Consider the following 138,120-nt stretch of genomic DNA (forward strand, 5'->3'; position numbering starts at 1 on the left):
CACGAGCAGGAGAGTGCCGAGAGCTGCCACATCGGTGTCCGAGAACCTTGGCGTGTCCTTGCAGGCTCCCTGTGGGCTGAACTGCCTGTGTTTCACGTAGTCCAGCTGCAGCCCTCCTGCGTACTGGGGAACTTGGTCCTGAGCTCAGTTTTGTTCTCTTGCCTTTGACTCCTCTATTGACAGGTTGATTCTTCGCTCTTCAGCCTCTTCTTCAATCTCAATTAGCAGTGTCTGTTACTCCAATGTCTCCTCATTTGAGAGTCCTTTCTTTTACAGTTCTTCCTTTATGTTACGATTGACTTCCAGTTCCTCTGTTCTCTTGTTTCCAGGCTGCCGATTGTGCAACACCTTTTTTTGTCCTTTCTGAGTGAGAAACACAACCTGTTCTGTGAAGCATTGAAGTGTTGTAACCCTTAGCCTCCACCCCCCTGTACTTACTAACCCAGAATCAATTGTTGTTTCTGAGTCTTCCGTAGGTATTTATTCCAGATCAGGGCATGTGTTCTGTCTGTCAGTGACTCTGCCTGCGGTCTGTTTTGTGGCCTAAGTTTCAGACATCTGTTAACAGTCTGGCATTACAGCCCCACATTTATTCTGTGCTGTCCATGAGACTCTGTCTCTAGATCTTTCAGATCTTCATAAGATCAAACATCGGTAGAAGTTATGAAATGCCAGCTATGCGTGCATGCTTCATAAACACTACAGACACTGCTGGTGGCTTCTGAATATCTGAAATTATTTCTGGGTTCTTCCATCACTGTTTCTCAAAATGTGTCCACATCTTGAGACCTCTTTGTTGAGAACCTCACTAGATCTGAGGTAGGCTCTCTCATGGGGGTTTTAAGCTAGCTCTTTTCTCATGTGGTGGTAAATCTTTATTGGCAGGCTTAATGGGGGTAGCAGGCATTTGTTTCGGCTGGCTTTGACTTTGGTTGGCTAAGTGTTCTCTCTAGCCAAGTGCTCAGAACATATTTTGGAATATTTTGTGAACTCTTGAAAAGCCACACATTGTTTTTTAAGATGCTTGCAATTAACTTTTTATGCTGTTTCTTTTTCTGGAGCCTTTTAGCTTGGTGGATTGTGTGTATTTCCTTTGTTCCTTGTCAGCCCCTTTGGGTAGCTGATGTTCCTGTTCCATGTGTGTTCTGAGGCCACATGTCCTTCAGGATAAAAGCTATTTGTTGTTCCAGATTCTCATATTCTTATCCAAAAAGACCAAATAGAGATTGCTGCTGAGCCTTTTCTTGCAGGGGGGAGAAGAGTTTTTTGTCAACATCAGTCATAGAGCAATTGAAGAACAAACTTGGATGACTTCTAATACTATTAGAATAGAGTTCTTTAGATTGTAAATGAACAATTATTAAACAGCTCTCTGTAGAGAAACTAAAGAAAATCAACTTGTCTTGCCATGCTGTCAGAAAATACCGCTGGGTCTGCTCTGCTTAGATATCAGAGGGTTGTGCTGGGAGCAGAACTCTGGATCCATACTTTGCTACGTTTACGCATCATTGTTTTGGGAATGATGGAGGAGTTATCCTCATTATGGATTGTTTTTCTCTGATTGGGGGAGGCGCTGCTATTAATATTTGTTATACAGTGTAGGAGCTCTATGTGGAGAATTTAGGTTGTGCCTTAACTCCATTTCTGGGTGTATGGCCCTCACTGATACTATGCAGTGGAAGTACAGGTTTTTCTTGTTCAGGTGATTTGACCTTTTGATGAGACCAAACTAATGTTAGAGTTAAGTTAAGCTGGGTTTAAATCCAACCTTTAGCAACACTCCTATTTGGCATAGGCTGAGATGCCTTCTGGAGCACCTTGCTCCTTCCCTGGCTGCTTGGGGACCCAGTGTGATGCAGTCTTCGATGTAGGTGCCAGAGTTATAGAAGAAGTTGGATTTGGAGCATTACAAATTGTAAGGTGGATTTGAACGTCTCTATTTATACAGGATGTCCTTGTGGTCCTCTCTTGGAAAATGCTGGAGCTGCTGGCAAGCCTCCAGACTGCTGTTCTCCCAAAGGATTGCATTTTCATGTGGGGGATTTGATATGCTGAAACTGAGAGTAGGAGAGAGAGAGAGCGGTTAGAAGCATCCTGCTCACTTGTAATTTTCTCAGCCACAGAAACGTCCCAGTGGGTGAGCTAGAACAGCCCTTTGAATGGACATGGGGTAGCCTTGTGTCCTTTTACAAACTGGTTCTGCATAGCTTGCATCCTCTGCTTGCAGACATGATCATACAGCTGGAGGATGCAGTAGGCTGCATAGCAAGAGGCCAGGCTTTCTCCACATATTTTGCTGTCTGCAGGTATTGGGTGCAGGTGAGCAAACAGGTAGCCTGTATGGTTCTGGTGGGGAGGAAGACTAGAAGGTGGTTGAGGCTGTATAGTGCTGGAGTAAGGGGAGCCTGGCAGGACATGGCTGCACAGATGTTGCTCTGATGGATGCAAGGAAATAACCCACAGATCTCTGTTCCTTCTTGGACAAGGGGAAAGAGATGAACTTAGCTTTCTGCAGGTCCCGGCTACTCTGAAGTTCATCAGACTGTCACCAAGACTGTTCTGAGACAGAGCTAGGCTCAAGCAAAGGGGATGTGATGAAATAACTTACAAAACCTCTTGCTGTTCTCTCCTCACAGGCACCAGGAGCGCAGTGCTTAACACAGAAGCCCGTACTGTAGAAGCGGACGTCCTGAGCCGCCGCTGCGTCATGATGCGGCTTGTGGATTTCTCCTATGAGCAGTACCAGAAGGCTCTCCGCCAGTCAGCTGGTGCTGTGGTGATCATCTTGCCGCGATCTATCTCTTCTGTCCCACAGGACGTTGTAAGGGTAAAAAAACCACAACATTCCCTTTCTCTTCCAATGGGAGATGTATTTGAGAGGGAGAGAGGCGTAGGTTGCAGTAGGACTGAAAGCTCCTGTTGTAATGCACAACAAATCATATTCTAATTTTAAAACTTACCTTTCTCTCTCTGCTTTGGTTGTTAATTTTTTTCTGCCCTCTTGCATGTTTAGCAGATGCTAAGTTTGTGTCTCACTTAAATCCTCAGCAATTCATGGAGATAGAGCCAGAAATGCTTGCTATGGAAACCATTGTGCCAGTCTACTTTGCAGTGGAAGATGAAGAGTTGCTGTCTATCTATGAACAAACGCGGGCTGCTTCTGCATCGCAGGGTTCTGCCTCGGCTGCAGAAGGTGAGTTCTAACAGTGGGGGAAAGGTTTAGAGGAAGACAGTCCTGATGCCATCTCTGGGAGCAGTCTGCTGTCTCGTACGCACCATGAACCAGTGTTCTGTTGCCTTCATGTTTATTCTGTCTTTGTTAAAGTGCTTTGAGATTTAATGGAAGAAAAACACAGTATAAGAGAGAATATTACTTGACTATATTTGGAAATACAGTTGCATGGAGTGAGTTCTCAGCTTCACACTCTTGCAAGTAAGCTAGAAAGCAAAAACTCTAGTTAAAAACAACGTTGAAGATGTTAAGTGACTACAGCGTGTTGGTAGAAGCTGAAGCTTTTTGTTTGACCACAAGTCAGTTCACTGCTTCCAGGTATTCCCCTGTAAATAACTTTACTATCTTACTGACCTGCTGCTCATGATTAACTTTAGGACTGCTGGAGAAAAGTTTTCATTTTAGCCAGCTCAAAATATTGGGATTTCAGCACAGAACAAAAATGCATGGTAAGCAGGATTCCATGTCAATGCATAAACAAAAGCCACAAGTGAGAGGGCTTAAATGGTTTAAAGCTTGTCTCTCCAGAGCTCAGTTAGCAAGGGAAAAAAAGGGATGAAACTCCCCCAGGTGTACTTTTTTTTTTGTTCTAGTTCTGCTGCACACGGCAACTGCCAATGGCTTCCAGATGGTGACCAGCGGGGCTCAAAGCAAAGCTATCAATGACTGGCTCATACCCAGCGTGGAGGTGAGTTGTATACGGATTCAAACTGGTAACATTGATGGTATGCCTTCTTTTATTGGGAATTCATCAGGCATTTGGACTGATAGGGGAAGTCAGGGGAGTCTCAGCTAGGTAAGTATCTGAAGTCTTCAGAACTGAGGCCACTGCATACTCAACAGGCATGTAGAATTCAGGCTGTCTTCGTACAGGTGCACAAAGGGTGACGACGAGTGACACTGATCTCTTTCCTCTGCAGGGAAGGCTTACGGGGCTGGGTGGAGAAGATCTGCCCACTGTTGTGATAGTTGCCCACTATGATTCTTTTGGAGTGGCTCCAGTGAGTATTCTTTCTTCCTGCAGCTCTCTGTTCCTGTCTGTGTGTTCCTGTCTTTTTTTCCTATGTGATCTCTACCCTTATGTTTTTTCTTGGCTTTAAAGACATGGGACAGTTATAAGTGGAGCATGGTGGTGTGCTATCTTGAAGGCTGTTCTGGTATGTGAGAATAGTGTAGGGTTGTCACCTTGTCTCTGTCCCACTTCATCCTGCAGTGGCTGTCACATGGTGCTGACTCCAATGGCAGTGGTATCTCAGTGCTACTGGAACTAGCCAGGCTGTTTTCCCGTCTCTACACCTACAGACGTACCCATGCTGGGTAAGAAACTGCCCTATTCTTGGTTGAATGTGTGTAGCTGAGATTAGATAAGAAGGCCTTTTGCTGCAGACCTGTAGAGTGTTACAAGCAGTCTTTTACTTCCTTTGCTCTGTTTTGCTTCCCTCCGAGTGCAGCTGCTGTTAATGGCCAAGCTCCTTCCTTTGGTTTCTTTGCTGTAGCTCTGCTCAAGCTTGGGGACAAGTGGTGGGAGTGATGCGGGAAGTAGATTCCATCCTCACGCACTGGGAACTCCACCCCTTTACCCCTGTCCTGCCATTACCTTAGTATGTGGCACATAGGAAGCGTTTGTTAATGGACAGTTTGCCTTGAATGTCAAGTGCTAGCTGTTGTGATTTCGCCACACCTCCAAGGCTGAGTAAAGAAGTTCTTTAGCCATGGAGTGCAGTGTGCTAACACTTTTCTGTTGTCTTTGATGGGCAGGTATAACTTGCTGTTCTTTGCATCTGGAGGTGGCAAGTTTAATTATCAAGGAACCAAGCGGTGGCTGGAAGACAATTTGGACCACACTGGTGAGTAAGGGGCTGGCATTCCAGCATGTTCTGTGGCAAGGCCTCTGTTAATACGATTGTGTTAAGTGTCTAGTATGCCAGCCCTCCTGTGAGAATCTCCTTGTTGAGAATCGCCTTGCTTTTTTGGGATGGAAATCCCAGCACAAAACATAGCAATAAAGGTTTGGATTTTTCTGTTCCAGATTCCAGCCTGCTGCAGGACAACGTAGCATTTGTTCTCTGCCTTGATACTCTGGGCCGAGGCAATAGCCTTCATCTCCATGTCTCAAAGCCTCCCAAGGAGGGGACCTTGCAGCATGCGTTTCTGAGAGAACTGGAGATGGTAATGAAAAGCATTTTAGGTAGATGGGAACTTGGGACTTACTATGGGGAGCTGCAGCTCTCCAAGAGAGGAAGGAAGACGTGAAGAAAGGGTGCGCCATTGAAATATTTCACGTATTGTTTACGGTCATGTGATTTGAAGTGCAGACAAATCCTCATGCTACAGTCCCAAATGAAGCAGATTAGATCTGCTGCATTTTCCAGTCACTTCCTTATGGCTTGTTGCTTGCAACAGCTACCCTGTAGTGATATTAAAACAGCTTTTTTGATGTTAAAACAGCTTTTTAATGGCAGTAACTGCACCTTACAGGTGGAAGTGTGTTTACCTTCTAGAACACAAAAAAAAATGGGTCTAGGTGGACTGGGCAGTGCAAGATAGGACTATGCAGTGGACAGCATGACACCTTGGATGGCTTGTGCTTTCCCTCAGGTTGTTGCAACCCAGTTCCCAGAGGTGAAGTTTTCCATGGTGCACAAGAAGATAAACTTGGCCGAGGACATGCTGGCATGGGAGCATGAGCGTTTTGCAATCCGACGCTTGCCAGCATTCACCATCTCCCATCTGGAGAGCCACCGCGACAGCCTGCGCAATAGCATCATGGATAGGAGGTTAGAGGCCTTAGGGAAGGCTGCAGGTGAAATCCAGCCTGTAAACACAAATTGGCTTCATGACTGCTTGTGCTGTTCTGATGGTCAATGGATGGGGGAAGAACACTGGGAGTTGGGCTCTGGATTCAGGCTTATGCTTGATGCAGTGAAAAAGGGTGATTTCTAGAGGAAGCTGATCCCATTGACAAGTTCATAATCCCCTCTTTTGCTTTAGGGCACGAATAGACACTAAGGCACTAACCAGGAATACTAGGATCATTGCTGAGGCTCTGACAAGGGTCATCTACAACCTAACAGACAAGGTAAGAGCTGCCCATCATGCAGTGCTAGCCAGATTTGTCCTGTCCAACCAAGCTTGCTCTCACCAATAGCCTGGGGTTTTTCTTTCCCTTGCAGGGAGCACCTGCAGATCTGCAGATCTTCACGGATCAGATGGTGAGCACAGTGCATTTTTGAAACCCGTGGGAAGAAGGAATCGAGAGTCTGGGAGAGAGGTCTGGTCTCAGCATATGTGTGGTTGACTCCCTTTCTTTGGTGGTATTTTTCTGCAGCAGATCCAGCAGGAGCAACTAGAATCAGTGATGGACTGGCTGAGCAGTCAGCCCAGGGCTGCCCAGCTGATTGATAAAGACAGCACCTTCCTCAACACCTTAGAATATTATATGGGTCGCTACCTGAAGGATGTCAAACAGCATCATGTTAAGGCAGACAAACGGTAAGAAAAGAGGTGAAGGAACCAGCCAGGGCATGCAAACTGGCTTTCCACTCCAATAAACTTTGTCTCCGAGCTGCAGCTTTCCTGGCTTCGTGGCATGTAGCTGGAAGTGATTGCTCTTTTCTGCTCTCCTGTCAGTTTTGGTTTGTGCTCTCTGTTCTCACAGAGAAAGCTCTTTATTGTTCCTCACAGCACAATAACAACTCCCAGCAGCTCCCTCTGTCTGAAGAGCTTGTTTTTTCACTGTTTTGGTTCCACCCTTCCCACTCTGAGTGCTGCTTCTCTCTGAATGCAGGAAAAGACTCAGGTCCCCTAGAAAGCTTTCCTTAATTGCAAAAAGGCAGCTTCCATGCTGTCTAACCTGCTTGGGTTGAAGCAGTTTAATGAATCCAGCGAGGCATCTTCCATGTGCCTCTTCTGAGACAGCTGAACAACATGTGTTCTGAATCGTATCCTTAGGCTTCTGATTGTAGGAAAAGAAAAGGAAAGGAAAAGAAAAGAAATTTTAGTTTGACAACTAAAATCAGTTCAAAACTGGTATGCAAAGTATGCAAAACTGGTATGCTTACCTGTCTCTGGTTGGATGAACTCCTTGGGAACAGCAGTCTGGGCTGTCCTTACTGCAGTGTCAAGAAGTGTAATACAACCTGAAGAATTCTTCTTTTCCCAGGGACCCTGAGTTTGTTTTCTATGACCAGCTGAAACAGGTGATGAACGCATACAGGTATGGAATTCCCTTGGGCATGTTGGGCTATTGTCTCACTCTGTGGCAGTACCTGCTGTAGCAATTTCATGTGTTCTTTTTTTATTGCAGGGTCAAGCCAGCGATCTTTGACCTGCTTCTGGCTGTCTGTATCGCAGCCTACCTTGGTGTTGCCTATGTTGCAGTGCAGGTAAGAGAAGAGAAGCAGGAGTATTATTTTCCTCATGAGTCATGCTAGCTACAGTAACTGGTGCTCACACAGTCCCAGCACCAAAGTTGGAACAATAATGCCACCCCACTCTAAAAGTAGTAATCCAAAATGGCTGGCTGTTTTGATGTGTATGTTTTTGAGTATCTCAGTTGTCTGTGCTGAAGGCAATCTCTTGCCATTCTAGTGCAAAACTATTTTATAGATCTCCTTCTCTTGGTCAAGGACATGCACAACTCACTTGTTAAGCTATTTTGTCTGTGTAACAGCTTCAGACTGAAACTTCTCAAGGTTTCTGCTGTAATGTTAAAGGTTTGCAGCTTGTAGTAAGTTAGGAGTGTTAGGAGATCCTTCCGGTATCTGAACTTGGGATGCAGCTTAGAAATGCATCTTCAGGGTTTTGGTTTGGGTTTTTTTCAGTGAAACCATAAATACATCCTATGTCCATGCTCCTGGAAATGTGATACTCCATGCCTTGGCCAGACAGCTTAAATTTAGTGTTTTTGTTTAAGTGTTAACAAAGCCACTATGAGCTAGGCTTCTGATCCTGGCTGGGTTCTCTAAAGAACGTGAATGAAAGGGAAGCATTTTAGGTCAATCTAAATTTTGATCTCTTCATGTTATTTGTGTTTATTATTTGTTTGGGGAAACAACAAGCATTTAAAAATCCGATGTAACAACATAAACAGGAGTGAAAACATATACTTTGATTTCTGTCAGCTATCTTCATTACGTTTGTTATTACAAATTATTTGAAGCCTGGTTCTTGTTATATCTGTCAAATATCTGAAGTAGCTGTTATCAAAATGCAATTAATCAAAGCAGAATCAAAGGAGGAATTAAGCGAATTTCTAAGTCAGTAGTAAAATGGTGAAAGAGAAGATCCAGTTAAAGGATTGTGAACTACTGGGAATCTCTGTGTTTGCCTGGTTCATTTTTACACTCCTGAAACTGCTAGCAGCAGTGTTTCTGTAGTGACCAGTATCATGCATGTGTTGAAATCTGAAGCTTTCTCCTCCCCTTCAAAAGGAACAGAATTGCATCAAAAAATGTAAAATCTTTAACAAGTGATTGCATCTTCACAATGGGGGTGATACAGGCCTGCACAAATGCTTCTGTAAGCTGTCACTTTCTGTACAACTTCAAGTAACTGGCTTCATTGTAATAATTCCTCCTAATTCACCAAGTCCCACTCTGTCTTCAGGATGAGAGTGCTAGTGAATGATCCAAACAAGGTATTGCGTTTGCACATTAGTATTGTTTTAAGCCTTCTAGTAAGTTTTGTCTCTGTGTAGAACACAGTCATTTTATTAGAATTTATAAGGACTCATGGTTACTTATTTTCCTTCTGTTTGCAGCACTTTGGTCTCCTTTACAAGATGATACAGAGATTATCCCTTAAAACCAAGCAGCAGTGAAGCAACGAGTCATCACCCATACAGCAGCACTGAGCCATCGGTGAGCCCATCAGGAACCTTCTGCCTTCCATTGAATCCTGCTGTTTCTCTTCCTCTGTCTCCTCTTTGCTACTCTATAGAGGGGAGGAAGGCAGAAAGAAAATGAAATTTTAACTCTTGTGCACCTTTTAAGTGCTTTTCTTCACCTTCTTCCCCTGAGTTGCACCATGTCTGTTTTCCTTTATTTTTTGGTGAGGGAGAGGCTCAGAGACTTTGGTAGTTCCTGCAGGTTGTTTAAACACTGAACGGCTGATTCTGAGCAGCTTCTATGAGTGTAAAACCAAGTCCAGCACCTTCATGGACACATGTGCCATACAGCCAACTTGGAAACTGAAACTACAGAGTAGAGTGATGTGTTATCTCTGCCCAGCAAACAAGGACTCAGAGCAGTTGTTTAAAAGAAAAAAAAAAAAAAAAGGTGCACATGCAAATTAAAGAGAATACTATTAGCATGTTTTCTTATGGCACCTCTTCCTTAAGTTCACTGCCTGGCTTTAGGAAGGCGTGCTGAGCAAGCAGTGTCTGCAGCAAGCATCTTCTTACATTTCGTTTAGACTGTGCATAACTCATTCCCTTTTAGGAGGCACACTGTAAACAATCTTGACTGTTACTGACAGAATGAGGAAAGATTGTTAAAACGGGTTCCTTGCATTTAAGGTTCTTACCAGGACAGGTTCTCTCCTGTCTCTATTGGAGGATGCATTTTGCTGTGTACTTGATTTCTCTTAAAGCTTATGGTCCTCAAACAGTTCACGGCTGCCACCACTCTGTGCTAAACTCTTGCTTGGTTTTTAAGGGGTGCTCTACAGTCCCAACTGCTGCAGGATCATGTTCTGTGCTGTTCCATGTATTTAAACGAGCTGGTTATATTAACAGCAAGAGCAGCCTAGCTCCTGCTGAGCTCTGGTCTGTAATCCCTTCAGTCTTCATTCCTCAGTTTTCACTTCCAGATGGGTTCTGGATTTTGGGAGTGTTTTCCCATGTTCACCTGTATCTCAGGGTCTCATTTCACATTTTTCAGCTCTGTTATTTCTAGAAACACCATTCCTGGCCTGCACATATGAGCAAGTTTCCAAAGTGCTTGTTGCTGTCCTTTCATGTGCTACCCCCAGGACGAAGGGAGGCAGGTCACTTAGCAATTAAAAAGCAAAACAAAACAAAAAATGAAGTTTTATGAATGTCATTTTAAACATGGCTGTTTCTAGGACTGTGCCTAAAAGAGTGTATCTTGGAACACAGGCTTTCTGTTACTTTTATCCTTGAGCAAGCCTTATTTTTAGTTTGCCGATGCTTCTGGATGGAGAGCGCTATGTAGTTGCCCCAAATAGTTGCCAGTGCTGTGCAAAGATCAGGAGGGTCAGGTAACCAGTTGCTCAAGCATTGTCATCGTCTTACATTTAAGCCTTTCCTGAATTCCATCATCCAAGGTAAGTAGGGTACTTGTCACCACTTTCTGGTGAGAGCTGAATGCCCTTTCTGGGCAGTGTTGCACTTTGTTTACCCTCCAGTTCCTTCTGGAAAATATATCAAGATACTGACTACAAGTCCTAGGCTAGTTGTAGTTCTAGAAGATGTCCTGATTGAATACTACTGTCCTGCCACTCCTTTCTGTAATTTGTTCTATGCACATGAGGTCTCTTCACATGCCACGGTGACTACCTTTTTTTAAAAATGACTACTTGTATTTAAAATAGCATCTTTTACAGAGGCTGAAAAGCTCTTGTGGGTTTGAATGAAGTTGTACCCTTTTTTTGTATGCAAGGAAAAGTCAAGCTGTGCATCCTTGTCTGCACCACAGCTGCTGTGCACGCACTTCTTAGAAAAGAAAAGGGGTTGTTGTGGCCAGTCACTGTCCTTGTCCTTTGGATGGGGACCAAAGCACTGATTTCCATCCATCTTTGTTTGTTTCACTGCAGTCTCCTTCTTGGAGTAACCTTACCCCATGACGTGTGCTTTCTGCTACTTTAAATGTGTAGCAACTTGTTCTTTTGAAGGGTCTTTTCTTTTCCAGGAGAGCATGCTGATGTCAGTGGCTCACTGTAATATCAGCAGGTGGCATGGTACCAAGCACTCCTGAAATATCAGCCCTCCAGGGAAACTTGCCTTTTTCTGATCTTTTGAGTGCTTATTTAAAATATGTCTCTCTGTATGTATGAAGTGTTTGTGACACTCCTCTGCCAAATGAATTTATAATGACTTCAGAAATTGCTGGAGTGGCTGGAAGACGAGCCTTGATTGTTTTCCACTGGCTTTTATGCTCTTCCCTTAGAGACTACATATGTTGTGCTACGGGAAGGTGCATGCTCTGGACTGTGTAGGTTCAGAACATGCACAGTACAGTGGCTATCTGAAGAACTTCTCTGTAGGTTCTGAATATCTGGAAGTAGTTTCGGAGGCCTCCAGCTGCATCATACATTTCTAGTGTGTTACACTTGGAGAGGGGGTGTTCCCTCCAATCCAGCAGATTGCTTAACCAGGCTTAACTAAACTCCATTACTTCACTGAGAAAAATAGAAAAAACAAAATTATTAGCAATCCTGCTGCAGCTTGACTTGATGCCTATAAAATTTGCAAGTAGTGGGCAAGAGAGAACAGAGCAGGCCCAGAGCATTCTTCCTTGCAGTGGAGACTGTCAACCTTCAGTCTTCCAGATGACAAGCTCAAAGTTCAGAGTCATAAACTTCCACCAAGGCAACCCAGTGTGGTTGCAGCTATGTCCCTGTCAAGATTGTAGCATTAAAGCAAACACTTTAGCTCCTTGTGGTCTCAGCAATAAACTGCTAACATTCCTGATGCAGTGGCAGAAGCCAGTGGCAGCTATCTAAAAGAAACATAGATAGACGTAAATGAGGAGAGTTCATAAACCTGAAGGGCATTTGGGATAGTACATCGCTCTCCCACACGAGGGTAATTTGTCCTATAATCTGATTGGATGCATTTTGTGTATCGCTAGCTGGCTGCCATAGAAAGTAGTTTTTACTACAGACAAGGGTTTGTGCTTTTGATCAAAGCGCATGTGCACTGAAACGTTATATACTCAAATCTGAGATAGTCAGATTCCAACTTTCTCATAGCTAGAACAGAGTGCTTATCCTGGGAGTGAACTTAGTTCCCACATTGCTGTTTCCTTTGGGAAGCTGACAGAGAAGCTCGTAAATAGACCCTGCTATTCTGCTAGGTTTTGAAAAAACAAGAAGAATGGTGCTGATCCATACTGCAGCATATCTGATTAATTCTGTCACCAATATGACACGCAAAGGCAGAAATCCAACAGCTGTTCTGGTAAAATAAAAGTTCTCTACAACATTGCAGAAGAGCTCTCTGTAGCTGATTCTTGTTGCCCCTATTTTTACCTGTCTTTTTAATCAGGAGTTTGCCTGGCCTGGAAGGAAGAAGCATGGAAAGCATATGTCCATATATCCATATGTCCAAGTGGCTAGGAGTTGATGCTTCTAGCCATAAAACAATTTTCTTTGCTGTCTGTCTGACTTTACCTGTTGTTCTGGTGCTGTCAGAGTCTGCAGCTCATAAAAATCTGGTTTTCCAACAGGATTTAAGCACTGAAGCTGTTCATTCCTTCTGTCCACTCCCACCCGCACAGGCACTAATGGGGATTGTATGCAAGTAGTTTGGACTATTGTAGTTGATCTCCTGAATAAGAGGCTGGTTCATTGTTATGAAATAAGTACTACTGTGCAATATGAACTCCACCCTTGTACTCAGTGCTAAGAGGAAAGACCCTGAAGCCAAAACGGAAATAGGTACCCCGTTATCTGTGGCTGGAGGAGTCACCACAATCTATTTAGATGTTTAAAGCCACAGATACCCAAAGTTGTTGTGGGGCTCGGTTTGGGGGGGAAGGGGTGGTTTGTTTGTTTGTTTGTTTGTTTTAAATCATGAGCTCTCGCGTTGTTCATAGCACAAGCCAAAATACTGAGCTTCTCCTGCACCTTGTGGGCAAGCTGGGTTATCGTTTAAGAACCATTCAGTCTTGACTTGCCAATCTGAAATGATGGGGGTACTACTATATGTCTCAGTAAATTGGGCATCTGGGTACTCAAGTGTGGGCTCCTGCTTGCTCACTTTGATCTGTTTAGTTTCCATTTGTAGTTATTGGATAGCAACTTCAAGGTTATAATCTGGAATATGTGCGGCTCAGGAAAAAGAGTTGATTTATCTGGCAATGTTAACTCAATTATTTATCTCTTGTGTGTCCTAAAGAACAAATGTATATTGAGGTGAATATTTAAAAACTAATAGAAAATTCAATGCAGTTGATTTACATATTTTTTTCTGACTATAAATGTAATAATATTTAAGTATTTTAACATTTTTCATTTCCTTATTTGTTTGTCCCTTTTTCCCTTGGAAAAATAAACTGAGTGAGTAGGTTTGATGAACAGATTTGGTGGAGAACTATTTGCTGCTGGAAGCTAAAAAACCTGGAATCTCCTTGCATTATTTGAAGGAATAGACCCCCTGCAAAAAGGGGCATATGTTTAAGAGCTTACATCATCCCTTCTGTATAGTCAAAAGTAAAATAGTATGACAGACCCTGAGCAAGATTCCAGCACCTGGAGGTGAGCAAATTCCCCTTTTTTCGAAAGGTTCATGCTCATTTGAAGCAATTAAAGTGTCTGTGCAACACAGCTTCGATACTGTGAAAAACGGGCTACCTGAGAAGCCAACACACTGCGTGCTAGTGGTAGATTGTTGTGCCTCTGTCATTACCAAAGGACTTTTTGAACACTTATAAACTATTCATTCAGATTCTAAACATTGCGAGAGATCTGTTCCCTGAGCATGAGTCAGTCCAAGCCTCACAAACCATAGCGGTTGTAGTTGTAGAGCGGGAAACTGCCCTAAACACAACAGAAGGGGAAAGATGGAGCTTGTGCTTTCATTCTGCCTCCTTGTAATGCTCAAGTATCTAAGGGGCTCTCCTTAGTAAGACCTTCCTTTCAAGCATCAGCTGCCCCACCTTCCCCCATGTGTTGCAAGGATGCACAAAGTCAAGTTTCGGTGGGTGCCTTGCCCAGCTGGGATGTTCGGCTCCGCTGCAGGCTGGCTGAAGGAGGCCGGGCCTTCTGCTGCAGGGGCCCCGAAGCCACTGGGTCCCGGAAATGCCTTTCTCTGCTGTGTCCCCGGTGTTCCCTGACGGTGATTTGGGGCAGGGCGGGGAAGCCCAGCTCGCTGCCGAGCTGGTTCCGAGGCGGCTGGAGCATGTTCCGGTGCCCGCCGGCAGGACAGCCGCACGCGGGACGGGCCGGCGCCTGCTGGCTGTGGCTCAGCCCAGCGGCGGTCACCTGCCTTCCGGGGCCGCGCGGGCCTCCAGGCTCCCTGCCCGGTTCAGCGCGGTGGCGCGGAGAGAACGCTCTCCTGAGCCCAACACGAGCCAGGGCCCCCAGCCCCGCCGCCCCGAGGGCCGCGGCCCGGCCGCCTGCAGGGCCGCCGGCGGACGAGGCGGAGTACGCGGGCAGCGCCGCAGCGATTGGCCGGCTGGCGGGGGCGCGGGCACTGGGGGAAGAGCAGGGAGCCGCGGGATTGGGGGGCGGCGGGGGGGCGGGGCTTGGCTCTTCCAGAAGGCCGCGGGCCGGCTGCGGGCGCCGCGCTCTGGCGGGTACGGGCAGGGCAGGGCAGGGCGGGGGGGGCGGTGGCAGCGGCAGCGCAGGCCCCGCCCCGCCCCGCCCCGCCCCGCCCCTGGCGCGGGCCCGGTGGCGCCGCCGCCCCCCGTCCGCTCCTGGGCTGCCCGGCGGTGACGCGCGGCTCTTCCCGTAGGATGCCTAAGGCCAAGGAGTTGGCGGGGACGAGCAGCTCGGAGAGCGGCCCGGAGGAGGAAGAGGGGAAGGTACTGCCCCCCTGGGGAGAAGGGAGAGCCGCCAGCAGAGCTCCCCGCTCGGGTTTCGGTCCCGAGGGCAGGCGGTACGCTTTTCCCGCCCGCGCCGCGGGGCAGGCGGGGCAGGGGCCCGGCGGCGCCCCTTCTCCCCCCCCGGCAGCAGAGGCACCTGGCAGTCGCAGTGCGCCCAGTAGCGTGTGTGCCTCGTCCGTGGACCGTGGCACTGGTGTGCTGTGGAGGCTCAGGTGCGGCCCAGGAGAAGGGCTGTGGCTCCTCAGAGCAGGCTGTTCAAACCGGTGATCTCTCTTTCTAGAAAAGAAAGAAAGAAATGTCTTCTAAGTCAGAGAAAAGGCTGAAAACAGAGGCTAAACCTTCAAAGGTGACAGAAAAACCTCTGGGACAAGGCAGTGAAGAGGAGGGCATGTTCCAGGTATGGAGGGCAGGGATCTGCTCTAAGAACACATCTTCCTCCTTCTCTTTATACAGGTCTCTCCTCTATCTCCTCTACTTGTAGCAGACCATTTCTGTAGCTGAGCTGACTGCCTGGAGTGCCTGCTCTTCCTTCACTAGTCCTCTGGCATGTTGACTGACCCAACAGGCTCTGTGGGCTGAGGAGCAGCTTGTTGCAGGGCTGGGTTTAACGCAGGCTGTGTGTCACTGCAGATTGGGAAGATGCGTTATGTCAGAGTGTCCTGCTTCAAGGGGAAGGTCCTCGTGGACGTCAGGGAGTTCTACGCTGACAAGGAGGGCAGCATGAGACCAGGGAGGAAAGGTACAACTGTGTTCGCGAGGCGGCAGCCGGGGGTCGCAACAGCCTTTCTGCCTCAGCTGCTGCCTGTCCAGCTCTGGCCTAGCCTGTCTCCCTCAGTGGTAGGGAAACCTGCACACACCACGCTGAGGGACTGGAGAGCTGAGCAAACCAGACCGGAGGGTTTAGCACTTTCTCAGCCTGGGTAGCAACAACTGAAGAAAAGCACAAAGAATGAGTGTGAGCCTCCAGTGATATCTGGAGCTTGGCAGGACCGCTCTGAGAAGCGGTGCGGGAAGCTGCTGTGCAAGACTCTGGTTCTACCTCTGATCAGTCCTTTCTCTGGCTGTTGGCAGGGGCAGAGCTGCAAGGTGGGACTAGGGGAAGCTGAAAACACTGGCTATGATGTTGCTTCCTTATGCCCAACTACTAGCTGACAAACTTGTGCTTTGGTGATGCCTAGGGCAAAAAGGTGGCGTTTTGTGTGTTTGCCCCTAATCTGTAATGATGGAGTTGCACAGGGAGAGCCTCCCAGAAGTAAATCCATCCTTCCCTATCTAGGTGGGGACAGGAAGGTTAAGACCCCTCTGGATCCCTACCAAGACACTCCAGTGCTGCTGTGTTAGGTATTCATTATTCTTTTGGCAAGGTGTCTGATGATGTGATGTGGTGGCACAACTTGGGTGGCCCATCGCAGCAGCACTACCTGAGTAGGTGATGCAAGCAAAGGCAGCTGGGGAAGGGAAGACACATTTCTCTCCAGAGCTCTTCAACTGATGAATCGACACTCAACTTAGGCCTTTTGCTTTGGGACTTTGACAGTGACTTGCCAGTTTGCCTCGTAGTTCACAGGCCCTGGACTCTTTTCACCTGTCCTCTGTGTTGTGCCCTGCAAAGATTCAATTGATGTGGGGTTTCTTGAGGAACCTTTTGGTCCTTGCTATAGATTTTTGTGTCAGGGCAGATGAATTTGTTTCAGCTTGGTTTGCTTCATAACCACTAAGCATGTTTTCCTTCCAGAAATTTCTTTCAGAGAAGTTACAAGTATACATTACTCACTTAGAGGGAACTGTGTACCCTGCAATGAAAATGGGAAGCAAAGCCTTCAAGCTTTTCTGTGCCATTGGGGGCAGAGAGGGAAAGGAGCATTGTGGACTCCTTCCAGGCTGGAAAAAGCACACCCACAATGTAAGACAGAAGAGCTGTCAGTTAAAACAGAGATCATGAGAAAATGTTTTTTCATTTAAATACTGCCTCTGCTGTTTTTCTCAAGAGTTCTTGGCCCCTGATCTTTATCTAGAGAATTTAATAAAGCTTGGGCCCTAGTTCTTTAATGTGATTCTTAACAAAGCCAAAAGGAACAAGTTGACAACATCTGGCTGGAACCCACGCAGCAATACCACCACCGTGTTTGTTTTGTAAGGGAGAGGGACAGGACATGAAGACCTTATCTCTGCTGGGTTTAAAAAGAAGCCAGTTGTTCTCTAGTGTTTAAGCCACGCTAGTGATTTCTTGTTAGCAGCAGTTTTTTTAAAATAGAGCTAGAGTTGGCATTATTTCCTTTGGGCAGTTGAATGGATGGTGTCCTAACTGCTGTGTGGAGTAAGGTTCTCCTAGAATTTCTTCCCAGCTCATGTGGATGGGAATTTATACTACGGAATAGGCTATAAGGGGCTGTGGGACTCTTGAAAGGCAATTTGAGCTTATATTCTCATATGGTACTTCTGTGATAGCATTGAGTACTTCTTGATATGGATGCTGAAGTGCTGGCACAACTGCCATGCTTAGAAGGCTGCTTCTGTTTCTGGTCTGTGCCTCTGCCTCAGATTCCAACTTTCCCTTCTGTAGCTAGTCTGAAGGAGCCAATCTGGCGTGCTACTTGATCCTTACCCCTTGCCTCCTCTGAAACCTCTCCTTCTGCTGTTTCTAGGGATTGCCCTGTCTGCAGAACAGTGGAACCAGCTGAAGGAGATCATTCCTGAGATAGATGCTGCAGTCAAGAAATTATAAGATGAAGAACCTTGGATACCTTCAATGTGTTTCCTTTCCCTTAAGTGCACTGACAACCATAAAGCCAAGGGTTCTCATCTGGAGCCTTCCCCTCACCTTGCTGGGGTTTCCTCACTGAGGTGGTGGTCATGCTGAAAAGACTAGAGACTCTTCTATTTTAAAGTAGCTTGTAATGAGCACCTGGAACTAGAACCAGTGCTGTGAAGTGAGAGATCAGCACCTCCAGTCTCAAGCAGACTTGAGGTCTGTGCTGGTGAGGGACTTGAGCCCAACCTTGCTTTCCAGGGGTGGATGGCTTCAGTCTACCTTGAGTGCTTTAACTGCTCTATATCTGTTACTGTCTTCCACCTGGTTGACTGTTGAATAAGATGGTTTGTATACCTCATGTTGGCATCCTCTGTGTTTCCTCCACATGTCATTCTGGCTATTTCAAGTACTTTCTGTGTTGGTGCGGGTTGTTTGGTGGTTTTGGGTTTTTTTTGAGTGAAGAAAGGGATTATTACACTTTAGCAACTGGTTTGTCTGTAGAGGGTGACATATGCACAATAAATGTATTTGCATTATAAAAAGGAGAGGCATAGTGTTTCACAGGCTGGCACCTCAACTCTTTGTTTCAGGCACCCTTCTTTGTAGGTTGCTGTTAGACTTCCCTTTCAGAAGGAGAGTGCTCTGTAGTGTTTATGCTTATGATATGTTTCCAATAATCCTGCTATACAGAAGCAGTCAGACAGCAGTCTACTCCAGGTCATGGGAAGGGCAAGCTAGAATGTGAATCATTCAAAGGAACTGGTAATTAGGAGGCCTATCAAATAGAGGTGAAATTAAAGGAAAAATAATATTCTTTTCCCTGTGGCAGAGAAAAATGACAAGCTGTGGAAATAGTGGAGAGAGGATATTTTATGCTTGAGATCTAAATGGATCCTACTCTGGGATCACCTGCAGCAAGCATAGCCTTCCTCAGCAAGACTTTTCCAGACTTTTCAACAGCTTGTGTCTTCCATCTATTTTTGGTTTTTCTCTTGCCCTGGTTTCCATAGTATCTGAATGCTTCATGCTCCTAAATATATCTGACACTTGCAACACCTTGGTGAAGTAGGAGGTACTAAGGCCCTTGCTCTATAGAGGTGCTGGGGCTGTAACAGCTCAGGGTTGTGTGGAATATGTGGGGTGGAGCAGTGAATTGAAACTAGGCTTTCCTAAATGCTGAATTTGTAACTGCTGGATTAACCTTTTGCTAGGGATAACAGGAGGAAAAAAAAAATCTTTCTTCACAAAACTGTCTCTTAAAAAAATTTTGAAGGGCTCAGTGCTGTAGCTGCTTGGAGCAGGGGTGGAGCTGGGTAGACTTGATGACTGAGGCATTCTTCTCTAATCCTGTGTTCAGCTATTCTCTATTCAAGTGTCACATTTCTCTCAAGTAAGTGAGAGAGAGCATGAGGATACTAGACTGTGTCCTGAAGCCAGGTTGCTCATGCTGTAAGCTTATTCCCATGGAATATTTATAACATAATGTCTTAACACAGTTTTCAGAGACTAAAGGTAATGGGAAGATAAAGAACTTACAAAAAAGAAAGAGATGAAAGAGAAGCAGATGCTGTAGATATGAACCCAAGATGCTAGGGATGGTCAGTCCTTTTATTTTGTCCCAGCCCTGGGGTACCCAGACTAAAGCATGTGACAGAAACAACCATCTCTGTGCATGATGCATGCTCCAGGAGTGTTTGGGGGCGCAGAGGGAGAAGCCAGATCAAATCAGCAGAGCGTAGTATCTTTGCTGATTAAAAACAGGTCCAAACTGAACTTGATCAGCTCAATTGAATATTGCATGGTTCTAGAGCTGATGAGCGGCCTCCCTTTAATTGGGAAAGGAAGGCCATGTTCCATTGTTTTCTGACTAGCTTGCTTTCAAGCATTGGAAGAAACAGTTTGCAAACAACCCAGATTTTTTGTGTAACAGGCAACAAGGCGGTTTTTTTTTTTTTTTAAATCCTCAATGAACAGCTGCTCTTGATCAGAAAGATATCTGGAATCTTTTATGTTCATTTCCAATCTACCCACTGTTATAGACAACTTCCAGTCATAAAATCCACAAGCCTTAAAACTTAGTTAATTTTTGGTTTGTTGCAAAGTGAAAATATTAAAAAACCCTAATCTTAAATTGGTTGGGATAACAGATATCCAGTGAAAGGTAAACAGCAAGGTCTTGGTAAACAAGAGAGGATGAAAGCTTATAGCAAGTTGTACTCTTTTACACAGAGAGGGTGTTTTTCTCTTAAGCTGTTAATCTAGCTCTCTTGGAGCAGTTTTCTCTGCAGAACCTTTTGCTCCAGACCAGGAACAATCACATTACAGGAATGAACTTTTATCTTCTTGAGATACTATATTGTTGCTTGGATATTTTCTGCCAGGACTGTCTTAACTAGTCCTTTGGCTCTTCTGCCTGGGGAGAAAATAGGTAAGGTAAAGCAGATCATTTTGAAGGATCCTTGAAAAGGATCCTTCCCCCCCCCCCCTTTTTTTCTGGGCTGTTGTGAGGATTTCCTGCCTCAAATGCTGTCTCCTAGGTGATGTGGAAGTTCGGAGCTCCAGCTTGTATTTTCTCCATTCCTCAATGGAGCCTTTAGGAGCTGAAAGGAAAGGGCAGGCACTCCTGATGCAAAGTGTATCTTGCTGTTCCTGCATCCTTTGTTTGAGCCCTTCTCAAATTTGGGCCACTGGACTGGACCTCTTCACCTTTTATCTTAAGCTGCCCCTGTCTAAATCCAAGCACTCATATGCCACAAGAAGCCAGGAAAGCATAGATGTGTTTAAAGAAAACACCTTGGGTTTTTTCACTAGCAAATGTATCTCTGCAGAAGAGAAACTTCCTGGGTACACAATGTGGTTTTCTTTTAACAGTTCTTTTTTTGAAGCAGCGTCTCAGGTTTGGGCAGAATCTGTTCCTTCATCCTCCGGGAATCATGTATCTGAGCTCTGCTGTACCCCTTCTAGCTCTCCCTTGCAGCCTCCGCAGTGACAGATGCAACACGTTTCTTCTTCATCTGCAAAGGTTACCTGTCATTTCCCTTTTTCACTCTCTCGTGGTGCTATGACTATCTTTTATCTACCCCTTAGTCCTGTTACTGTGGTATATAATTTTCTGTCTGGCTCTGTAAACTCTTTCCAGGTGCTGATTGACAGCTGTTCTATTTTTCATTTACCAGCAGTATTTTCATGTCTGTTTTTCTCTACTGCAGTTGGGGTGATTATAATATGTTGTCGTGGTTTAACCCCAGCCGGCAGCTCAGCCCCACACAGCCGCTCGCTCACTCCCCCCTGGTGTGATGGGGGAGAGAATCAGAAGAGTAAAAGTGAGAAAACTCGTGGGTTGAGATAAAGACAGTTTAATAGGGAAAGCAAAAGCTGTGCATGCAAGCAAAGCAAACCGAGGAATTCCTTCACTCCTTCCCATGGGCAGGCAGGTGTTCAGCCATCTCCAGGAAAGCAGGGCTCCATCACACGTAACGGTGACTTGGGAAGACAAACGCCATCACTCCGAACATCCTCCCCTTCCTTCTTCTTCCCCAGCATTATGTGCTGAGCATGACATCGTATGGTGTAGGATATCCCTTTGGTCAGTTGGGATCAGCTGTCCCGGCTGTGTCCCCTCCCAGCTCCCTGTGCCCCCCCAGCCTGCTCGCTGGTGGGGTGGGGTGAGGAGCAGAAAAGGCCTTGACTCTGTGTGAGCGCTGCTCAGCAGGAACGAAAACATCCCTGGGTTATCAACACTGTTCCCAGCACAAATCCAAAGCAGCCCCATACTGGCTACTATGAAGAAAATTAACTCTATCCCAGCCAAAACCAGCACATGGCTTTCATGGACTCCAAAAGATACTGGATATATCTTTCCTTCTGAACAGACATTTTCTACCTGAGGCACTGGGTCCCTCGAGCTGTAACATAAGCCTAGAGCAGCTTGTGCTGCAGCAGCTGACAAGAAAAAGCAGGCTAGGCATGGAAAGGTGATTGCTTGCATCATAAGCAAGCATTACTTGCTTAGCGATGATTCATCCAAGGTGAGGTTGCTGCTGTTGTGATAAAGGTCTCTTGTTTTTCAGATTGCCTTATCTGTTTGCAGCTGTAAAAATGAGAACAGCTTGACTTGTCATAGGCTTCCCAGCTGATGTATCTGTGGCTTCCAAATAGATGGCAGAACCCTGGCAGTCTCTGCAAGAGATGTAAACAGAAAGTTTGACCAGCGTGGGGAGTTCTGTTTTTTTAGGGTGAATTTTAGGAGTGGTACCACCCTCAAACACAAGGCAGCTCTACAGCAAGAGTCTTGAGACACCTTGCAATGGCCCCTGGGTTCAGGCCAGGCTGCAAAAAGCTGAGGGCCTTTGTGAATCCATTTCAGTGAAAAGCCTGGGTGCAAATTCTGGGCTCTTGCACCTGCTGGCCCTGAATAAGTGTTCTGGCAGCTCCACGCACATGTGGGGACAACAGCCAGGGCTGGAGAAAGAAGGGTTGAGATTCTCTGCTGAGCACAAGTGAGAAGAGGAATGAATCCACAGTACTTTCTTACTGAGGGCCAGCATGTGCCTCTGGTTCTGTTGGGGCATCTATCATTCTTGCCATGACTCTAGCCTGGGAGCCAGGTGGGTGCTCATATGTGAACAGTACCCTCAGTTCCTCCCTCCACTCCCTAGGATTGGGACCCCTCTTCTTCCCCTGATAACCCACCCCTTTTTTCCTAACCTTTCCTGCACAGATATCAGCATTGAAACCTGCTGCAAGTATCTCCTGTTGCAGGGGCCTGGAGTCAGCCCTCTACCTTTCTGGGTAAAATCAAACATAACAGATCTGGGTAGTATTTGAGCCAGTACCCTGGGAGGTGAGCTGTGTGAGCTAGTATGTGGGGCACTGTGGGGAGAGGGCAGGAGGGAGGATGGGACTTGGGGAGCAGGCAAGAGGGCAGTCTGCTGAATTGGGCTGCTGTGTGGGAGCTTGGAGCTGTTGCTGCACTGGGTATGTGTGTTGCATAGCAGGGTCCCCTCCTCCGCTCACTGCCTCCGTCTATCTGCAGGATCCAGGGCAAGAGTAGTGGGAGATGACAGCTCCTAGCGGAGAAACTAAGCAAGGGGACGAGAGGATGGGTTGTGCCTGCACCACAGTCCTTTGTGAAGCCTTAGGCCTGGCATGCTCAGCAGAGCTGTGCACCTGGCTCTGCCAAAGCTATCTCGACAAACAATCTGGCAAACACACCCCCTCCCTCCTCCCAGCACGAGGGCGCGGAAGTCCATTCATCTTCAGGGACGCTGGGGCAAGATGACAGGCTAAAATGTATGGTGTGACGACAAGAGCTGTGCATGCTGCGAAGGAAATGCCCTGTGGGATATGCAGGCAGCGTGTGGCTGTGGGTGGCAGAGCTGGGTTGGGCTGCGTCCCTGCAGCTGCGCTGCTGAAGGCAGCTGCTCCTTGTGGAGCACGAGCTTTGGGTGTGCTGTGCCTCAGCATCACCCTGGTGTAACAGAGGTGGAGCAGAAAGATGGGACAGCCTGGGCCACCTGGACTGTGCTGCTCAGAGCACTGACATCCCCTGCTGCCTCATGTCATCTGTCAGAACTGGAGAAGCTGGTGGGAGACCAATCCATATCCTCACATGAGGAGTCAGATCTGACCCTGGCAGCAGTAATGGCTGCTTCAATGTGGATATGCAATGACCTTCTGACCATCTGGAACAGTCTGAACAGGACCTAGCTGGAAATGCCTCCGCCAAGCCCCAGTTAGGAAGGAGCTAAGCTTCTCAAAAGAAAGGGGGCTTTGCCCACAAGAGCATGGGGCAGAGAGACCTGGGGCCACATATTGCTTCCCATTGCAGCTAAGCTCCCTCCAGGACTGGTGCTTGTGGCTGTGCTCACTGACCTATTGCAGTTTCTTCACTTTGGGGGAGAGCTGTGTTAGAAAATTTTCTGCTTTAAATAATTTGTTTTCCTCCAGACCCTGGTGCTGAGGCACTGAGAAAAAGGGGCCAAATGCTGATTTCCGATATGGATGTGGAAGGGCACTCTGCCTTGTCTTTTGTAGCAGTACAAGAGCAAGCTCTTATTTTGGAAGAAGCTCTAATGCCTGATTTCCTGAGAGCTGATGACAATTTGTCCTTCTGAGATAAGTACCAGGTCCTACAAATAATACCTCCCACCCCTGCTGACCACACGGGGCCTAGTCGTGGGTGCTCAGAGCTCTTCCCCCTTGCTCCCAGGGCCTCAGCGTTTCCAGAACTTAGGCCCTAAAAATATGCCGCTTGCCCGAGAAAGACAGGCGTTGTGTCTCCTCCTTGGCTCTCAGGATGCGGTCAAAGCTGCCTTGCCTCCTCGTCCACGGCTGCAAGCGCTTCCGTCGCTCTCCTCGCCAAGGGGGTCCTCTCTTGCGGGCCCCCCTGTCTCCGCCTTGCCCCTGTCCCTGCGCCCCTCCTTCGGGGGCCCCTCCGTCCCTCTCTCGGGGCACCCCGCCCCTCCCTTGGGCCCCCGCGCCGCCACCCGCGGGCCCGCAGGGGGCGCTGCGGCGCGGCTCTTTGTGGCGCCGCGGCCGTTCCCAGCCGCTGCCTCCCCCGCCCGCAGCCGCGCCGGGCGCGGGGCATGGCCAGACTCACCGAGGGCGAGGCGAGGAGGCAGCCGCCGCCGCTCCCGCCAGCGCCGCAGCCGCCGCGCCCGCCGCGCCGAGCCTCCCTCATGAGCAGCAGCGGCGGCGCGGAGCCCCCCGCGCAGCCCGATAGCATGAAGGACCTGGATGCCATCAAGCTCTTCGTGGGGCAGATCCCGCGCAACCTGGAGGAGAAGGACCTCAAGCCACTCTTCGAGCAGTTCGGCAAGATCTACGAGCTCACTGTGCTCAAGGACCGCTACACGGGCATGCACAAGGGTGAGCTCGGCCCCACACGGCACGGCCCGGCCCGGCCCGGCCCGCTCCCCGGGGCGCGCACAAAGGGCGGTGGGTCCCACCGCCTCCCGCCCGCCGTCGGCTCGGTCCACGCGTGATCCACCGCGACGTGCTGCCTCTGCCCCCCCCCGGCGGGGGCTCGCGCCCCCTGATCCGCTGCCCGGGAAAGGGTCGGCATCCCCGGCGTCCGCGGGCGGGGGTCGGCACCGTGGCCCGGGTGGGGTTCGGCGTCCCTGCGTCGGAGCCCCGCGGCCCCGCGGAGCCCTCCTGCCCGCTGGTAGCCCGGGGCCTGGCGCCGGTGCGTGGGGTGCTGTGACAAAGGCGCCGATGCGCGGAGTGGGGCAGAGTGAGGCTGCTGCAGGTCGCGGCAGCTGGGGCTGAAGCGGGAGCCCTCGGTGAGCGGCCAGCCATCCTCCTGGGGCCTCGGACCTCCTCCCAGGCAGGAATACGGCGCTACAGTTTTAAAATCCTCATAACAAAGAATATCGGCCGCAAATCTGCTGTTGCCAGTGACGTTTGGGATAGGTGTGAGGGGCTTTCTTGACGATAGATTAGGACAGATGAGGAGTCTTTCTTCGCTGAAAGACCCTTAGTGGATGCTAAAAAGTTTGAGGAGGCTTGTTTAGCTGCGCTTGTATTTGAAAGCTGTATTTTGAAAAGCTGTCGCGTTCAGGATGTCACCTCCCTTTTGTGGAGCGGTTCGAGCCCACCCCCAGCAGGTGTCTGGGATCTTGTGATCACCACACCTCCAGCCATGAATGGGAATTCACGGAGCCCATTTCTTGTGAGATCTGAGAGAGTGCTCGCAGCACCGCTCCCTGGCACATGTAGAACAAGCCTGCAGGGAACCTACAGTAAGTGCCGTGAAAGCTTTCAGTGCTCAGCCTGGGCCTCTGTGCCCTGACACGGTTCATGGTGGGGTCACGTGCTGGTGTGCGCTGGAGGGAGCGTGAGTTGCATTCAGCCCTTGTGCCTCTGGTTTCAGATTTAGGAGGAAAGGTAAGAAAAACTGTGAGTGCTGTGGCAACTTGAACCGTTCTAGACTGCACAGAGAGGGAAGGGGACAACAGAAAAATAAGTTTATTTTCAAACAAAAGGCCAAATCTAACCCCAACACAAAAGGAAGGCACTTCCTCATTGAAGCCTGTGGGAGCTGGGCTGGCTTGAATTTAGCTGAAGAAGTGCGTCTGGTTGGGACTTCAGAACCCAAATGCCATGTGCTTGTGTGTCTCTGTGTGCAAGGGACTGAGTCCAAACCTGCCGCCATCTGACAGTGAGTTGGTAGGTTTCAAACCCAGTGAGGAGGAGGATGGGCCCGAGGTGAGAGGCAATTGAACATTTCATTTCAGTTGATGTATTAAATATAGACTGTGTGGTCTGAGGTCAAGTTCCAGGCAGGAGACAGATTCTAGGGATCTGCCACTTAGATATGGAAATTAGAGGGGGCAGCACTGGTATTAGCCAGATCTGTGTGACATTAACTTGCTGCAAAATGCAGGATTCCTGCAGCAAAATAAATATATCCCTTTGGTTTTGACATTTTTGAGCGGATGCCGGTGTTGGTCAGGGGTTGTTGGTGCTCTGTTCTGTCCAGAAAAGGCCGTTGAGGTGTGTAGGTTCTTCTGGTTGCTATTGTACCCCCCCCCCCCCCCCCCCCGTCTTCTGTACAAATGAAAGGTTGGGATTCCTTTCCTGGTGGCATGGGTTTACATGTAGACCCTCAACCTGATTTGGGAATAGGCAATATACCTCTCCAGAGAAGTCATTCCTCCACAAGGATATGGGGGAGGATGGGGGTTTAGAGTGCAGTGAAGAAATTAGACCCACAGTCTAGCCAACCTTAACCCCAGCCTTCCCCTCCCATCTTATCAGGTCTGGCTGCATTGCCTTCAGCTCCATTCAAGAAGGCCAGCCTGGCGAGGAGCTGCCGCTCCCGTTAGCATCAGCAGGCCTGGAGGGTGCCAGACCTGGCCCAGAAGCCACAGGGGCCTGAAGCACTGTCACAGGAGCTTGCCAGGGCTTCACAGCCCCTAACTGGGGGAAGGCTTTGGCAAATCTGGGTAACTATGCACTCATTCCTGCACCATACAGAAGCCATAATCTTTCTGGGGCAGTTGTAACAGCAGATTCAGTTTTCTCTCCCCATATCCCCTGATCTGCAGCAAGATCCAATTGACAGCTCACATGCATCTTCCATCTGCTTTTTCTCTTTATTTCTCTAATTGGGGAGAAGCAGTTGTGTGAGAAGCCAGCACTGCTGGTAAAGCCCGGCAGCTCCTCTTGCAATCCCTTGCAGCTTGACACGGAGCTGAGCAGCTGCCGCTGCCCCCAGGGAGGAAGGAAGGGTGGAAAAGGCCTGCCAGGGGCAGGAGGGTGTGAATTCAGCTGCAGAGTTTGAGAGCCCAGGAGCTAGCTAGGACTGTCCTGTACAGGTGCTGAGAACTGATAAATTCACTGGAGGCAGAGGAGGATCTTCCAGGTCTGCTAGAAACATGAGCACTGTTATGAAATGGTTTTGTTCGTGCCTGACTATTCATGTCTCAGCAACCTGACTGCTGGTAGTTGATACTGTTCCAGCCTCCTAATATTATTCATGAGGCAGTTTTTCTATTTATGTTAATCACAGATACATTTGCATGTTAATGGCAGTGTTTGTCTTAAAGCTAATATTTTCATGGGAAGAGCAGGGAGGCATTTGAACAGGCTTTCGGAATGGGTCAGGGGAGACCGAGCAGGGAGAATCGAGTGGAAATTTGTGGCCTTGTGTTCCAGGATTGGCCAGAAGGCAGCTCCTCCACGAGTCTCAACTATGCTTTCCTGCATGGGTTTCCTAGCACTGCCCGTGGTAGGGAAAGTGGAGAGATTCTGGAGTGTGAGATACTAAACTGAACTGCAGGGGAGTGGAAGGAACAGGAGCAGCCCTCTGGCAGGGCATGTGGAGAAGCGTACAGTGTGTGGACAGATGGGTGGCTTTTCCAAAGGGCAAGGAGGCAATAACAACCTCAGCCTAACTTGCCTCACTGGCAGGTGAGTTTTGACTCCGCTTCTGCAGGCTTGTAGATAAGCTCCCCGCTGACTCCATGCTTCCCCTGCTGAAGTATTTGATGTGATTTCTAATGCTAAGCTGAATCTAGACACCCCTCTCTTCTGCAAACTGACAGCCTTTTCTTGCTCAAGGCTTTAGGCTGCTGATGTCTGGAGTAATGTTTAGGATCTGAAGGGACTGTAAATCCCGGAGTCAATGTGTGGTTTGTAGGGAGGATCAGGCACAGAATATCTTTTTTTTTTTTTTGCTGCAGTCTCTTGCAAGCGGAACTAGGCTGGCTTCTGCTTACAGGGAGCTGGAAACCCTCCTAGAGCCAGTGGGAGTAGGGTGGTGTCACCCCACACTACGGGGACATACAGGTTCTTTTAGGGATCCTTGGCAGAATGATGACAGCACTAAGTCATAGTTACACTTAAAGCTTTATTTTCTTAACAGAATTTTGTGATTAGCATAGCACGGAATTTATTATTAGAATGGCACAGGATTTCTACAAGCAGAATCACTATAGTACAATCTATAAGCAGCATAATACAGAATTTATAATACAATTTAACTTACAATTTCTAATCACCTGCACCCCCTGCAGATCAGGTCAGATTTTATAACAATCTAGACTCAAAAATTGTATAAAAGAAGATGAGTCAGTCCTCGGAGGAAGCAGACGATGGTGGAGGCGTCCCTGGCCACCGGCAGTCACGGCTCTCACTGTCCAGCAGCAGCTCCGGCCCAAGTTCCCCCATTTAGGACTTGTAACAGCTTGATTTTATAGGCGGTGCTCTGGGTGCTGTTATGCTTCCATGTTCTGTGACTGGATCGTCAACACCACCTGGTTGGCCAGGTGCCTGGAACCTTCAAGGCCGGCACTTTTTAATACCCTAAGCACTTTGTAACACCACGTCCCATGTCTCAGCAGGCATAACTGACTTGGTGTTACCAGAGGGGCATAAGCCTGTTGACCTGAGTTTGCTGTTAACTAAAGCAGGAAATGCGGAAGTGAGAAAACCTAGTGAGAGCGATGGGCCCCTTTGCACCTCTGTGGATGTCTCCTCATTGTTGAGTGGATCCCTGGGTGACTCTGCCAGGCTCAAAGTTTTAGGAGCCTGAAGAACCCACGAAAGACATGGTAAGCAGGGTCCTGTCACAGCATGAAAACCCTTCCTAGCTGGGAAAACGTGGCTTTCCTTGAGCCTCTGGTATTTCTGTAAGCTTCAGGCACTTGGCCAAAGCAGGGGACAAGGGGAGGCTGTAGAAAATGCCTGGTGCTTCACTTACTTGCTGCATCCTAAGGAGTAGCTGAAGAGTTAGTTTGCAAGAGATAACATCTTTTCAGGAAGGAAGATTCTTTTTCCCAAATATCTGTTTACACAATTAGGCTTAGAGTGTAGTGTTTCTGCAAAACCCCTCTCTGTATTTCTGACCAGGACTTTGCAAAGATAATAGAATCGACTCCTGCATCCTACCTCCAAAGCATCTGGCTGTGGAGGACAGTAATCATATTTTCCAAAGGACGTAGCTGACCTCTTCAGCTCCTTCCTTTCCACAGCCAGTACAGCCACCCAGATTCCTGTCATTTGGGAAGCAGGAATGAGCTGAAATGAATGAGCTGAATGTCCTGAAAGCTTAGAGACATGGAGAGCTTAGGGACAGAGCAGTGGACAGGGCTGTCCTGTGCCCATAGGCTTGCTTGTCCCAGTCCAGCCCAGACACAGCCTGTTGTTAGAGGCTGCCTAAGTGCTGTTTCATGCTTGAGTGAAGGGAGGGAGTACAGGCTGGCTGCTGTTGAGCAAATATCCACATCCTTGAAAAGCAGAGTAGCAGCAAGGATTGCCCTGGGAGTGAAGCAGGAGGTTTGGGTGAGGCATCTTCAGGCTCCATAGCTGCAGGATACTTCTGTCTGCAGAGGCTGCTACCTCTTGGTACAGATACCTGAGCACCTAAAAGATGAACAGTATTTTGGGCTGCCTTTACTGTAGGGAAGAGAAGGACCGGAGGGCTCTAGGGAGGGGATTCATGGCTCTTTTTTGGATTGGTGCTGGTGGATGTAGGTGTTGCTGGGCTTTACAAATCCCTGATCTGGCATGATGACAGTACCTTGCAAAATAGCTCTCTATCCCTATATGAGGAGTGTCTCTCCTTTATCCCCGCTAAATGGTGCACCTTTGTCCAATCCTCATTTTATCCTTGTCTGTCCATGGGCTGAGGTTTTTGAGCATGTCAGTGTGCATTACCTCAGTTCTGATGTTCCTGAGCACTGGAATTGGGACTTGGGGACTAGGTTTGAGTGCTTAACTCAGCAGGTAGCTTCACGTAGACTTATTCCTCTCCTATCCTTAGTTTTCTTAGGTTTGATGGCTAATTCTCCTGAGGTAAGGATGGTGTCTTCATTGCACATGGACATGGTACCAATGCATTGAAGCTCTCAGTGGAATAAATTGCTTATTCCCAACCCCTGACTTGAGAGTTTTGTGTGCTAAACCTGACCCCGATTATCTTTGAATGGGTCTCGTGACTTGCAAAGTAGCAGGCTGGAGCAGCAGGTGGAATTAGGCAAGCATCTGCATTTGGGACTTTGGTGACCAGGCCTCCAGATCTGTTAGAAACATGATTTGGGCTCTCAGGTTATACAGGTGCTTTTGAGGCTTTTCCTGATGCTTGACATCACAGCAGTCTGCAAGGGGAGAGCGAAAGCAAAGGGGTGCTTCCCCCCCCACAGTAGAGCTAGCTGCCTTTGCCAGGAGAAGTGAAGGCTACCTGCATGCTTCCTGGCCTCACTGCATTTGTTAAATTATCCGATGATCCCACGTCTGGCCTTGGTGCAGCATTCTCGGTTCAAAACCTGGGCAATAAGGAGCTTTAATTACCTGTTAGAGATATCTAATACTTGCGTGCTGTTTGTGGAGGGTTTTTTTTTCCCTAGCAAGAGCTGTGAGGACAGATGTGATTTGCTTAGCTGCGGCAACTTATTGGAGTTGGGACAGAACAACAGCATAATCTTGTTGCCGTGGGTTGGGATTGTCCTGAGCAGCTGGCTTCCGCGTGGCCTAAAAGTGTTGTGTACCATGGAGTCACTCTGGGGCGGAGGGGAGAGATCCAGACAGCCCCTGTCCTGCATCCATGGAGAGCTGAAGTGGCTTTGGAGTATCCCAAGCCAGGCACAGGAAGGTGGGGGCAAAAGAACGGGCCTCTCTATTTGGGCCATAACAATGCATCTGCAGCCCCAGCACAACAATATAGACATGGACATTTAGCAACAAGCTGAAGGGACATGTCTGGCCTTTGCTTAGGATGTGAAATGCCACTGCAAATAGGAAGGGGATGAGTGAGGGGGTCAGATGCATTCTAGTGTTTGAGTCTCTTCTCCAGTGCTTTGCCTATCCTCATCTGAAACAACTCAAGTGATGGAGCTCCAGGCGCTTCCCTGGGGAGATCATTCTACAGTCTAATAAATTTCACTCTGCTAGGAAATATTTCTTGATAACCAGCCAAATTTTTCCTTTGCTTAGTTTCATTTGATTATTCTTAGCATCAGAGCACCCAAAGATGATCCCTCTTCTTCCTGGAGGGGCTACAATTCCTCCCGTCCTCCCTTGGCTCCAGTGTTAGGCTAAGATGTTGAGTCAAATCTTGACTAAGAATGTCAGGATCTGGCCTTTTCCATGTGATTTTCATCTTGCTTCTGAAGTTGACCCTTGCAGAATGCATTATACTTTGCTGTTCTCTGTATTTGCCTTGTCATGCATGTGTATATTTGTGTGTGTTTGTGCTCATAGTACGGGTGTATGTATGGCACAGAAAGGAAAGCCAGGCCTCTCCTCCTGTAGCTTTCCATGATTCTGTGAATCTGGATCATGGAGCTTTCACATGAGCCTTAAGTCCCAGATGCTTTTCCTCTTTCCTTGCCTTTTTTTTTTTTTTTTTTTGGTATCAATAATCATACTGGTCCTTGCATCTCCTCTGATCCTTGTGTTTTGGGCTGTTTCTCCCACAGGCAACGTTAGCTTTCGTTTTGCTCTCCTGTTGTTTCTCACCTTGTTCAACACCTGTTCAACAACCTAGTTGATTCACTGGGACCCTTTTCTGTGACTTCAACGGGCCTTGGATGGGGCCTGCAAGTCCTTTAATGTTGTTTCTTTGTCTTTTACCCTGGCGTCTTTGATGCATCCAAATTACGTAACATTTGCACCTTTAATTAGCAAGCTTCCCCCTCTGCCCCCTTCCCCCCCAGTAAAAAAGTCAGGTCTCACACAAGGGCTGTCCTAGGCACTTCCTCTGTACCTGAGCAGAAACGTTGGGACGGATGTCTGCTGGAACAGGGCAGCATCTGTAGCTCTTGTACTTTGGTCACCTGCCATTACCAAAGAGGAACGTTGTGTCGATGTGCAGCTGCAGTTGCATGTATAACTTGACACTTGCTGTATCCACTGCAGGTTGTGCGTTCCTTACATACTGTGCCAGAGACTCTGCCATCAAAGCCCAGACAGCACTGCATGAACAGAAGACTTTGCCAGGGGTAAGTCCCAGTGAATTGTGCCTGGAGCTCGTGCCATGGGCAGGTGAATGGGGGTTTGTCAGGGGAGGGGGTGAGGGTGAGAAGTGGCTTAGATTAATTTTCCTGCTTGTGAAGGAGAGGTGTGGTTTGGGGGTTAGAACAGGGACGAGGGAGCCAAAGCACAGCGCTGCTCTTCACAGAGCTGCTGCTCTTTTCTCCGCCTTGCCAAGGCTACCCCATGTAACTCCAGTCAAGCCTATTTCTGTGCTGCTCGTTGGTCTCTGTGGTGTGACGTGACATCTTCAGCTATCTGTCCCTGTCACTAGAGAGTTGTGGGCTCTGGGGTGACGTGCGTGGGCCCAGCCTGCGCAGTGGGCATGCTGGAAAGCTGACAGGAGACCAGACAAGGTACCAGACCCTTTTCCTCCAGGTGTGCAGAACTTCCTGGTGCACCCGCTCCTAGTCTGCCATTGCCCTGCAGGGTGCCTGGACGATTTGTTGGGTGGCTCTGTGCAGGACCCAAAATGACTTCTAGTGCAGTGGCTGAGTTGGATCAGCTTCTCAGAAGAAAAAAATACACTTGTCACATCCCATTGTTTGGAAGAGAAATGGGTTATATAGGTGAGACCAAGACTGCTGACCTAGCTGTGGTCTGTTCCTGGGTCCTGCTCGCTCCACAGCTGGTGCTGGGAGTGAAGTGCAATAGGGATCGCAGGAGACCAGGCACTGTGAGATCCCTCCTCGCAGGGGAGTCCGCTGCCTCCCTGGGACCTGCTGGTGAGCAGAAAGGAGTTCTGAATTGTTACCATTCCCATTTTGGTATGATTTGAGAACTTTGGGCAGTTCCCTTGCCGTGCTGAGGGGGTTGATCAAGCATGTTGGAAGGATTCATTAGGAGGTGAGTAGGCGGAGGAGTTGGGTACTTATAGACAGAAGCTCACAGGAGGCCCTGAGTGCTCAAGGCAACAGAATAATTAATGTAAGCCAGGGGTCTCTGGAGAGGGGTTAGGAATTCTTAACCATAACATTTCCTCTTTAACCCATACAGGTCCAGATAGCTTCCCTCATATCTCCCAGCGCCCCTTAAGACCTCCACACGCAGACATCCTTCTCCATATTTGTTTACCTGTGCTCCCTTTTTGCATGGGCCTGTGTTGGGGCCATTTGAGGGCTGGAAAATGCACGTAACTTAATTACCACTTAATAGGATCTTTACTGTTTCAGGTTATCTCAGGGCAGCAAGGGGGAAGAGTGCAGATAACCAGGTGCTCAAATACTGTTTGAGTTAATTTTGCGTGAGGGGAAAAGGTCAGCCTTTCAGGCTAAAGCAGTGTAATCTTCTGTGTGTGGTGGTCCAGGACAGAACTGACAGAGTCTATAGGAACAAGTCAAAGGATGGAGGAGCAGTCGTGATGAGTCATGGTACAGTGCTGTAACACAATGGAGAAGACAGACATGTCTCTACCTAGTGCCTGTAGAGGGACTCTGAAAGGTTATTCATGTGAGGCTTGGTGGGTTCAAGGCAGTCTCAGTTTTGCTGCAGTTCTACGTTGGGAATTTGTTGCATGTTTCACTATGTTCTGTACTGTTTGTGCTCTCAGTGGTTATAGAGTGCTGCATGGAGTAGTAGTTAAAGCAGCAATTTATCTGTGATGTGGTGATCTAAAGGCTTTTTGTGTTAAGGGAGATGTAAGAAACTGCTTGGGAACAGTAAGAAGTCTGTGCTAGCTGAGTACTTTCGAACATGTTTTGTCTGGAGACAGTTAATGAGCAACGTGGTGTAATTAAGCTTCAGGATTAAGATGAAGATGAGCTGTGCTGCATTTGGAGCTGTCTGTTTTCAGGCTGGCAATACACCACTTCATCACATTTAGTTTCTCTTTTGGAAAGTCCCTCTGACCAAGAAGGCAGGATTCTCTCTCTTTGGTCTTTTTAGTGGTCATTTAGAGATGGTTACTACCAGAATGGAACAGACCTGCATCCTGATGTGCATAGAGTTGGTCTTGGCATGGACATGGGCTGGGTGACCTGAGATAGCTTTCAGCCCTGTTTTCTTAGCCTGGTTTGCTTGTGTCTGTATAGTTATCACCCATGCCTCTGACCCAGCTGATCACAGAGAGTACTCTGGAAATGAGTCACAGGCAGGAGTGCTAGGTAACTGATTGTTTCCCTATTTTGGGAACAAGGCTGTGAAATTTTGTCTCTGTACATTCACATCTAGATCATCTTCAGATGAACTTTGTGGCAAAGCCTCTCACCAGAAATACAGTGAGGACCCTAGCATAGGACAGAGAACAGAATGTACTGGACCACACTGCTGGGATTTCAGTAAATGGGCCGTAGTCTGGTAAACAAGCAATTTCTTGTTCATTTTAGCCATTTACTATCTCTTTATTGCATATAGCAATAGCAGGAAGAAAGTTTAAGAATGTATGACATCAGTGTAGGGTGACACAAACTGTCATCTGAATGCATGACCAAGCATCAGCGTGTTTAGAGACGGCAAGGGATCCAACTCCAACTCGCATAGAAAGGATCTTGTTGGTAATCCTACACTTGCCATTGTATTGCAAAGCAACCATAGATGCCACAAGTACCCAAGTACCTTCCTTTGTTGGTCTCAATGCAGAGACCAGTGGTTGATCTCAACAGTTCATGAACCTGAATAGAGACAAATGGCTTTCTTAGTCTAGGCTGGGGATTTGGTAAGGACAGACTTAGGGAAATGCTTTGGTATGGTTTCTGATAGGTCCTTAGGCTGTGATCAGGCAGCTGGAGCAGGACTTCTGGGATCTCTTCCAAGTCTGTCACTGGGTAGGCCTCTGCCCACAGAGGTATTGCTTAGGCCTTCCAAGTCTGATGCTAGTGATGTCAGCCCATCTAAGAATGCTGCCACATTGTTCCTGCAGGGCCATACCTGCAGTGTCGCTTTCCTGAGGTTTTATATTTATATTTATATTGTAGGTTTTCCACATAAGTCAGTAGGAATCACCATGGTCTCTATTTGCTTTTATGACATTTCTGGCAAGTTCTCCTTTTGGGAGATCAAATTTCTTGTTTATTTTTAAATCGAGGGCTGTTGGATGTATGGTAGCTAAATAGAATTTAAACTCAAGCTTATTTTTTGACAGTAAGGCTTAGCATCTTTTTCCAAAGGTAGACAGATGTTTGGCTTTCACCCCCTTTTGTAAGGGCTAGTGTGCTCAGGGTGTAAAGCAGGACGACTGTCAGCTGTATATTGTATTGTCTGAAATACTTGTGTTGCCTTCAGAGCTGGTGAATTGCTGTCAGTGCAGTCTGGAAGTAACAAATGCGTGAATCTTCCTTTGGGGAAGGAAGGATGGAGCTTCCTAGAACAGAGAGGTAAAGTGCATCCTCAGTGAATTAGCAGAAGTGTCTGATCACCCAGGATTGCTAAGGAGCTTAAAAGGATGCCAAGTATCTATGCCCTTGCTGTCAGCTGGGGTAAGCGGGAAGAATCCCCTGCCTTGTGGCTGTGTGGGCAGGGAGCCTGTTTTCATACACTGTGGTATGGGCCCTCAGATGTGGACAGCAACCTGTGAACCTCAGCACAGCCAAAGGACTGGCACGCAGCAAGACAGGTTTGCCCATCAGCCTGGTTGGTGCACATGACAAGCAGGAAGCACGTCACACCTTGCTCACAGCGACTCATGCTGTGCAGCATATAGGCAGCGCCAGCATTGTGGCCAGTTCTCTGCCTAGCACCACCTCCTAGCCAGCCTGACACTCCTGCTCCCTGCCCTTCACAGCACTTTCTGCATCCTGCATGTGCAGAGGTCCTGTTTCGTGTTCCCCAGTTTTGCTCCCTGAGGACAGGCTGGGGAACTGCACAATTAAGTCTGACTCAGTCCCAATAAAGCAGTTTGATGGGCTCCAAAGACTCAACAGAGATGGAGACAGATCTGCCTGAGGAACAAAATAGAAACCAGCTCCCTTTGTGGCCTGAGTCCATGGAGCTTGGGGAAAGACACACAACCCATGGAGGCCGAACAGAGGCAAAATCTTTTGATCTGAAAAGCAGAGAGGGAATCAGGCCCTTACAATTCTTCCTAAATCTAGTGTCCTCTTCAGCTGCCAGCTAGCCTAGCAGCGCAGTGTTTCACCTTCTCCCCGCTCCCTGGCACACTCCTCCCTGGCTCGGCAAAACGATATTATATCTCAATAACCCATGCCTTTGATTCATGATTGTGCCTTCACTTTGCTGAGTTCTGAAAGGAATCGGAGAGGTTATTAATGACACGCAGTGATCACACAACAAGTTAAAGCCTCTCGCTAAGTGAAATTTGAGGGAAAAGCAGCCAGCTTTTCAATATTTCGCAGAAGCGCTTTGTGTCTCTTTTCATTCGCAGCCAGACAGTTGCAAATTACATAAAATTGCTCCTGAAGAAGAAGGAGAAGAAGAATAGAGGGAGGAAGCGGGGGGGGGAGGTTTAAAAAAGTAATTCTTCTGGCAAGGTACAGTTACAGTTTTATTTCTATGCAGAACAAAGAAGGGCTTGCTGAAAGGTAGGCAAGTAAGTGGCAGAAATTGGTATTGATCCAAGCTGGGAATATGGGCAGTTTAAGAGCAGTGATGGGGGTACTGAAATGTGGCTACATCAGGGGGAGAACTCATGGATGCAGTGATGGCTTGGGAACACAGGGACACAGGAATGGAAAATTACAGAGAGCAGCAGCATTAGAGCAGAGAGAGACTCTGGGAATGCACCAGGGGTTGAGATGCTGCAGCACTAACTCAGATGGTTGGGCACAAGGATTAATGCAGAGACCCAGCAGAGCTTGAGCAGAGGGCATCCCTGTGGGCAGGCTGTCTCCTGTGCTGCCAGGAACAAGGGCTCACCGTGGGCCATCTGTCCAGATCCACAGCCCGTGATGACATACGGGAACACAGGTGACTGGAGGGGTTTTGGTAGAGAGGTCAAAGCATCTCATTCTCTCCTCACCTCTCTTCTGTGCAAGTGCTGGTGTGAAGCCAGCCTGGACCAGTATTTCTGAAAGTTGCTTCGTGTGAACACTACAGGGTGTTGCAGCTGGCAAAGCTGTGAGATGTGCTGAGGAGTGGAGTAAGGGACCTGAATGTTTGGTTGGGGGCTGAAGCTGGACTCCAGTTGTTAATCTTTGAGGTGGCTTCTGCAGTTTGAAACTTTGGGCAGGGCAAAGTGGAGAAGTTTTTCCCGTGTCCATCCTGCAGATTTGATAGACAATATCAGCAAATTCATGAGAGCCATGCAACATTATCAGTAGAAGGTAGCAATACAGAGAGCATGCCAAGGCTGTCTCCTTGAAATGGCAGCACCAGGACATGAAGGTCCTGAGCTAAAGCAGCCCCTGGGCAAGGAGCAACAGAAGTGCCTGTTCACTGCAGAGAGAATTGCAAATGCTTATGCTGGTGGGGGCTGAGAGGCTTAAGGGGCTGAGAACTAACAGTGAGGCAAGGCGGCAGCCCTACAAAGTACGTACCCTGAAGAGGCAGCGGGAGAGCAAGCTGCTAAGGCAAACATTGGCTCCTGCTGCCTACGCAATTGGAAGGATAATGAAATTAAAGATCAGCACCCGTTCCCACATGCTGACCAAATGCACACGTGCAGGCTCTGTCCTGTGCACAGGGGGCCTCCATTGCTCACGAGAAATTGCTGCTCTTTGCACAACTGGGCACTTGCATCTCCTTGTAGCACAGAGCTTAGACTTTTGTCTCCCAGAGCTGGCATGTTTCCTGGTGAGCTCACCTGTGCTCGTGAACACACACATGCACCTGCGCACCAGCCCACACAGACCTTAATCTTTGCAAAGGCACCCACACTCCTGAGCATGACTCTGCATTCCCAGCTCCCCAGGGTCATTCGGTATGTGTGCATGCACACAAGTGTTTGTGAATATGGATATAGAATCACAGAATAATTTATGTTGGAAGAGACCTCTGGGGTCTCTGGTCAAACCCTACTCAAAGCAGGGCTAACTACATCAGATCACTGAGGACCTTCTCCAGCTGAGTTTTGAATATCTCCAAGGAGATGCTGCAATCGCTCTGGGCCTCTCTTCCAGTCTGTGAGCACCCCCGAAGCGAAATAGTTTATCTAATATCAGCCATCACTTTTGTTGTTCGGCCCAGAGACGAGATGGCTCAGGGGGTTCTTACGGTGGCACTGGGGCTCAGGCCCGTTTTCAGTGGATTTTCACATGGGCACGTCGTTATTGCAGGAGGTTTTGCACCACTCGGACTGTTAACGGTTGCCATGGGAACTGTGCACTCGGCCTGTGTGCAGGGTAGGCCTGTCACTGGGTAGGCCTCTGCCCACAGAGGTATTGCTTAGGCCTTCCAAGTCTGATGCTAGTGATGTCAGCCCATCTAAGAATGCTGCCACATTGTTCCTGCAGGGCCATACCTGCAGTGTCGCTTTCCTGAGGTTTTATATTTATATTTATATTGTAGGTTTTCCACATAAGTCAGTAGGAATCACCATGGTCTCTATTTGCTTTTATGACATTTGAGTCCCTGAGGGTCCCTGAGGGCAGGGACCCTCAGCCGGGGCAGAGGGTCCCTGCTGCCGTCTGCTTGGCCCCATCCGCAGCCGCCAAAGCATGTTAAATTAGCAGAGACCTCTTTCCCCAGCCGCTGTAATTAACCTGCCGGGGGGAGATGAGGTGGGGGCATGGCTGCATTGAGGAACTGCCGGTACCCCCACTGCCAGGCCCAGACTGACTGCAGCGTGTTAACCTTCCAGCACATCCATGAGAGGCCTGTGCAAGCTCTCTGCAGACCTGGCTGTGTCTGTCAGCTCAGGCTTCCTGTGCCTCTCGCTCTGCCCTTTGCCGGTTTGCTGGGGTTCTTAGAGGCTCCCACTTGTGCACAGAGAAACACCTGAGCATGTTCACTGGACACCTGGTCCAGGGTCAGTGGGGCACCAGTGAGCACAGGGAAACATGGGTGTTGGATGTCTTCTCCAAACAGCCTGACAGAAAGATCAAAGCCAAGTGAGTGTGGCAGTGCTCCCAGCTTTCCCCTCTGCAGCTTTCTTGCACTTGCTCCGAGTATCTTGGTGACCCACCCTATAGCATCTTATTTCTGCATTTTGTAGGCCTGCTAAGCACTTTCCACCTTACTTTGAGGTGGGAGTAGGTCCTGTGATTAGGGCCTCCTCGGGCAAGGCGAGGATGGCAAGACCCTGTCTCTGCTGAAGCAAGATCCTGCAGCTGATGCAGGACTATGGGCCTGAGCGTCAAGCTGTGCCTGGGTCCTCAGGCCTGTGGCTTTCTGGTGGCCAGAATAATCTCTTGTGGTCTTGACAAACTTGCTAGAGGAGCTTTTGGGGTTTTCAGTTCCTTCAGCCCTGTCTTGCAAGAGTTGGAGGGAGCAGGAGGAAGTTTGGGGCCAAATACTACTACTCTTTCCACTGCTGAAAAGCTCCCTTGAAACCAGAAAGCTACTCACCTGAATTTGGCCCAGGGTTTTTCTTCCTGTTGCCTCTGGGGGAAACTTGTTGTCCTAGCACCTGTAGAAAAGGATTTGAGAAAGTTGGTACTTTCCTCTTCTCACCTAAAAGCTCCTTTGACCTTCAGTGGCACTAATCACAAGTGACAAGTAGAGATCAGGGCAACAGGGAAGATCATCTAATGTCCTCCTTGATGCAGTGCCCTGTGGTGCACTGAAACATCAGGGAAGGAGCCCCACGAAGACAGACCGACCATGGAGTCCTGAGAGACCGCACTTAAATGTGTCCACCAAACAGTCATGTACGATAGGGGATGTAATTGCTATGCTGGGCTGGCCTCCCTGCTGGTTTTCTGATGTTAATGCACAGTAATGGTGCTGTCACTTCCATAGAGATACCAGGGAGATCCAAAGACTTTCTGAGTCATGGTGATAAGTTGCTTGCCTTCCTCCCAGAGCAGCACTATCTACAGTGGGGACAAGGATGTCTGACTGTGTTAAGTGAGAAGGAATGCAGTGCAGCAGAGAATCCAAGAGGCAAAGCAGCCAATCCATGTGTGTTGTGGCCCACACACTGCTCGGATGTCTGCTTGCTGTTTCCTGCATGCACTCAGCTTCGGTGGGGAATGGGGGATAACTTCCCTGCTCTGTGTGATTTACCCTCTGTGCTGCAGGTAGGGAAAATACCTCCCAAATAAACTTGTGAGAGGAGTGGGAGTTTGAGTCCCCTTCTTGGTGATACAAAGCAGTTGGGTGAAGTCCTCCAACAATCTTCCTTGCTTATGCAAAAAGAGATGGCCTTAGCCATGCAGGCAGGAGCTGTGTGGTTTGGACTCTGCACTTTCTATTCTGCTTCTGCCACGGACTTTGTGCATGAACTTCATCATCATGTGCCTTGATTCCTCCACCTGGAACATGGTACTCATAATTATCCTTGTCCCCTTCATAATGGGATTGGATGGAGTGAATTCGTAAGCAGCCTTTAGAGATGTGCCGGAATGGTGCTTGGTGCTAATGTTGCTTATATTTCTGTGAGAGACAACTCCCCTTTCTCAGGGAAGGATGGTTCTTCTGGATAGGACCAAGGTACACTGAGATGTCAGTGGAAAGATGCAAGCAGGAGACTTGAGCACTGAGACTGGCACCAATCCATCACTGCATTCCCGACCAGAAACAGAATCCAAATGAGCAAATCAGCTTTTAGATTTATGTACTCTGCACAGCTAGAAGTGGTTGTGATCACTCAGGCAGGCCATTTTTAACTGGCCAGAAGAGGACCAGTCCACAGTTTGCAAAGACTAACAGCCCAGGACCTAATTCTGCCAATGGCCTTGGATTCCTTTTGGTTCCTGATGTCCCAGAGGAGCCAGCCTGCATTGTGTGTTTCATGCTCTCTGCCTCTGACCCACTTAACACTATGAGGTTCCCCTGCATTGCACCTGAGGGGCTATTTTACATCACTTACTCCTAACTAATAGAGAGGCTTGCCCTGCCGTCCCAGGAGGCTTTCTCCCTCTATCCAGCTTTTGCAGTCTGAAAGCTGAGGAAGTGAGAGCTAGGGGTCACTGCTCCTCCTTGGAGAACATGGTTACCAGATTGCTGAGATGACAGCTCATGCTGGGCATCGATGTAAATGTAGGGAGCTAGTTCACCTCCAGAAGGGGTTTTTTTGGGGTGTGGTGAGAGAAATGGTGCATTTTGACCTTGGTGAAACCAATAGCAAAGCTTCCTGTGACTTTAGTAGGGCCAGGAATTTTCCTTGGATCCTTGATCCCAGGAGTGCTACAAGGGTGGGGGAGCATTTCCTTGAAAGCAGGGAGGAAGCCCAAACAGAGCACAGTTCCCCATTTCTCTGTGTTGACCAGATGCTGGGGATGGGGTGGGATGTAATCTGGACACTCAGCAGCAAGGCCTCTCACCCCTGCCTCTTCCCTAGAAACCTCTAGGCTCCTCTGGGCTGCAGTGACTCTCTTACCACTAGGTATCTCCTCACCACTCCCTGAGGGCTACGCAGGAAGTGTGGCTGCTGTGCTTTGTAGCATGTAACACTCCGGTGGTCAATATAGCTTTGTGCCCCCATCAGGCTGGCCAGTTGCTTTCTACCAGTAACCCCAAAGAAAGCAAGCTAACAAAGGCTGCGTGCTTGTGAGAAGAAGAGCGATGCAGACAGAGAAACATCATCTGTGAGAGCTGTGGGCTGCGGAGGGTAAGCATGGCTGTTTTTGGAAAGGGAAGGTATGCATCCAGCCAGGAGGGCAAATGTGAGGGAGAAGATGAAGGGGGGCAATGGGAGCTTTGCCCCCTCCCATGTGCTGCCCATCTGGTGTCCATTGCTACATGTGGCTCCAGAAGGTTTCTTGAGTCCAGTGGGTCATGGAGCTGACAGCTCTTAGTCTGTCATCAGCAGTGGGTAAGAAGGACTGTGAAGTGTGGGAGTGAGGGACTCGGGGTGGGGGACATTTTGCCCATGGTGGCCTGACAGCATATGCTAAATGTTAATGTGATATTCTTCAGAAATGAAGAATAATAACGCTCAGCTGAATAATTTAATGAGGAAAATAAAGCTCAGCTAGTGAGGCAGGCACAGGCTCATAAATCATTTGCTTAAGTTCTCCGTGCCACATGTGTGTTCACATATGTTTGTGTTGTTGTGTGGTAAAGGCATGCATGTCTGTGCATGTGCATCTACTCGGCATTTGTAATTTAAGGCAGGCACATCCTGACTCTGGGCCCAGCTGGGCATGTCCATAGATGGCTTTCTTAGTCAGGTGTGCTCCTGGATTACTGTGCAGCTTAGAGGATGACTGGAGGCCAGAGGAATTTGTACTTTCAGAGTTTGCTGTGCAAGCCAGAAGCATGTCCTCCTTGCTGTCCTGTTACTCTCTTTCTCCCTCAAATGGAAGGGGTAAAGCTTGACCATCCTTTCTGTGCCTTGAGTTCCTGTAGGAGACAGACCTCTTTGTCTGAGACCTGTATACAAAGTTTAGGACCCCACAGGGACACTTCTCAAGGCCTTGCGACCTATGTTGTTGAGTTAAAGCAGCTGTGGACTCTCTTTGCATTTGTAGGCTCACACCTCTGCTTGAGAGGCCTTTGATATTTTGTTCATCTTTAATGACCACATGGGACTTAGAAGGATTAAAGTGGTGGTGTCCTGTTTGTGGAAGCCTCTGGGTGTCCAGTTCTCTGCAAGGAGGACCGTGCCTGCCTCTGCCTCAGTTGGGAGCCCTCCCATTTTAGGAAGCAGCAGGCAGAGAATCCTGCTGCTCTTCTCCAAGCCTCAGCATCCGGACAAATTTATTGTATCTTGTTTTCTCCTCTTTACTCACATCTTCCAGAGCAGATGAAGACCAGCCCAGAGACCAGACCTCAGTTCGATGGGTGGCTCTCAAAGTCTCTGGAGCTGGCAAGGTCTCTGGAAATGGGCAGCCCTTGATCGAGGGCTTGGTCTGACATTGGCAGAGGGTGAGTCTTCCTGTGCCTTGCCAAGGTGCTGTGTCAGGTAGACAAGAGAGAAGCTGTGGCCACAGCTGTGGGATGCAGAGCAGCCCACATGCTTGATCTCACCCCAGGCGGCCCTGCTTCCTCTTGTCACCGCAGCCAGACACTGCTTCAGACTCGCACCAGTGCTAAGCCATGTCACCGTGCTGGCATCAGCACTGGCACCTCTACCGCCAGTGCTGTCTTGCAGGCATTGTGCCATGGCCCTGTTGTGGGTATGTCGCCCTGCTGTGTGACCCTGTGGGGTGCACTCCCCCATGGCGGGCAGGGTCACTAGGGCCAGCTGCGGCTCACCGTCTCAGGGGCTGGCCCTGCGCCGCACCCCTGGCTGCGTAGCAGTCCCTGGGATGGGGGGAAGGAAAAGGGTGGACAGATGGGTAGAGGGGGCCCCCTCCCCAGAGATCATATCAAAATGTCTCTTTTGTGCAAAGCAGAGGGAATGCCCCCAAGAGCTGGTTTCCACGGCAACCACAAATGTCAGGTTCCATGTGGTGAATAACCGTTTCCATGACAACACCTCCTTTACCCTAGGTGCTGGGAGCTGGAGTGACAGCCCTGCTGGGGGAGGGGACAGGGAGATATCCTCAGGTACTTAACCCCCTCCCTCACCTCCCCCCTTCCTTTCTGACTCCTTGCCCCAAGCCCTCAGCCCCAGCATCCCTGCGTGGGGCCGTGCTTGCGTGGGGGGTGATGCTCTTGGCTTCCACGGCATCCCTTCCCCCAAATGGATTTGCTCCTCATAGGAGCCGAGATCCGAGTCTGTCCCTCCATCTCCCTCCCCATCTGTTTAGCTTAATCCTGGTTTTGCATCCTGGGTAAAAACAAAGCTATTTCTCAGTGCTGTGGGAGCAGTGGGGAGTGAGGCGGCCAGCTGCCCTTCTTGGCTCCGCACCGAGCCCTCTCTTCCAAGCATGCATCTGGGCTGCCTGCCTTCTCCCACCCAGCCTGCTGCTGAAACACCCCCAGCCTCGGCTTGCACAGGCGTATTGCCAGAGGCTGTGAGCAGCGATAGGAGTCACTGCCTCTCAGCGAGGAAATTGGAGGCTTTCTGGAGCAATGTCTGACCGCATTCTTCTGAACCCCTGCCCCACATCCCACTCAGCTCATGGGCTGAGAGATGCCTGGTCCTTGGCAGCTCCTGGGGGGAGCAGCAGCCCAGAGGCTAGCGAGTGCCAGTCCTGCACATGCTGGGGCCATGTGGCAGCACAGCGGGATGTTAGGAGCTCTGCAAATCCATGCAGCTGATTGAGAGTGGGAAAGGGACCCTCAGCCTTTCCCTCTTCCCCAAATGACACAGCAAGTCCTGTGATGGAGTTGGAGATGGGACTGCTGCCTACTGAGGTGCAGCATGGCAGCAGCTTGGCCTTCCTTTGGGGAGCTGTCAGCCAGTCTCTGGCTCTGCCAAGCAGCCCTATATTGCTTGGGGCTGGTCCCAACTTCTGCTCATCCTGCCTGAGATCCACCAGTCAGTGGAAGCCAGCTCAGCGCCCCCAGCTGCCACAAGCACTCTCCCGTGCCCAGCGGTCAGGCTTCAGCAGCAGTGTGCCATGCCACGGCAGCCTGTCACCTTCTGGTTGGCACCTCTGTCCTGTGAATTGCAAAGTTACTTCACAGGTTTCCTCCAGCTGTTGGGAATGTGGGCTCTACCTCTGGTTTCTGGCCAGTCTGGCTCAGCTACCACTTGGAGACTGACAGCAGTCCACATTTTGCATGCTGGCTTCTAAACACATTTCAGTTGGTGACTTTTATGGCTTGATTTCATTTTCTGTTTTGTTGTTGTTGCTGTTTTTCCTGAGGGTGTTTCCTAAGAGAGGGGGCAGACTATGCCTGGACCTGCAACTTGTGTGCAGGTCTTACCTGCAATATTCTGATTGTTTTTTATTATGAATGTCACTGATTCAAGTCACTGTCAGCCTCTGTGAATGATGCTGTGAGACATGTAGTGAGAGGTGCTGTGAATGTGGAAACCTGCCTTGTACACCATTCCTCGGAGGAGATTCTGGCTCAGTTGGATCCTGCTAGCCTGGGAGGGAGGCTAGCCTTTCTGGGCAGCATAGGACACGCATACCTTCCAGCAGATGAGAGGTTTTCCCTGCTTTGCGAATCAGGCAGTTAAAGCTGTGGGTTACTTAATGCAGCTACTCCTGGGTAGAAGTGTTCTTCTGTCTTACCTGGAGAGTCCCCATATCATGTGAGCTAAGCTACCCCTCAGGCTTGTTGCTTGTGGTTGGATTATTGCTGATGACGCTAATGGGTGCAAGAGAGGTAAACAGCTTTTCTCCACAACCAAGCAAGAGGAGTTTTGTTGCTTTCAACCTGAGCATTCCCCATGTGGACAGGAGATGTTGCTGGAGAGCAGCACTGCCCTTCTTTAGAGCCACTCTGGTGTACAGAGCTCTGACTGCATGAGGGCTGGGGAAGGGGGAACATAACATGCCTGCTTGCTGTACTGCTCCTAGCCAAGTTCAGAGGCAGTCTTTCCTCCCTCCTGCAAGGAAAGTAAGTGGTTCAATTAGGTGAGGTGACCATGCCTGCGCTGAGTCAGGGTGGGCATAGGAAGAGCTTCCAGGCATAGTCTCACCTTAGGCCACCCTGACCGCTGTTCAGGCTCCTGTCTCATGGTGATGAGCTGCTTCCTTGGAGTCCTTCCTTTGCCACTTGCTGTGTCTGAGGAGGCGGAGGTTTATGCATGGTGGGCATTTCCAGGAGAGCTGTTCCCTGCAGGCAAGGAGCTGAGCAGGGAAAAGTGCCAGGTTTTCTTTTGAGAAATCTGAAATCCATGTGGTCCCTTCTCCAAGGGTTCTGGTTGCCATCACGATGTCTTGGTTCCCTTTTGCCACTCTCCTCTGCACAGAGGGCGGAAAGGGGCACCCTGGTGCCACTGCCATCAGCACTGTGTGCCAGGCAGATGAGCCAAGCTCTAACCCTCTGCATTTCTCTTTCATTGCAGATGGCGCGCCCGATTCAAGTGAAACCCGCAGACAGCGAGAGCCGTGGAGGTAGTTGTCATCTCTCCTTGTTTCTCCTTTGGTGGCTTTGTGCTTGTGAGGGGGACCAAGCAAAGAGACAGGGTCCTGACCTGGCCTTCTTCTCCCCGCAGTCTCTATGAAGGGATGTTTGTGCATGGCAGGGATTTGAGGAGGGCAGGAGGAGAGTCTAGGGATAGGCCTTGATGGGAATCCTTCAGCTTGGCACAGCAGGCAGCTGAGAGCTCCCCAAGTCCTAAGGGTAATAATGTGACTGCCCACTCCACTCCCTTTCCCAGCCCTTTGAGGGTACTATTAGCCTGACAGTGTCTGCCCCAGGAGGTTACTGAAGCAGGCATGCACTTTGGTGTATGGCACCAGGGGTCCTGGAGGGTGTAAGCAGCTGGGAAGAGGTTTCTTCCTTCTGATACCTGATCAGCCCAATAAAAGCCAGATCTCTGCAGCAGCACTGGCTTTTTAACCTGTTCAGCTCACTGCTCCGCAGCTGATGCTCCTGTCTGCAGCTCACTCCTCTGCCTCCCCCATCACTGTTGGACTGTCTCGGCCTCTCCACTCTCAGTCCTGCAGCAGCCCCCATCACACTGTCAGGGCCCAAGTGCTGTTGTAGAAAATAGCATGTGATGGGGAAATAGTGTCTGAGTTTAGGCCTGAGATCGAGGTGCTGTCAGCCTGCAGGGGACCAGCTTGGTTAGAGCAGCATATAGTGAGTAGTTCAGAGCTGGAAGATTGGGAACAGGAGAATCTCTGTTAATTTAATGGGGAGCTCACAGCAGCTCAAATGCCTCCTCCAGGTGGAGAAGGTTTGCAACTCCAGCCCTTTCCAAATTTGTGAACTCGTTTTGCTGCTTTTCCTTGTCTTACCGGTACATTTCTTTTCCTCTTCTCTCCATTCCTGCATCTGCCTCTCTGTGCCTTGTGCTGTTGGTGCTGCCTCTGAAATCAGTGTAGTAGTGGGGAGGGGAGAATTTGTGTGAGACTGTTTGTCCTGAAGGGCAGCATATCCTGCATGCTGTGTTTAGATTTGGAAGGCTTTTGTTTTACATTTTAAGGGGTCACTTCCAAGCAGTTTGTAGTGACTTTCAATTATTGTACTGGCAGGAACATGAGATATATTTTATAATATTTTATATGAATGTGTGTATTTATGGTTGTGTGATCCTCCTTTAAAAAAAAAAAAGTTTATCTGTTTAAGTCAGATCATTTTTCCAAATACAATCTATGAATTTTCATTACTTACTTGAGGGGTAAGACACCTAACTTTTACTGAAGTCTGGGCATTTTTATTCCCTTGGGCTATACTGAGAGTCCCAGACATGCTCCTTTTGAAAAGAACTGTGGCTTAAGCCTCCAAAGGAACTAGCATGCCTAAAACACATAGGACTGGATTCATTCTCACCTTACTTCAGCCCCTGGGTTCAGGGTTGAGTTTAAGGTCCTTGTCCATGCTATAGACAGGAAAAAGAGACCAGTGCCTTCAGGGCGATTCACTCTCTCACTCTTGACACCAATATTAGGAGTGGATGAGCTGTCCTTTAGAGGTGCCTGCAGTGAGGATAGAGGAAGCTGACTGCTCGCTGACACCTCATATTGCCTCTAGATTCAACCATTAGGTGGTCAATCCTTCCCCCACCATGTTGATTTAAAAAATTTGCACCCCAGATTTCTAATTAATTCAGAAATTGTGTAGTTGTATCTGAGGTTATTCCTAACGAGTCTTTAAAAAAAAAAAAGCATAGGAGACTAGGAAAGCCTTTGCTAGTCGTACCAATAACTCAACATCACAAAACCATTACATGTACACATCAGCAGATCCCATGCACTCTCAGGCTGTAAGACATGGCTGCATAGCAACCCTCAGAGCCAACACAGAGACACAGGCAGATGTACCTACAGACAGATGCCCCATGTGTGCACTGGTTTGCAAATACATACATGTTGCCCACTTGACAGCCACATTCATAGGCAAATGCACACATTTACCTTCACCAGTACCACCCATGCACAGCTGATGCCCCTGCATTAAACTCTTACACAACAGCGGTAAAACCAGACCAAACGGACAATTCAGGCTGTGAACAGACTGACCACTGCAGCTTTGTTTTCTTAACAGTTTGTGTCTCTTTGATGAGTGCAACTCCGGAATCTCTGGTGTCTAATACTAGGCTGAGGTAATTTCTGCAGTCTTTCTTCTGCTGGTGGGGCACTACTAGGGACTCTCTTCTATACGCAGCCACCTAGTATCACAAAATGCGTTGGGATTTAACATGTCTGATGCCTCAGCTCCTCTGTCAAATTGAGCTGAAATAGGCCAACAGGTTCAAAAACAGGATGTTGATTTGGAGGCAAGCTTTTGGTCAAGGCACTGGACTCTGAAATCTCTAAGCTTATGAAAAGTGCCACAATCTCTAATGACTGCAGACATCAGGGCATCAGCTCTGCTTCCCATGGAGAAGGTCATAGAGAAAAGCAGCCTTTGGAGTTTGAACACCTGCCTCCCTCCAGCCCATGTGCCTAGCTTCCTTCCAGCTTCATTGCCGAGCTCAGAAACGGGTAGCTCCCGCAGGATCCATGACATACTGGAATTTTTCCTGAGGCAGAAGCAGCATCAAGACAGCACCTATATTTGTCTGAATTAGGGTGCTCTTTCTGAAGGTTTCTGTCGTAGTGCCCCACTTGTCAGAGAAGTGGATGAGCAAGTTTGCAGATAGAGGAAGAGCCATTCCCTATAGCAATAGCCCCATGCTGCCAGGAGGTAAAAGAAAGATTTGGGCAGGGCAGAACAGCTTGGACTAGGAATTTATCAAGGGAACAGCTGCATGCCTCAGTGAGGCTCTGCTCTGCATTATCCTTGAAGGGAACCTCTTTTATCCTCTCCAGGGACTGACATGTCTCAAATTAAGCACCCTGAATTAAGTACATGAAGTTAGAGCACCAGAATTTGTCTCCTGGTCTAAGAGATGGTAATTTTTGTGCCAAAGGAGCAGTTTTGGCCAAGCCCTGCAGGGACTGTATGGGGGTATCTGGATGCTCAGTGTTACTGCACCCTGCAGAAGGAATTCACTAGTAAAGATGCTGCCTGCATTAGTTCAGAGGGGGACCTGTGATTCTGGCGCAGGCTTTGTCAGCTCTTTCCTCCTTTCCCTCACGCCTCTGATGTGAGCCTGGGAGTGCCAGGAGGAGATGGACTGAGGGGGCAGAGGAGCTTGCCTGTGCTTCTTGTGAGACCTGGAGCACTCTGCTGCACTGATGTGATACGACAGCTAGCCCAAGCCCATTAGCACTGCTTTAGAGACAAGGAAGCTCTCTGCATACCCAAGGAGATTTGCTGCGTCCCATCCGCACCCAACTGCTTGGGCGGGCTTCCTCCCTCTCCCTGATCCTTGCTGCTGACAGCTGCTGGCCAGATGACCTAAATCCACTGGGTTTAAAGAGGAGCAGTGTCCAGTGCTTGTGCGCTCTCCTCTCTCTCTCATGGCCAAAGCATTCAGCCTTAACCCCTCACTTGTTCCCGTGGTATCTTCATCAGCGACCCGCTGGGCACTGGCCCTCCTCCTGCTGCCTGGGGGACTGGCTGTGCCCAGAGCATGTTTCCATGGGAACTCAACAGTCAGAGATCAGATACAATTTTCCTGGTTGCTGGACAGCATGGGAAATTGGCAATCAGAGGGTGGAAAAAAAGAGCTGGAGAGAAAGTGAAGGAAAAATGGCAGGAGGAGGGTATGCTGTTACAAGTGGGGGAGAGGAGGTCTTTCAGCGCTGCAGGTCCCTGCAGGGGAGCCGAAGGAGCCAGTGACCCACAGCAGTGTCTTGAGGATGCCAGCTGATTTGGGATTGACTGCTTTAGGAGTGGTCACAGCAGTCATCAGGTGAAAGGGCTTGCAGGGTTTTGGCCCAGTTGTGGAGAGATGAGGCAGCTTGGTTATTGGTAGGGGAACGCTCCTATTTGGAATCTGCCTGAAGCGAGAGGGCACTAGATCATGGGTTGGGCTCCAACACGTGGAGAGGGAGAGAGATCAGCAGCAGAAGAGCCCTTTCAGAGATCCCCAGTTGCTGCAAAGAGGCATCCTAGGGGAACAAGGCTGGATCCTTTTCCTACGTGCAATCTTGGGAACTGGGCTGTATGAAATTAAAATAACTGTGAAAAAATCTTTCTCATATGTTGTCAGTGACTTCACCCCCTTCTAATATTGCCGTTCTGGGCACTCAGAAAAGATTCAAAACCAATAGGTGTGTTTCTTTATATTTGCCTTTACAGCTTGAGTCTGTAAGGTATCACAGTTTTAACCTGTTCTGCATAGCCGGGAAGGCTGGCATTTTTTTCTTACAAATTCAAAAAAGGAAAGCTGAAATTCCCACATAAACACAGGACTTCCAAAACCTTCCATCAGTGAGCCCTGTCAGACAACAGAAGACCTGCAGTAAAACTGCAAGAATGGAGGCTAACATCCACTGTTTCAATGGACCTTTCCCAAAGTGCAGGGTAAAGAAAAATGCTTTTGATCCAACAGAAATGGTATGAGGATGAAACCCCAAGAATTATCCAGGAAATTTCAAGGCCCTCTGAAGGAGAAAACAGCTAGTAACTCATAGTTTAATTTTGATGTGATTGCCAGTTGACAAGGTTCCTTCTCGTTCAGTGCCTCCATTGCAAAGTTGTGGCCTCTTGCATCCATTACCGAGAAAAACTTTGGGTGGCTGTGTAAGCATCAGGTCTTTGCACTGAATTAGTCATCAGCCAAAACTGGAACCACTTATCTGACTCTCCACGGGTTACCCACTATTCTTCCGCAAAAACCTCACTTTACACAAAATCAGATCCAGAAACAAAAGGCCAATGTTACAAAAGTAACGTTATATCTGTGTAGCTGTTATGTGTTCCCCCCCCCCCCTCCCCCCGAGTTCCAGCTTTTTAAATTTCTAATATAACTGACTTTCCCAGTTGTCTCGACACCCCCCTGCCACCCTGACTGAAACAGCCAGACAGCCTGCTGGGGTCCCTAAAGAGCAAGGCAAGACCATCAAGTGCATTTCTGGCTGTTAAGTCTTAGTCCACAATTATTTGCTTGTTAGTTGAAAGAACAGAGGATTATTTTACAGCGTCTAAAGTCAGTACAAATATTTCCCCATGTGTTTCTCCCCTTTGTTGATGTGTTTTTTGAGGAACTCTTGCCGTGTTTGCAATCCAAAGGCCACAGCATGGTGCACATGTCTGAAATAAGGCCTGGCTGCAGGTGCAGTATAGATTCAGGGTAGAGGAAGGGGGAACATTGCAGAGCTCAAGTGTCCCCTCCCATAGCCAAACTGGGATCACGTATGGCACCAGGTGATGTTAACAGGAGCACAGAGCTACTGCTCTTTTAGTCTTCATTCTCCTCTCCACCTCCCAGTAAATATGTTCCTGACGAGTCCTGTTTTTTTTCCCACTCCCCTTCCAGTCAGACTTTTCACCTATGTGCTGTTTTTTGGCTGGTTTTCCGACCAGCATTTCCGAGCTGGCCCTCGGGTGGGGGCAGACGCTGTCTTACTGCTAAGAAGGCAGCTGTACAGCACCTGGTTTATTAGCTCCTCTGCCTTGGCTGGGGATTATTGGGCATTGCCAGAGCACTAAATTTTGGATGGACTCAATCAGCTGAAATAGTGTCTCCAAAATGCAACCATTGTCATGCAGGTGCAGGGAGAAATGTAGAAAGAATTGCAAGGAAAATGGAAGGGGATGAAATTCCCACAGGTTTAGTTATCCAGGGAATCATGAAAATGGGGAAGCTGGGAAATTTGGCCTTTAAAAATACACAAGGCCATATATTTCAGCCACTTCCAGTGACGTAAGTCAGGAGTATCTGTTTGGGACTGGGTAAGAGCATTAGATGCAGTACTTTTAACCCTTTATCTGTGGTGGATCAAAGTGGCATCTGTGTTGCATGTATATCTAGTGCCTAGTGGAGAGCTGTGCCTGCATGAGCTTGTGCTTAGGCTCTGTGGGGTGGTGCAGCCGTACAAAGCGGCTCCCTGTGGTGTCTGCATGGTGGAAGAGTGCATCTGTCTGCACATCCCTCTTGCTCACTGGGGTAGTTTGTTTGTGAAGGCACCTGCTGGGGCTGGGTCAATGTGAAAGCATGTTCCTGCCCATGCATGAGCCTATGTGCTTGTCCATTCATGTTGTGTGTGTGCATCTGCTTTTCTGCAAGGGACCAATGGCACATGTAGATATTTCCTGCATGTGTTCCCAAGTGTGTCTGTCTGTGGCAGAGCAGTGGGGGGGAGGCAGCTTGCTTACTGACCTGAGTGGGAACCATCCTCTGAGTCAAGGGGAGCAAGGAGGGGGTTGGGGGAGGGGGGGAGGCTTTGCCGGCAGTGTGAACGTGTAATGTGTCATCCATTCCTGCCATACATACACACCACCACCCCTGCAGCCTGCTCTGCTGCTGTAGCTCCAAGACCTGTTGTTTTTCAGGTCACTGCACTCTCAAACAGATAGCAGCTTCCTTGCTATTTTCCCTGACGTGTGTCACATTACATTGGTTTTGTTTGAAGCCAGCCCCTCTGATGCTGTCGCTGACAATAAGGAATCCTCTCTCACTGCTCCTCCCAAGCCATATCCTGACACATTTGCTCCTATGGGTCATGTCTCCCTATGCACGTTTGGGGCAGTAGGGAGGGTTAACTCTGTAGCTGGCACAACTATCTCCTTGCAAAAATCGAGATCGGGCTGGCATTTAGGCTGGGATTTTAATGTTGTGCTATTTTAATAGCTGTTCACAGCAATCTGTGGAGGATGTTGCCCCAACCACTGCTGTGTTTGTGCTTGACTGGATGGCATCAGGCTGTGTGATGGGCCCCTGTGTGTACTGATGGGGGTAGAGAGGGGGAGAAAGCACTGTGCACCTTTCTTCCCAGCTCCACACTTGGCCATCCCAACAAAAACATAATCCTCACTTCTCCGTTCTGATGGAGGAACCCAGAATAACCCTGAGCTCAAAGTCCTGGATGTGTTGGCCAGCCTTCCAGCCCCCCCGCCAGTGTGACATGGGTACAAAATGCCCTTGGAGAGGGGGGAGTGGGGTCCATGGAGCTGTTTGCAACTGTCTTGCGTTTGGCTGATCCTATGGTGAGGCAAATTGGGACTCAAGGATGCCAGGGTTTATTCCAGGTCTTAGAAGACAGCTCGGTAGACATACTGGTTAGACTGGGTAGGGAAGGGCAAATTGAAGCTAAGATGCTTGGTTACATAGCAGCTGTGGAAACAGGGATCTTGGAGAGAAGGAAAAGGAAACAGAAGCCAAGGGTCCTGGAATTTATTCACCCTGCCTGGGTTGGTCTGCTATATTTCCCAAGGTACCTCTTGGACTTAACATTTTGTTCAATAAGGGTATAATTGCCCAGGCAGTTTTTCTTATTACCATTTGTGTTGGGTCATTCAAAGGAAAGGGCTAATGAATAGAAGGAAATTATTAATCTTTTGTTTTCCTTTGGGGAGGGTAGGACAGGGGAAGCCACAGAAACCTTTGCAGGTGTGGGGAACTTGGGACGACCCTGCATACTCACCCCTGGAAGCATTTCAGCCAACAGCAAATAATTTCCATGCCAGGCATGTTTTCAACACTAGGCTGTTTTGTGCTTAAGTGTCCCTATCCTCCTGCTTTGGACTGTGGGCCTCATAGAAGGTTGATGTTTCTGTGTTTGCCCCTAGGGGACAGGAAGCTCTTTGTGGGCATGTTAAATAAGCAGCAGTCTGAGGATGACGTACTCCAGCTCTTTGAACCATTTGGGGTCATTGATGAATGTACGGTGCTCCGTGGACCTGATGGTAACAGCAAAGGTGTGAACCCCTCTGTGTGTCGTGCCCTTTCTCCCTGCCGTTAAGGTAGCACTCACCTGCCTCACCACCTGCGCCTCCTTTCCATTGGGGCACTTATTCCCCGACTCCATCTTTATGGGAACCCATATCACAGCCAGGCATAGGGAGCAGGGCAGGAAGCGTTGTCTGCTGCAAGGAAAGATTGGGGAAGATGGGCAGAGACCGAGGTGAAAGGAGGGGAAGCAGAGCATGATGAGTAGCTGAGTTACCAGGATCACTAGTGAGCCTGTTGGCTCAGTCTGGGTTTGCAATTTGAAATGTTTGTACCCACAAATAGGAGTGCATAGAGAATTTGGGGAAGAGCTAATAAGGGGCAAGGGTGGAGATGGTGATATTATCTATAGAGTATATCATTGAAGTAACAATTTGAGACCCTTCCTGTTTTTTCCAGGATAGAGGACTTGGGATGAGTCATCCTTTTTGTTCCCTGCTTTCTTGGGGTGGCTTTCCTTTGCCCTGCCTGAGATCCAGATACTGTCTCTTACGTGATGATGCAAGGGGCACTTTCACAGCAGTCCTGTCACTGCAATCTCCTGTGCTCTTTCTGTCCCTTTCCAGGCTGTGCTTTTGTAAAGTTCTCATCTCACACAGAGGCTCAGGCAGCAATCCACGCACTCCATGGCAGCCAGACAATGCCCGTGAGTATAAGGCCAGGGTACCTACCCTCTTCCTAATCCTCTTCCCATCACCCTGTTGCAGGGACCTCCCCTCACTGTCCAAAACCATGACAGGTTCAACTGCAGTTTTCAGCTTGTGTGGTTTTGGGGAGTGGGGGCTGTGTGTGTGCACATCTGTGCTCTTGTCTTTGGGAACCATCTTGTCTCCTGAGCTAGTGTGTGTATCTATGTCTGTCCAGACTGGTAGTGACAGCCCTTATAGCTATAAAGGCTAAATAAAAGAGAGCCATGAATCTGTCTTGGACACAGCTACCTGGAGTACTTCAAAACTGAGCAGGGTGCAAGCTAACAATTCAGCAAGGTGAGCAGTCAGGACTCCAGTGTCTGAGCACGCTCCCCACCTTCTCTTATGTAGGCAGTAGAGGAGGCCTCTGGGGTAGGCTGGGTGTGGATGGGACCACTTTGTGCATTGTGTGGGGTTGTGTAGCCGCAGCTGTGCCTTCTTGTGCAAGTGGAGCTGCAGTTGTGATCTCGTCTCTCACAATCTCTAACCTGGATTGGGGCACCTTGTGGGCAGGACAGTGCATTGCTGCAGCAGCTGTTTTCCAGCTGCCAGAAACTGCTCTGCCTATCCAGCCAAGCTCATGGTGGTGGAAAGATGGTGCTTGTGGCTGACAATGTCCTGGGTGTTCCTGGCTGCACCATCACCTGGTGAATGCAGCCAGGGATGTGTGCACCCACTTGTGCAGCTGTGCAAGGCCTAGGGTGTGAGGGGAAGGACGGGAGAGGGAAGGGTTGGATGGGTGGATGGATGGGGAAGGGCACAGCCCAGGTTCCAGCTCCCGAGCACTTCCACGCCAATATTTGCTCTTCTGCTCCTCTTCCCGCTCCTCTCTGCTGCCTGTTCTGCCCCATCCCACCTTGCCTGACTGCTGACTCTCTGGCTGTCCCACGGCCTCTTCTCCCCCTGCCTTCTCTCTCTGTCTCCTCTCTCTGTGCCTAGGGCGCCTCCTCCAGTCTAGTGGTGAAGTTTGCTGACACAGATAAGGAGAGGACCCTCCGTCGTATGCAGCAAATGGTGGGGCAGCTGGGGATATTCACTCCATCTCTCACCTTGCCGTTCAGCCCATACAGCGCCTATGCGCAGGCTGTGAGTATCACGCGTGTGTGTGGGGGGAAAGGCTGCCCTCTTGGCTGTGGGGCAACACCATACCTGGGCTGGGAGACCACAAATGGGTCTCTGTAACAAATGTGTGAAAGCTTCCCGGTACCTGGGAGTTGTTCCTGGCTTCAGTTTCTCCAGTCAGCAGCCTAGTCTGTGCATTTCTCTCCTGGAAGGGGTGACAGGAGAGAGCTGGGACCTTCTCAAAGTGAGGCTGGATTTCTCTGATGTGGTGTAGACTGGCGGAGGTGTCTGGGAACAGGTCAAGCATGACCCAGTGTCTTTCTGTCTTGTTTTGAGGACAGCTCAGAGCCATGATTCCTGGGTGATGTCTGCCAGACATGGCAGTCTGCCAACTTGTGAACTCTTCCTCTGGCACAAATGTGTGTGTTTTTGGAGCACCATGAGAACCCTGGGCCCAGCTTCATGTGTTTATTTCTCTGCTGAAATTCTCAGGAGGGCCCTAATCCCCCCAGTACTGTCCTTGGCTCCCAGGGTTTTCTCTCTTGGCTAGTGTGACTGTGGGGTTAGCAGGATGCTGGAGAGGGAGCAGTGGGTAGCAGAGGGTCAGAGGTGTTTCAGCAGTCTGGCCTCCTCTGGCAAGACTGGCTGTGCTTTGGATCTTAGTGAGAGAACCTCATTGCCTTGGAGTGATGGTGGTGGTTGCCATTGATGTTTGAGGTAGGTCCCAAACTCAACAAGTCCCTGATCAGCTGTGGTGGAGCATCTTTTGGGTCTTCTTGGTGACTGTCACTTTCAGGTCTCTGCTACCAAGTATAAAGCTCATGGAAGGAGGCTCAGGAATTGCTCAAGGCATGAGAGATGCTTGTGTCAAACAAAGAACTCAAAAGTAGACACTGTTACTGAAAGTAATTTTTTTTTGGGGGGGAGGGGGAGAGCACAGATAAACCTGTTCTCATATATGTGAACACCTCTTTCACCTCTGACTTCAGTGGCTACTTGGTGTGTCTCCCTCCCATCTCTGTGACAGAGAAGGAACTGTTTCTCAATTGTTGGCCATTTCCTCTCAAAGAATCCCCAGAAACTGCCAAATGCCATTTAAGTGTGTGGCAAGAGCATGGAGTAGCAAAAGAAAAGAGGCAATACATATGAGGCTCCATACTGTTGGGGAATTTTGGGAACCAAATGTAGAATTTGTCCAACACAAGATTATTTGATTCTTCTTGTGTAATGAGGCTGAGAACAGCTATACCATTCCAAGCACCAAGGCTTCCAGCAGAAGAATGGTTTAGAGGGGAGAACCCTTTCTGACCAGAGAGCAGTATCTCTTGCCAGGACCAATCTTTTCTATCCAGCCCTGTAATCCACAAGCCAGCTATACCTTGAGGTCTAAGGTTGTAGCTTAGCTCAGCTGTGGGTCAGCTATGAGATGATCATTCTGGTGTATCTTCTGCTGTCATGGAGATGGTGCTAACTTGGGCACAGTATGATGGTGAAGGAGGTAGGAATGGACCACACAGTGAGGTTATGATGGCAGAAAGTACTTTATTAGCTTATGGTCCAGGGTGTGTAAGGAAGGAGAGCAGTGAGACCTTCTAGACTCGGCCTTTAAGTGCCCTCCAATCTTCAGAAACTCCTGCTGACGACAGGAAGCCATTCAGGCCTAGGCTGTGCTCCTTGCTTATCTGCATCTTCTTTTTCCTCAGTTGTGTCTGTAAATTTGTTGCTTTGTCTCTGATTCTTCACTGGCCTTTGTGCTCTGTGACTTTATTTTGGCTTTCCCCTTGACTCAAGACTCAGCCTGTCTCCCACTCTTTCATGGTTTTTCCTCCTTTTCCTTTCCAGTGGTTTTGGTTCTCTCTCCTTCTTCGTGCTGAGGCAGTGACCTCACACCTGATTGTTTCTTCTCTTGTGTCATCCCAGTCTTTGGTATTCCTTCTCCTGGAGGAGAGATCCTAGCCAGTTCTCATATGCATACAGTGTCCCCATCAGAGGGAGACGGTATCAACCCTTTGAAATGCCTTCTACTATCTGGAAGTGGGGACAGAAGGGAGGGATTTCCTTGCTGAATCTCCTTACAGCACCTCCAAATGTCCTGCCATGGGCAGCTCTTGGGAGCTGGGACCTCTGGTAAGCCAGGGCTCAAGGGAACTCCAACATAGTTCATGCTTGCATAGTGCAGGGCTTGGAGTAGTAGATGCTGCACCCAAGGTTACTCACAGGCCCAGGAGATGCAGCTAACAATTACGTATGTGGTTGAATCAGACTGAGAGGAGTGAGTGCTGCTGGGGTGAACTGGTGCATCGTAAGCATTGGTTCTTACACTCACAATTTAATACGCCAACAACTTTCTCTTCCTGCCCCCATGGGATTTGCTGCCTCGCCAAGCCAAAGCAGTCCCCGGAGTCCCCGGCCTAGGAAGACGAAGTTTGGAGCCTGGGTTGTTTGGTTTTTGTTTTTATTCAGTCGGATGTTTTAATTTTATCTTAATTGCATTTTCCTTTAAAAAAAAATCTCAAATTAAACATGAAATAATCACAAACTATGTTAGGTCTAAAGTTGTTCTGATCTGTTCAAATATATGAAATAAGATACTAAAAATAGTCAAATAGTACATGTTAGCTGAAACAGCTGATAAGAAAAATTCTCATACTTATCTGGGAAATGTGACTGGCTAAGCATCTGGAAGCAGTTTATTTCAGTGCTTAAACCAGGTTTTGATCCTAGGTGTCTCTTCTGCAAGTGAAAAGTATTTCCCTCATTTCAGTTTATTCAACAAGTTGAATTCAGTGATTAGTTCAGATGGAATCAGATGGAACTGATTGGGAGCTGAAAAAATAATAATCTATCAATACAAAAGAGGCCTGAAGTCTTAAGAAAGCAGCCAGTGCAATTTACTAACTGCTTATAATGCTGGAATATTTATTGTATTTCACAAATTAGTTAGTTCTAAACACAAAACATAGTTTGTTCACCTACCCCCTTTTCTTTCTGTTCTTACTGTTCATTATGGTAATTTTATTGAAGTATTGAAGACAATTTCAGAATGCTAGTTTGGTGCATGTGCAGTCAGATGCAGGTCTTGTTCCAGCCAGAGCCTGGCACAAAACAGGCATTAATGAGAAAAAAGAAAATCAATATTCATCTAGTAAGTAAGAAATACATTGGTTCCTGCAGCCTTAAACGGGGACAACATGAAGATAGGACTAGGAATATGTGCAGACTGCTTGCCATAGGGACACCTTCCTTAGTAGAGTTTCGTGCTCTCAGGAGGGCCACATTCTTCTGTAATCCTGGCTCAGGGTGAGTGGTTCCCAGTAATGTGAGTGAGTCCTGCTTCAGGGGAATCACTCCAAAGACAGTGTGGCGGTGAAGAGATGAGATGATTTCAGGGCACATGCTGTTTGTAGTCAAGTGGTAGTGAACCCCTTTGCTGTCAGTCGGTCCTGCCTGCCTGCAGAGACACTGCTCTACCATGTGCCTGGGAGGTGTCCCATCTCTGCCCCAAAACGGGCTCTCCCCTATCCCAGCGCTGCCCTGCAGAGTCAGTTCCACCCCAGCTGCTTTGCTCGTGCCAGCTTACGGAGACAGCAATGCCATGAAATTAGGCAATTCCTCTTCTTTTTACACAACAGCAATAATCAGCTTCTGTGTGGAGGAAACTAAGAGAAGGTTTAGCTAGCCATGAACTTTTCAGAGTTACCAGATTTTCCAGCTGAGACCTGGGCCAAACTGGCTTACTGACTCAGTGATTTGTGGGTGAGGCAGGGCACTTGAGTGGCGTGTATTTATGTTGCAAAGCAGACAGCATGACATGGTTGTAGTTAATGTAAGGAGGATTTGTGTTTTTCTTGGTTTTTGCCATGTGCCATCCCCCAGCTGCTCCTGTGGAATCGTAGTTTCCAGAGAGCCACGCCTGTGCCTCACCTGCTCATCTTGCTTGATGGTGAAGACAAGGTCTACACAGGGGCTAGATAATTTTGTATTCAGAACTAAGTCTTTGTTGCCACTGCACTCTGAGCGCAGTCTGATCTCATCTTATGCTCCAGAGCACCAACTGATGGCCAACTAGGACGAGGAGGATTTTTTTGTTCTTCCTCCTAACCCTCTTCCCAACCTTGTGTCCCACCCTCCCCCCACCCCCACCCCCACCCCTTCTTTTTGCATTGTGCATCTCTGCCTAGTCGGGTGTGTTATGGGACCACAAGGAGCTGCCAACCCCAGGGTGCAGGCCACTGCCAGAGGAAAGACAGAGCTTAGTGGATCATGGGGCAGACCTCAGACGGCAAAGAATGCCCTAAGAGCTGGGCCTGGATGGACACCTGGTTGTACAGCGGGGTGCACGTACCAGAATGAGCTCCGCGTGTCTCCCAGCAGCACGGTCGCCTTGTTGAGGTTGGGCAAAAGGAGAGGGACTTGGACCCCACTTCTCAAGGCAAAGCTGTGTTATTTAATACCTGGCACTGTCCCAGAAGCGGCAGTGCTCAGGGAAGGGGCTGTGGCTCGGAGGAAATGTTGTTGCTGTGCCTGGCAGAGCGGTAGGGCCTGTGGTGAGAGGATGCTGCTGGGTGCTGGGGGTACACCCCTTTCCCTGTCCCTTCCCCACTGCAGGAGCTCTCTGAGCAGGAAGGGCCCATCCCAACGTCCTGGCGCGTAGCTGACTGCGCGAAGACCCCTCAAGGCTGCTGGCATGTGGAGAGGGTGAGGGTGGGCAGAGGGCTGCCTGGCTATGGCCCTGGCTTTGCAGGGGATGCCCGCCTAGCCGTGTCCCCCGGCTGCAGGGTGGGAAGCTGTGCCCAGCTGTTGGGGGCTTCCACGCATGGCCTGGCCCAGGCCGCCGACCCGCCTCGGCAGGGGCAGCACCTGCGCGAGTACGTGGCCGCAGGGAGCTCCAGGCCCACCTCGGGGGCCCCCGGACGCGGGGACCGTCAGCCGGGCGGGGCGCGGCGCTTCAGAGGACGGCGCCGCCGCCGCCCGCCCCGGCGGGTCCTGCCGAGTCGCGGAAGCTGCGGGGCAGGCAGCGGGAGCCTGGCGACGCCCAGTGGCGGCTGGGGGAGATGGCGGGGCCGCCGCTCCGGCCCGTCGCCGGCCACAGGCAGCGGCGGGGAAGGCGGAGGCCGAGCTGGCCTGCGCGGCCTCCCCGAGCTCCGCCCGCGGCTGCGGCGGGGCCCCCACGGCGCGAGGCCCCCAGCAGCGCGAGGCCTGGGGCGAGCCACTGAGCTGTACGTGGCCCCGAGTGGAGTGGAAGCCCTGGGCAGCATGGGGCCCTGACTGCATGGTCCTGCCTTGCAGCTGATGCAGCAGCAGACAACGGTTCTCTCCACCTCCCACGGCAGCTACCTGAGCCCAGGCGTCGCCTTTTCCCCTTGCCACATCCAACAGATTGGTGCCGTCAGTCTCAACGGGCTGCCAGCCACTCCTGTTGCACCAACATCAGGTGAGGGCCTGGTGTGGGCCAGGACGCAGCAAGTCCTTCACTACCAATGAACCTCCTGCCCCAGCACTCATCACGATGCTCACACAGGTAAAACAGTTCCCGCATCCCTCTGGGCTCAGCATGTGGATTAGGCCACTCGTTTCTAACAATGCAGCCTCTGAGGACAGCAGCCCCTAGTCCTGTGCAAATTTCTGCAACCTCCCTGACACCCTTACATGTTCAACGCATATTCCCTTGCCCTACTGCTGTTCCTCTCTGCTGCAGTTTTTTCCCTTTGATATTGTAAAGAAGGACCAGGTTCCCAGGATTGCACCTGACTCTGAGTACAGCAGTGCTATTTATTATCATCATCCCACAGTAATAATATCAGCAATAATGCATACTGGGTTTGAACACCTGTCAAGAACAGGGCTGTATCATGCTGGGTACTGTACAAACCTGGATTAAAAATGTTCCATCCCGAAGCTCTGACAGCAGCCAGAACTAGCAACGCTTTTCTTACTAGTGCTGCCTCTAATTTTGTGAAGGCTCCAGCACTAGTCTGTCACCTCTGTGTGCCAACTAGAAGAGATAATAGCTTCATACACAGCAGTCTTGCCAGCCAGATGGAAAGAGGGAGTGCAGGCTTTGCGGGACCTCGACTCATGGGATGTCCTCTTTTCTTGCTCTACAGGGCTACATTCACCGCCTCTCCTGGGAACAGCAGCCATGCCGGGACTGGTGGCACCCATTTCAAATGGATTCACCGGAGTGGTACCATTCCCAAATGGGCATCCAACCTTGGAAACAGTTTACACCAATGGCCTTGTGCCATACTCAGGTATGGAGAGCAGGAAAAAAAAAAAAAACAAACCACCTCATCCAGAGACCTCAAGAACTGCAGTTAGCTCCTCTTTTCTGGATTCCTCACACACAACACTTTTTCTAGCTCCCTACCGGCCAGGCACTGAGACTCACTTGGCAGGGAGGTTGTGGGGGGTGTGGGAGAGAGACAGAGAGAATGCATGAGTGATTCCCTTTGCTGTGCTTCTGATTATGTTCTTCTCTGCAGCCCAGAGCCCTTCAGTAGCAGAGACTTTGCACCCAGCCTTCACAGGAGTTCAGCAGTATGCAGGTACCAGCTTCTCTTGTCTCCCTCAGGCCCTTGTGTAGCTGACCAGATCCTCAGGTAAACAGTTTGTTCTGTCTCCTTGGAATACAGCTGTGTATCCAACCACTACCATTGCTCAGAGCATCCCTCAGCCACCTCCCATCCTGCAGCAGCAGCAACGAGAAGGTGAGGATCAGGGTTGGGAACATGTGTGTCGGGTGGAGGGGGAGGGGGACGGATTTGTGTAGCTTGTCTTCTGCACCACAGAACCAATGGAGAGGAGACAGCACTAATCTTTGTCCACTCTAATCTTTAGTATTGGAGCTGGGTTACGGAACCAACCATGTCTCTGCAGTGAGTGGACTGGAAGGGTTCAGAGGATGCTTGTCATGCAAACTTGCTGAGCTCATCCCTGGCCAGATGCTGCCAAGTACAATCATTAGAACACCCAGCTTTGACACCAAAGGGTATAGATTCAGAACCTTCCCTACGCAGGCAGGGGAAAAGAGCACTTCCTCCCCATCTTTACTGATGCCAGAACCACAGTGGTCCCAGTCAAACCAGCCTCTCCAATGTACTGTCCTCTCTCTTCAGCCTTCCTAGCCTCATGAATTTGTTTTTCAGCTTATTTCAAAACTGGCCTGGACAGAATTTGGAGGCAAAGGCATTCTCCATCTGCTCCTGCTTCGTACAGCAGGTGTCATCGAGGGAACAGCTCTGTGTGCTCATCTGGCTCACAGGGAGCAAGTGAAGGAGTGGGCAGGACCAGGTCAACCCACAAATTGGATGTGTGGCAATCCAGGAGATTGCCACTTGGGGCTGTGGCTTATGGGCTGAAGGCAACCACTGCATAGCTGCGGACAGGGAACGCTAGAGCAGCAGCTTTCACATAGCAGTGTCTGCTGCTGTCCTAGGACTGGGAGAGCTATGAACAAGGAGCTGTCACCTCAGCTAATTTCCTTCCAGCAAAACAGCATCCAGACACTCACAGAGTTGTTGTGTCCAGCTCTCCACGTGGGAACTGGGCAAGCTGTGAAAGTGAATCTGCTCTCCAGAAACTCTAGCTCTGCATATTGCCTCCCAGCTGCTCTTAGAGAGCCCTCAGAACCCTTCCTGGACCAGTGACTGAGAGAGACAAGCAAGGGGAGGTCGAGACAGAAGGAGGCAGTGCTGGGGTTCTCCTCCAGTGCTGTGGTCTGAGTTGAGCCCATTTCTCTTCCCCTTCCCTTTGGGGGCTTTCTGTTTTGTTCCTCCCCCTTGCCCCCATGCCTGCAGGTCCTGAAGGCTGCAATCTCTTCATCTACCATCTCCCTCAGGAGTTTGGAGACAATGAGTTGATGCAGATGTTCCTGCCCTTTGGCAATATCATTTCCTCCAAGGTATTCATGGATCGTGCCACCAACCAGAGCAAGTGTTTCGGTGAGTGCTGATGCCAGTCGGCAAGGGAAGCATGATGGATAATGAGGAGACTCATGCATTGGGCATGGCACCAACAGTGCTGTTATTATCCATGCCTGTGTCCTGTCCTTCAGGTTTTGTAAGCTTTGACAACCCATCCAGTGCACAGACTGCTATCCAGGCCATGAATGGCTTCCAGATTGGCATGAAACGTTTGAAGGTCCAGTTAAAACGACCCAAGGATGCTAACCATCCCTACTGACAGCAGTGAGCAAGCAGGAGTCACTTCTGCAGCACAGGTAAAGCTGGCACCATCACAGCACAGTTCCTACACAGTGCTGGCCGCTGTCAGGGGGCAGCAAGGTCTGGCTGCTCCCTATGGGGTGGGAAGCCAGGAGCTGAATGCAGTAACACAGCTAGCAGGGCAGAGGCCTCACCTGCCAGGGCCCAGCCCCAGCACCTGAGGCAAGGTGACCAAGGCAGGCCTGGAGATGATGGCCAGGTTCAACCAAGAGTCTAGATCATCAGGCAAGTTTGTGGCAAGGAGGCAAACCCAAGGCCAAGCCAGAGAGTCAATCTGCAGGTCAAGATCAGGATCAGGTCTGGTGAAGGTAAACAGGGTCAGACATAGTCCAGTGATTGCCAGGCAGGTCTATAATGAGAATAATAAACAAACAGATCCGACATCAAGATGGGAAGACAACTGAAGGGTTGGAGTCCAGATAATAAGATCCATGGACAGGACAGGTCCATGGACAGGTGGAGATTGGCACTTCCATGATGTAGATCAGACCAGGACTGAAGGCACAGGCCTGAGCTGTGATGAGACTCCTGGGCCCGTGGGCAGTGTGGACAGAAGCCGCAGGTGAGGCTGGCCAAGGCCACTAAGGCCTGTTGGTACACTCAGGGCCCTGACAGGCAGATGGGTTCAAATTACCTGCCTGTGGTCTAAGCAAGGTTTCAGTCTACTTTCTGACCGCTCCCAAAAAGTGTTCATCCTCCTAAAAAGGTTTTAAAACCCAATAGTTTTGTTTTCAATTGTTACATATGCCCTGAAATTGGTCTGCAGAGAATGCTTTCCAGGGTAAGAAGGGACAAACCCATGATTCACAAGGACCACAGAAAAGCAGAGAAAAGATGAGACCCTGAAGGGCCACAGAAGAGCTGCCTGACATGAGAGCTGGCTGTCAAAGAGCTAGCTCCTACTAGCCCACAGACTGGGAGAGAGGGAGGGCTGATCTTGGCCCCTTCTAATTGGGGTCATCTTCCTCCACGTTTAAGCAACAGCAACTCAAAGCCTGAGGTTTGCATAGATGTCCTCCTAATCTCCCAATTCCCTCCCTCCTCCCTTTCTATTCAGGTGAAGGGAAAGTCCAGAGGAAGAATTTCTGCTTCAGGTTGATTTACAAAGAGGCCAGTAAATTTATCAACTCTTTTGGCACCACCCCTTTCCTTCCTCTGCTCCCCACCTACCCACCCCATCCTCCTTCTGCCCTCCTCCCCAAAACATGCAATTAAAGAGAAGGCTCAATATCTGCCCAGCAGGAAGATTCTTGCCACGATGGACTCACATATTTGCTGCTAATGTGGTGCATAGCAAAGGGACCAGAAAACCAGCAGCCCCTGGGGACCCGAAGCTCTTCCTCTCGGGGTATGCCTGGAGTACATGGACCAAGAAAACCCACTGGTGTGTCTCTAGGTTACTGCAGTGATGTATGGAAACTTAGCTCCGTCCCTCCCTCCCTCCTGCCCTGTCTCCTGGCCCTTTCATAGACAAATATAAATATATATATATACACAGTCTCTATTTTTTTTTAAAGTGGCTCACAGGACCAAACTTTTCCATTCAGAGACTGACTCCTTGCAAGAGGGATTGGAAGTTAAGGGTTTACCTTTGCAACAGTGTCTTCTCAGCAAGCACTGCAGATAGGCCTGAACATTTTGAGAGGATGCTTGGATGGACAGAGAGCAAGAGAGAGAGAGAGAGCGCATCTCTCTGCTCAACATTAGCAAGAAGCAAGGAGAAAGAGAACTACATACCTCCAGGATTAGGGCACAGCCAGCTGCTCAGCTCGAGTCACTCATCCGCTGACCTTAGCACCAGCCTGGTTAAGGATCTCAAGAGCTCTCAGTCTTACCTTTCCAAGGGCTTCAGCAGACAAAGCTCCTGGAATTTGGTGCCAAAGCCTATCCTGAGCACTCCTCGATTAGGCTGAAAGCACAGGAAACCAGTCCCTTTACCTACAGGAACTGTACTGCCTTCCCACACGTGGCACAGATCTGTGTTTCATAGCTCTCCATGGTAATGAAGCATTTTCTTGATCAAGGCAAGAGGACATGAGAGAGAGTGTGAGCAGATGCAGTCTCCAAAACAGAGTGACAGAAGCCTCCCAGGGGCTACACACTGCCTCCCCATATTGGAATTAACCTAATGCTGGTTAGCGTTCCCAGACGAAATGGGACATTTTCTCCATCTGAATTTAGCAAGAGGACTCATCTCTTACACCCTCTGCAAAGCTTTCCCAAGCAGACACAAGGATAGTATGACGAAAGAGGATTGCCATTCTGCTTTCTTCCCCCACCACCCCCTCCAAGGGACATATTATACATTATGCAGCATATATAGGTATAGCTATATACACATATACTTAAGCACAGAACATAGCTCAGAGCTTGATTTAACAAAGATCCCCTGGGGCTGTGTGTGTGGGGTGTCATACTGACAAGGCATATCCCTTTAACAACTTGAAACGGTCTCTTTAAGTTTCTACTCAAATAAGGAAAGGAAAGAAAAACAAAACCAACCAACCCCACAAACCTTCTGAATGATTAGTTTCAATATTCCAGAGTTTGATAAGGTACCAAGAACATTCCCGTGTGTGTGTGTGTGTGTGTCTCTGTGTTCAAACATGAACAGAGGGTTGGTGGAGAAAGGTTGATGCAATTAATACTGAAGCGAGATACGGGGACTTCAGAGAACCTCAGCCAATTCTCATCCTCCAGTTTCCCATTGTTCAGCTGTTTGTGGCACAGTTCTTTAAGTACCTTCACATCTCCTCAACCACCCCTCTGTATCTGATGCTGAGAGTTTATGAGAGATGGATGAAGCTGTGTGAGTCTGTGTGTTTCTATAGTCCATGTTTACTTATTGTAAATACCATTTTTATACTTAACATCTATTATGTACGTGATTTGTATAATGTACTTTATTTCTGCTACGAGTAATTTCATGAAGTTTAAACTTAATCTAATTTTGAACAAAAAAAAAAAAAGACCAACAAATGCAAAATGGGAAAAAAAGGACTTTGTAAATTCTAGATCAAGCTGCTTTAAAACAAGCATTTACAGTTTCTTCCATCGCAGTTACTGATGTGACTGTACGATGTTACAGGTGCGATACAAGCTTCATCAATGTCAAATTCCTCACTCTGGTCAAAAAAAATCTTAAATTTATTTAATAAAAGTTTTACTTGCTAAGTAACTGGGGTTTTACTTCATGTGTTAGTTGCACCTGCTTTTAGCTAATGCTCATGCTTCACGACAATCACCAAAGGCCTGGGGCAAGGAAAGTCTGTTTCCATTCAGCAAATCATCTGTTTAGTCAGTTAAAAAGCATTTCACAGGGGGATGGATGACAGAGCTTGAGTCCTGCAGAATACAACCCTGCCTTACTCTGAACACCACACAGTGTCCCTGTGTCCCTAAGAAAGAAGGCTGGCTATGGATTTTTATTCCAATCCAACATATGATCCTCAAAATGCAAGTTTGTTATATTAGCCCAATTGCAACAAATGAATTCAGCAGCCAAGCTCCAGCAGAGCTAAACACAAACCTAAACAGCTCTTGTGTGCAGATACCAGACATCGTTTAAGAACTCCTGTGTACTCTGCTCACACCTGCGAGAACAAAACTGGTTCTCTCAACAGCACCTTGAGGGAAATCGATCGAGAGCGAGAGCCCAGCCCATCTGCTGCTATGCACAGAACCAGGAAAAGGGAAAGCAAATGCACAGACTCCTCATCTCTGCCCTGAAGGTGAGGAACATACTTGGGCTTGGTAGAGAACCAACTCCATTTGCGATGCGCATGGTTCAGCCCCCCCTTTTATAAAAGCACCAGTTTCCCTGGGACTTTCTTCTGCTTTGAAACCCCTATTTAATGGTGCTGGTGAAAAGCCGAATATGAGCAGACAATGAAACCTAGGACTACCGCAATTTTTGATGCCTCCTTGCCCCTGCACCAACACAATTCTGCAGTGACCGAGCCAAGGTGTATACTGCAAACTGTCATGAGAAGCAAGCAGCTGTGTATTTTAAAAAGTGGTGGGTTCAAACTCCAGAGTTTGTCAATTGCGGTGAGTTCTTATTTCCACACAGCTCTGTAGAAAGCTTTGTCATGTCAAAATCCAGTCAATGGCAAGGAGAGAGGCAGGAAAACACTCAGCTGGTGCCTGTTCCTATGATGTGAATAAAATGTTCTTGCGACTAGAAGTGCCACACACCATTCCCAGTAACAAGAATAAGAACTAAAGCTGCAGTGACATCTCTTGCAGGCACACAAGTTTTTATATTTAGCTCAGAACAAGAGTGCACTTAGTCTAGCACCTAGCTGTCAACAGAGCAAAGAAGGAGGGGGGCATGCAGTGACCCTTTCCCAGGAAGCCACCTCTCACCAGCTAGAGTGTACCCCTCAACCTGCTTTTTTTCTCTCATTGGAGAAGACCAGCTATGATTGAAGGAAGATTGGCAAGCCTCTGCACACTCCATTTTAGTTCTATATCCCCTGGACAAGCCTGTTTTTTAAGCAACACCTGGCTGTTTCAATAAATTCCAAACCTGTTAACCAGTTTCTACAAAATGTTCAGCTTTCAAAGCTACTTAAAATTCCTTCAGGATTCATGCATTGCAGTCAGGAACAACACACAAAATAACCATCCCCTCAGACACCAAGGAGCCCACGTAGGATCTTTTATCCATCCCCATCCCAGGAGGATTCAAGCAGAGACTGCTTTTTCTTATCTGCTAGAACTTACAAGGCATGACACGCATCCAGAGGCATAACATGTTAGGGAAGAATTCCCTCTACATTCTTTCTCCTGTTCAGTGCAGGAATCATCAACCCAACTTGGCATTTACAGCAAGGAAGAGCTGATTTAATAGGTCCCATGCAGTCAGCAAACGTCTACCAACAGACCTGCGCTCACAGAAGGCAGGTCACCAGCCTGCCTTCACAGAGGAAGCATCAACACGTAACACCAACACATTAGGAAAAAAAAAAAAGTTTAATTATAATAGAGATTAAAATCCTATTTATAGGAAGCAAGAAGGTTCACAGTATCCACAAAACAATGAAGCAGTGGAGCAGGATGTCCCAGGAATGTACAGATGTTGCAGGACATCCTGTACAGACAGAGGTTAAAGCTGGAGCTGAGAGAAGACTGGAGGCAGTAAAAGCAGACAGGTGAGGCTGAAGGAGGGGAGATGGGTGGAGGGCTGAGTGAACAGTGGGAAAGATCTCTGACTGACGGGTAGAAATATCAGAACTGTGGCTGAAGCAGGATGAGAGGGAGACCAAGAAGAGTCTCATGAAAAGAATGAAGGTTACTTTGCCACCACTGCTGCCCTGCTCCTGCTTGACACCAATGGCTGAATGGGCTGCTTAGTGGGATGGGGGCAATGTGATTAGAAGGGATGTAGCATGGGAGCAGAGACTGAGGCTGGGCATCCCTTAAGGAGTGCTGTAGTTATAGTAACTCTGTAAAACCTGGTTCCGGTTACTGGGGAACAAAACCCAGAGGCAGCACACGTGCTGCAGCCACCATGGGTAAAAAACCTCCTGCACCCGTGTGGCACCCCCCCGGATGATGGCGAGTGCAGCTTCAGGAGCAGGAGAAGCAGTTAGATGCACTTTGCCCCTGGAAGGAAACAGTCAGAGGATCACTCAAACCCAGTCAATCCTTGGTGTGGTTTTAACTGTGCAGACTGAGTATCACAGGGTTCTGCATGCTCATGTTTCATGCCGAGGTGGACATGCACAACCTCTGTGATGTACCCAAGCAGAAGCACTCTTCCCATTAATTTTCTTGCACATCCAAACAGATACACACACCATCTTACACACAGTTGTGCATTTTTTGCATGCTTTCAAGACGGAACACGTTCCTGCAGACACACTCCCTCCCAGACTCCTACATCCTCCTGCAAATACACACCTGGTATTCTCTAATGCTGTATCAGTATCAATCAGGCCCAGGATGCACAGTGTGACAGAGACATTTCTCTTCTGCATGTTGAGTTCATGGCGCAGCGAGCTGAAGAATCCATCCAGTGCAAACTTGGTGGCAGAATAAGAAGTGGTGAAGGGAGTGGGTATTTTCCCTGGAAAGGAGAAGGTGAGAATGGAAAAAATGAGAAAAGTGGCTGTAAGGAGGATGGTGCTATGGAGAGGGAATCTGGGCAAAGAGAGAGGCTTTATCATCCTGCATCAACCCATGTTCTGTTCAGGTGAGTGTCCCTCTATTTCTAGTCACATGCAGGCACTTAGAAAGTTACACCGCTTTGTGAGAGCACATTCCAGCACAAGAGCCACCACACATGTGGATAAGGGGAGAAAAACTTCTTTTAACTTCCACAGTAACAAGGTCACATGCTGTGCTAAAAAGCCCAGTGTGATGGTCTACCTGCAGCCTTCCCCTCCCCCATCACATGCAAACACATGGACTGGGTCACATGCTGCTGCATCTGGCCATGACATTTCCCTCACACCATGGCACCTTATGTCACAAGGCAGGAATGAGCCGTAGTCTGAACTTGTGTATGGTGATGCAGCTCCCTTGAGCGCACACTGAAGACTTTCTCCTGCCTTTACATCCTGTACAATAGGTGCAGCTACTCAGCAGGTTTCTATTCAGGCTGGCCAAAGCCAGAAGGCCTTAGAGTGGCAGGATGGTCTTAATGCTGTGTCAGAAATGCAGGAGAGATGGGCCTGGCTGTGAGGGACAGGAGCCAAACAAGCAGATCTGGGCACACGGCAAGTGAAGAGCGAAGTTCCAAGGGAATGCAAAATGGTGCAACACAGGTCTTCCAGAAAACAAGAAGGCCAGCCAGCCACCATCCTGCTTGCTACTATAAAATGCACAGCTTGAAAATGTGTTGAGGGGTTGAAGGACACAGAGAAACATGATGTGCTGGGAACCATTGTTTCCACAAGGCCAGCACTTATACCAGTTAAAGACACTAACCTGTGAGGGAAGAAACAACCACCAGAGAGCCTTTATTCTTCTCCAGGGTGGGAAGAGCTGCTGTTGCGAGCGCCACATAACTGAAGAAATTCACCTGGAATGATAAAAGTAGACATGGAAGAAGCAAGAGGGTTTGGAGGGAAGGTCAGCATGAGCCAGAAAGCCAATACAGTGGTCAGAAACGGAAAGGAGCATGGCTTGGATTTGCTTTTTCAAACATCAAGCGAAAAGAATAATCTCTGTGAAGACGGGGACAAACATTGCATCCGTGAGTCTTTCAGATTCCAGAAAAAGCAATGGAGAAGAGTCAGAGCAAAGGTTATTCCTGGGCTTTAACACACAGCTTTCTTGACAAGAGACAACTAGCTGTCCCTGATTTCTCTATATGTCATTCTTTACTCTGCAATTCCTATCCAGCAACAAGAACACCAGCAGTGTCTCAACTTGCTTCCCTTTTAAGTTTCTCCTGACTGAGCTCAAACTACAATGAAGCATAACATTCAGCATCTCTTCTGAGCTTGACTGCTCTCTGACTTGTAAGAAATTTCTTACCTGTGATCCCAAGTTCCCTACTCTCCAGCAAGCAGGCTCCTTCCAACATGAAATAGAACTAATATGACCCACCTGACCTAAGAAGACTGAATCAAGAAAACAGCTCTTCATCTCCCTGGTCCCAAAACCTGGTACCAAGGTGATTCTATAGGAAAACGCTGAATCTGTGAGCAGAGACTCAAATAGCAAACACCATTTCAAACAATCTTACTGTGTTCTGCAATGACTTGTGCACTTGCTGTAGATTAGTAGGAAGTGCTTGCTCCTCACCTATTGGCCTTCCTGAACGGGACATACATTGCACAACTGCCCGTAACTACCCATCAATCCCTAACAGTCCTGGGCTAATGGGAGATAAGAAGGACAGAAGGAAGGAGAGAAGTTAAGTTCTTCCCAGACATTCCTCTGCACACATATACAACAACTGAGCAAAACACCTGTCTAGTAACAAAGCCTCCAAAGCATTTGACTTGAAACACGAATTAAATAAAAGGTTTGTTCTCAACCATTGCCATAGAGTTGAATTTGCCTTTGAGCTTCCCAAAGCTGTCCCAGGAGAAGCCAGACTCACCCAATTCCAGGTGAGCTCTTCCTGCTGGGAAACCTCACCTGCATGAGCCAGCGGGTGTATTCCACATCTCCAGCCCACATTTGGAAACGGGTCATGCCAATGTGGTTCAACACCAGGTAATCCAGTCCCCCTGTGGACAGGAGAAAAGAGCAGTCAAACAAAGGGGCCATCCCATAACCAGTAACCAAGGAACTCAGAAATACTAGCGGGAGGGCTGAACCAACCAGCCGCTCCCTCAGAAGGCTTTCCCATGAAGTACTTTACCATGGAGATACACGAAATATGTCCATCTGGGAACAGCTTTGCCTGCTTCTCTAGGGTAGAATTGGAAGGAAAGCTGTTCTTCTTTGACAGCAGTTCTCTGAAATGATGCTTCAGGGTAATGCAGACTTGGAACTTAGTTCTGGTGGTACACTCTATTTTCAAAGTTTTAAATATACAAATTTGTAACAGAAAAATTACGATTGGTAATTGGGAATGTATCAGCAGAAACAGCAGAAGGTTTAAAAGAAAGGTAGGAATTGATGGCTGCTGGACTGGCACATCATCCAGATCACAGCACACCTACACACAGTTTCTTAAGACACCCACATCAGGAAAACCAAGAGCATAATGAAGTAATTAAGACACTCAAATAATGGACAAAAGGATAGTGAGTATAGTAGAAAATCCTGCCTAATGACAGTCTGACCCAAATGAGACAAGATGGAGAGGCAAAAGATCATAACCACTCAACTCCTACAGGGCACAAAAGACCATCAAAAAGCAGCACATGGTCACCAACCAAGAACCCAGAAGACATGATGAGGACTCAACAGTGGACATCCCTTGTCCTTTGTATCACCACTAGTAAGCTTGGCCAAGGTACTTTGTCATACACATCGTGTTGCTTGTGAGTACTAAAGACTGAGTGAATGCGAATGCATGAGAGTGGGAGCAGTGTGAATCAGTTGTGGTTAAAATAAGACCACCTTCCCCTTCTATACAGTCTTGGACTGAGCTTCGCTACAGGGGCAGGTCACTGCTTTCAGACCTCCCAGTTTCTGTCTCTCTCAGCACAAGGCACTATGTTCAGGGTTGTGTGTGTGCAGCTGGTACCCGCTCACATATGGCAAATGTGTGTACACAGGGTACCCTGTGACAGGTGAGGTACCGCAGCTCTTGCTATGCGGTGTGGTTTTAGTGAAGTACCGTGAGCAAGCACTTTCTGCATACTTTTCTCCTCTAGCAAAAGACATGCCCTCCCCATGAAAGGTAGCTAAAAAGATGGCCACATCCAGACTGGTATTTACAAACCCCACACCCTCCTGTCCTAAACATTCCCCTCAGTGAGGAACATGGGGAAACTGAAGCAGGAAGCTCCTATGGGAATGAGAACTGTCTATATTCCTGAAAGCCAAAGAGATGCCCGAGATGCTTACCCAGCTTTTGAACAGCAAACTGAACCACCTTTTCAGGCTCTGAAGGGGAAGACATATCTGCAGGGATATAAAATATTTTCTTTGCTCCAAGTGTCAGGCATTTCTCCACCACCTTGAAAAAGAACACACAGCCAAAGATTAAACAATACGTAGCGGGCAGAAAAGAACAGAAATAAGGGCACTGTAAGGCACTTTTTTCCCCCATACTACAGTCAGAGAGAGTAAATTCTGGACAGAGACACACTTTAATTTTAAGTCTACTGCTATTCAGCCCATGGAGAGCTCATTTTGCATCCAGATTTTGTTTAACCAGACAGTTAAATAGAGGTAACTCTTAGCAGCATGCAGATTCAATCTACCTTAGAAAAGGATCAAGACTGACCCGAAAAAGACAGTCTTCTTCAGGAGAAGTCTTCTGGAATAAGGGTTATACTCTACATTAAGTTCTTCTTTTTGTTCCAAAATACCTAGTAAGGCTCTAGCAGTATTCATCCTTCATAGTTCCTTGGCTATGCTGAGTATATGAAGGTGCCCAGTAACGATATGCAGTTTAGCTATTTGCTGAAATAATGCCTTCCAGGCATTAGGAACTATTCTTATGCTCACTGTCCCCAACTCTCCTTTTGTGCCATTTCATAGTGAAGAGCTTTCCTTGCAAGTCACCTCTCCCCACAGTTTAAGAAATACCTTCTCTAAATATTGTCCCATTTTATAAACTACAGATAAAGGAGTCTCATCTATTTGAGCTGGTCAGAAATTATTTGACCTACAAAAAGGTTTGAGTCTTTAACAAAACAGCTACAAATAGAACTCTTTGGACTCTGAAAAGCTGCACAATATCACACAGGAATTGTAGTTCATAGAATCATAGAATATCTCAGGTTGGAAGGAACCCATAAGGACCATTGAGTCCAACTCCCTGCTCCTTGCAGGACTACCTAAAACTAAACCATATGACTAAGAGCATTGTCCAGATGCTCCTTGAACTCTGACAGGCTTGGTGCCATGACCACTTCTCCCTGGGGAGCCTGGTCCAGTGCCTGACCACCCTCTCAGTGAAGAACATTTTCCTAATGTCCAACCTGAACTTCCCCTGACGCAGCTTCATTCCATTTTCTCGTGTAAATGTTCAGGCAGTAAAAAGTTCAGGTGGTGTATATGCATCTTCCTGTACAGGCCAAGCTCCCTTCTGGGTTACACCTCCCCAGTATGCAGTGTTACTGCCTTCTGGTAAGAAAAAATGGGCATATTGCAGCAGGCACTGGTGTATGGCAACACAAAGTAAGCCATCCAGGAGATCAGTTAGAGAAGAACGGCACAGGACAATGCCAGCAAATCAGATTCAAAACATTTCACTGGCATGTTCCATCTTTCTACATAAGTGGAAAGAATTTTGAAAGTAACTAAGCTGTTTTTGCTCAACAACAGTTCTGAAGGAAAATTTATCATGCTGACAACTAATTTGTTGTTTGTTGCTGGTTTTTTGGTAAAAGTCCAAATCTCTTAAGTCTTTCCTCATACAAGGAAGTTCTTACCTTCTGCAGCACAGCTTCCCTCCTAGCAGTCAAAACAATTTCAGCACCAAATCTGGCATAACGATATGCCATCTGCTCTCCAATCCCAGCACTGGCTCCAGTCAGGAGAACGCGGGCACCAGACAAGCTCTCTTATTTACAGGAAAGAGAATACAAGATATAGAAGTAAGTGAAGGAAGCAGCAGAGGAGCTGCCCTTAACTTAGGCAGAGCTCTAAAGTAGAAAGGTGTATGTAAGTGCTCAAAAGTCTTGATGCTTCTCCAAAACTAGAAGAGGCAGGACTGACCTGAAGAAGCCATGAGATTAACAATACCTTCCAATTCTTGCTAGACTGAAAATAATCGAAAATTACCTAACCTTTAAAGAATGAGCTATTTTTCCCTTCTGACAGGTGCCTACAACAAAAAGGTTAGTCATCAGCAACCTCATGTCAAGTAGCCAGCCATATTGATCTGTTTTGGCCTGGGTCACAGGAAAGCTTGGCTAGCCCAACAAGGTCCAGCACACGGCAGTCAGCTCAGCCTAGCTGCACTAACATGCAACAGCCAGTTCCCTCCTCCATCCTGACAAGCCCCGGTTCATACTTCGGTCATGGAGCAGGAGGCTCAGTCTGACCCACTTCACTCAGACAGCAGCTGGCATGCTAGAATCCAAACAGCCAAGCCTTGCTTCACCATTCCCATCCCTCCTCCCCAGCTCAGCATTCTTTCATGGAGTTGGATAATGGATAAAAGCATGCAGCCGGCATGGCTCAGTTGCCATGGAACAACCCCCAGGCCCAACTGCCCAAGAGGTGTGTTGTTTTATTACTGTGTGTTTGTTGTGGACATTATGCCTAGGCTATCACTGCCAGGGAATAATGATATGATTATGCAAGCTAGCTGCGTCACATGCCCTTTGTCTGGGTTCCTAGACCAATATCTTTCAAGGATGAAGTTGTTTTTCACATTATAAAAAGCTGTACAACATAAACCAGGCTCTGGGCCTCCTGCCTTCTGCATATCATTTATTCTTTGCCATCAGTTTGGAGACATGTCAGCCCTCTTGCGCTGGGCACTGCACAGCTATAGAGATGGTTCTTGATCCCAAGGAGTTTGCAGTCAAAAAAAAAAAAAAAAAAAAGGCAGCGACAAAGTACATGTCATGTTTTCCCCACATAGACAGCAGGATCCCTTGTAAATACTGTTAGACCATTTTGTCTTCCTCTTTGTTTCAAGCTTCTCTTTATTTCTGGGAATGAAGCATTGCTTTGGGGCCACCAACTCTGGTAAGACTATGGGCTGGTAAGACTATGAGACCACCAGTCAGCGTTTGGAAATTCAACCTCTTCTTACGTGACTTATATTCCAGTTTGGAATGACCCCCTGGTGAGCCTACCTGGGTTAAAAGGGTCTTTCCAGAAGAAAGCTAGAAGCCCAGCTACAATCCCTGTAGCACAAAGCACTTTTCCAACTGGCTTCATATCCTTCCAAGTTGTGAAGAACAAAGTGAAGTCTTGAAGCTGGGCACTCCAGCGAAAATACTGTAATCTCCTTCCTCTGATGCTGGAAGCCAACCTGCAAGAAGCATGTAAAGTCCTTTTCTGTCCTGCATATAAGAGAGGTGCTGTGTAGAACTGAGGCTCCACCGGAGAAGTCTCTCCACTGGGAGCTAAAGAAGTCACCTTTGTCAAGAATGAAAGATAAGGACATGGGAAATCAACACTTTGATAAGAAGCCGCAAAGAAGTTGCTGTTGGTCAGCAAAGAAGTCCCTGTTGAAGGGAGGGAACACCTGCGAATGGTTTGCATTTGCCCATGAAAGGTTACGACTTGGCTGTGCCAAGCAGTGTAACTCCCTATTCAGAGGAAGCAGCCTTGGCAGGATGAAAAACGTAAAGCTGCAGGCCTGAAGACAATGAAACCTGCTCTCATACAAGAGGAAGGGATCCAAAGAGGGCAGAAAACAGGTCTGGAGGAAGCTCAAGAAATCATCTCGTCTATCTTCCTGCCTTGCTCAACTACTGTTTTCTCAGCCTTTTATTTGCTCCAGGACAGACGATCTGGTATTCAGTCTGTCTTAAATGAACTGGACTGGGGGAATTATTTTTAAAATGTCTGTCCCTAATGGAACACTCCACAGAAACTTGTGGAGTCAGCACCCATTCCTCATTTAAACCGTGACTTGAAAGTCTAATTTTACAGGAAAAGCCTTCTGCGTTTTGTATTGCTGCATTCTATTTCAGAATCTCACAGATATATTTGATGTAAAAATACATCAAATCTGAAAAGCAAAATTAAGCAAGTGATTATCTCTTTTCCAAAATAATGTATTATCTGCATCTGTCGACAAAAATTTAAAACAGATATGAAATCGTGCTGACAAATCACGTTTAGATGTGCTTTGCCATGCTTTGGAAATTATACATGCCTGCCATATGTAAAATGGTGTACAAGGAAGGGAAAAAGGAGAGGTATTTACTTCTGTACTTCTCCTTCTTTAGAACTTGTCCTGCAAAAGGACAATTCAAAACTTAAGTCAGTATCGAAACTTACTGATACTAACAGCCATGTAAGGGCCATAAAAAGGACATAAAGCCCTTGGGAAACAAGGCACTTTTTGGATAAACAACGCATGCCTTGCTAACGACTGTGCCCTTGAAGAGGAACTACAAGACTGATAAAAGGAGAACATCCCGCCCTAGAAGGCGCCGAAGACTGGGGGAGTGCCGAAGAAACATGAAGTTAGGAAAAAACCTGCGGTAACTAGGGAAAGGTAAAGGCGGCAGAGGGAGATCGCGACCACCGACTCAATACAAGACTGAAAAGACTTGCCCCCCACGCCTGCAAGGAGCATGCGTGCTCGTTTACATAGAACTCACCAGTGATAAACGGAGTAGTAATTACTAACCAATAAACATAAATTTGGGTGGGTTTTTACTAGTCATGTAACAAGATAAATAGACGGTAGTTGTTTAGTATAGCGTGCTAGCGTGCCATAGCATGTGTGGAATAACCACCTAGCACCCATCTCTGCACAGACATGCAATAAAATACCTCTGCCCTGTGTGTCTGTTGGTGTCTCGCACACCGGGTAAACAACCCAACACCTGGGGGATAACAATAGCATTCGCTTACCAGGCTGAGCATCATTAGCCAGTGCTATTTCTCTATATTTTCTGAGTTCTTCTGTCTTCGCAAATTCTTTAGTAGCCAGAAGCAGCTAGATACAGTGAATTTAGGAGGAATTAAAAAAAGAAATTTTGCAGTAGTTCCAGAAGCTGTCTTCTGCAAAATTCACTTTGTCAACTTCCACAGTTCTGCAAACATATTTAAAACTAGCTTTTTGGGCCAGCATATCAGGATATGGCTAATACTTAGTGAGATAATGAAATTAACAGTCTTACCCAGGGTACCGAGATGATCGTGGACAGAAGTATTTGCAGGACTGGGGCCTGGAGAAGGTAAAAGAGAAAAATGGGAACAAGTATGAACTTCAGTAACTGGAAGGTTCTGTGATAATATAGTAGTGTTGCCATGAAAAGCCAAAATCAGGACTCAATAGTTGTGATGACTATTAAGCAGGTATTCTTTATTGCAGCGCTGAGCAGCACTGGGGATCGCTCCGCCATAAGTGGTCCGCCAGGTTAGCACAACACATCAGTTCATATATGGAAAAATCATACATATTAATCAGATTTCCTGAAAAGGGCAGTTTTATGGTGATGAGTTCCCGGAATTCATTTACATAGTCCAAGCATGCGCAGTAAAATTAGGGTTAGGGTCTTTTCACCCTCCCAGTGGTCTTCCATAGTCTTCCTCACGTTGTCCGTTAGTTGAACTTTGGGCTTCCTTTGTCCATATATAGTCATTGAATTAGCTCATCAGTCCTTCGGCATCGGAATGTTACAAGGGGGTTGATTTAAGCTAGTTCTTTGGTGCTTATCTTTGGCACAATCGTCCTGAGTTCCTGTTATCAGTGATTTAATTAGGAAGCCTAACGAGCTCGCTCAAGGCCTGTTTAGTCCTATCAGGTAAGAAGTCACAGGAAATGTCCCACCATCAACTCTGCTCAGCAGGTAACCAAAACTATCTTTGCAGGGGAGGAGAACAAAAGAGAACAAGGATGCGAGTGAAACTAAAAAAATGCAAGTCTGTGTATCACAGTAAGATCTTAGTCAGGGATTGTCAGGGATTTAACCCCTTCAGTAGATACTCTGGAAGTTGAGAGGTTAGCAGGTAGATTTGGAACTCAAGAGGTTTAAGTTAAATAGCATAATGTGATTTGACAACACAACACATATTTTCTATTTCTATTAACTGTACCTGTTTCTACTCCCCTGTTACAAACAGGGGATCCAGGTCAGCTGAATATCAGCAGTTCAGACCATCTAATATTTGGTTAAAGGTGGATAAAGCAACAAATATGTTCTGTTTTGAACCTGCCTGGATTTTCTTAGGATTAAGAAAAAAGTGAGAAACAGATGCTCGCACTGAGAGTTGTGATGGTTTCCGAACATGACAGGCACCCACAGCAAGAGCTGGCCTTCTTTTGGCCAAATTTTGTGTAAGCATGTACAAAGACTAAAAGGTTAGGAGCTCTATTAATTTAAAAAAAAAAGAAAAAAGAGAGAGAGAGAAATAAAAGAAAGAGACAAAGACAATACATGTGATTCTAAGAAAAAGATCTTTCACTGGCAATTCCCACATCTCTCTGAACTCAGAGTCAGCCTCTGCACAACACGAGTTCTCCCTCGTCTACAGGAGAAAAAAACTCATGTCTAATCTTACAGAACGTTTAATTCATTAAAGAATGACTATGCTCATAGCTGACAACATTAACCACCAGAAGCCTTACTTCAGGGAAACCGGCACTCCTTACTGCACGACACAGAAACGAAGCAGCAGAGCTGACAGGACGGAGCCCTGTCAGGAGCGAGGGGGATGAAGCCCTGGCCCGGCTTCCGTCGAGATGCGAAGAGCAGCAAGGTACCGACAGCACCAAGGCAGCGACACGCTGCTGACGGGGCTGACGGGGCCGTCGCGGCAGGCAGCGGCAGGCCCCAGCACCGCTCTCCTCGCGCGGGGCTCGCCGCCGAGAGACGCGGAGGCGCTGAGCGCGGGCTGCCGCCGGCCCGGCCCCTCCCCCTGCTAGCCCGGACCCCCGCGACCCGCGACCCCCTCCGCGCGGACCGGCCGACCTGTGCGGGCGTCTGGCCCCGCCGCGTGACCTCCCAGGCGCCGGCCCGGCTGCCATGGCAACCGTGGAGGCGGGCGCGCCTTCCCGCGCTCGCCGCGAGGCGCCAAACGGAGGCGGCCACGTGACCGGCTCCCGAAGGTCCCCGCGCGCGTGGCCCAGCGCGCCGCCCATGCCGCAGTGATGGCTGCCCGGCTCTTCCCCGCCGTCAAGTGAGTCCCTGCGCCCGCGCTCCCCTGCCCGGAGAGCCCGGCCCGAGAGCTCGCCCGCCCCCCGCACGCACTGCCCGGCCCGCGGCCCCTTGCCGCCGCGGCTGTCCGCGCCGGCCCTGCAGCGCTGCGCCCTTGACCTCGTCTGCCCCCGTTGCCGGGCCTGGCCCCCACCCGGCAGCCGCTTTGTCTCTCCCGGTGCCTGGCAGGAGCCTGGCAGTTTTCTCGCGGCGAGCACGAATGCGTAAAATAAACGGGGGGAATGCCGCCAGGGGTGCTCGTTTGCTGGGAGAGCACTTTCAGATCCGGACATAGGGCCCACCCGAAGGGCGAAGGTGTGGAAGGGTGCTTTTGGGAGCGAGCAGCACATCTTTAACAGAGAAATCCCTTTTCCCCAAAATACTTGTGAATACGTGGATTTAAATATTGATTCTCTCTTGCCTCTCTCAACGGCCTTATTTATCATATATTCTACTACTGCAGTACTGGTGTCTGGCAAGTTTTTGGTTGTTTTTTTTTTCCCTAGGTGTGCAATAGCTTTGTGATGTTTTTAAAGGGGAAAGTGCAGAAAAAATTGCAGGAGAGACTGCGCCATGCAGTCTACCAGGAAACTTTAAAAGCCTAGGCAGTGCAGGAGCAGGCATGGCCAGGTGTTAACTGGACTGTAATGAGCTTAACAAGATGTTGATGTCTGTCAGATTAATCAGATTACTTATTAACAAGACAGCAAGAACCACATCGTTAACATGGATGTCTTACCCACTGCAAAATCCTTTCGTTCCTTTTATCAAAGGTATATGCCAGTGATTCTCAGACTTTAAAAAGTGCACGTACTCTGAGGTGTTTGACACTTTCTCATTTTGTCTTGAAAATTGTCACTGATAAAATGTGAATGGGTGTAGTTTCAAGGGGCTGACAGGGAATAGTTGGCCTAGGAAGAAAAGGAAGGTAGCTAGATATTTTTCTGCTGCTTTTCGTCTGTGATAAGACATTACAGTAGAGTAGTTGTGACCCTCAGATTTCTTTATTGATGCCCTCCCTTTGACGGTGACAACCTACTGAGAGAGATGCATTGATAGTCATAACGTGAACTGAACTGTTGCTGCTTTTGATTCTTTCAGGTTTGTCATCAAAGGAAGCCTGGCTGGAGCTGCTGTATATGTGGCATATGATCAGGGGCTGCTGGGCAGTGGCACACAAGGTGCTGAAGCCCTCAAAAAAGCTCAAGCAGCACTGCCTCCAGCTATCCAAGAGTGGACAAGTTACATAGGCTGGGAGGTAAGGACTATGCAGATGAACAGAGTCAGCAAAACAAACGCATTCTCTGAATGAGGAGGAGGAAACATTGGGGTGATATTCTGGTTCCAGTGATGCTGGCAGGAGTTTTGCTGTTGAAACTGGATTTCACATTGAGAATATTTTGAAGAGGATTGAAATGGAAGGAGGATAAAATTTTAAATTTAGGGGAGAGGCATTGCTCACAGATGTTATTTCAAAGGAGAAGGGGTAACTAGCCTATGCAGGGTCAAGGAGGGGATTGCAAGCATGCTCTGGGAGATATTTCACTATGTAGTGGTATTCCTAAGCTGCCTTTGAAGGATCCTATGTGCTTTTAAAAAATTAATGAAAAGATTCTCCTCCCAATTTCTCAAGCTGGTAACAGTTCATCAAGTTGAATTTAAATTGCCTGAAGAGGCCCTTCTCTTTGAGTAATTCTTAGTTTTTAAAATCCTCAGAACAGGAGAAGCCTTTGCTGAAAGTTTGAAAAGCATTTTTCATATTAGGGACTATTCTAAACTAATAGATAACTGTAAGGAGACAGCCATGGAGATGATTTTTCAGGAGCACCCAAATGATAAGTACTGCCTTCTGCCCCTACTTTATACCGGGGGAAAGAGCAAAGTCCAGACTTTAAGCCTTGTGTCTGATCCCTTTGGAGACTTAGGGAGAGTAGGCACCTAAAAGTCTTTGAGATCTGAGGTCAAGAGGCTTCTCCAAGGTGATGTGAATCCTGTTATAAGCGAAACCCCTCAAGTGCTGATATTTTGTCTCTCTCTTTCTCTTTCTAGCTCCCATCCACTCCAAAATTTGACTTTTCCCCCTCTGATTCCTGGAATAAAGGTAAAAATAACTTCTCACCAAACTGTGAAAGGAGCAAGGGGCCGAGTGATGTATTTTATACCAGTCTTGTTTCAATACTGTCCTCCTAAATTGAATGATGGAGAAGGAGGTGATAGATGTTACAGTCTGGTGGAAGGAGCATTGGGACTGGGACTAAGGAAGCGTATTCTGCTCCAGGTTTTACCACTAGAACACTGAGTGACTTTGGACTTAATTTCTTGTTATTCCAACTGTGAAATAAGGAGGAGGATGTGCGCCCATAAACCTGTCTGCCTTTTCTAACCAGAGGAGCTGGTGTTTCTTTTACCTACAAAGCTTGCTGCCCAGCTTTGTGCCCCAAGACAGGCATTCCTACGCTATCCTAGAATCTAAGATTGAATGTTTCAGTGAAGTGTTTGGGGAGGCCTGTGACCCCCACAATAAACAGATAGAGTTTATGCACCAGTGAGTTCATCAGCACTGGTAGTGATCAGGGAAACTAGAGCAAAAAAATAGATGATAACTTACTCTTAAGAAAGGTGAACTTTTGGTTAAAGATTGAAGAGTTTATAAACTCTTCAGATGCTACTATGTCTGAACTCAGCCTCTGACTTTTCAGAAGGGATAAGTATTCCCATTATTATTAGAATTTTAGAGATCTTGTTTGAAGGTCAAAACATGTTATAAAGACCTAGTAAGTTAATTTATAGTTTTTATGGTGCAGCAAAAAGTCTTCATGTAACTGTGGGGAAACATGGTCCACAAATATTGTGACATGTCCAACATCACTCACGGAGTCTGTGGCAAGGCCAGAAATAAAATGAAACTTAGCTCAGTTCTTTGTTTCAGTCTTGTAATTGTCTATCCCTTATACTGGTCCTGAAGTTGGAATTTCTCTGTGTCACAAATGCTACTGAGACAATAAAGCTGTACTTGAACCAAGGATCATTCAGGCCTCAGTGTGTTTGAAAGCTTCTGAGATAGAGCTAGATTTTTCTCTCCATGCTTAAACAGATCTACAATGCTAGAATAACATTAGGAAATTTGGCTTGAATGATGCTCTTCTTGGGATAATTCTTCTCTGCTTTCCTTGCAGGAGTGCAGACAGTCATGTCTGCCTTGTCTGTAGCTCCCACCAGGGCCTGTGAATACACTGTGGAAGGCTGGAAGTATGTGAAGGATCTTGTCAAATGAACGTGTTCTCCAGGGTTCATGGTTCTCTCCATCCTATGTTGTCTTTGGGATGATGCGTAGTCCATCCCTCTAGAGGCAGCTCAGCCATGCAAGGGCTACAATAAAAGACTTCGGAACTTCCATTTGTATTTGGGTTGGTTTTAGCATACAGACTGCAATAATTGCTTTCTGTCTTACCAGTGATCAGATGCTTCAGCAGAGATCATGGATCAGTTGTAATGAAGTGATGGCCATATGCTGAGGTATAGCCCCTGTTCTAAAGCCACCAACCTTGCTAACTAAACAGATTATTCTGAAGCTGAATTAATCTTGAAGGTGAATGCCACCTAATTCAAAGCAAGCCAACAAGAGTTTAAAAAAATATTAAAAAATCCAAGGTAACAGTAAAAGATGTTGTTCGAAGACAAAGCACTTGTCTTCAAGCTAGCTGAGGAAGGAGTGCCTGTCAGACAAAGAGCACATTATTGATGTGAAAGCTGCTTCCAGGTGGTCTGTGACTTGTCACACAATTGGGAGTAGCCAGTGCTAGTTGCAATACTTGTTGTTGATGACAGCGTGCAATAGAAGGGAGTTTATAGGTCTGTAATGCAAAACTCTAGCAAGTCATAGGAAACTTCTAACACCCCCCCAGTCTATTTGGCCTACGGGCATTGCCAGTGTTCCTAGTACCTGAGCTCGAACAGCAAAATCACAGTACTGTTTAACTCTAGCTTTTCCAGCAACTAATCCAAATATGCCCTCGGATGCATAGTCAATGACCAGTAGCACCGTCAAATTTACACCTGTATCTGAATTCTCAGCTCCACAGCATAGGTTATTTGGAGGCAAAGGTTTAGATTTTAAATTTTACCAGCTGTTGGCTAAAACTAAGTGGATTCAGTTTGTCTCTTGACTTGAAAAAAGTATTCTGTCTGCTGGCTTCTTTAAATGCCTGTAAAATAGGGCTGGAAGTACCTTTAAGATACTGGCATCTGTGTGTGTAAAGCTTTTTGGCAACTGAGCAAGAGAGAAAATGGAAACTGGAAGGATCTCCAATCACAGCAGAGCCCCATGGAAGGGAGAATGAGGCTGAGGGATTTCCTACTTCGTCTAAACCTAGTGCCCCCATGAAGAATTAGGCAGAAGTACCTCAGGAACAGAGCCCATTGACTGCAACTATGTCTTTGTGTATTATAAGTTCTTTGCAAAGGAACAATGCTATTCTGCAGCTGAGCTATGAACAAATACATGAATGTGAGCTAAACTCGTAGCTGGCCCCTGAATAACTGCAATCTGCATGGACATTTTTTCTATTTCCTTATGTTTTGAATGCCTAGAGAATTCAAGCTGTGTTTTCCTACCAGACTTTCTCCTAGTTTTTGCACAAATAAAAACACAAATGTGATTTTTTTTTTTTTCTTAAAAAAACAGAAACCTTGTTTGCTGATAAGAAGCAATACAAAATGGGAGACGGGAAGGGAGGTTCCCAGAAAGTAAGAATATTCTCTTGCTGTCCGTCTCTTTTTCCACAGAGGATGGATAGCTCCTCTGAAGAGGAGGAGGAGCAAAGGTTACAGTGCACTTCTCGGTTCCCCTGCCAAAATGTAAGTAGGTCCAGAAGATGCTGAAAGTAACAACTAGCTGTCAAATCAACACAAGAAATAGGGTAAATTTCACTCTGGCAGGGACCATCATGAACATGTAACTGTGTATCATCAGGGACATATGGAGAAGAACCAGAGTTAGCAGTGAGAAAGTTGTTTGCTGGTGGCAGGCCTCTGTGGAAGAGGCAGTCAACACTTTTTTGGTAGAACAGAAGCGTGCAACATACAGTTAAATTAAGGCCTGGGCAGAAAGTGGATTCCTGGCAAGTCATTCCTGCCATCAGTTTTCTGAGGATTTTTTTTCTCGTGAGCAAAATGGCTGTCCGTATCATGATGGGTTAGGTACTAACATTTTGTTCTCATGGTGGAAATACTAGTGGGCGCATGCAGGCAGAGATGAGGGTTGCTGTAAAAGCTAAAGAGACGTTTTATCACAGTGGTATTTCTAGGGAGGGAGAACAAGGATGTAGCATGGCAGGTTTAGAAGTCAAAGTAGCTCATTAGCAGGACATCTACAGTAATTCATTCCAGAACACTTTTGATGCATGCCTTCAGTCCTGCCATGTGTCCCCCTCCCCTTCAAAGCATTAACAAAGTAGCTGGGAAGCAATTTCCACAGCTCCTACAACACTGCGGCATTCTCTGCATTGTGAGCTGTTTGGTTTGGTTTCCCTAGAACAGGCCATAAGCTACATCTGCTGTTAGTGCATGTTTACTTTTTAACCTCTCCAGCTATGTCCAGGACATGAAAAGGCAGGAGACAGAAGCAGCGAATCAGTTATCTGCAGTTGTCTCTTGCCTTCGCTGCTATGAAGGGTTCTTGCAAAAAGGAGGACAGTACCAGTTGCTGCTAAAGTGAGGATTGTCAGAAGCGCAATCCACCAGCGTGTCCGAAGGACCAAAAAAAAAAAAAGACACATCAAAGGACAATCCTCTGCAGGCTGGACTCTAGAGGGAATCTGGGAGTCACATATCTTGGACCTATCAGGTCTTGAAGGTACGTGTCTGCAAATCCCTTTCAAGTGACGCGTACTTTGTCACAGACCTTTGGAGTTGCCCTTCTGTACATACCTGCTGACGATGGAGCACATCTGGGTGATAGATATCTAGTAAAGTTTTTCCTGAATCTAAGTTAAAGTTTAAGCGAGGGGAATTATACCAATAGACATGTGGTTTGCCAGACTCGTACAGTTCAGCAGCAGCATTTTATACAAGAAGTTGTGAATCTCGGCGCCTTCACCATGCTTTAGTCTCTCCTTCCTACTGGCACTTTTGAAGCTGGTCTGAGGTGGAGAAGCAAAATCCTTCATGGATGCTCACCTTCAAAGTGGCGCTGTCTTCCAATTCTGTAAGATCTCAAATGGAGTTGCTCACTCTTGCTCTGGGTCCATCTTCATCCACATGCTAGCAGATGTGAAACTTTTCACAGTAGGCCATCTTACCTCTGCAGGAGGAAGCTGGTATCCGCAGGAGTTGTGTGGCATTGTAGTAACATGCCAGTGGAGAAATGGATAGGCTGGCACACGTGCATACATGGCCTAGGATGATTATACAAGCACGGGGAGAGTGAGCAAAGTGTATCTGCATGAAACATTTTGCTAGCTTGCAATACACTCCAGTTTGTGGACTGTGCACGTTCCAGTTTTAATGTTGATGAAGACTTTCCTGAGGTCAGTTTGCAGTCACAGCCAAGGCACATATAAGGAGCACCGATGGCCTAGAGGGCGTCAGTATTGTAAAATAGAGTTACAGATTTATTCTGTATTTTTAACCCTTTATGATGGGACTGTGGCATGAGGATGCGGAAGTCATTATGACATGGCGTAGCATCAGTATGAATCTGTTCCCTCATCACAGGAAGCATCTGTGCATATATCGAATACATTGTAAATACACAGCTTGTAACCTCTCTGTCCTCAGGTCTCTGTCCCAGAGCTGCTGCTCACGCTTCTGAAACTAGGGACAGAGATTGTCCTGGCTGCTGGCAGCAGAGGTGGCAGTTCTCCCACACTGATGTGCTAACGCAGTCACGTTGTTCTAGTCTGTGCTAGTTACAGAATGAGGCAAGACACAGCTACAGGACAGGAAATAGGCAGTGGTAGGTAGGGAGAGTAGGATGAGTACTTACTCAGATTCGGAAGCAGATTTAAAACATGAAGGAAGAAGGATTTGTGGGGTTTTTATTTCCTTCTTTAAACAAAAGTTGTATGATGAAACTTACTGCCAAGAGATTTCAGAGGATTTGGCTAAGGTATAAATAGCTTTAAAAAGCCCTTAAGTTAATTCCTGGAGGATGGGTCCATCAGTGCTCTTAAACCTAATGGTCCAGATGGAAGCTACAGCTCAGGAAACCTTGGAGTGCCAGACACTGGGAGTTTATCACCTGATGAAGGATTGCTCTACATGCACCCTGTTCCAACATATTTTTCTTTACGTACCTGCCTCTAAAAGAAAAAGAATACTGAGTGGGAAGGACTTTTTCATCTAACCCAGTACGTCTATTCTCCTCTTATTACATCTTGATGACAATGCGTACATTCAATAAGGGACTGATCCTTTCATCCAATTGCTGGATTTAAGTCACATGTTTTGCCAAGTCTAGTTTGTGACCTATAGAAATAATTATAGGTAAGACAGGGTGATAATCAGATTCCTTTGCTGAGCAGACAGACGAAGCGGCAGTGTAGAAATTGGCTTGCTAAAATAGTACCTGTGCTGCAACTCACAGAATCGTTGAGCTTGGTAGGGACCTCTCAAGATAATCTAGTTCAACCTCCATGCTCGAGTAAGGTCAACTAGACCAGGTTGCCCAGGACCATGTCCAGCCGGGTTTTGAACATCTCAAAGGCAGCAGACTCCACAACCTCTCTGGATGACCTATACCAGGGTTTGACCACCCTCACAGTAAAAAAGTGGGGTTTTTTGTTCAGCTGACCCGGTATCTTTTCTCTTTCTGAACATGGTGACACTGGATACTGCCAGAGTAGCCTGGCGCCACTACACCAAACAGTTCTGGAATATCTTCCTCACAAAAAGAGTTGGCATTAGCAGGTAGGTCTAAAAACTCCCCAGTGCATTTTGTAGTTGTGTACTCTATTTTTGCATAAATATCCAGTCCTCCTTTCCAATTTTTAGCTTTTTGCCTCATAGATGTTTTGCAATAACAACTTTTACAGGCTACCTTTTTCTGTCACCAGTTATCAAGCACTCTGGCTGTCTCTAGTGGACCTATCCTACAGAGGGATAAAAAGTTTACATCTGCCAGCATTGTGGCACTAAGCAGGATTATGGGATGCTCCCATCCCACCTCCAAACTTACTGGTATCTTTTCAAGCCCTTAATATCTCTGGCTAGACATGGGGGGGGAAAAGGAGGGGGGGCTTAGGCAACTGACTTTGAAAAGCAGCACATCTCACATAACAAATACCTCAGCTGGGGATGCACTGGGAACGTGGGTTTACTGGAACAGACCTCCCTTCTCTCCCACTAGAGTAAGGCTCAGTCTGCATGGGAAGCTCAGTCTACCATTGACTACCCCTTCACTGCTCTTCGGTAAAACAGAGGACTTAATTTTCCAGAGCAGTGTTTAATTTTTACCTTGCAAATCACCAGCAGTAATAAAAGATTCATCTCCTGTCTGCAGGATGGCCTCCGTGCTTATCTTCAAGGCTTTTCTGAAAACACTTACCCTCAGCTTGAATGTCCTGGAAGATAAGGGGAGAGGTAGAGTGAGGTTCAGGACTCCAGTGAATGGTTCTGTGTCTACTCCCCCCATCCCACCAGGCCAAACCTCCCACTAGGAAAATTCTGACACTGTCATTGAGAGAGTCTTCATCTCTCTAGCTTTTGCTACAAACAAAATGTAATCACTTTGAACAAAGCACGGTCTTGGTGTATGTATGCGGACTATGTACAAATAAGTAGAATACTGCTCCTCTGGTATGCTTGGAACTTTAGTTCTCTTTGCTTTTCATGATCTTCTGTACCACTTTTTTTGCCCTTTGATGATTGCTTTCTAAAGCTTCTTCATTGTAATATGCTTTCTCAATGGTATTTTGTGAATGATCTTAAGTAATTCAAGTTATTTACTAAAAAGAAGAGGAAGGTATGTACAAGTGAATACAGTTCTCTTGTACATCAGCACTTAGTAAGCATCCTAGTTTGGCTTGCACAATGCTTCAGTTGCCTTCTCAAGGCAAGAGACTTGGCATGAGGTGTACTTTCTCATCCTCACACTTCCTGCAGTGTTGTCATTCTAGCACAGTTCCCAAGAAGCACCGATGACACCCTGCACCACCAGCATCTTTAGTATGTTTATGAAGTAAACATGAATTATGGAGGATTTAAACTGTGGAATCAGATTAGTTACACAGACTTCCAAAGTCACTGAAAACCTCCAAAAGAGTTAGGAACTGTTTCCCTCCACTGATGATGAAGAGAGGCTAGGCTTCTAGTGTAGGCTGGCCTTTTAAGAGCTAGGTGCTGTGAAAGTTCTTCCTTGCTAACAGCACAGACCACTCATTCTGAGTTATGCAATACCAGGTGAAACTTGAACCTAGCACAACTTTTGGAGATGTTTTTCCCTGTTTGGACAGAGCTGTTAGGTGACTCAATTAGCTAGCTCCAGTGGAGTCTGTCTTCCTTTGCAAAACAAGCAGCAGCTGACATATTCAGTAAGAAAGAGCTACATTTCACATTGCTACAGCTTTCAGAGATCTGACAAACAAACATAAGCAAAAACTTTCTTACCTGAACTACCAACTTGAGAGGCTACAACAGCAACACTGAATAACACTAAACCAAAATACTGAGGGACAAACATGGTAGGGCAAGCAACTCACTCTGCTGCGCTGTGGTAACTAGATCTTTCCTTGGAGGGCACCGTTAAATTGGAAACAGGCACATGCTCAGGATCTTGCTTGCACACTCATTAGCATCAAACATTCTCCATCTGCAGGCCAGGTATAAGTTTCATGTGTGAGGTTGAAATTGCTGGCAGATTACCATTAGCTGTAGTGCCTGGAATGCTAAAACACACCTGGCTTTTGCTTCTCAGTTAGTAGGATTAGTCCACCTCCTTTGAATGCAATTACTTTGCTTTTCTCATCACAGAGTTTGCATGCTTCACTTAGTTTCATTTTAAGGACCAGAAAGGTTGGGACTGGTCTGGAAGTTGTCCTTCTATTGCTGAGACTCCCAACAGGTTTGCAGAGTCAGTAAGGTTAATAAGGCAGGCATCAGTATTAAAATCTGATGGTTTGGTTTTGATTCATTTAACAGACATTATTTTTTTTAAGAACACCTGAATGATTTTGGTAACATTCATTAGAACTACCTTGAGGACTCTAGCCTGCAAAAGTTCAATGAATGAGGATTTCTTAAAATCAGAGAACTTACATTTGCCGTTTGAAAAAAAATGCCCCATGCAAACCCAATTTCTGTCCTATGCAAACCTGAGTTAATCAGTATATTTGTTTTACTGTGTGCTTTACATGTTACAGCAGTTGCTTACAGCAGTAATTAACCCCAGAGATGCAACCTGCTTACACCAGTAGTGGACATTCCGAGGTTCTGCTAAAGTTGGGTCACATTGTCTCTATCCTGAGATTATTTGGAACTGGGGAATAGAGCAGCTGTTCAGCTTTGTCTCCGCCTGTGCTGTGTGGATTTTTTTTTTTTTTATAGCCCATAGAAATCTTTGCACCAGCCAAAAAACAAACCAAACCAAATCAAAAAACCCGCAACCCCAAAAACCAGAATGTGTCCGATCTTTTCCGTGCACTGGATTTAATAAAGACTGGACAGATATCATAGCCCTGACTGGGCGTCAAGGTTTGAGTGACCGGCTGCTCCCATGTCAGAAACATGAATGTGGCCAGTGTGGCCATCTAGCGGAACTAGGGGAAATGCAGTTCAGTGAAAAACCTGGTGGGGAAAAAAGCCTTCATCCTAAAGTAACAGGATTTTCAGATGCAGTAAACATCATAATGAGATATTAAGAGGCTCCAGTTTGATTGGTTGCTTGTTGTTCCCCCCCCCCCCCGTGGTGGTCAAAAAGGTTCTTTTATTAGCATAATTGTCTCCCCCATTTTATGTCTCCCCCATAAAATACTATCCCTTTGGCATCAATCTCAATCTCTTGTTAATGCAATGGTCTGGGTCACAGGCATTACTGTTTTGACTTCTCCTAACTCCTTAAATACTCGACCAGGAGATGCCAATGTTCCTTATGCTTATAAACGACTGTGTGGTGCTGTAAATAGAGCCTGCCTTGCCTGGAGGGGAGATACTTTTGGGATGTTCCATACCTGCTGAGGACGAGGAAAGATGCTCTCCTTAAAGCTACAAATGGACAGGTCAGTTGTGCTGGAGCTTCACGTTTCCATGCAATTCCTGCAGAGAAGGTCCAGATACAATAATAGGGACAGCCATAGGTTATATCTAGTGGGAGTGATGCACTTGTCCTCATGCTTAATGGTTGATGATCTGAATTGGGAAAGACAAAGTAAAGCAGCTCTGGGGTATTACCCGTCTTTTATTTTCTTTCTCTGTATCAGAGGTGAACATCTAAAGGATTAAAAGCAAGGGGGCACTGGATTCTAGCCAGACCCACAGAATTATTACAGTTAGTTGCTACTAAGCGTAGCAGTCTGGAAATCTATTCTTTCTGTTTGCATTCCTAGTTTGTGTTCTTGAACAAATGACTCAAGTCTTTCTGGTCCTTAGCTTCACCATTAAAACAAAAACTAACTTTTACACTGAGGTTGATGTCAGTGTGATCCAGGCAGCCTCAAAGCTGTGATCCAGCTGCAATCAAAGCAGGTTTTTAGAATTTAGATGGTTTGGCCACAGGGATCCCCCCCCAGTGTGGGAAGTCTCAACCCTGATGAAAAAGACCTGAAGAGTTTCACTTCTGTAACAATGCAGGCTGTAGGAAATGAATAAAAAAAAAATAATCTTCAGGCAAATGAGAAAAAAAACATCTCCAAAGATGGAAGAAAACCAGTAGTGACCCTACTAATGAAAGTAACGGGATTTTTTCCTCTTGGCATCACAAAAGCCATCTTTGGTGGGTACTGCTAAGGCCATGTTGCTCCAGAGATGACTGCACAAAGACAAATTATAATTTCAATATGACAAAGTGACAGATCATTTGCACCAATCTTGATAATGTTAGTTCTCAACACATTCTTAAAATGATGCCAAAGAACAGCCAACAGCTGTTTCCAATCTACTTCAAGGAAATTATGGATTGCTAGGTAAAATTACTGGCCTGAAATTCGTGGAGCTTTGGACTACCCTGATCTGTCAGAAGCTAAGCAAAAATGATACTGACTTGCACTTGAAAGTCATTACTTTCACAAGTACCTGTGCATTTTCTCTTCTAGAAGCTGTGCTGGTAACTCAGTATATACCTTTGTTCAGAGAGTGAAGAGTATTATGTTGCACAGTACCCACCAACATGAGACAAGATGAAAAAAATTCTTCACCACTTGTCCTACAGGAACCTAAGTCAATTTTGCAGTGGCAGGGCGTTCAAACTTTGACAACTGCAATCTACTAAGATTCTCTCATGCTGGCACATATGCCAGTTAATTTTGACACGTCTAGAAAGTAACACAATATTTCAGTGTATTTCTGGGAGCTGTGTGCTACTGAAAGTGCAAAGGGACCGCTGTAAGGCATTTTGATACTTCATCTGTGAAAGAAAGTTACATGGTTTAACATACAGCTGAATAAATTAGTTTTCCAGGGATTGCTGAAACAAAGCAATTAACTGTAAACTGGCTTTTATTTATGGAAAATGGAATGCTTCATTAACAAACATTTTAAATGGGATATGAACAACACATTACAAAACAAATGAGTTCACATTGGATTGAGTGACATAATATGGCAGCAGCTTAAAAAAAAAAAAAGAATTACACTTACAGTAGCCCATAAGTTACAATTAATGGTAACCCTGGGTAACAGATTCATTTCAGTTGCCACCTTGCATTAAAAATTAAAACACATTCAGTAGCGACGGTTGAAACGAGGATCATTAGGTCTGTTCGCTCTCTCCTGGCCAGCAAATCCTTCTCCTTGCATTCCTCCTCCATGCATCATCTGACTTTGGTTGCCACCTTGCATGAAACCTCCACGCCTAGAAAGTGATTCAGACATTTTAATTTTCTCTTGTGACTCTGGGAGTCAGATTGATATAATGGGTGTTCTTTTAAAACTTTTTGCGTGATTTTTCACTCTTCAGTAAGATGCACTACATAAAACCCATGGGAATATTTTATTATTCCTTGACATTTAAGTAACAAATCAGATAACTGATGTTCCCATGTTTCTTTGGCCAATTTAAATAGAAGAGATGCTCCTTAGAAGGGAAACAAACACTTTGCTCTTTTTAAAGTTCTTACCCTGACATGCCTCCACGATGCATCACATGGCCAGGTCTGCCTCTACCTCCACCTAAAAAAGTTCAAATGCTTCCTTTATATCCACAGTAATAGTTTTACTTCATCTCCAAGGATAATGATGCCTTTATTTTCTGCTTTACGTAGCACAACTACTGAGCTGTGCAAGAAGTTGCACACTGTTGTGCAAGAAGTATACCTTGCCATCTCTCATGATCCCGTCCTATCATTCCTCCATCCACACTGCTCTGCCACGAACGATCTTGATGTCCTTCAAACTTTCGACCATGATCTCCCCAGTCACGTCCATCCCTGCAAAAGTATGAAATTCATACCTTCTCACATTAGCCAGAGCACACAAAATACATTCAAGTAAAACAACTAAGTCACAAACTTACTCAAATTCTTTACCAAGGTACATGCAAATCTTCTATTTATATTGATAACTGTTAAGCCAATTCTCAGTAATAAGCCTTCTGTTCAATCCAACTAACATGACAAATAAGAAAATAAGATTTTCTTGATCTGGTTTATGCTACATTGCTGTCCCAGTTTACTGTGAACACCCTAGCTTGTTGTTTTGACCTGTCAATTTATTTTTTGTGTTTTCTGTAGGCTGGCTTACTCATAGGACTTATTAAAAAACAAAAATGCAACACAAAACCTCAAAACACACCCCCAATCTGTAAGCATTTTGTTTTCCTTTCAAAGGGCTGACAGGGTGGTGCTTCCAACAACTACAAACTGGGGAAGAACCACTACCCTGAAAATATCAAGCTTTGATAGTAGTGCTAGGTAAAATTAATTGAAGACACAAAGACTTTCAGATGTGAAGTTATTAAAAAAAAAAATCATGCCAAGATGCATGTTTTGATGCACAAGGCAAGCTGAAAGAGCTACTCACTTGTAGTCCATCCAACAGAGAACACAGACTCAGGGATGAAAGTTGGAAAAAAAGAATCGTACTTCCAAAAACTGCATCCCACTTTCACATATGGAAATATTCCTTAGATGCATAGAAAAAAATACTTTCAGTTAAGTGTACTAACCGTGACTGTGGGGGTATCCCTCTACTTTCACTCATTCTTCTGTCAGATCCATAGCTACCCCAACTTTCCCGAGAGTCTCGTGAATGACGGTCTGGTCCTCCATGGCGCTCATCTGGGTAATGCTAAAAGGCAAAGAACACTTACAGGACTGCCCAAAACAGACTCTTTAATTGTTTAAAGTTGCTCAGCTGTAATTACTCAATCTCAGAATCATTTAGGATGGAAGGGACCTCCTGAGATCATCTAGTCCAACCCCCCTGCTCAAGCAGAGTCAGCCAGGGCAGGCTGTCCAGAACAGTCTCCCATTGAGTTTTGAGTATCTTCACAGCAGGAGACTTCACAACTTCCCCATGCAACCTGTTCCAGTGTTTGACCACCTTCACAGTTTAAAAAAAAAAAAAAAAAAAAAAAAAAGTTATTTGTTTTGTCTTCAGATGGAATTTCATGTGTTTCAGTTTGTGCTTATTGACTCTTGTCCTGTCAGTGGGCACTACTGAGTAGAGCCTGACTTCATCTTCTCCATACCTTCCCTCCCGTGAGGTACTAATGCACATTGATAAGATCACCCCTGAGCCTTCTCTTCTCCAGGCCAAACGGTCCCAGCTCGCTCAGCCTCTCCTCATACAAAAGATGCTTCAGGCCCTTAATCACCTTTGTGGCCCTGGACTGCACTTACTCCAGTAAGCTCTTATCTTTCTTGTATTGGGGAGCCCAGCACTGGACACAGTACGCCAGACGGGTGCCAAGTAAAGAGGAAGGATCACCTCCCTTGACCTTCTGGCAACACTCTTCCTAATGCAGCCCAGGATGCTACTGACCTTTGCCAGGAGGGTGCAATGCTTACTCATGGTCAGCTTGTTGTCCACCACGACTCCAAGGTCATTCTCTGCAAAACTGCTTTTCATCTGGTTGGCCCCAAGCATGTACTGCTGCACAGGGTTATTCCTCCCCAGGAGCAGGACTTTGCATTTCCCGTTGTTGAATTTAATGATATTCCCCTCTGCTCAATTCTCCAGCTTATCCAGGTCCCTCTGAGTCTCACAGCTTAGCCATCAGTAAAAGGCACTTGACGATTCCATGACTCCACAAAATTAATCTCTCACTGCTTGAATGTGCCCTGAAGGTCTTTACCCCAGCCCTCAAAAACACGCAAACATCTCTACTAGTTTTGCTGTTATTTCCATGCAACCTCATAGAGTGGATTTTATCTGTACTTTGTACCTTTGCCTTTTCTACACAATCTTTTGGAGTACTCTACCTTTTTGACACAATTCACTTGTCTTGTTTGATTTGTATTAGAATAATTATGTCTAACTTTTATAATAATTAAGTCTTTGAACTAAATTTCATCTTATTAAAGAAAACAAGACAATCTGGTTAGCGATACATATTTTAGGAGGTCTAATTTAATTAACTACTGAAATTTAATCTGACACACACTATAGAAAACCAGGTTATAAGAAGTCAAGATGTTTCTGTAGCCATATAAAGCAACTCACTTGTCCATCCCGATCTCCCATCATTGTCCTTGATCCATCTCTCCTACAAACAGACAATTCAAATCAGACTGTGGTAGTAAAACATACAGCAGTCTATAAAAATCCATCTACATAACAACACAGATGAAAAATCCTGCTTCCATGTAATGCCAACATTATCTACAAAAGGCACAAACAGCTGGAACATATGGAAACCATGACACATTTTGGATTCCTGGAAAACCCAGGACCTTTAGTCCTAAGGTATAAACCAGAATATTCTTGTTAAGATGCTAGGTGCCTACAATATTATTTAAAAATTTTTCAGAATCCTACAAATGTGTGAAACAGCATTGCAAGCAGAACACTCTAAACAAGCCTGCCAGAAGGTTTAACTCATGGCACAGTACAGATTCTTCATGGTCATATAAGAAAAAGTCTACAGCCACTAAGCCACACTTAAAATGCAAACCACGCACACAGTAAAGGCAGCAAAATGTGACATTAAATGCATTTTTCCTCTTTCAATTTCAGGCAACATAGTGGAGGTAAGACACCAACCTATCTATGGAATGGTCTTGATAACGGCCACGATCCCTGTGATCAAAGTCATGGAAGCGATCCTGGCGACTGAAATCTGAATGGTACCTATCATTCATTGCCATTCGTTTTGCCTCTGGCCAGTATGGATCATCTCTCCTGAAAGAATGAACGTACTCACTTTAGTCAAGATAACGACTTTTGATATTGTTCCCTCCTTCCAAACTGTGCAAACCAGAAGAAGGGTAATTAAGTTCAAAAGGGAGTTGAAAAACCTCAGAGAGGATAGTTTGACTGGGGCTATTAAACATGATCATCTCAATGCAGTCAACAACTGCTGATTAATGGAAGCTGAGAGCATACAGATAGCTTTTTATAGCACAGGCTGATGAGACAGAACCTGGCAGCAACGTTTTCCACTTGCATCATTGGTATTTGCTGGCTTTACCTGCCATCTATGTCATATGGTCTTCTCATTGCAGACCGACGTTCTTGTTCATAGCGCAGTTGCTCATGCTGGCGTCGCAGCTCTTCTCTTTCTCGCTGAATGCGATCTTGTTCTCTTCTCCTTTCGTGCTCTATGTGCATTCGTTCTCTTTCCAGTCTTTCTCTTTCCATCCGTTCTCGTTCAAGACGCTGCCTTTCAATTTCTAGTCTCTCACGAGCAATCTCAAGCCTCTCCCTTTCTTCTCGTTCCCGGATAGTCTGCAGGTGCTGCTGTCTCTCCCGACGCTCACGTGTGCTATTTTAACAGAAACAAAAGGTTACAGATCTAACACTTCAACAAATAAAGGAAGTTGGGGGGTGGGGAGGAAGAAGTATTAAAAATTAAAACCACAGTGACTGGAAACTTGCGTCAGCTCCTTGAAATTATACCTGGGAGTGGGTGGGAGGGAAAGCATGGAGGGAAGACACTCAGCATACACATGAGTTACTTGTATTTAGAGACTGATCATATTACTCCCACAAAAACCACCTGTGGAGTCAAATAATCCTATATGGTTAGGAGAATTTAAATCCAAATGCCCCAAGCTCATTGCTTCTACTCAGATAAAATACCCAACTCTGAAGAAGCCAGAACGGTATGCCGGATAGTATGACTCCACTAAGGCTCAGAAACCTACACATGAGAGAGAAACTTCTTCCTCCCCAGTAAGAATGAAGAAAGTATTTTCCCCTTGTCCAATTCAACTTACTTTAGGTAAGTAATAAAGTATTGTAATGTATGGAAAATGTTTTAACATGGAATTCAGATCACAGTTTTAGCAAGGAATTTGAAGGATGGCCATTGCCACCTTTATCCTGTTTTAAACATCATGAAAACAGAAATAAAACCCCACAAAAAAAAAATTAAATACCTGAATTAGGTTAACTAAAAAGATACAATGTGGAAACTTTGAAGGGTGCTCAAAAATCCCCCAATTTCTCTACAGACACAATGTATTTAAATAAAAAAAAAATCCATCTTGTTTTATTTCAAACACTATGGAGACTTTGAATACTATGACAAGAAAGACAAGGTCTTATTCTGAGAAAGACAACTTTTCTCCTGGTCTTTCCCTGTATATTTGAGTGTGGCAAGTTTAGAATTATAATTTCACCTCTACTATAATGCATGCTCAGCCTAGGAGAGCAGCATACTTAAATCAATCTAAACCACAAAATCTACAAAATGGAAAAAGAACAAAAAACAAAGTGCAATTTTTTTTCCCCAAACACAATTTCAAGCTTAGTATTAACAGAGTCGATAATTGGAGCTTTCCCGATTCAATAGGCGTGTGACCCACAAACATATAACAAATTACAAGTAAAAAACAAATCAAACCCCTCTTTATCTCTTAGTCATTTTAATAAAAAGAAAATTGTATTCATTCGGGGGGGGGGGATCAAACAATTTCACTGTTGCTCTTACCGGCGCTGCTCTGCCTCCCTCATTTTTCGCTGTGCTTTAATTTTGTCAAATGGCACAATGCCTTGTCTCTCTCTGCTCTCTGATTTGCGATCCTGGCTCTTAATGCTCTGTATTTAATATTGAAGTAAAGAAACTTAATGGAGTAAATTTATAAAGGACAACTATCACAAACAATACTCTAAGATCCATTGCCATTCATACATATCACATCTCAAAGCTTGGTCCCCGCATTTTTCAAAAAAGCTGTTCTTTTTTTAACATTACAGACACACCATATATTAAGTCAGTATACTTACCTTCCCACGTTTGTTTGGCAGGACTTCATTGCTGAATATGGTATCAGCCATATGAAAGGTATTTTACTAATTAAGATCTAAATCCACATTATAGAAACTCTAACCGGACAAATCGTTAAGACTAGAATGGGTTACATGTAGCTTGTCAGTATTCAGTATTTGTTTCTAAGGAAAACTGACACATAATGTTTCCCATGCAGAAACATTACTTACTCTGTCTTTTGATGCAGCGGATGTTTTCACACTAATAACAGGTTCTCCTTTGGATTTATCCATTACTACTGTTCTCTCTGTTCCTTTACTTCCTAAATAAATTAGAGGTGGAGGGGAAAGAGATGGAAAAAACAATCAAACTACATAACCTACACCACTCATTGCTATGCCAGAAGTTATGTTCCCTAAAATCTGAAAACAGGCATTTAACCCTCTCTTCAAAAATCATTTTTTCACTACACCTATTCCAAGTGCTTCTGTTAAGGATGACACAATGTCAAACACCTTCCCCCCAAAACCTCTTTATACCTTCTGGATTTCCAACTAAGAATCAGAAATAATTCTAGAATATTGGCAGTTCTTTAGAAAGAACTACCTACAATTAATTATTAATACTTACTCTATGAAAAAAAGAATAACCAAATTACCTGACTTAATAGTTTTAGGTTGATCTGATGAACCAGACTTCAGTTCATCTTTATCTTTTTTTTCCTTTTCATCTTTGTCTTCTGTCTTTTTAGGATCATCTTTTTGGTCAGATTTCTCGTCCCTTTTAACACTGCCAGGTCTATAGATAGATATTGATATAGATTAGACTAATACAGAGTAAGAGAAAAGAAAATTAAAGCAGAATGCTAGCAACACAGTAACAAAGTAGAATTCTGATGTGATAAGACAGTCACAATTAGATTTCCAAAGATTTCCTTCTACAACTTCCTACACCATAAAATAAGACAATCAGACCATGCTGTGCAGTTGTCATAAAAATTTGGCTGTGATTCAGATATCTCAATGGGAGGCAAAAGGAAAAATTCACACTACCACGTGCTTAACGCCCACAAAGTTTCTTATACAACATGACAATTAGGAAGTGCCAATGTGAACCATTTTTGTCGGGCAACTAGGTGAAATAAAGGTAAAAACTTCTCAGCAAATAGCATTTAATAGGAGATATGCCTCAAGAAGATAATTAAAGCAAAGGACTTAGTGTCTTATTCACTCTCTTAGTGTCTTTTTCAGCTACTTTCAGTAATGCTAGGAAAAAAAAAGCATAGTGCTGAAGAGGAACATGTTCTGGAAAAAGGATCTTGGACAACTGATTTTTAACTGTTTGTGACCACAGCCACCTGAGAAAGCCCTGTTCCAGTGAGAGAAAAATTTAACGAAGAAACAGTGATATACTGATGAAAATTCTCAAGTGGCCTTTGCTATAGATTTATGACATAAAAGCACCACAATCTTTGCTAAAAACCAAATATAGCTAAATTAAAAGGTATACTTGAAAATGCAACTTTCCAATGCCTACCTTAAAGCACATAACAGAAACGTGTTAAGTTAGGCACTGAACATCAACAGAAGTTTATCTTGTAGTAAAAGCTGGAAAAATGCATCTATCGCTCTTTTTGAATGTTTGTCACAGAAATTCTTACTGTAACTTTGTTTTTTCCTGACAAATCAACATAGACTGATGAACAGCAAAACACCTTTGGACAGAGAATTTTTAGAACAGTACCTCTCACTGACTGTTTCTTTCTTTGCTTCATTCTCTTTTTTTTCACTTGGCTTCTTTCCAGCAGGTTCATTTTTTGCCTGAAATTTATTTTGCACATCATCAGCTGAGAATGTGGTCTCGATCATTTGTACAATCTGATGCTAATGGGATCTCTTTGAGGATCAGTACTCACTTTTTCTACAGAAATTATTTTCCCATGTAACTCTGTTTTGTGGAGGTGAGTAATACACTTTGTTGCTTCCTCGGCTGTAGACATTGTAACAAAGCCATAACAGCGAGCACCAGGACTGCGAGCATTGGTGACCACTTTTGCACCTACCACCTTTCCAAAATAAAGAGGTATTACACTTACTATAACAAGTACCCGCCATTTAACAGCAAGAAGTACAAGCTCCATTTCTACTCTGTTTTATTCCTGTCCATCATCATTCAGGAAACTTCTATTTTTAAGAGATTAACAAATACAAAAGGAGCATTACTTGGAGCCAATCGTGCTTCTGTTGCCAAAGCAACGCTGCAAAAGCTGAATCAGTAAGTGGGAGCCAAAGACTGAATTCTGTTCTGAAGAAAGCCCGTTTAAAAAAAAAAAAAAGAAAAGGCTAACTTTACATCAACAACATCATTTTGCTTAAGTATAAAGGAATAAAAACCTAATAAAAATTTGTAAGCCAATTTCCACCCACACGCTAATGCTAGCTCAACTGCTAAGTCCCATCTCCCCTCAAAAAAATGTTTTCATGTCACTGCTAAGAGGCAGACCCACAATGTTACCTACAATCTTGTTTAAGAAACAGTAAGTTTCCCCAAAAAGTGTAACTTGAAAAAGGCCACATAAAACACCTGTTTTCATAAATGGTGCTTACTTCTGCTCATATATTCAGTACAGCTCACTTCGTATTACAGAAATCAATCATATTTCACAAAGGTGTCATATTTTAAAGTACAGCTTAAAAAAGAACATTCTTTGGGGCATTTGATTTATTGCAGATGTACATCTATTTCTAGGAAGCTCTGCCTCTGCTAATACTCCAAAGAAAATAACAGTAATTTTATTTAAACGACTAAATGTTACCATGGCATCTAAGCAGAGGCAAGTACTAGGTTGGCAGTTGCATTGTTTTTAATTACATTTTAAATTTTGTGGTACATCTCTATGAGCAACGTTCCAGCTTACCAGATGAAATTCTGAACAAATAAATGGAAGGAAAGTATTGCATTTTTATTGTTACAAGGAACTTTAAAAAGGCTTTACTAGTCTCACAACTTTCAGACAAACTCAAAACTGTGCTATACTTAATCCATTTTTGTACCTAGTGCAAGGTCACATTTAAGTTCTAGAGTATTTTCATTAGTTAAACATTCAATAGCAGATTGCTAGCACATAGAGTTTTCTTTTATACCACAATCTGCTGACAGTCTTTTTTAAATAGGCTTCAAAGGTTTGACAAAAATCCTTACTGATGTCTCTGACATCAGTCTTCTATTAAACTAGCTCTTTCAATTTCCCAACTGACAGGAAGATTTAACTTGTCATTTTGTCCATCATTAACAACAACTGCAGAATGCCGCCCCCCCCCCCCCCCCCCCCCAACAAGTGCATTTTAAAGCAATTGCCAACTCTAGACAAAAACAAAATTTCAGGTACCAAGGCAATTCTCGAGCTATTCCCCAATAATTATGTTTCAACATTTACTGCATGTTTTACTTAGTCCTAAGGAAGTCTTTAATAAACAATGTTAAATTCACTGTTGACTGTGAATTTCCAATGGGTGAAGATACTATACTACAGCACAGGAGACAAGTATATGTAAACAGTCATTGACTGTTTCAAATAAAGGACAATAAATGGAATTTTGTATTTGTTTGGAAGTGAGCGACAGAATTTAAAAAGCAGTCAGTCAGCGTGTACTTTGGCAATTTTTCCTTGATATCCCATAATATTTTTGATAATTTGATTCCTTTCACTGGTATTTTCAGTGACAGGAGCTTAAGAAGTCTTATTAAGACAGTTTCAAGTGAAAAAAAAACCCAACCCAAACAAAAAAAACACCCTTACCTTCCCATATTTGCTAAACAGATTCTTCAAATCTGTAGCTCTGGTAGTGGAAGCCAGTCCACTCACCCAAAAGTTTCTACCAGAACCGCTAGCAGTGCGACCTAATTAGGAAAACAAACAAACAAAACCAAAACATACCCCAAATCCTAATTATTTCAACAACTACTTCTGAATTAAAAAGGAGCAGTTCCACAAATCTTTTATCTTTTTTAAATCATAGAGCAAATGAAATGCAATGCATAACATTCTCCCCCCCATGATTCACATTTGTGAAGGCAAGTACTATTACAAGTCCAAAAACTTTAAGATGGAACTACAAGCTTTGATACGTGCAACAGAAGTTATGTCATTCTTCAGGAAAGAAACTGGACTAGGGCATCTCTGAAATAACTGTGGCTCTTACTGAGCTACATCTCTGAAGTTACTGTGGCCCCAGTAACTCAGCACTTACAGGAAGAGACAGAAGCCCTGCTAGAGTTGCGGGAACTGTGTTAGCACCCATGTATGCTCATGTCTTGCCCTCCTTATCTCCTTGACTCCAAAGGAATGATGACGGGATGCAGATTAACTGTACCTCTCAAGGAAAGACATTCAACATAAAGAAAGCAAGAAAATTTCTCTCTTCTTTCTGCCCACACAGATTCCACAGTTGGCGTATGAAGCCTGTGACTTCAGTTACAGGACTCAGAAAAGACCTAGCTTTCTTTAACTATGCAAGAACAACAGAACACCCATCCAATTTGGCATCTAAACTACAAAGATAATTTTAGAAATGCTTACGTACTTGTAAAGTCTGAAAACCCAACGTCTAGTGATTAAAAAGTGTTCGAGCTGAACTCCAAGTTTTAGTGTTTGCCTTTCAGCATGAAGCCCTTATGCAGGGATACTGTTTCCAGAGTCTCCTTTGAAATGTCTTTACTGTCCTTTTATCAGTCTTGGTAGCGTTCGGTTACAAGGCTTCAGTGAATGGAATGAAGCAGGTTTCAGTCCAGCTACCTGCTTCCAAACCATCTGCCTTTTTTTTTTGGGGCAATATATGGAATTTTTCAGAACCGCTTTCATCAAGTGAAGACATTTCTTCCAGAACCTTTCTAAAATGCTATTTTATTTGTGTGTCTTTCCATCTCTTACTTCCAGATAATTTTTGCCATTGCCTCAAACATGAGCTTAGCACTGAGAACAATGTTGTTAATATTTATGCAAGCTCCCTAGGGAAGCATGAAATCATTTGTGCCAATATCTTAAAAAAAGAAAAAAAAAGAAAAAAAAAAGAGAGGTATTTTGTATAAAGGAGACTAAGTCTACACCTGTCATCTTCTAGTCTCAAGAACTGCATGGACAAGAGTGTCATGTGTGCAAACACATGGGAGATACATTGTCTTGGTGTTTCAAAAAGCTGAGCTGTAGGCTTTGATGTCTTTACTCCACACGCTTCCTCTAGAATTTTAAAGCAGCCACCTGTAGTTACGCTGGCAACAGCATCCTGGAGAAAGAGAAAAATAAGCACTTTCTTCTTTCTTACCGATGATTTTTTAGATTATTTAAACTACGTTAATGTCCTTTTCCAATAAGCTTCGATCAGTCTTAACATCTCCAGTTTTGCCCTGCCATTAAGACTTAAAGAGGTGCTCCTGCAATGGTACTGCACTTCCAAGACAAAGAAAGACCAGGACTATAAAATCTTCTCTAACCTAGAAACTAGAACAATATAGGTATTGGGAGCCAGCCCTCAAGACTGGAGACATCCTTCAGATATGCATAAATCGACTGCCAAGTCCACCAGACTCAAACTTTATTTTTCTACATTCTTATTAATACAGCTCTCATAATGAATACATGGAACATGGAAAACTCCATGTCCTAAATAAAATCCTTTCGTACAGGTGTGGAAATAGCAATGTATGAGTCAGAACTGACTTGTATATAGTTCCGTACCTTTCTTCTGGCTCAACCACTTTGCTCTGCATGCAGAGAGAGTTGCATAATCAAGTAGCTACCTCTCCCTAGTGCTGTTTACTAAGCCAGAAAATTATTTAAACAGATGTTACGGAACACAGCGCATCCTTTGGAGGAAGGTAGGCAGGGGCAAGGTTGTTATCAGACACCAAGGTTCCTGAAGGCTGTTTTGAATGCAAACTTCAAGAAGAGTTTTCCCAGCCCACAAAAAAATACTCAAGTCCTTGGGTAAATGTCAGCATGCACAAAACACTCCTTTAAATATTCTGAAATAAGAGAACGCAAGATTACAGACTGTAAGCAAGAGTAAAACAGACCCTAATGGAGCTGACCGTGAAGTCCAGTAGCTTGCACAGACAGGTATGACCCCGGATCTTGGAAAAAGCAGCTGACAATGAGTTCAGTTTGTTTTGTAAAACCCAATTAAAAACAATCAAATTCTTCCTGTCCAGTCGGTAGACAGATCTCATAATGAGTTTCTTGCCTATTATAGGAATTGCTGGAACTTCCACGCTTACAGTGCTGAACTGCCTGCCTACATTATGTAAGAAGAATGTTAACAGTCAGTTCTAAATTTTCTGCCCTGGTCAGGTAGGAAAGAATAGAGAGGTGCAGTGAGCTGCAAGGACTCAGCAGCCTGATGTATTAAAAGGAAGAAATATGATGAAAAGAAGGAGTAGGCACCTGACACTGTTGATCAAGAAATTTTCATCTTGCTTATGATGCATATTTGCACCGTAAATAGGATCTGCGTGGACAAAGATTTAATAACGTCAATCTAATTTGAAGACAACATTAATCTGTAAGTTTCTGTGGCATTTAAATAGGTGAATACTAGATTCCAAATCATTTCAGCAAAGCAGAAGACGGTATGAAGAATCACAAGCGTATAGTAAAGCAAACACAATTGCGAAAGGCTCTTGACTCACTAACAGCTGTTGGTAAGCATCTTCAGTGCCATGAAGGACATATTTGCCACGTATTAACATCTACCTTTGAAGATCAAGACACAAACAAAAGGGTGCAACACAGATATCCTTAGAAAATGCATAAAAGGAAAATAGCGTTTTTTGGCATAAATACATTACAAAAAATCCAGAAAGAGGTGAATAATTTATGGTATTTAACAACTGCACAGATTCAAACGCTTTTCTGCTGAAATACCCCATATCCAATACAAAACCAGTTTCTCCAAGCAATCATTAAAGTTCTATTTTTGAAAAGAAACATACCTTTCTCGTCCTTTGAGATTATCTTTGTATCTCTGTCCTCCTCAACAGGGCTAAAGACAAAACACCACATTATTCAAGTCAGAAAGAAAAGTGACTAACTATAAATTATGAAAAATGCTAAAATTAAATACCTACCAGAAAATATGTTGCGAACAAAAACACACCTTTGTATACTTGATTTAAGAAATCTGACAAGAAATAATGAAGTCAGATTCTTAAACAGACTTATATTAGGAAGACGTTTACAAATAAGAGTAATTTAAGAAAACAACCTTTGAAGGTTGAGGAAGGAAAGAAATCAAACCCTCTGTGTTTAAAAAAAAAAAATCTGCACATGGAGAAATAAAACAGACTCTTTAGGAATAGGCTACAATTTCATCAGTCTCGGTGGCCAATTGAAGGAAACAGCTTATTCGCATCACTTAACGACCAATGAAAAAAAGATAGCATCTGGTCTATAACGGAGAAAAAACAAACCTCTTTTTCTGATCACCGCCCTCACTGGTTGAGGACTCTTTAGTGGCAGGGGATTCCTCAGAATTAGCTTTGTCTTCTGTTTTCCTGGCATCTTCTTTGCTATCTTTGGCTTCGGGACCTGCGCCTTTTTCCGCTGTTTCCCCACTAGAGGCTTCCAGGCCTTGGGAGCGTTTGCTACTCTGATCGCTTAGGGTCTCTACTACTAAAGGTTCAGAGTCCGGTTTCTCTTCCTCTATTGTCTGTTCACTTGTCTCCCCTTTTGCTACAACTAAACGCTTTGCTTCCTTCCTTGCCATAGCTTGTGCCGATTTGCTGTCCAAATCTAAAGCATCTTCCTCCAACTGAGCGGCAGCAAGAGCGTCCTCTTCCTCTGCTAGCCTCTTGCCTGGCACCACGTTACTTGCTTCCTGTGCATGTGGCCGCTCCGCTTCGGAAGTTTCTTCGTTAAGTAGTTCAGATTTACAAGTTTCCCCCAAAATGTCGAGTATTTTCTCATTTTCTACGGATTTAACAGGAATAGAATGGCACAAGATTTAATCACCAGGGAAATACAGCAATCACAAATGTGGAACTGGCATGGCTGCCACACTAACACCAAGAGAACTTCTAAGCTACACAGAGATTGGAAAACCCTAGTGTACACAGTGTTAAAAGTACTACGCTAACTGCTGTCTGACAAACTACCAAATCAGCCCTAAAGTGTTAACAGGGAAGAAAAATGCCCCCACAGATTTAACAAAAACCTTCTGGCTGATCCTTGATATTCTTCATGAAATCGTTCAGCTCTGTTTCTTCTCTAGTTAGCTTCCAGAGTCCGAGATGCTTAACTGAACGTATCAAGGCACTGAGGGTTCAATTTTTAAATTTCTGTGAAATTCTTTTAGCAGACAGTCCAACATGAGAACTGGGCATCTTCTGATGGTGCATGAGTGTGTTTGTAGTCCAGAAAGTGAAAAGTATCTGTATGAAATTTCCATGAAGAAACTCTCTTCTTTCTTCTGTATCCAGTAACTAATCTTTACATTTTAATGCCCTACAATATCTTTTTACTGCTTTCACTGCTCTCTACTTAGTAACAGAGTTAAGGTGTGTGCGATATCACAAGATCTGTTTTCAAGTAGCATCTTTAGCTTTTAAACTGTGATTAACTTCTCTAAATCCATTTATGTAGTTTAACAGGTTTTTAAACCATTTCATTTCACTGGAAATATTTCAAAGATGACAAGCATCACTTCACAGATCTGGGGATATGATTGGGTTTCCAATCTCTATGACCCTGCATGATCTGGGTTGTCCATCATAAAAATAATGCAAATTATGTTTGTTTGCTTGGTTTTTTTTAATAGTTAATGGTTTAAAAAGTATTAGTTGAAAAGACAGGAATATGTTTTTCTTTAACAGTACCTGGCTCCAAGTGTAGCTTCTCCATTTTCTGTTTGGGAAAATAAACACAGGATGAGGATTTTATAAAATGTATTTTGTAACACAGAATAATAGCAACTCCCCACCCAATCCCAAGACTAAAAACTACACAAATTCACTTACTACATTTAGCACTTTTTTTCACCATCCACTGAAACTGAGTATATTATATAGGTAATTTTTCTGGCACATTAAAACCAAATCAAAATATCAGCCACAATTATGTTCTCATATCTAACTTGGAACGTTAAAGAGACCAATAAAGTATCTTTGTGTACCACATCAACTGCAGAGTGAAAAGAAACCCCAGCTACTACTCGGTATAATCAGCAGGAGAAAGAAGAAATCAACAGTACAAGACCATTTTTATTTACCACAAAAGTGCAGGAAGTCTTGATAGCTGACTGAAAAGTAGGGAAAAAAACACAGGGTGTTCTAATTTGACAGACCGTATTCTGAGCAAGATCACGTATGTCTTGGATTCTGTTACAATTTCATATTATGGTCATGTTGTGTTTTTTGTAGTATGAGGACAGAGTGAATACTGATAATAACAATATGAAATACAGCTACATTTTCAATTTACCTTCATTTCAATTAAATCAGAAGAAGAGGCATCTAAGTTGTTTTCAATTTCATCGTAATCTTCCTAAAAGAGTAAAAAAGGAATTATAGCATTTCCTACAAAAGGTAACGTTGGCTTACAGAGAACTACTACTGTATTCAATTTTCCCTAGCAATAATACGAGAAATATTTTCCAGTATTTGACAGATCTGAATTGCTACTTCAGATTATGACCCAAGAATGAGGAGCAACATACAAATATTCTTGATGATTAAATATCTTTCTCCAGTTACCTTTAATTTTATTTTCAACATGACGTTGTCTACTTCAAAGTTACTCTTATTTAGAGAGGACATTTATTTCACATTTCTGTGGTTACTGTACATAACATGTTTTTCCATTTTCCCACTTCTTTTACTTCTTTAGTTTCTAACTGAAAAAAGGAAGTTAGAAATGAAGCTGACTTAGGTTTCTACTTTTCCAAAACCAAAACACATCCCCAAAATCTTCCTTCCTTAAGAGCTGATGGTAAGACTCAACCAAAGCTCATCGGTTACATGATTCACAACAGCTCTATTTTACATAACACCAGAAAATTGCCTTTCAGGTTAACTGGATGTTGTCGCAATGACTCTCGTTTTCAGAAGGTAAATGATAAAAAGTTGAGACAGGCATGACAGGCCTAAAATAATAATAATAATAAAAACCCATAAGGAGGCAAGGAAGGATAATACGTTCAGTTTTGGGAGTGAACAGCCCGAAATAAAAAAAAAAACCCACAAGGATCCAAGGAAGGATAATATTTGGGGAATGAACATAACATATAGATTACCCTGTTCATTTAGTAGCAGAAGACTGTGCTGACTGTAAAAGACATTGCAAGTTGCTGTCAAAACTAAGTCAAAAGCCCGGCAATGTCAGAACAGGGCAATACGCAATACATAAAGATTTTCTTGTTTTATTAATCTCTATGAGAAAACTGTACAACATAAATTCTTTAAACCAGAGCATTATTTCTGCAGAAAAAATTTCCAAATTATCTGCGAGTTGAAAACTTATTTCTCTCCCTCTCTCCATAGATATAAATATCTAGATGGCTGAGTATATACTAGATATAATATATATATTACATTATATGTGTTAAATATTAAACACACATAAATGGGAAGAGGGAACACTGAAACTAATACATTACTTTCAATTCCAGGCTTCTTTCACAGCAAGCAAAGATGTTACTGCAAGGTAAAGAAGGCTGTGACCCGTCTACTGTGAACATTTCAAGCCTCTGATAGGTCCAAGAACATTTACCACTTAAAGAGTAAGACATGAGAGCTGTTCACGTTGAAATACAATCCGTATCACATTCACGTCCTATATTCTATTACACTGAAATAACTGGTTCATGTGCCCACCTTCTGAAAATCTACGAAGACCTCTACTCACCTCAGTTTCTGTTAGCTGATCTGGAAGTTCTTTCATTTCTGCGTCGACATTGTCTTTATTATCAGACAGAGAATCGAGAATATTATCAGGACTATAGTCTTCTCCGCAGTCTACAGCACTGCCGTTATCTATTTCAGCTTCATCTAACACACTAATATCCATCATGTCAATATCTTGCAAGGTATCCAGACTTGCTTCGATATCCTCCTACAGAAAGAAAAAGGGTAGATGTGTATTTATTGCAGGTTAAACGATGCATATTCTTAGTAACAGCAATCATGATTTCACTTACCTGTCCATCTCTAGAGTTTTCTTCTAGTCCATTGTCTTCAACACCTTCTTCTTCGGGTTTTCTTCCTAAAAATAGTATCACTGAAGTGAGATATAGCACTAAATTTCATAACATGTCTACTGTTTGCTGAATTATCTATTCAACACTGAGTTTGTTTCAACCAATGATTATTAAGACCTTGATTCAGAAGTCCAAGTCTGTCTGGATATAACGGAGGATGACTTGCCACTCAATACAAGCGAACGGCATGAACATGAACTAAAAGTAGCACAGCTACATTTTTGAAGAGCTACACTCCTCTCATTCCATAATGCTTCAGTACCTAAAAAGACAACACCGTCTAGCAAGGTGTTCCATTTCAAAGAAACACCCTATCATTGTTACAAAACCCCTCCCTCTTACCATTTAAATAATTAAATAATTAAACTGATTTAGAATTAGTCTTCACTTTTAAGATCTTGGACACACAGATCACGTTTAGGCACATCTGTCACCAGCAAACCTGCATCGCTATTCAAAAACAACTCCTCTTCCTCTGTTTTCACCCGTTATCTTAAAGGAAGCAGCTTAAAAGTAAGTTTCAGAAACTATCTTTTAAGAACTGGCTATGAGCCATTCAAGTAAGCCACATGTAACAGGGCCCACACAATATTTAATATTTTTGAAGCAAAATATACTTACATCACTAATGACCTATTTCAGAACAGTTTATTTTCAAAACAACAGTTATAAAATGAAATATGACACTAACAAAAGTTATACAGGTTTGTTATTTGTGCAACAATGGTTCTAATTATTCCCACTGTAATTTCTTGCGTCTAAAAATGTATCCCAATGATGATGGAGGTTCAAGGGCTTCTATGAAAAAAGGCCCAATGATGATGGAGGTTCAAGGGCTTCTATGAAAAAAGGAAAATGTATATAGTTATGGCAAGGAAATTAGTACCCGAAGTGTTGTGGAGCCACCTTAATATACATTGGCAGAGCTTTCCACAGGAGCTTACGATGCAGCTGCTTGCTCTGTACCTGACAGAGTTCTACACTCACGGTCACAACTACAGAAACACCTGCAACTTACAGTCTCATCTACAGGCTTCAAGACTTGCTAATGGAAGTACGGTTAGGTGTCATATTATTGTTTAAACTTGTTATCGCTCACTAACGCAACAGAGTTTTACTGTTTTCCATAAGGGAAAAAGAAAAAGCACTTTTTTTTAAAAATTAAATTAATGGAACAGAAGAAATCAACATCATATGCTAAGTTCTAGCTACATGGAAACAAATGAACTGTATTTGTCTAGACTCCATACCTTTGCTAGTTCTTTTTGGCATTCTCTTGTTGGTCAGTTCTGAGGCCACAGGAATTTCATCAGGATCTCCTCCTTCCTCCTCAATGGCCTATTGGAGACAGCAGCACGACATCTATTGTATCGTTTGTTGGTGTGCATTTGTACTGGTTCTAGATGGGATAGAGTTAAATTTCTTCCCAGTAGCTTGTATGGGGCTATGTTTTGGATTTGTGCTGGGAACAGCGTTGATAACATGGGGATGTTTTAGTTGTTGCTGAGCAGTGCTTACACAGAGTCAAGACCTTTTCTGCTTCTCACACTGCCCCGCCAGTGAGCAGGCTGGGGGTGTACAACAAGTTAGGAGGGGACACAGCTGGGACAGCTGACCCCAGCTGACCAAAGGGATATTCCATACCATATGATGTCGTGCTCAGCAATAAAACTGGTGGGGGTGGAAGTTGGTGGGGCTACCATTACTTGGGGACTGGCTTGGCATCGGTCAGTTGACAGCGAGCAATTGTTTTCTTTTACATCACTTGCTTTCCTTGGGTGTTTTTTTCCTTTTCCCTCCTCTCTGTTGGTTTTTTCACCCTTCCATTTTTAAAAATTATTAAATGGTCTTTATCCACGAGTTTTCTCTCACTTTTACCCTTCCAATTCTCCCCCCCATCCTGCTGGGGGGAGGGGGGGCAAGCGAGAGGCCATGTGGTGCTTAGCTGCCTACTACAGTTAAACCATGACAGCATTTTTAAGGATTTGTCAGATGGAAACATTAGCTTCTCATCCTAGTTCAGGTCATACAGCCAGGCAGCGATATCAGCCATTAGAAACACTGAATAGCAAGGTGTTCTAACAGAACCCCACAGCCAAGTCAAGCTGTGATTGAGAAGCAAAGTTCCCCTCATCTGTAAACAAGGCTCCCTACTCAGCAGATAAGCGCTTTAACTGTATAAAGCTGAGAGTTACCGCTACAGGAACTCAAACGCATCTGACAGTATTTTTCTTCCTCAACATGCAGGCCTATTAGAACCCATAAAAGGGTCAGGACCGACTATACTGTTCTGGCCTCATGGAAGTCTGTGAAAATACATTCCAGAGAGGTGGGAGTGATGGAGTCAGGTGGAGTGTGTACAGAGCAAGCAAGAGAAGAGATATGGGAAAGAAGAGCGTGTATATATGCTGGGGGAACGGGAGAGGAAATCGGGGAAGGTCGCGCATACGTCAGGGACAAGGAACGAGGGAAAGACCGGGGCCATCGCAGAGTGAAATCAGAGTAGCACTCCAAAGGAACGGCTGAGGTGCGGGCGGCGGCGAGGGTGCCCACAGGCTGGAGCGCGAGCGGGTGGCGCGGGTCTCCGCTGGGGGGGTTCGGGGCGGTGGCGACAAGCAGCGCAGGGGCGGGGCTGCTGGCGGTCCCTGCAAGAGCAACGGCTCAACAGCGGTCCGAGGAAAGGGGCACGCTGGTGCTAAAGGACACCCCGCGGCTCCCCAGGGCCAGCACTGGGAAGCAGTGGAGGGACACGGCCGCGCCGCCGCCAAAACCCAGCTCGCGCTCCCCTCAGGGCCTTCCTCGGCACGGCGACTCGGGACTCAGGGCTAGACCCCGAGCGCGCATGCGCCAAGCGCCCTCGGGCCGGGGACAAAGGACCCGGATGACACCTCCCCCTCCCCCGCCCCCTCTCCCGCCGGGTTTGCGCCTCACCTTCCTCAGCCGCTCCATGAGAACGCTCTTGTTGCCGCCGCTGTCTAGGTTACGGCGTTTGAGCTCGGCCCGCAGGTCGATGACTCGCAGCTCGCTGAGCCGCCGGGTTTCGGGTTCTGAGCTGAGAGTCGCGGCCCCACCAAGGGATGTGAAGTCCCCCAGCCCGGCCGCTGACTGACTCTCCGCCATCAAGGCCCCTTCGGTATTCCGCCTGAAGCCCGAACGCAGGGGAGAATACGGCACAATCAAACAGCTAACCTTGCGATCACAGCACAAAATGGTGGGGAGGCCAAGGCGCGCCGAGGGGAGGGGGGAAAAAGCCCGCTACGCGCAGGCTCGCAGAGACGGGCGACGACGAGCAGTGGGGAGGAGGGAAGGCGGGGTCTGGAAGAAAACTTGAATGACAACTCTTGCGCAGGCGCAGACGGCGTCGCCGGCGCCTAAGGACGGCTGGCGAGCTCTCGCGCATGCGTTCGAGGGCCGAAACAGACTGCGGTTGCGCATTCCTGCGGTGAGGTAACAAAGGAACTAGTGCGCATGCGCACCTGCGATAGCAGGCTCCGGAGCGGAGAGGTTCTTCTGCGCATGCGCGCAACCCCTCCGGGCCTTCGGGTCAACGCGCGTGCGGGCTGCGGTTCCTTTGCTTCCCTCCCCCTTTCTCCTCAGCGCGTCTAGTTTTTGCCACCATTTTGTGCTGCAGCTGCGGGTTTTCGCCGTTGTTTTTACCCTGTCTTGCTCCGTGTGTGCGAGTCCAAACAACGGCCCCATGGCGGAGAGTCAGTCAGCGGCCGGGCAGGGAGAATCTGCGTCCCTGGGTGGGTCTGGAGTCTCCAGTTCGGAGTCTGAAAACCGGCGGCGGCTGAGCGAGCTGCGCGTGATAGACTTGCGGGCTGAACTCAAGCGCCGCAATTTGGACAGCGGTGGAAACAAGAGCGTTCTCATGGAGCGACTCAGGAAGGTAAGCAGGGAGACGCGCCGGGGCTGCCTGAGGGGGAGGCGTAGCCGGCGCGTGCACGACCCTAGCCCGCCACGCACTGCTGAGGAAAATGGCGCCAAACGGCCGTAGAGCGGAGGGAACGGGGCCGCGGGGAGCAGGGGGCGTGCGCCGGGCTCTGGGGGTGGTTCCGTGGAGCCTGTCAGGCCCAGCGCGAGCGTTCCGTGCGTGGCGAGCGTGGCCCTGTACTTGGTCGCCCCAGGCTCGCCCCTGAGAGCGCCAGTGTCATGTGGTAATGGTGGGGTGTACGTGTGCGAGTCTGGCGTTTCCATCTACGCAGCGAGCCCCCCTCCGATTTCCTAGACCTGCACAGTACAGCGTGTCTGCCGTGGCACTCGGCTCAAGTGTTCTTAGCCTCGTGGGCTTTCTGCCATGCATTGAGCTCCTGGATTTACAGTTCTCTACGCTGTCTACTAGGCTTTTTGCTGCGTACTGATTTTTTTTCTGGCTTTCTAGCTGGTAGCCTGTATCCTCATCAGAATGTCTGGTATGTTAGTAGCATGGGGACCGCCTTCATTGAACTGATGCTTGCTGTCTCCTAGAGCCGAGGTTCTTACTCTGTCGCAACGCCTCGGATATTTGTGTGCACTGTTGCAAACACTGTAGGATTGACTTTTTTGTCTATAGGTTATGCTGCTGACTGCTTTCCAGAAACTTTACACCAACACGTTACTGTTTCCTGTGTGCTTGTTGCTTTGATCTGGGTGGTCTTTGGTTTGCGTATCCAACTTGCTGCTGTCTAAGCGCTAGATTCTTGTTTTGGTATTTTTCTGCCTCTGGTGTCCAGCTCTTAAACTCAACAGAAATACGCAAATGGAATTTTTATGTCTGTCTTGATGTTTATCTTTATCTTTTCCCCTTAATAGGCAATTGAGGAGGAAGGGGGGAATCCTGATGAAATTCCAGTGATTTCAGAAAATATAATGAAGAAAACTCCAAAAAGAAGCAGCAAAGGTACAGGGCAGTTAGAGAGGATCTCCACCCCATCTCTCTTGAGTCTTCTAGCAGCTTTTACTCATGAAATGGAACCTTGCTAATCTTTTTTCCGAAGTCTGCTTTTCCTTTTGGAAAAGTGCTTGGCTTAATTTTGGCACTGTTGCTGAATGTTTTGCAGTCCCAAAGCTATAGCTAACATTACTTGTCTGAGCCAGATTTGGGTAAAACTGGTTCTCTGGAAGAAATTAAGCACAGTCGAATCTTCTCTTCCTTGGTTCTGAACCTTAATGCCATATGTTACTGGGACTCTTCCCCGCATTTGTGCTCAGGTTTCTAGGGATGGGTGGGTATGGTATTAAACTTACTGGTCATTTATTCACAGAACTTCATGTAATTTAATAAGGCAGGAATTGGTCCACTCGAAGGATCTGTTGGTTTGTTCTCAGAGTTCCCTGAAAACTGTAGCAGGAATTACTAAGTAATGCTGAAGCAGTGTCAGTGTTTTTAAAATAGATAATTGGGTTTTTTACGTGGCTATACCTTTACTTTTGAGAAATATAAGGGGGGGTTTTGAGGTAGAAATGCAGAGTTTCTAGCAAATTCAAAATAACCTCTGTAGTGTGTTATGCTTATGCTTCATAGCTAATAGCGGTCTCTCTTTTCTCCCCAGAAGACTAGTTTTTAATCAATATCTGAAATTGGATATGTTTTTAAGGCTTTCTCTGTGCATGATTTTTCTGATGGTGAGACATAGACTTACATAATCCTTATTTTTAACAATAATCTGCTATTTTTCTAAAAGTAGTTAATTAGCACAGTTTGATCTTATTTTGTAACCAAATAATGTTGAAACTTACTTTTGTATTAGAGCAGAGCAGAATAACTAGTTTAGATGAAGCATTTGATTTAAATTATTAATTTTGATCTACACAAAACGTAAATTTCTGAGATGAGGCTCGAATGTTTTGCCAGCTAATTTGCTTGACCCAGACTTTTGTCGTTACATCCAATTTGGAGTGATGTTATGTTTGCTTGCAAACTAAAATGTGAAATCCTAACTGGAAAGAGAATTAATGACACAACTGTGGGTAAAAGCAGAGAGATCTTTGGTAATCGCTTTCATTTTCAAGTCTCAGAAAAATACCTAACGTATATTATAGCGCTTTTAGTGTTGGGGTGGAAATAGATGAGATGTTCCTCTTAGCTCTAAAACCCTTTTCCCCTTTTTATTTTAATGTGCTTGTAGTTTTCAAGGAAAATAACACTCATAGAAGATGAAACAACTACTTAGCTCTGAGTTTGAGGAGCTCCTATTTGGTGCTGAAACTAGCGTACTGTTTTCAGTAATGTCAATTCCAATATTATGTGTCCAGCTGGTGAAAGGAGCACTGCAGTAATGCTTACATGTAGAGTGGATTTTTTGTTTTGTGTTGGGTTTTTTGCTTGGTTGCTTTTTTTCTTTTTTCCTTCTAGTAAATGTCTGTAAAGAAATGAAAGGTTGAGATAATAAATTACTGCAGTCTTAGCTGAGCCAAATGCTCTGGGGAGTGCACAGCGGTGTTTCTTGAACTCGTGACAGACTTCGGACTGTAGCATGTTTGTCAGCTACTGAACTGGGATGGTATATGAACACTCAGTTGTGGAAAATAAGGAAAAAGCAGATAACTAAACTGAATGGAATACCAACTCTGATGAAAAAATAAAAGTTGAAGTATCCGTATTGTTGCCTTCTTTTCATTCTAACGATCATAATGTTGTTAGGACGTAGACCAGATGAAGAGGGAGTAGAAGATAATGGCCTGGAAGAGGATTTGGGAGATGGACAGGTATGTGAGGCTGTCTGCTACTTGAAGCGAAGTAATGATAGCATTGCTTTCAAGTTACAATGACTATTATATATACTTTTTTTCTTTTTACAGGAGGATATTGAAGCAAGTTTGGATAACTTGCAGGATATTGACATGATGGATATTAGTGTGTTAGATGAAGCTGAAATAGATAATGGCAATGCGGTAGATTGCGGAGAGGATTACAGTGCTGATAATATTCTTGACTCACTGTCTGATAGTAAAGAAAATGCTGATGCAGAAGTGAAAGAACTTCCAGATCAGCCTACAGAATATGCTGTAGGTAACTTGGAGGCATCCCCACAATTTTCAGAAATTAAAGAAGAATCAAGAGAAATACCAGTAGTGATGGTATGCATCTCTTACGTGTGTGGAATCAGATTCTTTTTTCCTTTTTTTTTTTTTTTTTAATTAAATAGCAAACCAGTAGCTAAATAGTATTTGAAACAAATTGGGGCTCTACCAGTTGTCATGGTCATTGCTTTTTCTTCTTTTATGTATTTGTGGAAATAGCGTTCTTGATTTTAAAATGCTTAGATTGTTTGTACATGTATGACTGTACAAATTAATAGTAACCCAGAAAGCACTCATTTTAATAATGCTTTGAACTCTCTGCTTCACCTTATGTTTACATTCCCATTTGCATATCTTTCCTTTATTTAGGAGGACATGTGAGGCATATAGATGCTGTAGCCTTGTTTACTTCAGCTGAACGGCAACATTCTGGGAACTATATTTTAGATTATTTTTGTGTTAAGATAGGGTCTTGCAGTTACTCAGTTGTTGAAAGTATTTTTACGTTGGCTTTCCGTGTTCATCTGGCTGTTGCACTGCTCATATGATATTGTCCGTCTGGGCTAGAAGATAATTTTTTTCCCCAAAGTCAAGTGTTTATCTCCTGAAATGTACAACAAAGCATTTGAAGAAAGTTATTTCTGCCCCATCTAATAGGGAAGTATAGCTCTTTGTTGTGTGTGTACATTGTGTCATCAGTCTGGACTACAAGATTCTAAAGTTGGGTGGTTCCCCTCCCAAATCTGAAAGTTGCAGAAATAAGCTTAACCCCCTATCCTCAAGCATATCCCTGCCCCACACAAGTCAAATAGAAATATCCAGAAAGTGGGTTTTTTCAGTGACTAAATTGCCGGAGTCCAGGTCAGCTCCTGCGGTCTTTTATCAGTAAAGAAAACAGTCATTGAGTCCCATAGACTTTTTTGCTCTATGTTGTTACTGTAAATAAGAGAGAAAGAGTAAGAGAAAGTTTGCTGTTGGAATCCCCATCCTTAAAAGATTTTTGTGAGCTGACCAGCATATTCGAGAGTTAATGAGAAAGCTTATTCAGGCAGTGGGGATTGGGAAGAGCCATGGCGGTCATTGGTCAGTTTTTATCCTTATTGGTTGTTTTGGATGCTAGATATATTTCCTTAATATCAGTTGCCAGTGAAAATAAAACCTTTGATTTCTCATTCAGGTTTCATTCACCATACCATTCTTTTATAGATAACAAAATGTCTTCCGTTTACTTTTTAAAGGTAGAGGTTGAAGATGTTGGAAACAGTTTAGATGCTTCGTCATCTGATTTAACCATAATAAAGGTAAATGGTAACCAATTTTTCTTTACAAATGAACAGGCATAATATATGCCATATAAACTGTATGCTGAAACAGTATGTGTACAGGTAGTACACAGTGGGTGCATTCTTATTCTGAAAAGAATAGGAACTAATGGCTTTCTAATTTAATCATATGGACAAAGATATCTATCTATCAGGTCACATATATATGTGATGTATATATCATACTGAGTTTGGGTGGTAGGCTGGATTCTTTTTACCTGTTGTATAAACCAACTCAGTGCCTTACATTATATTTAACTTTCATTAAAAGTGTATGTATCCCATGTTGACAAGAAAGCTGAAAATGAGCTATTCCTGAAATACTGGCTTTGTTTCCATATCACTCATGGTAGGTTAAGGACACTTGTAGCTCCAGGTGAAGCTGGTGTTTCTATCGATCCTCTTTTCAGAAAGCAGACTTCGTAAAGTAGACTCTAGAGAAGGGTAACATGAAGATAAGCTTTGCTCTATGCAGCTTACATTTGTTGCTTTATTTACACGTGCGAATGCGTACCGTGTGTTCAACAGATGTCTGAATTCAAGAAATATTGAAGTTTTTATGCATTTCATAAAACTTGAAGGCATTAAAAAGTAATGGTGAACCTTCTTGTGAGAAATTTATTTAAAATTCATCGTTTTCAAAGCTGAAATAAGCTAAATTATAGTAACTCCCTAAATTCTCTCCTATCTTGGGGGGGGTGAGAGGTGTTATTCAGAATAACATCTTGGCTTCTTATGAAATAGTGATATTTCTCAGTTTTTTTTATCTCTTTCACTGCAGGAAGTTGAAGAGTTACCTTTGGAGCCAGGTACTGTTTTTTTGTTTTTGTGTCTTTGTTTTTTTTTTTTTTTGTTTTTTGTTTGGTGTTTGGGTTTTTTTTGTTTGTTTGTTGAAATGAAAAAAAAAAAAAAAAAAAAAGTCCTGGGCGTTGAAACAGTTTCATTCTTCATTTAATTATTTTTGTGTCCCTGGTTGTTTTTTTTTTGTTTGTTGGTTTGGTTTTTTTTTTTTATGCATTACTGTAGTATACGTTATTATGGTGGACAATCCAGGTCATGCAGGGTCATAGAGATTGGAAACCCAGTCATATCACCAGATCTGTGAATAACCGCTTTTTGAAAACATGTATTTAATGTGATGAAATGGTTCCATAGAACTGTAACCTACAGTGGAGTTAAGGAATGAGCCTTAAAGGTGTAAAGGTTCTGAAACCAGATCTTGTGATATCACACTGTACTGTAGTTCTGTGAGTATAAATACAGGAGCATAGGTAATACAAAGCTTTGGTACAGAACAGAAATTAAAGAGCGACTGGACTTCAGAAGAAGGAATACACTGTCGTCACAGGAATTTTCTACAGATCCTATTCGCTTTCTGGACTGCAAACGCACTTGTGCACCATCAGAAGATGCCCAGTTCTCGTGTTGGACTGTCTGCTAAAAGAATTTCACAGAAATTTGGAAATGGAACCCTCAGTGCCTTGATACGTTCAGTTAAGCATCTCGGACTCTGGAAGCTAACTAGAGAAGAAACAGAGCTGAACGATTTCATGAAGAATATCAAGGATCAGCCAGAAGGTTTTTGTTAAATCTGTGGGGGCATTTTTCTTCCCTGTTAACACTTTAGGGCTGATTTGGTAGTTTGTCAGACAGCAGTTAGCGTAGTACTTTTAACACTGTGTACACTAGGGTTTTCCAATCTCTGTGTAGCTTAGAAGTTCTCTTGGTGTTAGTGTGGCAGCCATGCCAGTTCCACATTTGTGATTGCTGTATTTCCCTGGTGATTAAATCTTGTGCCATTCTATTCCTGTTAAATCCGTAGAAAATGAGAAAATACTCGACATTTTGGGGGAAACTTGTAAATCTGAACTACTTAACGAAGAAACTTCCGAAGCGGAGCGGCCACATGCACAGGAAGCAAGTAACGTGGTGCCAGGCAAGAGGCTAGCAGAGGAAGAGGACGCTCTTGCTGCCGCTCAGTTGGAGGAAGATGCTTTAGATTTGGACAGCAAATCGGCACAAGCTATGGCAAGGAAGGAAGCAAAGCGTTTAGTTGTAGCAAAAGGGGAGACAAGTGAACAGACAATAGAGGAAGAGAAACCGGACTCTGAACCTTTAGTAGTAGAGACCCTAAGCGATCAGAGTAGCAAACGCTCCCAAGGCCTGGAAGCCTCTAGTGGGGAAACAGCGGAAAAAGGCGCAGGTCCCGAAGCCAAAGATAGCAAAGAAGATGCCAGGAAAACAGAAGACAAAGCTAATTCTGAGGAATCCCCTGCCACTAAAGAGTCCTCAACCAGTGAGGGCGGTGATCAGAAAAAGAGGTTTGTTTTTTCTCCGTTATAGACCAGATGCTATCTTTTTTTCATTGGTCGTTAAGTGATGCGAATAAGCTGTTTCCTTCAATTGGCCACCGAGACTGATGAAATTGTAGCCTATTCCTAAAGAGTCTGTTTTATTTCTCCATGTGCAGATTTTTATTTTTTTTTTTTAAACACAGAGGGTTTGATTTCTTTCCTTCCTCAACCTTCAAAGGTTGTTTTCTTAAATTACTCTTATTTCTGTCATCTGCAAACCAGAATTGTCAGTTTAAGGATACGATTCCCATATTTCCTGTCACTCTTCTATAAATTTGCAAAGATAGCGTTTATTTCAGAACTAATTTACTGGTAGGTATCCAATTTTAGTGCAAATCTAGAATTAATGTTCTTTTTGCATATGATCGGCTGAATAATGTGGTGTTTTGTCTTTAGCCCTGTTGAGGAGGACAGAGATACAAAGATAATCTCAAAGGACGAGAAAGGTATGTTGTTTTTTTTTTTAAAAAAAGTACAAATGACTTGGGGGAAAAAAACCATTATGGGTTCAAATGTAACCATTACTTTTGAGTCAATTGTAGCAAGTAAACATTCAAAGGAGTGAATAGAGTCATAGTTCTACTCGCTTTTTGACTTGCCTTTCTTGCATTGCTTATTTTTTATGTCTTGTTAATTCCCTAAGCATGCATATATCTTCACTGTAATATTTATATTGGAGTCCCACTAACTTTGTGAATGGTGATGGGTACTGGCAAGACCAGGTTTTGTGTGAAAAATCTCAACAGATGCCTAAACCTATGGGTTTATACTCTGTGTGGCAATTCTGGTGAGGACTGTTAATCCAGCGAACCATCAATGCAGTTGTAACATAGGCCTTCAAAGCATGTATTGTAAATTTCTGTCCATGTAACTTCTGTAACCTGATTAACTGACAAAGTTTTTTAAAAAGAAGTCTCTTGTGAATTAACATTTAATACTTTGTAATTCTCATAAAAGCAATTGAAGTGTAGGAAGACAATATGTAGATGAAAACTCATTGAGACTATTCAAATGCACATCAGGTATGGAGTTCAGAAGTTCACTTTTGCAGGCTGCAATGCATCTATTAATTTTAAGATGGATTGGAAGAGGTAGAAGTAAAATTGCATTTGAAGAGGTTTATGAAGAAAAAAAAGTGGAGTTTGTAGGGTGATTACTTTTTCACTGTTGCATTCTTGTGCTACATGGTCTCTTATGTTTGGCTTTTTTGTACCTTAGGCCGTGTGGGTAGTGGTTCTGGCAGAAATTTGTGGGTTAGTGGACTTTCATCCTCTACTAGAGCTACGGACTTGAAGAATCTTTTCAGCAAGTATGGAAAGGTACGTAGCCGGTATGTAAATTAACAAACCATTTTATCAATTTAAAAGGATGACCTTAAATTTAGCTCTTATTTTTCCTAATGAATAACTGGGTAGGCTAAGCACTTTTCTTTCTTGTGTTCTTTTGAAACTCTGTATCTGAAAGTAGCATACTTCATAAAGAAGGTTGACTGAAATGGGAGGGAGGGGGTAGGCAGAAATCCAGGTTTCAGAGAATCTCTGTGCAGATACCTGTAAAAACGAGGCAATTCTCGACAGGAGAGACGGATGGGTTGTCATCTAGTGTGCTGTAGTCTAATTATACCTCTTGGGTGTCCAGCAATAGTTAATGCTGTTTTAAACTGTTCCATTTCAAGGGGTATGCCTTTGAGAAATCTAGTCTTTGTGGGCAGGCTTCCATTTGTTCTTCAGTGCCAGCTGGGATATGAGAGCAGAAGTTGTGAAAGGGAACTCTTTCCATGACCATCTCCCATTTCTCCTAATACGTTTCTGAATGTAGTATTAAATGTTTGTGTCACTAAGTGCATGCCTCTGTGCTGTCAGAGATTGTCATCTGTGGACAGAAACTAGCAGAGGTGTTCTGTAAGAAAAGACAAAGTGGTGGTAGGTTTGGGGTTTTTTTTCTCGTTATTTTTATTATTACACCCCCACTCTCCCCCGCATATATATGTCTTCCTTAAGGTATTGACCTGCTCAGCAACTTGAAGATGAATTTTCTGAGCTGGTTATTATGGCGGTCTCTTTTTCAGTAGAGCTGTATCAACAATCTGTTCCACAATCAGATTTATCTGTTTCAGAGAATTTTGTGTTTGTTTTATACTTTTTTCAGAACACAGGTGGAATAATCTTAAATTTGAACCTTTTCAGCTGTGTTTGTGTTGCTGTTGACTTGGGTGTAAAAGCTGTTCACATCATGTTCTGTGAAGTAGTCTTCAGTGAGGCACTTCTAGAACATGGTTGGTCCAACAGTACAGAGGTCAAGTTAAAACCATAACCTTTCCTTCCCTGCCTGTCAAACGAGCCTAGCAACGTTGTCTTCTGAGAATGCTGATGAAATGTTGTGTGCTGAGCCTATTTCCTCCCTGTTAAAAGTGGATAGGTGCTATACTGTGTGGTACTGGTAGACAGAGCTGCTCAGATGGTGATTGAGTTAGAATTTATTTGGTGACAGATCTGCAAACACAGAATAATTTTTTTCCCAAAGGTGGTCGGTGCAAAAGTAGTGACAAATGCTCGCAGTCCTGGTGCTCGCTGTTACGGATTTGTTACAATGTCAACATCTGAAGAAGCCACTAAGTGTATTAATCATCTCCACAGAACAGAGCTGCATGGAAAAATGATTTCTGTGGAAAAGGTAAGTGGTAGCTATTCCATGACAGTGTAATGGAAATAAAAGTGTGCCAGTTTAATGCCTGTCTCTTATTATAAAAATATTTCTGGCTAAAATTCTAGGCAAAAAATGAACCAGCTGGGAAAAAGCCTTCAGACAAAAAGGAAGGTGAAACAAGGAAGGAGAAAGACAGGCACCATTCTGCAGAGTCCAAATCTGAGAAGTAAAGTGTTTTTTGGTATTTTTCTGTGTTTAAAGGCCACTCATTTGAAATGCAGCCACGTGACCAAAGTGAACAGTGTAACTATAATAAATCTCAATTTACTGCTTCATACTGCATCTGAAATAGGAGTAATACTTGAAAAATTGCAATTGGTATTCTACAGCAGTAATTTGCCCTCTGTTCAGAAATACGGAGCTCTTCAGGGTTTAGCATCAAAACTTGTCAGTTATATCAGGAGATATCCAATCAACTCGTTTCTAGATAAACCATTATTTTTATCAGAATTGTTCATCCTCTGATCTGACTTTGGCTTGGTCTGCTCTTTTAACTGACACATATTTCCAGGATTTAGTCTGTCTTTTTGATAGACTCCTTGCATGGTTAGCGAGTGATACTTCAATATTTGTTTTTCAAGTGGTCTGTTGCTTTTGAAAGAGGCATTTTGCTTTACTACTTTTTGTTCTCATAAAATTTTGAAAGATTTGGCAAAGGAGATGCTTTGGCAGCCTGGCCTGCTTGTGTTGGGTGTTTAAGGTATTTGTTTACAAAAGCTTTTTTGGTGGAGCTCGATCTCTACCTGCGTGGGCCCTCTTCCCCCTCTGCTAAGCATGAACTTTACTTATAGGCAGAACAGAAGACTTTACTTCTAGCGCTTGAAGTCTCCAAATATTCAGAAGGATTATCTGTTGTTTCTCACTTTTGGTCAGCTTTAGCTCAGTAGCGGTTGCTACTCTTAATGGTGCATAGAAGTATGCATTGGCTTCAGCACTGCCACATAGAAAGTATTGGGAGTGGGGGTTTTGAGATTATTTTTTGGAGGGTTTTTGTGTTGAGTGTTTTTTGGTTTGGTGTTTTGGTTTTTTTGTGGGTTTTCTTTTTTTTTTTTTTGACACGGTTGGCTTGATCAGAGTGGTTATATAGCATTTTTTGTTAGGTTCACTATTAAAGCAAAGTTTACCTATAGGTCTGTTGGTATTAAGAAAGAGGAGAAGACCGACAAAAAAGATGATGCTAAGAAATCAGAAAAAGATGGAAAAGATGAAAAAGAAGGAAAAGACAAAGATGAACAAAAGGCCGGATCCTCTGATAGATCTAGGGCAAGCAAATCAGGTAATTCTAGCTGTCTTTCAGAAAGGTTTTCAAGGATACTTGTTTTAAAAAGCAAATTAAAAAAAATTGGTACAAAGAATATAAGCGACTGCAACAAAGCTGCTACTTTGCATCCAAAAAAATTTCCTTTATTGGCTAAGTAGGAAATGGAGGAACAAGTGTAAACATTCAGAATCGTAGCTGATTAGAAGACTTCAGCTTCTGCAAACCTCAGTGTTGTTATTAGATGTGATTCCTAATTCAGTAAAAAGACCATGAAGCGTACTTAGTAGTACTGACGTTTTCCTGGTGAACAAAAAACAACACCAGAAAATACTTTGAAAATTTTTTTTCTGACTTAGAATGCTAGTAACTTAGCAACAAAGTTTTCGTAATTACTGGGCTTTAAATACTCAAAATGCTAATCTCTGAATTTTATAGAACTATCACTGCGTTTAGACCTGACACAGTGCGGTTCTGTGTGCTTTCTCTTTTTTTTTTTTTTTTTTTTGTGGCAAAGGGATGTATTTTGCAGACAGAAGAATGAAATTAAATTTGCTTTCTTCTAACTGTCATCCCTGCCAGAAAACACTACTGTAATTTTGTGATAGCTTTACTGCCCCCATCCCCAACTTGGCCAAATCTTGGTAAGCTATTTAAATCATAAATGTATTCTTCCATGGGTTATTTAAAACATCAATAAAATATCATTTTATTGCTTAGTATCTCGACAGTTTTAAATCTCGCAAGAATTTTTGAATGTCTTGCGTATTATTTATTCTTGGATGTATTTTGTTTTCTAGCAAGTCGAGGAACCGAAAGGACAGTGGTAATGGATAAATCTAAAGGAGAACCAGTTATTAGTGTGAAAACCTCTACATCAAAAGAGAGGGTAAGTACAACTTTCAGAGAAGCCTTTCTGTAAAAATAGGTGTAAAATAGCTTTATATGCATGTAGTTGAAGGGTTTTTTTAGCCTTGTATATTGGGAACAGCTATCCTTTTATCACTTTTTAGAAGCATTAGGGTGTTAATGATGCTGCAATTATGATCTTTATCGTTGCAGTTATGATCTTTGTAGGTTTTGTCGCTGCTGTCCTAGTTGAAGAAGTAGAGTTGGAACGTGAAAATGGTGTTAAGATGATGTATTTCCCCGAGCGTGGTGTGTGGTGATCAGTGACCTTTAAAGCAGTGTATCGTTTGCCACCAGTGCAAGTCAGATCATGGGCCCCTAGTATTTATATATATTTAAATTCTTTAGAAGTTCTAGCCAAATTCAGGGTACTTTTCCCTGACCTACTTGTCCATGGAATTCCAACATTATTTACCTCTGGGAAGGTACGATAGTCTGTTTTATTCAGGTTGGCATAAGGTAGGCCTTTTGCCTAGGAATTTTAGCTAAAAATGCACTGTGTTCAGCTAATGTATTGTTTTGATTTAACTCAGAGTACAAAAAGCCAGGATCGCAAATCTGAGAGCAAAGAAAAGCAAGATATTTTATCATTTGATAAAATCAAAGAACAGCGAGAACGTGAACGTCAGAGACAGAGGGAGCGAGAAATCAGGGAAACGGAAAGACGCCGGTGAGTTTTCTCAGTTTTGCTCTAAACTTTGGATGGCATTTGTTTTTACTTCCCTTATCTGTGTTTTGAACAGGCTGCAAAGTAGTGTTGTGCTGGCCCTCCAACGTTAGTATCTCAGATTGATTTGATACTAATCTATTGATAGAACAGACATAATGCCCAATTGTGAAGGTTTTTACTACTGAAATCAATCTTCTCTAAGCCTATGCTTTTTGGGAGACTTGTTGAATGATAACTTTTGTAGGTGCTTTCAGGTCTCACGTTCCACTCGATCAGATTTGAATTTCCGTACTTCATTTTTCACTGGAAGCTTGTAAATACTTTCTGTTTGTCAGACTTCTGTCTTAGGACATGCTGTGCTCTATGAAAGCTTTTTCAGAGCTGACTTAGAGTAGATACTGTGTTACTTATGCAAAATGCTTATCCTTGCTTCTTTCATGTGTATGGACTTTTTTTTTTTTCCCCCTAAACTAAGCAGCTGTGATTTAGTTGAGAAGAGATCATTCACATTTAAGCAGGTAGTGGGAAGAACATAGAAACCTTAAAAAAAAAAAAAAAAAAAAGGCAAACAAGAAACCCTACCCAAAACAAAGAAGCATTAAAGCTTAGACTTAAGATTCTCAGTTGAAAACAAAATATCTCTATTTCAATTAGAGAGAGAGAGAGGCGAGAACGAGAACAACGTCTTCAAGCTATTCATGAGCGGGATGAAAGACAGAGGCTCCAGAGAGAGCGAGAACGACTTGAATTTCAAAGGCAGCGTCTTGACAGAGAGCGCTTGGAGAGGGAGAGATTGGAGAGAGAAAGAATGCACATAGAGCAGGAAAGGAGACGAGAACAGGAGCGAATCCAGCGAGAGAGGGAAGAGCTGCGACGTCAGCAGGAACAGCTACGCTACGAACAAGAACGGCGATCTGCCATGAGAAGGCCTTACGATCCTGACGGCAGGTAACGATAACCGCGATGAGGTTCCAAACTCTTCGGCCACATTCAGTTACAGATAGAGCAATCTAAAGCCTATGTAAATTGTGAGTACTCTTGCTAAAGCAGGCATGGGAGCTCACAACTGAAAGACTATTTACATCTTGCTTTTAACACTTTAATACCGATCTTGAGAAAGAGCAAATGTCATACTCGTATACCTGTAAGGACAATTTTATTACAGCACGTTTAAAATTCTTACTTCCTAAAGAGGAGCGATTGAGAATAGAAACTGTGCCTATTGACTCTGAAGCAGGATTGCTAGCAGGAACACTTATTCTCTTCTCACATTAGCACATGCTGAGATTAAGCTTTTTGTATAATGTCAATACACCTAGCTTCCTCTGAAACTGAATTGCGGTGCCTGCTTAACACACAAGGATTTTTTATTATAAATCAAAAATAATTGTTTGGATAATTGGATTGAATGAGGTTTGCTAACAAGAGAACAGGAAAGGAAGATTGTTTTGAGATTACTACTAATCACGACCTTTTTTGCAGGCGGGATGACCCGTACTGGCCAGAGGCGAAGCGAATGGCAATGGATGATAGGTACCATTCTGAATTTAGTCGTCAAGACCGCTTCCACGACTTTGACCACAGGGATCGTGGCCGATACCAAGATCATTGTTTGGACAGGTCGGCAAGGCGGTGTCTTTTCTTCCTATACCTTTATGGAAATTAGGTGTCTTTGCGTGGCTTACTAATGGCTTGAAGGGTGCCAAAAGAGATGAGCAAAACAAATGACCCTTGTGCATTTCTCGTGTCTAATTTTATACGTGCTTGCAATACTGTGTTTCCATCGTTTACGGAATTAGCGGAAAGAGGCTGCATAAAGATTATAAGCCAAGTCCTAATGTAGTGTTCCATGATGCCGAGGGAGATTCTACAGCTTCTCTCGAAATGTATGGAAATCTGGTTTATGAATCCCTGTTCATTAGCCTAAGATTTAGCCATTTCCTTTTACTTTAAAACTTTCCCTCCTTTCATCTTTGCAGCTTAACTAAGGCAGATTTTTAGTTTCCCAGAATGCCAATATACTTTTTGAGTAGTGCTATTGAGAATTCTGTTTTGCTCTCAAAGGATCTTTGGCAGAAACCGTATCACTTTGCTTTTGCTTCTAACTCATTTCTGATACTGGTAGGTTCACTCAGTATTCTCCCTTGGTACCATCGAGTGCCTGACCATGCCTCAGTGATGCCTTGCTTACCCATATTACAGTAATAGATGTTACCTTTGATCTCTTTCTATGCTGTGAAACAAGAACTTATTTGAATATCTTAGCACTTAAATAAACATCGGCATTCAGATTTACAGCCTAATGAAGATAAACTTTCATGCGCTATTTCATACAGACATCAGAATTGTGATTACTGTGTTGATTCAACTGAAACTTCTCTTTTTTTGTTCTAGAAGAGACGGTTCGAGAGGAATACCAGATCGAGATGGGCAGGTGGGTTATACCCAAATAACCGCTTCAGTTAAAAAGCCAAACAAACCGACCCCAAAGCGGAAAGAACACAGTGCGCATGCTGCCTAGTTCTTAAATGCAGCCACCACTGGGTTTAAACTGAGCAGATGTTCAAGCAGCAACTGATTTTGCGTGCTAACGTGTGGAACGTAAGTTACTAAGTTACCTGCTTGCTAGGGCGGTAGCCACAGATCGGGGCGGGGGGAAACCTCCAAGTGATGGGAGCTACGATACAGCATCTTTTCAGGCTGGTATGTGGTGATAAAAGTTTTCTGGTTAACCATCTTAGGCATCTGTGTAAGAGGTAGTTACTTTAGTGTCTTATCCTTAGCTGGCGAGGGATCCCTTCTCTGATGTTTATCTAAATGGTTTGTAGAAAATAGCTGGTGTCATAATGGAACAAGGCAGATGACTGTAAAAGGACAGGTGTGAAAACCAGTACCGCAATGGTATACAAAACCTTTCATTTCTGAAGAGAGGTAGGAAGTAGCAGATATTCTGTGTAAAAATTAAAAATCTGGAGCCAGAATGTAAGCCTTAAAAACACCCTACTAAACAAAAAAAACCACCCTGCCAAACAAAAAGCCTTCTCCCACCAACGAGCAGAGCGGAATATGTGCTGTGAAACACGTAAATGCCTAGAGTGAACCGTGCACAGTAGCAACAATGGGACCAGTAAAAAATGAGACAGCTACTGTTTTATTTTCTGACGGCTTATAGAAAGGCAACCTCTGAGGAGCTGAATTTTTGCAGTCCTAAAAGAAAACCTGTATTGATTCTTAGCATAACCCTGTACCATTTGCCTTCCAGCATTACCCAGATGAACGCCATGGAGGGCCCGATCGTCACTCCCGGGATAGTTGGGGTGGCTATGGGTCTGACAGAAGAATGAGTGAAGGGAGAGGGATACCTCCACAAACCCGGTTAGTGCATATGAAATAAGGGAAGCGATGTGTTGGTTCTTAAAATTTTAATGCTTGGTGAACCTTTGAAGAGTGACACCGGAAGCAGTTTGACAAGTGTGAATCCTCTCTCCAGATAGTTTCTTTGAGCATCTGGAGAAGCAAGGAATTCACACATGTAGCTCCCCTGTGCATCAAGAGAATGGAGCCTTGTAGTGAGTAAAGAAGTGCTGCTCAGTTAGCTCAGCTCATAACTGTGGTCCTCTTGTAAATAACTTTCTTTTCTACAGATGAGATTCAGTCCTGTACCGGATGCTCCAGTAACACCTACAAAAGTCTCATTTGTGGCTTGTGGTCAGGTTTTAAGGAAATAGAGTCAGAATCTCTGCAATGGTGGGGGTGGGGAACTGAGACTCATCTGGAATCGTAGCGGTTTGTCTTTAAACCAGCTAGGCAAGCTAGCCATATTCCAGATGCATAATGTTCAGTTCTACGTGAATATACCAGACAGAAGAATGGCTGTCAATGAATTATTCCATGTTTAAGTATTTTAGTACATTGCGATACTAATTATGGCTCTGTAGATCAGAAAAAGGTGAGCTTTGTTGTGCAAAGGATGCTGTTCAGCAAGTTTCTCATCATTTCTCTTTGACCAGTTTTTATTGCAATGATCGGGTGGCTATAGATACAGCTTGATAATTTAATACACTTTTGTATGGGGTACGGTGTTTGGCTTTACCCTGTGCTGCTAAATGGATAAGGGACACACCTAGAAGATGTTCTTTTATTTTTTTAAGAGATGGACGTGACTGGGGAGATCATGGTCGAAAGTTAGAGGGGCATCAAGATCGTTCATGGCAGGGAAATGTGGATGGAGGAATGATGGGACGGGATCATGAGAGATGGCAAGGTACACTTGCTGCTTACCAGTGTGATCGTGGTTTTTTCTATGAATTACTGCTGCTGAAATTCTAGCGGTAGTTAAAATTCCTATGGAGCTTTAATGGCATTACCGAGAAAGCAAATAAAATTCTGGGAACAAGGTTGCTTTTTTATTAGGAAAACACAAAAGTCTTCCTTTTTTTTTTTTTTTTTTTTTTTTTTTTTTTTTTTTTTAAATTAGGTGGTGATAGAAGCATGCCTGGTCAGTCAGGACCAGGCCATGTGATGAATCGAGGAGGGATGTCGGGGTAAGAAGCTTTGTCAGAGTGCTTATAATGTTTTTATAATTGATGACTGATCTGTAAAAAGAAGAAATTCCTATGTGAATTGTGAAAACTAATACTTTCAGCTGCTACTTAACTATGGATTAGCAAGTAGAAAAAAACCTAAGCAAACATCTTTTCTCAGAGTCACAGTAGTATTAACTTTTCTGGGCAATTTTCCATTTGTGTGGTCTTGTTTTTAGGCGCGGAGGCTTCACGCAAGTTGGAAACCAGAGCCAGATGATGCAGAGTAGCGGAATACAAGGAGTATTTGCGGGCCAGGAGCGAACAAACAGACCAACTGAACCCCGTTTTACCCGCCGCTACTGAAAGCACTATAGATATACATATATATATATATATATATATTTTTTTTTTAATGCCAGATGACAATGGTGGTGAATTTTATTAACCAGGGTCACCTTGAATTTGTGATTACAAAAAGCAAGACTGCTGCTGCATTGTAGCCAAATATTACGTCAACTTGTCGGTTTCGTTTCTTTTTTTTGTAATAAACGTGGTTTTGGTCAAACATCACTTAAAGTTTCTGTGATTGAAACATTCCATTTCTCAAAAATAATAAAATCAGTTTCTGGCTACTAATTTCTTGTTTCTAGAGTCTTTGGCAATATGCCTCTCGCGAGGGGCTTAAGAGGCAGTAAAGGAAAGAGACGATCTGCTTTCAACACTGAGATTGTGAGGGATGTGATGAATCTGTGGTGGTGTGGATGTGTAGGATCAACATGTTCTCTCATTCATTCCTCCACCAGTTGTTACACCGTAAATGAGTATGAGTAGAAAGCACCGCTGTCCTAAGCTAAAGTGATGCTGGATCCTCACGGTGCTGGTACAATGCCTTACACGATAGTTTAGTTCCCATTTAAGCATGTCCCATTTAAACTCAGTCTACGGGCCTGTCCCTCTTCTAGTCTCTCGCTTCCTGCTGGCATCCCCCACACCGTCACCCAGTTGCCAATGGCATCTCCTCTGCAGGCCCCTGCTTGCCGGTGGCATTTTGCATGCTGGCCCCAGGGTGCCAGTGGCAATTCTCCTGCCCCTTTCCTACTCCATCTCCCCATCCTCATCCTCACTGCACTCCATTTCTCCCTCTTGACACCCTTGTACGTTTCCCTGTCCCTCTGTTGTTCCCAGTGTCCTTTTTTCTGCCTTTGTCCCACACCTCTACCTCTCTCTGTCCTTTCTTCCTCCTGCTTTTCTCTCTCCTCTTTTCCCCTCTGTCCTGCTGCCTTTGAGCACTGAGCCTTGCAGCCAACTCACTGCCAGAGTTCCTGATATCATGAAGGAACAAAGATTTTCTGCCTCCTTTGCGCTCCTGTGTGTGTTTTCAGCCACTAGGCTTCTGGCAAGTGGCTGTGGTTGGGTCCAGGGGAGGGGGCGATGGCCCCCTGTTCCCGATGGGCTCCAGCAGTGGTCTGGGGCAGCCCAGGTGGGACCCATGAGGTGAGGTTGGGGCTGGGCCAAGGGTTTAAAAAGGGCTGAGGATGGGGCTGGCCCTGCTGTGCTGAGGGGCTCTACGTGGGGAGGGGGCTGCCTAGGCATGCCTGCCTGTAGGAGCTGGCTGAGGAGTGAAACAAAGGGGCTTCCGCAGGCAGCTGTCTCCAGCAAGGAACAGCCGGTCCCTGCAGCCAGGAAGGATCCCTCCCAGCCGTCCCCGTCGGAGCGCACCACCGGCACGTGGTGCCGGGAGCTCGGTGCCCCCATCGGCCGCACGCGTGAGCCGCCGTGTCTCTGGGAAGCCTCTTGGGAGAGGAGCATCGAGGCACCTGGGCGGGCGAGGCAGCCGGCACTGTGGAGGAGGAAGGGGCAGAGGCCAAGAGAGAAGCCTCAGGCGCTGAAAGTCTCCCGGCAGTGCCAGGAGCTGCAGTGAGTCGCGCATCCCTCGCGTGCGTCCAGGCCTCTCTCTGCCGTGCTTCTCCAGACCTCTGCCTGCCTCCTTGCCTGTACCTGCCTCTGTCTCCCTTTCAGGCTGTTTGGCTCCCCAAAGCTTTTTGCCCTTCTGCTAGCGCTGCCCTCCACACCGTCGCCTTCTACATTTCCGTTCTATGCCTCTCCCTTTCCAGCTCCCCACCTGCTCTTATTTCACTCTTCCCACACTGCCTTCTTCCGTGTTGCTGGTGAAAATGGCATTTCTAGGTCTCCCTCTACGCAGTGATCTGGCTCTCTTTTCAGTGGCTCCCTCTGCTCTGCCCCTCATCACTCTTCCAATGTCCTTTCCCTGGGGCTGTCTATCTGGTTCCCTCTCCCGATATTTACGTCTTACCTGTATGGCCAGTACCCCATTGCTTTCTAAATTTTCTCCCTATGTCTCCATTTATCCAGTTCCCTGTCCGTGTTTTTTATTTCTTCCTGTCTGTCCTCTACTTCATCACTTTTTAAATTGTGTTTCAAAGTCTTAATTTATTTAGCTTGCTGACCCTATTTTTTATTTTTTTCCTCTCTATTCTTAATCTCTTCACTTTTAAAGCTGTATTTCTACACCTCTGTTTTAGTTCGCTGTCATTACTTTTAATTTTTTTCTTATTTCTTTAATCCCCATTGCTTTTAAATTTTTCTGTCTCCTTTTGTCCCATTTGCTGTCTTTATTTTGCTGTATTTAGGTTTAAATTCTTTCTTGTCCTTCCTTAGTGCCCTCGCTTTTTAAATTTTCTTCCTACATCTGTTTTAGTTTGCTGTCGCTATTTTTAAATTTTCCTCTTTATTTCCCTAATCCCCCTTGCTTTTTTACTGTTCTTTCTTTGCCTGCTTTTATCCTGTTCACTGTCTTTATTTTTAAATTATTTCTTGTCTTTCCCTAGTGCCGTCACTTTTTAAATTTTCTGTCTATGCATTTTGTTTTGCTGTTGCTATTTTTGTTAGTTCTTTCCTCCCTTAATCCTTTGGCTTTTAAAATTTTCTCCTATTTTCTTGTTCACTGTCACTATTTATTAATTATTTTTTCTTGTTTTTCCTTAGTGCCATCACTTTTTAAAATTCTCTTTCTATGTCTCTGTTTTAGTTTGTTGTTGCTATTTTTTAAATTTTTTCCTTATTTCCTTAATCCTATTTGCTTCTAAAACTCTGTCTACTTTTATTCCATTCGCTGTCTTTATTTTTTAATTATTTCTTGTCTTTCCTTAGTGCCCCGCTTTTTAAATTTTCTTTCTACATCTCTGGTTTAGTTTGCTGGCCCTATTTTTAAGTTTTTCCATTTATTTCCCTAATCCCCGTTGCTACTTATATTTTCTACTTTTATCCTGTTCACCGCCTTTAGTATTTTGCTGCCTTTTTAAAAAATTATTTCTTGTCTTTCCTTAGTGCCGCCGCTTTTAAAATTTTCTTTCTACGTTTCCATTCTAACTCGCTGTCCCTATTTCTTAATCTTTTCATCTCTTAATCCCTTGGCTTTAAAAAGATTGTTTCTATGTCTACTTTTATCTACTTTAGTGTCCCTATTTTAAAGTTTTTCCTGTATGCCCTGTACCTCATTGCTTTTAAAATTTTCTTTCCATGACCACTTTTATCAACAGGCCTATCGTTATTTTTTAATTCTTTCCTCTCTGTCATTTAAAATGTCACTTATAAATTTTCTTTCTATGTCTGCTTTTATCCAGTTTATTGTCTTTATGTTTTATTATTTCTTGCATTTCCTTAGTGCCCATGCTTTTTAAGTTATCTGTCTATGTCTTTGTGTATTTAGTTCGGTGTCCCTATTTTGTATTTCTTTCCTCTCTTAATCCCTTGGATTTTCAAATTTTGTTTGTATGTCTACTTTTATCAAGCTCCCTATCCCTATATTTTATTTATTTCCTGTCTGTCGTGTACCCTGTCGCTTTTAAAATGTACTTGCCATGTCTCCATTTTTTTAGTTTGCTGTCCCTATTTTTTAATTTTTTACTCTTTTAATCCCCATCATCTTTAAAATTTGCTTTCTATGTTTCTGTTTTAGGTCTCTGTCCTTATTTTTTAAAAATTTTCCTTTATTTCCCTAATACCTGTTGCCTTTAATATTTTCTGTCTTCTTTTATCCAGTTCACTGTCTGTATTTTAACTTTTTGTCTTGTCTGTCCTTTACACCTTTGCTTTTCAAGTTTTCTTTCTATGTCTGCATTTTAGTTTGTTGTCTTTATTTTTCAGTTTTGTCCTTTATTTTCTTAATCCTTTTCTTTAAATGCCCTTTCTTTGTCTACTTTTATCCTATTCACTGTCATTATTTTTTAATTGTGTCCTGTCTTTCCTTAGTGTTGTCTCTTATTAAATTTTGGTTCTATGTCTTTGTTTATGTAGTTTGCTGTTCCTATATTTTAATTTTTTTCCTCCTTTAAGGCCTTTGTTTTTCAAGTTTTTTCTATGTCTACTGTTATCTAGTTTGCTATCCCTATTTTTAAATTTTTTCTCCTCTGCCTTGTACCCTTTTGCTTTTTCAATTTTCTTTCTATGTCGACTTTTATCGAGCTGCCTGTCCCTGTTTTTTTAATTCTGTCTTTTTTGTCACATACCCTGTTGCTTCTTAAATTTTCTTTCTGTCTTTTGTTTTTTTTCTCTTCATTCATCCTGAGGCTGTAGAGGGTCTCCTCGGCATGCTGTTATTTCTGAAGCGTAATTTGTACCCCTCTCAGTTTGTAAGAACATCTCCTCCCTCTTCCTCAGAGCAGTCTCTTTGTCCCCTCCTCCATCTCGCTTGCCTCCAGTGGGTCGGCGTCTCCCTCGTGACATCCGTACTCTGTTCAAATCCCCTCCCGAGTACCTTTGTGCCCTCAAGCCTTCTTCTGTCTCTCTGGCCATCTCGGCACCCCTCTCTTTCTGTCACGACGCTTCCTGCGAGCGCCCTTGCATTCCGTGGCCATCCTTTAGTTCTGCAGCAGGCTTTGTATCTTTCTTATTCGGAGACAACTCTTCCTCAGGCTTTCATTTTCCCTCAGAGCACTCTTACCTTCCCTCCGCCCGTGTCGGATGCCTCTGTTTGGTCCCTGGTTCCCTGAGGACATCTCTACTCTGTTCAGATCCCCTCCCGAGTACCTCATTGTGTCAGCAATCCTTTGTTTGTCTCTTTTCCTACGTTTCTCCTGCCTCCCGGAGCCCCCTCGTTCCTGTCACGACGCCTCCCGAGACTGTCCTCGTGCCCCACGGCACCCTTCGAGCTCTGCAGCCCTTTTTGTCTGTCTCTCTTATTCGGACAGAACCCCTCCTCAGGCTTTCGTTGTGCCCCACAGCTCTCTTACCTTATTCACTGCCGTCTAGGATGTCTCCATTCGGTCGCTCATCCCCTGAGGACATCGCTGGGACACCCTCTTGGGTTTTGCATTGCGTGCCAGAGCCGCCTTCTGTCTCTCTCTCTCTCGCTCTCAGCAGCCGCCTTCTGCCGTCACCGTGCCTCCTGAGGCCGTCCTCGTGCCCCACAGCCCTCTGTAGCTCTGTAGCGCAATTTGCACCCTTCTTGCTCCTGAGAACCCTTCCTGATGACATATTTCATCTCCAGAACACTCATGTTGTCCTCTATGCTAGCTAGGACACCTCTGTTCAGTCCCCTGAGGACATCTGTAGTCTGTTCAAATCCTCTCTGGACTTCTTCATCATGTCCTTGAGCCTTCTTTTGTCTGTCCCTCTCAGAAGCCCTCTGCTACTGTCACGATGCCTCCCGAGCAGCACACTTTTAGCTCCGTAAGCCCCCTTTGGACTCACTTTGTTGCCATCGCACCTCTCCCAAGATCTCTGTTCCCAAAAAAGAGCGTTCTTATTCTTTTCTATGCCATCTAGGATGCCTCTGGAGACCTTCCTTGTGCTCTACAGCACTTTGGTAGCACTTTACCTCCCTTTCAGGGGGGTGTCTCATGACCCCTCTGCTGCCAGTCACCGTGCCTCCCGAGACCTTCTTTGTGTCCCACAGACCTATTTTTGCTCTGTAGTGGACTTTGATCCTCTCTCGTTACCTCCGAACCCCGTTCTCCGGTTTGTTTGTGACTGGAGTGCTCTTATCCTGTCTGCCATCTAGGGTGCCTCTATTTGGTCCCTGGCCTCCTGAGGCCATATCTACTCTGTTCAAATCCCCTCCAGACTTCCACCTTGTGTCCCTGAGCCGCCTTTGGTCTCTCTGGCCCATTTGGGACCCCTCTGATGGTGTCACGATGCCTTCAAGGTTGCTCTTGGCACACTTTTAGCTTTGTAGCAGACCTTGCACCCCTCTTATTCCCTCAGAAGACTTCCTGAGTCCATATCTGTGATGCAGCCCAGGCATTCTGTCCTCTCTTCCCTCTGGCTGTGCCTCTCTTTGTTCCCTGGCCCTCTGATGACATGTTTACTTGATTCAGATCCCCTCTGGATTTAATCGTCATGTCCCCAGTCCTTTTTCTGTCTCTCTGGCTCCCTCAGGACATTTTTTCTCCCAGTCACGATGCCTCCCAAGACCTTCCTTGTGCTCCACATCCATCTTGTAGCAGTTTGAGCTGTAGAGCACTCATTTGTTCCTCTACGCTATCTAGGATTCCTGTGTTCAGTGCCTGGCCACCTGAGACCGTCTGTACTCTGTTCAGATGATCACCTGAGTTCCTCCTTGTTGTCCCAAGCCACCTTTTGTCCATCAGCCCCCCTCAGTATCCCTCTCCTCGCAGTCACGATGCCTCCTGAGACCTTCCTTGTTCTCCACAGCACCTTGTAGCACGTTATCTCCCTTTCCATCTTTCTTGTTCCGTCAGAGCCTCCCGTCTTTCTTAGCTATGCAGCGCTCCTTTATCTTTCTCTGTGCCATCGAGGGTGTCTCTGTTTGGTTCCTCTCTCGCTCAGTCATCTCTAGTTTGCCTAGATGCCCTCCTGAGACTCCAAGGCCCTCACTGGGTCTCCAAGCCTTCTTTTCGTACCCCGCTGCCTCCTCATTCCTCTGCTGTCTATAACAATGTCATCTGAGTCCTTTCTTGTACTCCACAACACTCTTGTAGCACTTTGGCTCCATTTTGATTTTTTGGTTTGTTTGTTTTGTGCACTTCAGAGCACTCTTATCTTACTCTTTGCCATCTAGGATGCCTTCATTCAGCCCCTGGCCTCCTGATGACATCTGTACTTGGTTGAAATCCTCTTCAGAGTTCCTCATTGTTATCTCTGAGTCTTCTTTGGTCTCTCGGCCCGCCTCGGGACTCCTCTGCTCCCTTTGCCAAGGTCTCGTGAGACATCTCCTATGCCCCAGAGCCCTGCTTTAGGTTGGCAGGGCACTTTGCACCCCTCTTTTCCCCTCAGAACCCTTCCTGAGTCTGCATCTGTTACCCGGG

General features: G+C 45.4%; 7 protein-coding genes across 25 annotated transcripts in view; 5 read left to right on the forward strand and 2 right to left on the reverse strand.

Annotated features, from left to right (window-relative positions):
- The window catches only part of NCLN (nicalin), a 14,105-nt gene extending 609 nt beyond the window's left edge, over window positions 1-13,496 (forward strand). Inside the window, exons 2-16 of one of the 3 annotated variants that reach the window (XM_072845708.1) lie at window positions 2,637-2,827; window positions 3,049-3,193; window positions 3,826-3,920; window positions 4,153-4,233; window positions 4,446-4,549; window positions 4,991-5,079; window positions 5,262-5,401; window positions 5,831-6,009; window positions 6,224-6,311; window positions 6,406-6,444; window positions 6,561-6,724; window positions 7,395-7,448; window positions 7,539-7,617; window positions 8,994-9,093; window positions 12,643-13,496. In XM_072845708.1, the coding sequence (XP_072701809.1) occupies window positions 2,637-2,827; window positions 3,049-3,193; window positions 3,826-3,920; window positions 4,153-4,233; window positions 4,446-4,549; window positions 4,991-5,079; window positions 5,262-5,401; window positions 5,831-6,009; window positions 6,224-6,311; window positions 6,406-6,444; window positions 6,561-6,724; window positions 7,395-7,448; window positions 7,539-7,617; window positions 8,994-9,053 (1,508 nt within the window). In that variant the 3' untranslated portion in view covers window positions 9,054-9,093; window positions 12,643-13,496. Of the gene's footprint in view, window positions 1-2,636; window positions 2,828-3,048; window positions 3,194-3,825; window positions 3,921-4,152; window positions 4,234-4,445; window positions 4,550-4,990; window positions 5,080-5,261; window positions 5,402-5,830; window positions 6,010-6,223; window positions 6,312-6,405; window positions 6,445-6,560; window positions 6,725-7,394; window positions 7,449-7,538; window positions 7,618-8,993 lie in introns of all 3 variants that reach the window. The other 2 variants (XM_072845709.1, XM_072845707.1) reach the window with 2 other exon arrangements.
- A 1,292-nt stretch (window positions 13,497-14,788) lies between these two features.
- Window positions 14,789-18,224, forward strand: LOC140643640 (activated RNA polymerase II transcriptional coactivator p15-like). Its single transcript, XM_072845719.1, has 4 exons — window positions 14,789-14,940; window positions 15,242-15,358; window positions 15,592-15,700; window positions 17,607-18,224. The coding sequence occupies exons 1-4, from the start codon at window positions 14,872-14,874 to the stop codon at window positions 17,684-17,686; spliced, it is 375 nt and encodes a 124-aa protein (XP_072701820.1). The 5' UTR covers window positions 14,789-14,871; the 3' UTR covers window positions 17,687-18,224.
- A 6,021-nt stretch (window positions 18,225-24,245) lies between these two features.
- On the forward strand, window positions 24,246-67,063 carry CELF5 (CUGBP Elav-like family member 5). 7 transcript variants are annotated; one of them, XM_072845710.1, is made up of 13 exons: window positions 24,246-24,583; window positions 32,075-32,157; window positions 46,038-46,089; window positions 53,762-53,890; window positions 54,488-54,567; window positions 55,550-55,696; window positions 60,962-61,106; window positions 61,780-61,926; window positions 62,158-62,220; window positions 62,308-62,382; window positions 63,472-63,615; window positions 63,729-63,893; window positions 64,955-67,063. In XM_072845710.1, exons 1-12 carry the CDS (start codon window positions 24,301-24,303, stop codon window positions 63,854-63,856), a joined length of 1,476 nt encoding a protein of 491 aa, XP_072701811.1. In that variant the 5' UTR covers window positions 24,246-24,300; the 3' UTR covers window positions 63,857-63,893; window positions 64,955-67,063. The 7 variants fall into 7 exon arrangements, with proteins under 7 accessions (XP_072701811.1, XP_072701812.1, XP_072701813.1 ...); XM_072845711.1 differs by having other exon boundaries at window positions 65,137-67,063; XM_072845712.1 differs by having other exon boundaries at window positions 65,415-67,063.
- Window positions 67,064-68,913: 1,850 nt separating this feature from the next.
- On the reverse strand, window positions 68,914-80,251 carry HSD11B1L (hydroxysteroid 11-beta dehydrogenase 1 like). Of its 6 annotated transcripts, none has more exons than XM_072845659.1 (10): window positions 80,091-80,228; window positions 78,297-78,344; window positions 76,290-76,468; window positions 74,913-75,043; window positions 73,378-73,489; window positions 72,221-72,328; window positions 71,995-72,086; window positions 70,834-70,927; window positions 69,805-69,970; window positions 68,914-69,507 (listed from the first exon to the last, which is right to left on the reverse strand). In XM_072845659.1, exons 1-10 carry the CDS (start codon window positions 80,144-80,146, stop codon window positions 69,321-69,323), a joined length of 1,173 nt encoding a protein of 390 aa, XP_072701760.1. In that variant the 5' UTR covers window positions 80,147-80,228; the 3' UTR covers window positions 68,914-69,320. The 6 variants fall into 6 exon arrangements, with proteins under 6 accessions (XP_072701760.1, XP_072701762.1, XP_072701765.1 ...); XM_072845664.1 differs by lacking the exon at window positions 80,091-80,228 and adding exons at window positions 78,028-78,112; window positions 79,748-80,067 and having other exon boundaries at window positions 69,389-69,970; XM_072845661.1 differs by lacking the exon at window positions 72,221-72,328 and having other exon boundaries at window positions 80,091-80,251.
- On the forward strand, window positions 80,172-83,709 carry MICOS13 (mitochondrial contact site and cristae organizing system subunit 13). Its single transcript, XM_072845665.1, has 4 exons — window positions 80,172-80,298; window positions 81,417-81,573; window positions 82,365-82,416; window positions 83,492-83,709. Exons 1-4 carry the CDS (start codon window positions 80,270-80,272, stop codon window positions 83,587-83,589), a joined length of 336 nt encoding a protein of 111 aa, XP_072701766.1. The 5' UTR covers window positions 80,172-80,269; the 3' UTR covers window positions 83,590-83,709.
- A 9,242-nt stretch (window positions 83,710-92,951) lies between these two features.
- On the reverse strand, window positions 92,952-113,369 carry LOC140643680 (scaffold attachment factor B1-like). Of its 2 annotated transcripts, none has more exons than XM_072845802.1 (21): window positions 113,016-113,369; window positions 111,335-111,422; window positions 110,025-110,089; window positions 109,733-109,939; window positions 108,311-108,373; window positions 107,707-107,734; window positions 106,303-106,801; window positions 105,826-105,875; window positions 102,638-102,738; window positions 100,754-100,903; window positions 100,582-100,658; window positions 99,497-99,636; window positions 99,069-99,160; window positions 98,560-98,666; window positions 97,096-97,389; window positions 96,669-96,806; window positions 96,129-96,171; window positions 94,630-94,751; window positions 93,780-93,892; window positions 93,584-93,635; window positions 92,952-93,318 (listed from the first exon to the last, which is right to left on the reverse strand). In XM_072845802.1, exons 1-21 carry the CDS (start codon window positions 113,202-113,204, stop codon window positions 93,189-93,191), a joined length of 2,748 nt encoding a protein of 915 aa, XP_072701903.1. In that variant the 5' UTR covers window positions 113,205-113,369; the 3' UTR covers window positions 92,952-93,188. The 2 variants fall into 2 exon arrangements, 1 of the variants encoding a protein (XP_072701903.1); XR_012039622.1 differs by having other exon boundaries at window positions 93,232-93,318; window positions 93,780-93,915.
- Window positions 113,370-113,484: 115 nt separating this feature from the next.
- Window positions 113,485-131,461, forward strand: LOC140643678 (scaffold attachment factor B1-like). Of its 5 annotated transcripts, XM_072845798.1 has the most exons (21): window positions 113,485-113,973; window positions 114,876-114,963; window positions 116,707-116,771; window positions 116,865-117,143; window positions 118,325-118,387; window positions 119,190-119,217; window positions 120,231-120,729; window positions 121,159-121,208; window positions 121,981-122,081; window positions 123,286-123,435; window positions 123,534-123,634; window positions 124,599-124,744; window positions 125,527-125,615; window positions 126,169-126,305; window positions 126,960-127,253; window positions 127,788-127,925; window positions 128,700-128,739; window positions 129,568-129,680; window positions 130,457-130,569; window positions 130,783-130,849; window positions 131,068-131,461. In XM_072845798.1, exons 1-21 carry the CDS (start codon window positions 113,782-113,784, stop codon window positions 131,192-131,194), a joined length of 2,880 nt encoding a protein of 959 aa, XP_072701899.1. In that variant the 5' UTR covers window positions 113,485-113,781; the 3' UTR covers window positions 131,195-131,461. The 5 variants fall into 5 exon arrangements, 4 of the variants coding, with proteins under 4 accessions (XP_072701899.1, XP_072701900.1, XP_072701902.1 ...); XR_012039621.1 differs by lacking the exon at window positions 130,457-130,569 and having other exon boundaries at window positions 131,068-131,140; XM_072845799.1 differs by lacking the exon at window positions 130,783-130,849.
- Window positions 131,462-138,120: the final 6,659 nt, after the last annotated feature.

This window comes from Ciconia boyciana, chromosome 24 (genome assembly GCF_034638445.1).
Source record: "Ciconia boyciana chromosome 24, ASM3463844v1, whole genome shotgun sequence".
Classification (NCBI taxonomy): domain Eukaryota; kingdom Metazoa; phylum Chordata; class Aves; order Ciconiiformes; family Ciconiidae; genus Ciconia; species Ciconia boyciana.

What these genes read in the sequence shown, in the direction of transcription:
- LOC140643640 (XM_072845719.1), top strand. Translation starts at nt 14,872, where the DNA reads ATGCCTAAGGCCAAGGAGTTGGCGGGGACGAGCAGCTCGGAGAGCGGC. An exon ending in CGGAGGAGGAAGAGGGGAAG is followed by an intron (nt 14,941 to 15,241) that starts GTACTGCCCCCC and finishes CTCTCTTTCTAG; the next exon opens with AAAAGAAAGAAAGAAATGTC. An exon ending in CATGAGACCAGGGAGGAAAG is followed by an intron (nt 15,701 to 17,606) that starts GTACAACTGTGT and finishes TGCTGTTTCTAG; the next exon opens with GGATTGCCCTGTCTGCAGAA.
- CELF5 (XM_072845710.1), top strand. Translation starts at nt 24,301, where the DNA reads ATGGCCAGACTCACCGAGGGCGAGGCGAGGAGGCAGCCGCCGCCGCTC. An exon ending in ACAGCGCCTATGCGCAGGCT is followed by an intron (nt 55,697 to 60,961) that starts GTGAGTATCACG and finishes CCTGCCTTGCAG; the next exon opens with CTGATGCAGCAGCAGACAAC. An exon ending in CAACCAGAGCAAGTGTTTCG is followed by an intron (nt 63,616 to 63,728) that starts GTGAGTGCTGAT and finishes CCTGTCCTTCAG; the next exon opens with GTTTTGTAAGCTTTGACAAC.
- HSD11B1L (XM_072845658.1), bottom strand. Translation starts at nt 80,146, where the DNA reads ATGGCAGCCGGGCCGGCGCCTGGGAGGTCACGCGGCGGGGCCAGACGC. An exon ending in ACACCCGCTGGCTCATGCAG is followed by an intron (nt 70,928 to 71,994) that starts GTGAGGTTTCCC and finishes TTATCATTCCAG; the next exon opens with GTGAATTTCTTCAGTTATGT. An exon ending in GGTTGTTTCTTCCCTCACAG is followed by an intron (nt 69,971 to 70,833) that starts GTTAGTGTCTTT and finishes TCTCCTTTCCAG; the next exon opens with GGAAAATACCCACTCCCTTC.
- MICOS13 (XM_072845665.1), top strand. Translation starts at nt 80,270, where the DNA reads ATGGCTGCCCGGCTCTTCCCCGCCGTCAA. An exon ending in CAAGTTACATAGGCTGGGAG is followed by an intron (nt 81,574 to 82,364) that starts GTAAGGACTATG and finishes TTCTCTTTCTAG; the next exon opens with CTCCCATCCACTCCAAAATT. An exon ending in CTCTGATTCCTGGAATAAAG is followed by an intron (nt 82,417 to 83,491) that starts GTAAAAATAACT and finishes CTTTCCTTGCAG; the next exon opens with GAGTGCAGACAGTCATGTCT.
- LOC140643680 (XM_072845802.1), bottom strand. Translation starts at nt 113,204, where the DNA reads ATGGCGGAGAGTCAGTCAGCGGCCGGGCTGGGGGACTTCACATCCCTT. An exon ending in AAAACTCTAGAGATGGACAG is followed by an intron (nt 109,940 to 110,024) that starts GTAAGTGAAATC and finishes TTCTTTCTGTAG; the next exon opens with GAGGATATCGAAGCAAGTCT. An exon ending in ATCAGCTAACAGAAACTGAG is followed by an intron (nt 108,374 to 109,732) that starts GTGAGTAGAGGT and finishes TTACTCTTTTAG; the next exon opens with GAAGATTACGATGAAATTGA.
- LOC140643678 (XM_072845798.1), top strand. Translation starts at nt 113,782, where the DNA reads ATGGCGGAGAGTCAGTCAGCGGCCGGGCAGGGAGAATCTGCGTCCCTG. An exon ending in AGGGAAACGGAAAGACGCCG is followed by an intron (nt 126,306 to 126,959) that starts GTGAGTTTTCTC and finishes TATTTCAATTAG; the next exon opens with AGAGAGAGAGAGGCGAGAAC. An exon ending in CCTTACGATCCTGACGGCAG is followed by an intron (nt 127,254 to 127,787) that starts GTAACGATAACC and finishes CCTTTTTTGCAG; the next exon opens with GCGGGATGACCCGTACTGGC.